This window comes from Ylistrum balloti, unplaced genomic scaffold (genome assembly GCF_031769215.1).
Source record: "Ylistrum balloti isolate Yb309-2 unplaced genomic scaffold, AGI_CSIRO_Ybal_v1 Utg370274, whole genome shotgun sequence".
NCBI lineage: Eukaryota > Metazoa > Mollusca > Bivalvia > Pectinida > Pectinidae > Ylistrum > Ylistrum balloti.
The window spans coordinates 514435-658613 of record NW_026782212.1 but is presented as its reverse complement, the minus strand read 5'-3'; the positions used below and the strand labels follow the sequence as shown (position 1 = coordinate 658613).

Genomic DNA, 144179 nt, shown 5'->3' with positions numbered 1-144179 from the left:
GCAGATGGAAAACAGGGACGAAATAGAAAAGAATTAGATATGATATTGGACTGGGATTGGCACAGTACGAAATGAAGGAAAGAAAGTGGAGAGAAGCAGTATGGAAAAAGAGTGAGGAACTTGGACAAAGAATAGAATGGAATCTGTGGAATGAGGAGTAATGGTTGAGCGCAAACGCATTAAAAACTGAAAGGGACGCGAGCGGAAGTGGAGGGACACGGACACGGAATGGAAAAACTTGTCACACTCAACCTATCACAGCAGTTCTACATGCGTGCTTTGGGCAGACCATATTGTGCTGTGATTCCATTTTATCCAAATTTTGCGTGACAAGAAGGTATTGGAGTTTCAAAATAGTTTGTCAAACTGTGAAGTTTTAGACAATGATCAAATAGCCACATACATGATCTCGTGGTCGTCTACAAGTGTACGTTGTGTTACTGTAAGCAGTATTGATTGAAAATCTTCATAACCAGTGGTACGGGCACTTGAGGATTCGAAACACGTCAGACAAACTCTCCGACCAGGGTAACTGTTAACGCACGGCAACTAGACGACTGTCAATAACGTACAAATAAATTCACTGAATTTCCGTTTTATGTCGGCATCAAGTCAGGCTGATCTGTGAATATCCAACTAACTTGACCACATCACTGTAAACACCCAAATAAGTCGACCACATCACTGTGGATGCCTTAATAACCCGTAAATATTCTAATACTTCGACCACATCAATGTAAACACCCACAATACTTCGACCACTTCAGAGTGAGCATCCAAATAGCTCGACCACATTACTGTAAACACCCAAATAACTCGACCACATTACCGTAAACACCCACATAACTCGACCACATCACTGTAAACACCGAAATAACTCGACCACATCACTTTTAATATCAAAAATAAGTCGACCACATCACTGTGAAAATCCAAAATAAGTCGACCACATCACTTTTAATATCAAAAATAAGTCGACCACATCACTGTGAAAATCCAAAATAAGTCGACCACATCACTTTTAATATCAAAAATAAGTCGACCACATCACTGTGAAAATCCAAAATAAGTCGACCACATCACTGTGAAAATCCAAAATAAGTCGACCACATCACTGTGAAAATCCAAAATAAGTCGACCACATCACTTTTAATATCAAAAATAAGTCGACCACATCACTGTGAAAATCCAACATAAGTCGACCACATCACTGTGAAAATACAAAATAATTTGACCTCATCACTGTAAATATTCCGCTCACTCCATCAATTTTTTATTATCAATTATGACTTACCTTGACCTGATATACCTTGATATATGGACAACTCAACCGTATTACTGTTAATGTACGGGTAGATCTCATAATATTCTGATAGTTCGACTACCGATTGTCTGTCATCATGATAATTAGGTAATTTCTAGTGATATTCGTATTAATCGTTTCTATCAGTATCATGATTAGGCCATTGTTTATTGTCTATCGTACAGTCCATCGGAATAGGAAAGCAAGGACAGGTCACTCACTTCCACATCAGTCATTTCCCTAGATCTTTTCTCAAAATGAAGCTTTTCAGCAAGATGTATCTTTTCTAGGAAGCAACATCACTGCATCTAATCGATGGTGTTTTTGTGTCTGTTTATGCGTGTAATATTGTATTTGGTTTATATTTCACACCAAGTTTGAGTTTTGTATAACATATACATTTTTCCTATTTTCCAATTGTTCCCAGTGAATGAAAATTATTAAACACTTATTTTCCTTTATATTTTCCATTTTCATAAAAAGATGCCTCGTCTTTTCTCTATCCTTATGTCTTTTTTTGTAAAATCTCCATACTCTGAAATCTTAAAAGATAACAACACGATATTGGTTTTCCCTATCAATCAATTATCTTCATATTTGTTCTTCATGACGATCTTCGAGACACCTTTAAGTTATTGGACAAGACTTACCACAAAGACTCACAAAGACCCACAAAGACCTATGGGAATCACAGGTTCTAAAAGGTTTATAAATATACAAATGTATGATGCTGAATGGGTACAGATAAGACACGCACATGTTTTTGCTTATTAAAGCCTAGCATTCCATTTTGGATACAGTCTTGGATAATAACAGTGCTTTGTTTTACCTGTATTATCTGTATACTCTACCTAAATTGATATTTATATTGTGTAACACATCTACGATTGATGAAATGAATCACTAACGTGATCGAGTGATACTGATGTCTTTATTTCTTAAAAAATATAAATAACATAAATCTACGTATGATTACACATAGGTAGGGAATATAACTCGAGACAAAATATAAACCGAGGTGTTGTGATAGAGATAATAATCCGAGGTGTTGTGTTGGAGAATATAAACTGAGATGTTGTGATGGAAAATATAATCTGAGGTGTTGTGTTGGAGAATATAAACCGAGATGTTGTGATAGAGAATATAATCCGAGGTGTTGTGATAGAGAAGATAAACCGAGGTGTTGTGATGGAAAATATAATCCGAGGTGTTGTGATAGAGAATATAAACCGAGGTGTTGTGATGGAAAAGATAATCTAAGGTTTTGTGATACAGAATAGAAACCAAGGTGTTGTGTTGGAGAATATAATGCGTGGTGTTGTGATAGAGAATATAAACTGAGGTGTTGTGATAGAGAAGATAAACTGAGGTGTTGTGATAGAGAAGATAAACTGAGGTGTTGTGATAGAGAAAATAAACTGAGGTGTTGTGATAGAGAAGATAAACCGAGGTGTTGTGATAGAGAAGATACACTGAGGTGTTGTGATAGAGAAGATAAACTGAGGTGTTGTGATAGAGAATATAACCGAAGTGTTGTGATAGAGAAGATAAACTGAGGTGTTGTGATAGAGAAGATAAACTGAGGTGTTGTGATAGAGAAGATAAACTGAGGTGTTGTGATAGAGAAAATAAACTGAGGTGTTGTGATAGAGAAGATAAACCGAGGTGTTGTGATAGAGAAGATAAACTGAGGTGTTGTGATAGAGAAGATAAACTGAGGTGTTGTGATAGAGAAGATAAACTGAGGTGTTTTGATAGAGAATATAACCGAAGTGTTGTGATAGAGAAAATAAACTGAGGTGTTGTGATAGAGAAGATAAACTGAGGTGTTGTGATAGAGAAAATAAACTGAGGTGTTGTGATAGAGAAGATAAACCGAGGTGTTGTGGTAGAGAATATAACCGAAGTGTTGTGACAGAGAAGATAAACTGAGGTGTTGTGATAGAGAAGATAAACTGAGGTGTTGTGATAGAGAAAATAAACTGAAGTGTTGTGATAGAGAAGATAAACCGAGGTGTTGTGATAGAGAAGATAAACTGAGGTGTTGTGATAGAGAAGATAAACTGAGGTGTTGTGATAGAGAAGATAAACTGAGGTGTTTTGATAGAGAATATAACCGAAGTGTTGTGATAGAGAAAATAAACTGAGGTGTTGTGATAGAGAAGATAAACTGAGGTGTTGTGATAGAGAAAATAAACTGAGGTGTTGTGATAGAGAAGATAAACCGAGGTGTTGTGGTAGAGAATATAACCGAAGTGTTGTGACAGAGAAGATAAACTGAGGTGTTGTGATAGAGAATATAACCGAGGTGTTGTGATAGAGAAGATAAACTGAGGTGTTGTGGTAGAGAATATAACCGAAGTGTTGTGATAGAGAAGATAAACTGAGGTGTTGTGATAGAGAAGATAAACTGAGGTGTTGTGGTAGAGAATATAACCGAAGTGTTGTGACAGAGAAGATAAACTGAGGTGTTGTGATAGAGAATATAACCGAGGTGTTGTGATAGAGAAGATAAACTGAAGTGTTGTGGTAGAGAATATAACCGAAGTGTTGTGATAGAGAAGATAAACTGAGGTGTTGTGATAGAGAAGATAAACCGAGGTGTTGTGGTAGAGAATATAAACGAAGTGTTGTGATAGAGAAGATAAACTAAGGTGTTGTGATAGAGAAGATAAACTGAGGAGTTGTGATAGAAGATAACCGAGGTGTTGTGGTAGAGAATATAATGCGAGGTGTTGTGGTAGAGAATCTAATCCGAAGTGTTTTGGTAGGGAATCTAATCCGAGGTGTTGTGTGAGAGAATATAATCCGAGGTGTTGTGGTAGAGAATATCAACCGAGGTGTTGTGGTAGAGATTACACACATATATAAACTGTGATGGATATATATGTATCGAGGTGTTTTGATAGAGAATACAAACCGAATTGTGCTCTTAGAGAATGTAAACCAAGAAGTTTTGATTAAAAAAACCCATCGATATCTTGAGAAAGAAAATGTATACACCGAGGTGTTGTGAGTGAAAATATATGAGATGTTGTGATAAGAAACGTACGCCGAATGTGATAGAGAAAGTTTACACCAAAGTGTTGTGATAGAGGATACGTAGATCGAAGTGTTGTATTATGATATATATCATTGTGTTATGATAGATAAAGTCGTGTTCTGACCTAATTGTATGTGGAACTGGTATACTGTAAACCAAAGAGTGAGCAACCAACAAAATATGCAGACACAGCAGATATGAAATTACAAACTGTTTTTGCTACTAGAGCATAATGACAATGCTGCTATTCTACGCTCTAAACACGCAACGTTATGCGGGCTTTGCTGCTGAATATACAGTGTACATGTTTTCCTTATACAATAAATTTGGAAGCCTTATAAGGTTAACTCGGCCTGTGAATTTTATAATCAAATTACTATATTCATATTTCTATGAAAGACTGCACTTGAAGGAGACAGTGATATAAGTATACATATGTAACTATATTTATTTATTTATCTGATAAACGATTTAAGGTTAAGATGTATATTTTAGAAAGGGAAAAGGTACAGTTATACAATTAAAATTCCGATATGTCGATTAAAAACTATCTGATGAAAAACATTTTGTTGTTGGTAAAATATTAACTTATTAAATCAACTGCCGTTAACAACTCCCCCCACCACACCAACCCTCCCACCCCCACCCCACCCGACCACACCCCCCCCCCCCCCATTTCCTATTATCTAATTATATTTCCTATATATTTCAGGACAAGTACTACTGGTAACATGGTAACCCATGATAAAGTGAATGGTAAATACCTGAAAAAAAAATATGATGGATTCTTGTTAGTGAACTTGGTGACAAATTCAGTAAAACGTGATGGTGCATTGGCAAGATAGACACTTTGCAGGGCTATGATGTTATTTACAAGACACTGTAAAGAGCACAAGCAGAGACCTTAATCCTATTAAAGCGTTAAAACACCTTTAAAGCATTAGTGTGTTAATACAGAGCGAACGACCTTTTCTAAAATTGCCGTGCTGCAATTTGATTAAAAGCACAAACAGAGGGTATTCAGAAGAAAATATTGACAGTAGCAGTTCTTCAATTTAATTTAAAACAGAACTAGCCTATGGCAGGGAATTTGAATTACAAACATCAGTCTCCATTTCTCACCTATTATCGTAGATTGACATTATCATTCCAAGTGCAAGGTAGTGACCTATATATTTTTATACTTAGTTAAGAATGAAAAATACGAGTAACTTATATCGTTCTTAGTTAAAAATGTATAACTTTAACTTATACCTAGTTAAGAATGAAAAATACGATTAACTTAAATCATTTCTATTTAAAAAATGTATAGTCTTAACTTATTATACCTAGTCAAGAATGTGAAATATGATAACCTTATATAATTCCTAGTTAAAAATGTATATACTTAATTTACGTAATTAAGTGTGTATAGCTTTAACCTTTTTATCACTATTTAACAGAGTATAACTTTAACTTATAGCATACCCATACTCTATTTAACAGAGTATAAATTTAACTTATAGCATACCCATTTAAGAATGTATAAACTTAAAATTGAAGTTCTGGCATGTCGGTTTTTATATGAACAGAATTTACAACAAAATCTGAAATAGTTTCGCGATATTAAAAAAGACATATCTCACTACAAATACAGCATGTTAGATGTTACAGTTAGGTTTTTTTAATGTATTACTGATTATCTAGGGTGTAAAAACGGGTACACTAAGCATTTGACAGACAACCTTAAACAAATAGTGACAGAAATGTTATTAAATGATGTTAGAGAATTCAGTTTATCTCGGTTCTAATAGACTCGGTTTCTCTCTATCAAATGCCGGTTTCTGCCGTTTTTTTTTTTGAGCCAATCTCCTTGATAACACTGAGTGTCGATGTGGGCACCCCTGTGAAGATTCCTATCACTTTTTCCTTATCTGTCCTATTCATACAAATCTGCGACGAACTCTAATAACAGAATTAGCATGGTACTAAGAAACTATTACTGTTGATATTTTATGTAACGGTGATCCAAATATATCATCAAATGACAATGTAAAAATTGCAAAGGCTGTACAGCATTTCCTTAACAGGTCGGATAGGGTCGACTGACACCTAACTTTGTTTCCGTTTACAGCTTCTATCACTATTTCTTTATAGTTCCTACATGCCCTGTAAAATAATAGTTATCGATGCATTTCAAAACAATTTAGGAGAATGAATATTTTCTGAAATATAAATTTAAAGGTGAATACCTATACTACATACCAGACAACGGAAATTAATGACAAAAGAAAACATTCAATATTAAAACATCTTCATCTTCAATGTGTTCATTATAATAAGAATTATGGGAATGTGAAGGTCTGCGTCATCGCGAAAGACGACGAACATTATACATCTAGCTACATGTACTATAGAAGTGTTGAAGTAAATATATGTAAATTTGAAATCTCAAAGGAATAAAGAGTGTCGGTTATCCAACATGGCGCATTCTCTGAAGGAATTACATATCTCTGTGTTAATTACGCTTAAACTGATATTTAGAAATAGAAAACGTCACACTTTAATGAAGAATTGTTTGATAAGTCAGACCAAAGGGGAAAAACCCTTTAAATAAGCCGACAGAGTCGAGCTTATATATGATCGGTGGATAATTGATATTCTACCCCGAATATAGAATTTGGATTCCGAGCTTTGATACATGAAGTGGAACATCCATGGCTCACTTACTAGGGCTGAATCTATGAATACCATAACGGTAAAAAAACACGCCTACTTAACTCACCCTTTGTGCTGGTGCTGTGCTCTGTTCGGTCTTGTGTGTTGAACGAGCTAATTTTTTCCAATGTTTCGACTCTGTGCCATGGTTTCCATGTGCGAAACGGTTATATTTGTCTTTGTGTTAGTTTTCATTCTTTCCTACTTTTGTTCGTGTATGTGGACGTTGGTGCTGTGTTTTGTTTGTTTTTGTTTTGGTTCCTTTTGTGTTGTCCCAGAGGTTAGACTCCATGCTATTTCACCCTTGTGTAAAAACTGTGCTGATATTTTTGTTTCAATTCTTTCCATTTTTTGTTCGTGTGTGTGGACTTTGTGCTATTTTAAGCCTTGTCTGTTCTATTTGTGTCTTCTATCATGTTTGTTTACTTGGTGGTATGACAGACCTTGTATTGTAACCTATAGTATATTGTTTTTTCTATTATCTATTCTATTCTGTACTGTGATGAAAGAAAACCCCGCATGTTTTTTTTTATTGCAGACTAAATAGGAAGTATCTGTACAGACAATTCCCGAGATATTCAGCATCCGCTCACTGACGAGACTGCACGGCAAGCTGACTTCGTTGATCGAAAGAAAACGAAAAGACCTGTCCGTGTTTGGAGACCTGCTCTATCAAATACGCTTGTTGTTAACACGCTGTGAAGCTCGAATCCATAATTACACTAAAACGGCAAGAACTACTTGTTCTCTTTGCAGGAGGATTGAGAGGTATTAAAATAATTGCTTCCTGATTCACTTGTCATGTTATTAAAGTCTAAAATTCTATCAAGATGACTTATCCAATGAGACAGTTTACGCATTTTTGTCATATCTTTTTTTCTCTTTTCGTTTCTAATGTTGTTTATATCATCCGCTTACGTACTTAAACAAATAAACTTTGTTTATTTTACAACAATTGCGAAACAAGTTTTTCCAGCTTAAAATAATCACTCTTGTTGGCCAGGATGGATGAGTGCGAGGGGTTTTACCGTGGAAGGAAACCGTTGTACACGGGTAAATCCCACGTGGTCGGGCAGGTGATCTCAAACTTTTCACATCCTTTCCGGGAATCGTTTAATCGTAACTCATACTTGTCATAATATCAACTGTATCGATACAAATGCACAAAAAGTCTCCAATGTAAACAATTTTTGTCATATCAAAAGATATGGTTTACCAGTAAATGTGTCTAGAACAAAAAGCATTCCTGCTCCAATCTAATCATGACAACAAAATAGCAAACTGAGGGTTTAATAGCGACAAAACTGTGAAAGCTTTATTTGTAGTTTGCGAGGCATTAACTTCAACATTTACATTAACGAATAAGAGTGGACACTCTATCTACAGCGAAGTAGCACATTCCCGGTGCTGATCGAATTACTTCTGGGTAAATGGCCAGTCGAGACAAAATACCGGACCGTTCCATTCAATAACGTCCATCTCGTTCGTACCGTATTCATAAGGCAAGGACTAACGTTAGAAACCCGCTAAAGTCCGAAAGTAGTCACGGTACTTACTGATCTAACTGGGTTTTTGGTTAATAAAGACATTTCCTCTCTAAACTGATGCGTCTTCACCGCGGCATCTAGCAGATAACTAACAAGCTATTTTCGTTAATTGAATTTATTATAATTGACTGCGATACCATTTATGAACAAATACAGTGATTTGACATATAATCGATATAAATTAGATTAGATCAAATATTATCAATCAATGTTTCTAGATACCACGCCAGTTATCTTGTTTCCTCCTCCGTTATTTAAAGGGTAAACAACTACTGATTTTTCTGAGAGGATATTGACAAAGAAGTATCGAAAAACTGTCATTTTTCTCAAGTACCTGCGGATAACAAGATGTTAGTGATCGGCAAGTGTTTCCATGCCGAGAATCCGGCGCCAGGCGGATCGATGGTGGTATCCAGTACTCGGTGCACACTAGCAGTCGACTGTTTCTAGTACTGGAAGGATATCACAGGCCTTTAATGTGCGATAATTTGCTATAAGTATAGCAATATCATAGGAATGCATCACACTTGTTGAAATCCTAAAGGTAGGTAGTCAAGTTTCCATTTAATTTTCTTAAAATACCATATTATTTTCTTGGTATGTATGCTTTGATTTTTCTTATTTTTTTTTTTTCCTCAAAAAATGAAAACTGATGTATTGGTATAAAACTTAAACGATTTGTCATTATTATCAAGGTATATGTTCTAAGAATTTGATATAATATGATATATGTCTTATTTCATAAATACGACATCTGCCTAGCATATGAAAGTGTATTTTCTCAAGTCGCTCAATACCATAAATTGAATAATGTCTTAAACATCCATAAACGGAAAAAAAATTGAAAACCAAGCAAATCAAACACTTTTCTAAGACTTAAAAAAAATCAAAGCATGCTTTAAATTCTATACATTACTAAATATCCAAGAAGGCAAGCAATCTCAATGATTTTGTATGGCTACAGGCGAACTGGTATCGACAGACATTTTGCAGTGCATTATAAATTATCAACCATTTGTAATTTAAATGCAGACAAATGACACCACTGCCGATGAGACACGTTGGTCGCCTACCTAAACCAACAAATGGCACTGAGATCGAAACAAATCATCAAAGCATTCGTGCAATCGTTGTCGAACCGTCGTAGTAACTTCAGGAAGAGCTATGTTTTATGAAATTATGTCCATCACCAGTCGAATAGTTTTGGAATTTGTCTTTACGTATATAAATAGTAATTTTCATTGCAATCCATATATAGGCTCAAATAAGAGTGTTGTACACGGAAGCAACATTTTAAAGGCGCAACGTTAAAACCTGTGTCCCTTTTCTAGTAAATGTTAATGCACTTCCATTAATTTTTAATTATCTGAAACATCAATTTGCTAATGGCTGCACATGACTTCAATGTCTATCTATTATTTCCTTTTGGTTACACATGTTATTGGTCGTTGTACACATATTCATACTCTCATTGACCGTACTATCAGTATAATGAAAATAAATTTTGTAAAATATAGATATTGATAACCCGTTAAAAGGTTATGGTGTAGTGTTCTGAAAGTATTTGACGAAGTATATAAGGTTTTCCTGGTAAGTAGGAAAATCTACTTTGTGGTTGTACTTTGACTTCTAATTGGCATGGATGCAAGAGTCTTTCCCTCGAATTACAACGTTGGACTCGACGAATTTTCATGTTTTTTCTTATGACACTGCCTCCCGCTCACCTCTCCTCGTCACCACCTATATATCCGCGCACCCTTCCCTGTTTCTGTTCTCTCAATGATGATGATATCTAATTATTTTCACAGTTAAATCTTCTGTTTCCATACACCTCCTTTACATTGGTACATGCTATAGGCTTGATACAGAGTGATTAATGAGGGCGCGTGAGTGTGTGGTGTATGCTTGCATGACATACATCGTATCTAAATGTTCATGCATCAGTTATGTCGAGATAATGATGATATCCTGATAGTTTCAAAATCAGATTTCTATTTGTAAGTTATCTATCAGAAATATTGAGTGAAAACATTAAGTTTATACTTTTGTAGTGTAGAATATGTCTGGATACATGTGTATATATCTGGAGGTAAAACTCTGTAAAACAGTGTCTCATTGATTCTTAAACTAATTCCTCATGACGATAGAACTTCCTACTAACGGAAACAGACATCCTGACGTATTGTGTATGTATACTAACAATAAACGTGCCCTAGTCAAATCTCGTTATATATGCAAATCCAGTAGTCTACTCCGTAGTATGCATCACGTGGAAGCCCACATTGCCTTCTTACCTATTACATATAAATAGATAGTAGAAACCCTTAAGAGACAGTGTGCATGAAGAAAACGTTCCGCTTCCAAATTTTTCTGCATATGAATGAGGTTTCTTTTGCATGTGTTTTAATTTTGGAAAATGGAGATTTGTTTTGGGGCGTCAGTTGTCATGCAACATCACGCATCGGAGGTAATGCGGAGCCGACTGGAAATGCTTCATATAGCCTTAAACATCCTTCTATAACGTCACAAAATCTCGCAAAATGCACATAAATTACTTGACAGGAGACAACATCGACGGCCTATTTGGTATAATGTTTCTGTTTCCAATGTCTAGTTTCATAAAAGATTTCTGAGTCGTTGTATCTGTCAGTATTCCCAGGACAACAATTGCAAGACCATAACCAAGAGCAATGCGATTTGTATTGGAAAGTAAAGCAATGCTTTTCCTCAATAAAACAGTTCCCTTGAAACTTTTTATCATAATAATGTGTTCAGGGACTGCATCTACTCCTTCAATAGGCGATTGTATAGTGACTGCGACCCATGGAAGTCGAACGTGTGGAAATAACCATCCCATGCATATTCTGTTCTTTGAGTAAATAACAAGACATAAGAAAGAAAGAAACACTAAAATCGGAAATAAGAGCAGTTAGTATTTTCTATCCAACTTCCCAATGATGGGACAACTGGTGATCAGGAGAGAAACGGTATGACCAAAATCAAAAAAATAAATGGTACTATAGCGTCGAAAAGAAAGTAACGGAAGTTGTCCTAAATGTTATTTTGTTTTAGTATAAAATCGATGAATTATTGTTGACGCAACAGTTGGCAATAAATATGCTTTCATATGATTTCAATTTAAAGCTGTTTGAATCTGGCATATTAAACAGCTAAATGTAAGCATTTAGGATGGTGGGGTATACTGATTTAGTGCAACACATGCGTAAGCAAGTGAAACGTTTAGTAAAATCGACAGAAGGTGGCTACGTTAAAGAGTTATATGAGACGGTGCTCAGCAAAGGATATTGATGATGGAAAATGTTGAGAGAAAACATGAGTGCCGAAAGGTGTTTGGAAAATGTCTTGATTGAGTGAATGTGTTAAAGATTAGAAATACAAACAATAGTCTGGGGGCATTCAGTTGTCTTTATACTCCTTACAGTACTGATATCCTCAATATTATAACTTCCTGATATTGTCTTGTCGATCATCCTAATTACAATTTTTCTAATATAGAAATATTAAATGACAAAGCCTGCACTGTCGATCACCTTAAACTCGCGAACATTGTGCGTTTTGTTGCTTTTAACAATAATACTTAATGGCATCGGAGAGATCACTTTCTATTGCGGTATGAATGAAATCCTGGTATCACGTGTACTTGTGTGGTGATTATAAGGAGCAATATTGTGAAATTGATATCTCAAGGGAAATCTAACTCTTGATCATAAAATGAAAAAAAAACCCCAGAAATTTCAAAACACCTTTCAAATTGCGATGTGTTTTTTGAAGAAAATGAAATATCAAAAACTGATTTTAGCTTTTGCTTTTTGTATTTCACGGTATTTCGATTCATTATACATATAACAAATCGAATTGTTTAAAATGAAAATCAAGTATCATTTCATATTCCTGTAGAAAAGGTTAAAAAAGCGACAGTTGTTTTATGGTATAACGTTATACATAATGATCCAACGTATGATTTACTCACACATAAGTTCATACACATTAAAGTGTACGAACTGCCGTCTTTATTAGTATACATTTATACCTCTATTATCAAACGAATAATGTACATTACAAAGCTACCCTGTTTATGAAAAGACGTGCTAGGTTTTGGTGGCGGAGGGAATTCAGAGTTCCCGGCCTCGAGGCCTCGAGGTCTCGAGCCCGCGACAAAGACGGTCCGGCGCATTAACCACTCGGCCAGCGCGGCCCTCCTTTGAGACAACTCTTACAGCTAGGTCTGCTTGTTTACATTGTTGAATTACCATAAATATTACCACGTTTTTTCCAGCTCCGAAATGTTGCCTCATGGAACAAAGAACTTGTGTGACGTTACGTCTTAAACTTATGAATTAAACTCCTGTGGTTGAGGTGACGGAAAGTTAGTCACGGTATATTGCAAACGTGATAAAACAATAAAAAGATACATGGATATACTTCTTCAAATGATCAAATATGTGATACTGAGGATAAACCTACATATTGACCTTGAAACATCTGTTTCTTGTAGAGATCGGACTGACGTTTGCTATATAATATACCACACACGGATCACTTTTTCATGAACGAATGATAAATTTATTTTGCAATAAAGCGAGGAAAGGACAACAATTTAAAAGCGAATTCCCTTTCATTGACCCATTCATTCCATTCTCATTCCTTTTTACTAACTAAATGTTTTACATAGTTTTAATGTCTCTACCGACAGCAACTTTCACAATTATTACATTTCATTCTTCAAAATGTTTCATAGAAATATGTAAAATCAGTCTTTAGCACTACGTTCTTAAAACAATACCTGAAAGTTAACAATATGAATTACCGAAACGGGCTCTAGCCTGCAGCTTACAGATGATAGACTGATCTGAGTCTTGGCAATGTTTCGTCTCCCGTTCGGTTGGTGATACTAGATTTCCTCAGGAGAACAGTTACCAATTCTAAAACGAATATATCAGCTTATTCTGTATCATATATGGTTGTATAATATTGATACGATAGAAAATACTTTTTTTCTGGAGAGCATTGTCTTTGACATGGATAAAAGTCAGAAGCGCTATATCTATTGGTCTTGTGTCTCAAACACAAATCATTATGCTTCTTTAAATCTATGCTGGTCTGGGGAACTAAACACTTAATAAACTATAGAGTAAATTAATCTGTTCAAGCCTTATCGCCTAGGTTGAAATTTTATCAAACCAAAGCGTAGTGAATATATATATACAGCAGAATCCCCTGAGATAGAGCCGTATTGATCTGAAACATTATATAAAGTCTGTCTTCGCAGGAGCGAATTCGAATCCGAAAGATGCGACGAAAGTAATCTCATTAAATGGATTGTTTAGTTTTCCTCCGTGATAAATGTACATATTGTCGTGGAATTGAGAGGTGTTTGCAGTAACGTTGCCTGATACATGAAACAACCCAGAGTTAAGAACGGTTTAGTGTCATATCTGTAGCTTCTAGACGGTAACAGTGGTTAAGATTCAAATACATTAACACCGTATGTTGTGTTAAATATCTAGTTATACAACAACTCTAAGTATAGCACAACATACGTGTGTTAATGTTTAGCATGATTTGGGAAACAAAACAAAGGTCGACAGGGGTTAACAAACCTGGACATAGAAATACAGGAAAAAGGGAATTTTAAGCCGAACATATTCTTTACTAAGAATTGAAAATGTTAATTTAAAAATAGTTTGTAAAATGGTAAAGTTTGTTGTGTAGAATATTTTTAGTCCCAGACGTTTTTCGTAACATTGCATGTTAAATATCAAATCATTAGCTGCAGTCATATTCGAGTCATTTTTGTTGACTTTGACTCGAATATGAAAGTAGTTGAATACCTATACCATGTCCATTAACACTTTGTGTTAAAACATCTAGAATGTTAATCTGATGATACAAACTGTTGCCGATCTACGGTAAAGAAACATCTTTTGATCATATTTTACCATAGTTTATGGAATTTGACTTCCGATTATGGTACTGTATTAGTACTTTCTTGATATTTTTGCCCCCTTTTTAAAAAGATTATTATAACTATCACTGTTATTATTACATTTTTAACGGCCCGTCAACACATAAAAGGTCATTAGGGCCATCAAATGGTAAAACGCACAGCGATCCAAAAGGAAATAACATCAAACAAGCCTAAAGGTAAAAGACAAATGTTAAAAATCTTAAATGGGTATCTTAGCACGTCATAGTCTATTATATAGACCAACATCTTTCAGGTAATGTAGAATTCTACAAATCTGAACAGTTTCAAAAAAGGGATTTTAGATATGTAATGTTACGATAAAAAACATTCTCGAGTAGACAGAAGGTATATGCAGTCCAATAAAAAATGTTAAGGGTGAATGGCTCAAAACATCCTATGCACCAAGGATCTTCGCCTTTCAACATATATGAAGGTGTAAGGTATGTATGACCCATTCGAAGACGGGCTATGACAACTTCGACTCGGTTGTTGTTTCTATAGCCTGGAGACCATTCACCGATAACAGGTTTAACGGGGTGCAATTTGTTATTGGTATATGTAATCCATTCCTCCTAACACTGAGCTTTTTATTTATTTAATAAACGGTTTAAAATCGGTAAAATGAAGTTTAAAAACAACAGGTGGTAGCGATAAAGCTTCCATTGCGGCACGATCTGCTCTTTCATTGCCTGGTATTCCATGTGCCCGAAAACCCGGCAAAAAGCAATACGAAAGATAAAGGCATGTTCATGATATAGTATTAATGTATTGCGAATGAAAATATTTTCGATATTTCTATTGGTAAGACTCTGCAGAACAGAAAGAGAGTCTGAATGGATAACAGCTCTAATTACTTTGTTTCTTTGAATATATTCAAGGGCAAGGTAGATAGCTCGCGTTTCCGCCGAGAATATTGAGGCGTTGTTCGGTAGCTGGAATCCATAGGATTCATCTTGTGTTTTAAAAAAATAAATTTTCTTTCTGATAGATAAATGAAATGGCTATCACCTGTAACAGTTTGTAAGTTGCTTTTAAAAACAATTTAAGCAGCCTTTTGCAAGATTATATGGAACGTATTCATTGTATAATGTTTTTGTCCCGAAGATTTAAAACACTGATTCATATCTGAAAACGATTTCTTCTGAAAATCGGAGAAATGGTTGCATACCGAAAATCGTCCTGTTATATGTAAATATCGAATTTAAGAAAATATTTAGCAAATTCATATATGGAATATAATGTCTGGGTGAACTAGAAGAGCTCATTTTGACATAGGCAAGCAGACATATTCTTGTGACGGGTTAAAAAAAAATCTCATCGGAGGACAATTTGTCGTATCATGCGATAGACAAATAAGATAAGATGACATGCACAGGCACTCGAGGCCAGGATATTATTTTTTAAACATTGATTTTTGTTTTAGCACTCATGACTGACGTTATTTAAACGAAATATCAGCAGAATTCAAGTTTATGTGCCGGTTGACAAATCCGAGGTCCACGGTCATTAAAAATACACAAGGCAAGCAACTCCAGATTTTAAAAAATCGACCCCTCGCTTGGAAACTGGCTCAAAAAAGTAGTTATGATAAGTTCCTTGTAAAACAATATGTATCCGTAGGTAGCGTGTATATTTACCTTTTATTTGGTGCATAACATTACAGGCAACGAGAAATTCACAATACGTACATGAGATTAACATCTCAATAACCGGAGATTTTATCGTCCATGTAATTATCTTTGACGGAAGTAACATGCCATTTCAAGGGCGGTCACTCCGACTTTTTGGGAGAGGAGTTCCGGATAGCACTATACCAGTGAACAGGTAAGAAAGGTTCCGATGTCATTACGCGCGTAACTTCAAAATAGATATTCTTATTTCTACAAATACATTTGCGGGGATGGAAAAATAATGGCTGGGCAAAGAAAGTCCACAGTTGCCAACTCGGATACAATATCATGGTAAGGGATTATACAGAATGCATCAACTTTCAATCAAGCTGGCGGTAATGAGAATTTTTTTTCAAAAAAAAAATAGAAAAAAATCATGCAGATAATGAAAAAAGGGCGCAATTTATGAAAAATATCGTGGGGGAAATATATTAACTTAGAAATTGGAAATTAAATGATTTTTTTTCTATTTTTTTTTTATTTTGAAGTTACGCGCGTAATGACATCGGAACCTTTCTTACCTGTTCACTGGTATAGTGCTATCCGGAACTCCTCTCCCAAAAAGTCGGAGTGACCGCCCTTGAAATGGCATGTTACTTCCGTCAAAGATAATTACATGGACGATAAAATCTCCGGTTATTGAGATGTTAATCTCATGTACGTATTGTGAATTTCTCGTTGCCTGTAATGTTATGCACCAAATAAAAGGTAAATATACACACTACCTACGGATACATATTGTTTTACAAGGAACTTATCATAACTACTTTTTTTGAGCCAGTTTCCAAGCGAGGGGTCGATTTTTTAAAATCTGGAGTTGCTTGCCTTGTGTATTTTTAATGACCGTGGACCTCGGATTTGTCAACCGGCACATAAACTTGAATTCTGCTGATATTTCGTTTAAATAACGTCAGTCATGAGTGCTAAAACAAAAATCAATGTTTAAAAAATAATATCCTGGCCTCGAGTGCCTGTGATGACATGGATATAAAATAAAACAAGGGTTTAGTCTGTGGTGGATGGAGACAAAACATGGACGTTAGGATGATAAAGATTCTAAAGTTATTGGGAAATTGACCCTTGATGTGAACACAAAAACACGGTAGTTGCGATGGCACTGATACAATAAAAGTAACTTTGTTGTTAGTGGACAGTCTTCGGTTGATGGATATCAATATGTGTAGGCTAGGATGCCAAGGACACAAATACAGTTATGGGGAAACAGACGCCGGAGATAGGGAAACAGCAGGCGGACTGTCGCCAAATGAAGTCGCTATATTCTTAGACAGAATGTCTAATTTTGATACTGCATACTCTACATTTCAAAGAAAGTCTGGGCTGGTTTCGCCAACCTTGAAGCATTTCGGATTTTAAATTCACTACATTTGTTGTTATGCCAAAGAGAGTTAGGATTTGAAAAAAAAAAAAAAAAAAAAAATGTTAGCTCTTTCAAATATCATCTTCAGTTAACTGTACATTATTATTGGTACTTCCGAAATGTTTTTGCCAATGCTTTTTGGAATCCGATTAAAAAATTAGAGAAAGGCCTTCGTCTTAGTTCTGACCACGAATTCATTATCCTTGGTTAGAGATATTGCATTTCATATACCTAGATGCAGTAGAATTGGCTACTTTATTCGCAAAATATCATTTACATTCGCAGAAGTCAAAGAAAAAGATAAGGCAGTCTGTCGTCCAGGGACCGCGGATATAACAATAGAAATAGTCTGAATAGTAGACTCCGAGACGTTAGTACCCATATGGGAAGCCACACGTTATTACAATAGCTTGACGTTAAGGTGAAAAACGTAGTTCTCGAGGGGAAGCACTTGAATACAATGGTCTGTTGTGGAGATAACCACAGAAATAATGTTACACGGTTGGTAAAGGGAATACTCTCTCTTAGAAACAAATATTTCTGAGTTTGGAATGGAGCAGACCGGTCGATTGGATGGAACAGATGAACAAGTCATTTGCTGTACATGTACATTCTAGGGGTTCACTGATTGACGGCGACAAACTATATTAGAAATATGAAATCTAAAAGTGGTAATACAAATGGCCTTTCGTTTAGTTTTTGAAACTCTTCAGTGAAAATTCCAATTTTATACAGGACGTATTGGTAGTTGGTTTACAATAATACAAAGGAAATATTAATCATTTAGAAAGCATGGCTGAAAAATCGGCGATGCAAGTTAAAGCAAATATTAGTTGAGTGGAAAAGATTTCTGAACGCCTCTTCAACTTCAGCAAATTTTATATCCGTTCTGCGTTTCAGAGTTCTTTTCAATTATGAGTTAAAAATTGAAAAAAAATATAGTCGTGAAGATCTATGGTGATGAGTGTTCGTCATCTGATAAATTCACGAAACAAACTGATGATCCTGTTCGTTATGTACATGTAGCTTCGAAATGAAAACGTTTTTTGTTTTGTTTCAAAATGTATCAGTATTAATGTCTCTACTGTCTCCATTATCCTCAGTAAAATGTGTTTTTTTCAGATATATTGTCAGCAGGAAAGGTTTCGATTATCATTTCACTAATTGAATTTGCACAAATAAATATGTACATCCTGAATATGGCAAAGAGGTTTCACATCAAATTAGCAAACGGTTGTTTGTCTTGGATTATCTCGTCAATATCACAATGCCGTCTTTCTAGTTGACGTTGATTTCTACTTTGTTTTAAACATAGGCTACAAATGTATCAACATTTTATATATTTTGAATGGAGCCCGTGTTTTGAACACGAAAAGAGAAGACAAAGATGTTCCTAGTGAGATATTTTATCTCTTGACTTTCGTGTCATCTGCAATAATTTCATTTGTCATTTCATTTCTGTACAGACATGGAAGGAGATAACACTCCTTTATTACTATTATCTCACCAAATTCATAAGAACTGGCTTCATTTCCTCTACAATCTCCATACCGCACAGTTATTGCAGCATAAAGACAACCCTTTCCTCTGTTTTACCGGTTTCTTGTCGCAATATCAATAGAAACACATAATATGCAACAACAAATTATACAGAAACAAAATACTTCATTCCGTCAGCTATTTTTATTGTCGTTGTTAACACATTATCAACACGAGAACTTAAACGCTTCATGAATTTTATTGTGTTTAAACAATGGCGACCGGTTGAATAAAATAGCCTCGCTAGTTTGAAACTTCATGTGACGCAACTTAACAAAATAATTAGTTACTTACTTGGGTATTTGCACATGGTATATTTTAAGCTACTGTCTCTGTGACTCTTCATTTGACTAAGATGTTTGCCACATTCTGTCGACGTAAGGAGGTGGCCTGCACCCTCTTACGGATAGAACCTTCTGTAATAAGTCTGGTGGTATATTGTTTTAGAAGACTGTTCACCACCCTAATGTTGCCGTAACCTTACGCGTTGTAAAGTAATCTGTATTCTAGTTGTATCCACGTCTTACTTCTCGTGAAAAGACGAGATAGAGTGTGTATTACGGGATATTATGAAATTTGGAGATTTGAATTTCATCTACATCTCTTGATAAACATATTTCGGACCTATTATATCCTTATTTTAAGACCGATGTATGTCGCGCCTGCTCCTCATCGAAAAGTCAGAGAGAGAATGAACTTTCCTCAAACATGTACTGTATCAGTGTATCCGTGCCTTTGTAGAACAGCTTTCGTTAGGTATCATGTTTACATAACTTCTGAGTGGTTCAAAATAAAAACAAAATAACAAAATTACCTAATTCATTTCCATATATATGTTAATTTGTATACTAATTTGGAAAGTAACATATCAAGCTGAAAAAAATGAAATTATTTTGTAATAATTAAGCTCGCCTCCACAGAAATTTCAGGGGCAAATTCATGGAAGGAGTCCTTGACTCAGTCTTGTGACCATCTTATGTTATCGGTGGCGATTGTGTTGTAGAATATCACATATTTAAATAGTTCAGCTTATAAACAGTATTCCCTGGCTCGTATACAAGTTTCAAGTTTCAAGTTTCATGTTTCAAGTTTATTGGATCCTCAGATACATGAAAATGTATAACATGAGATAAAACAATACTATATCAATAGATACGTGACAAAATGGATGGTAACTGAAAGTCGTAACGCTTCACTGTATTTTGTTAGGACTATTCAAAGTACACAGTACTTTCATAGATCAGACTGATAACAACTAGAACAATACGATTTACTTATATCAATAAAAATGGTAGCATAACATCACGCTATATAAGGATACCATAGTGTTACTTCAAAATATTTTGTTAAGACTTTAAAATAAACAGGATGCATTTAGTACTTTCAATTTTCATATTGATTGCAATTAGTACATTCAAATACACTTTAATATAACACCACATTATATAATGATAACACAGTATTGCTTCACAATATTTTCTGACAGCTGTTCAAGATAACCAAAGGGCATTATGTACTTATGTATATCAAATTTGTTTCATTAAACCACATTATTTAAGGATAACATAGTATTTTATTTAGCCTTTGAAATAAAATGGGGTATTAAGTATTTATATCAAATTGATAGCAATTTGCACATTATATACACTTTGCTATTATAACACAACGCTGTTTAAAATAAACAGAGGGCATCAGGAGTATATGTAAAAGACTGATATCAATTAGTACATCTAAATACCCTTTGGTATTATATAATGATAACGTAGTGTTTCTTCAAAATATTTGATTAAGATTGTTTTAAAGTAAATGCATAGCTTCTGGTAGTTTTTTTTATATAAAGCTGATATACTTGGGTTTCATAAAATCACTTATATAATGAAAACATTATCTTTCTTACAATATTTTGTCAAGACTGTTTGAAAATAAACAAAAGGCATATAGAACTTTTTTATAACAAACTGAGAGCAATCCGTACATTTTGAACACGTTTGGATTTCTCCAGTAATATGAAGGTAAGAATTTCTGTCTCGGTTCAATCAATCTTATATCAGTGCACTGAAATAAGTAATGGAATTCGTCACCTACTGAGGTATTACATAGAGAACATTTCCTATCCTGTCTCTGAATATTGCGCCATCTTCCAGTTTCAATGGGAAATTTCATATTACAACATCTAATTTGCATAAAATCCGTCTGTTTTTAACAGAGAGTTGAGTCAGGTATGGCTCAAGCAGTAAAGAATTTTTAAAACTATTATAGAATAAGCCTCTAGATGAATTTTCTGTTTCGTTTCTCCATTTCTGTGTAAATTGATCTATTAAAGTTTGTTTAATACTGGTTCTTATATAGTATTTACTAATTGGGCCCTGATTCTGGAATACAGCGCTCTGTCCTACATCATCAAAGCAAGATTTAATAAATTCTACCCATTTAAACTTACACAAATTGTTGACATGAAGTTTGTATATCAGTCTGTACATAAGACTACTTAACTTTGACTCATGCATTATTAACGAGTTGTAAAAATTAACCATTCTGAGTTTAATATCTATTTCAAGAGCCCCATATTTCTGATCCATAAAGTAATATAGGCTTAAGTAAGATGTCAAATAATTTGAGCTGTAAATCAATTGGAAGATGTTGATTTTTAATACTCCTGTACACAGAGAAAAGAGCCTTTTGTGATTGTTCACGCAAAACAACCTTGTACAATCGAACATGGGTACGACGGTAGTTCTGTGGGCTGTTGTAAACTTTCAACAAAACGTTGGATAGAACTGGACCTAAGTAATAAACAAATACTTGTATTCCTCTGGTGGTCGGTTTGGTTAAAGTGTAGAATAGGGCCGGCTACATTAGTATTACTGTCACGAGGTTTTATGTAGGTTGATATTACAACATTTGGTGTAGGATTCGCGCTAACGAATCTATTTGTGGCCATTGGTGCTTAATGGGCACAGGCTGATAGCCTTGTAGTGCAGACACTTATTTCAAACCGTGTCTCAATAACACTGCCACCATGACGTCATCCTACTGTACATAAATATCTCGGCGGACATCTATACGATGTCCTAAAAGTTGTTTTAATTGGTGAACACGTGCTTTCTACTGAAAAACGTAATGAGTTCCACACAAGGAGAGGAGATCGATCGTGTTATGTGTTTGTATTTTATCTGGTAAAAGCGCCAGACAGTAGTTAATCTCGCATTATAACTTACCACAATATACCAGCCATCAGTGGGAACAGCATCATAGTATCATAAAAACGGTGACAACGCGATGTTTTCGTTACTATGAATAAAGACGTAGTAAAATGTAGAATGGACGGGCTTTGTGTTTAATTTGGAATTCTAAAAGAAACATGTTATATCTCTAACTTTTGTGACTGAGCGCTCCCTCACTTTCAATGCCGTGGCACGTTATGTCTCATAGATATAAAATCTAATGTAGATAAGTGTTTTGCTCACTGCTGAGGGTCCGTACTGTACAAGCGAATAAGCGAATAAATTTAAATTAAGCTAGAATTTAATTTTACTTGACACTTTGTAGGTTGACAATAATATTGATTAAGTTAACATAAAGATCAGTAGAAACTATTGATGAAAAGTTAGGAATGCTATAACAAAGAAGCAAGTAAAACGGTTTAATGTCTCAAAAAATGTTATTTTTTTCGTAATATTCCGTTAAGGATACATAAGCTTTTTTGTCTGTTCATAATCACTTCCATTCCATTAGGTAACGAATTATCACGGGATACATCTTATTTCACTTATATAACTCATCCGTACCAGAGAAGTCTTCAATTTTGAATAATTTGCTCCCTGTCTTCCATCACACCTGATCTTAATCTGTTGGTACTTTTCCAGGAGTGTATCTTTTTTTCATATTTCCCCCTAGTTTGATTGACTTTGAGATTGGATTATGACTAAAGACTAAAGCTCCATATTCACAGCTTGATAGTTATAATGAGCATCGATCAGTTAATCTAGACACGAATACAAACAACTTTTATAAGGCCAATAAACACATCATACTTTTTGTATTCTTTATTTGTTCGATCCAAGATTTCGTTCCATACAAAATTTCATGGAACTTGTTCCCATTGATCGTCTGAATATTGTTATCATTTTCTTTGACAAATGAAAGAATTTCAAAGAAGTGTTATTTTTATTTTTAAAAAACACGTAACAACACATCAATAAAACAGACAGCACAAAGCACGGATGTCAAATATGTATTCTCAAAGTAATAAACTGAACATGCTATATTACGGTTCTTTTGAAGTTCAACAGCATTCTGTTCATTCATTAAAGAAATATGAAAGTAATTATCGCCTTAGAGAACGATTCTAAACATCATTGCAATCTATTGGGTAAAACATGACAACAAACAACATCCATGTCTGATCCGCCTCGATCCTCCTCACTGATGTGCTCATTTGACAGGAGCTTTTTGTTTTGTTTGTTTTGTATTTTTTGGGTTTTTTTTTTTACGATTTGGATATTTAGTTTTTCTATCATCGGGACTCGTAAAACATACATGCACAGTTCTGTTCTGATAAATTAACTTGATGACGTGATCAGCTAAAGAATAAACAAGCCAACAGTTTAATTACATCATTATGAATGTAAACTCAGAAATAACGACTTCAGTTATCACTGATTTCCTTTTAATGTTTATACTTGGTACAAGGATTTGTCTTTGAATGTGTACACTTGTTACGAGAGTTTTCCTTTTAATGTTTACACTTAGTACGAGGATTTTCCTTGTGATAGTTACACTTGGTAAGACGATTTGTTTTTTTATTTAATTATCTAAACATAGGAATCTCCAGCGTTATCGACATGAATTGGTAGAACTTATGTCACCGTAAACATGTGTGGTGATATATATATGCTGAATACGGAATATATATTACGTATCAAAGAAGGAATGTGTATTTCTATAATAGGTATGCTTTTCAAATGTCTATTTTCCATGAAGTACAAGTCTCATACGCAAGTTGTTTATGAACCGAGATACATTTATGTAGTCCAAGATGAGATCATTAACACTTCCGTGTGGTACTAGTATCAGGTGCGCTTTGTGAACTTTACTCTGTCCATCTAATGCGCAATGTCAGTTTCAGTGAATCTGAACCTGTTGCCCATATGATGTGAAAGATGTTTCAGTTAATTTCAACACTGTCCTGTTTCATGGGGAGGAGTGCAGGTTCATCAGTTGACGTACTATTCCAGCGATTTAATAATGATTAAGTTTTTAGATTTTGATTGTAATGAATGTGTTTATTAATTTTCTCCAAGCATTTTGGTAAAACCATTTATTGTTATCGATGAGAATAACGGTGCCCGTCAAGGAAGATCGGTGGCCAACCATGTTTTATAAATCATAAGAGCCTGACACATTTATGGGTAGGCGGCGTATCCATCAGTTTCTCTACGCGTTACTTAGAAACTAAAATGCAACTGAACAATTAACCATTTGTTTTCCTTTGAAGAAGAACAAGGAACCTCAATCAACCAACACAAAACAGGACATCAGAAGCACAAAAACAAGCACAAGCACACACACGCGCGCGCACAAAATGACAATTAGTAAAATAAAGGTCGGCCATGGGGACTTAGACATCAATAACCTCTATGTACAATTTCATAGTTTTTTTGTTTTATCCACATACGACAAAAGTCAACTTCATATTAGGAAGAATATTTACATTAGGATAGTGTAACTGGGTTATATATCTCTCGTTAGTTGAGAGCAAAGGCAATCAAACATTTTACATAAGTAGAAAAAACGACGCGAAAGAACAACTTAAAGAAAAAGTGCTATAATCCTGGGACAGTAAATAAAATAATTATAATGAAGGACATTCACCATCTATCCTGTTCAATCGGACAAAAACGAAAATAATGTAGCGAACCTTCCCTGCGAATGGATGTCTTCAATCTGGCTTAAATTACTATAGTTTATAGACTTTAGAAACTAACAGATCTAGAGTGTTGCCTTGGTCATAATATTTTAGTGTATAATTCCATTTTCCCTTAGAGGACTAATTTATTTATTCTATATAAAATGAGTCAGAAACGTATTTTGTTAAAAATCCCAAGCTTTCTATACTTTGTTATTGTATGTATTGTTCTCTTTTGCGAACGTGACAATACTCACTTGGATTGACCAATGGCGTATGTCCTCGACGATGCAGAAGACGCTTACTTTCCCGGACCACCTGGTCTTATTCTCCTTGTATTTTTTCATGAGTCTCCGTGTAAATCTTTCTTTCATTTGTTCATATTTTGCCTAAGTTTATATTGAATTTTTGTTTGGATTATAATTCTACTGACATGCTGTTATTTTCTGATTTTGTTTTGCAGTATCAATCATAAAACAGCGAGGGACACAAGTACAATTGTAGCTTCAGCAGAAAGAAGACATTGTTTATGACAAATGATCTAAAATAGATTTTCTATTACCTTTTCAAATGTTTTCTAGCTTTTATTTATGCGTGTTGAAATCAGTCTCCATGTAGTTATGTGTGCTTTCTACATCATTTTAGGATTGTTTAAAATGCAAGTTTACATAATTCATCCGGACGTGAGAACACATTAGTTTTATATTTTTTCCTGAAGCACAAAACTAAACATAAAAAAAACTGACATTTCATATTTCACGTTGTTGATATAATAACAACTGTTTCCTCCATGAATAAATAAAACACGTTTGAGTTATTTCCCTTGCTGTAATAAATGAAAGCATTAGAAAATAATACCCAAAGAAAATGAATGGCTTCCCTATTTGATTTATAAACTCTGCTATACAGTCAGTTAAGGTAATACTTTGATATATTTCAAGCAGTTTACATGTGATTGCTGACGAATGAGAACGAACCCTGCTCCAGCCCAAAAAGACAGTAGCTGGCTGGTTTTTTTTTTTTTTTTATTGACTTGAAATATGAGTAAATGACATGTTATTGTACCGACACATGTATGTTTATAATGAGTGTTGCTTAATAAAGACATATCCATATTGTAAATATCCTATTTTCTTCTAAATGTGAAACGAATTACATGCCTTCATTCCACATATACATCTGACATGATGAATTCGCGCTGAACGAGTCTCCAAGTTCACCCAATAAAACCATCGAATATATACAAGAGAAATAAGGCATGACCATACCACATTATAATCTTATATTACTTCCACTTAAATAAGTATGACGAAATGAAAGCAACATTCATGGAAACCATTTTCTCTTAACTTGATTCGTGTCTGCAGCCATTATCACATTTCCTACATACAGAAAGAACAAGGCAAGCTTGATTACGAAGGAAACCCCAACAACACACTATGCATGCTTTCCAAAACGAAATTCTGGCTTTCGGTCATACAATTATTTCGATTTCCTATTAGGGATATGGATACGGACTTTCGCGTTTATATTGGACTCATTTTATTGCTGGCTCGTGTAGCTGTTCAACCATACCATCGTCAACCTACTAACTGCTATTCTTAGCACTATCAAATTTGGGTTACAGTCTTTTACAGTGTTTACTGAAGATGTGGAATTAAGAGAATGTGGATTTTAAACAACCCCAAAGAACTTTTAACCAATAACGTCATCTAAAATTCTTTTCATCTGCATTTTCGGCTTATCTTGATTTTTTCCAACAACTAAACTAACAGGGACAGCTTTCAACCAAGCTGTTTGATGAGCGTGATGATTTCAATTTCTTTATAGTGAATTTTTCAGTTTCTGGAAAGCATCGTATTCGATATTCAAGGGCCTGTTCCCATTATCACGACTTTCGTGAAAGAAATCGTCAACTGACAGCTGCTGTTGATGAAACAGAAGACGCTTACTTTTCCCAAAATCCTGACCTTATTCTCCATGTACGTTTTCCTAAGTCTCCATACAGGTCTTTGTTTTGGTCTTATTTTTCCCTGGACTTGAGGTTTGAGTTTGAATTACGGTCATTTTGACATATTGGTATCTTATTGTCGTTTTTTCAGCAAATTAACACAAACTTTACATGGGCTATAGTCGCATTATATATCACTTTCTTTGATGACGTCACAATGCACATGGTACCACGACGCTATGACGTCGCAATGACAACAGTAATTACAAATTTCACTTCATTCGATTAGTGGCACGAATACACACATTGTATCAGAATGTGCTTTTCCCTTGTGTGTCTTTTGTACAAAGACACGAATTTGATTCAACACCGTTTTATGTTTATCGCTTCTAATCACTGATATTCATAGTAAAGGGCTTAGTACACTTAAGTTCAATGTTGTTGTGGGTTTATATACTTTCTGTGTGTCAAAATTGTTCATAGTATTTGTCACAAATATCGAATATCATTAATTGTAATATATTGTATACCTCTCATTTCAGTACATCATAAATAACAGGATTGATTTATCTGTCGCCGAAATGTTAAAGAGACGTGATTATATTTCTATACTTTATTACACAACGTCTAAACTTTGTTCACGCGAAACATTTGCTAATAGACAGACATTTGTAACATATAAACTTTTGATAGATATGAAGTTGTGTGGTCAAAGACAGAAACGATAAATGTACGTTAAAATGATATTGATTGGTTTATCTTGATGAAATCTACTGGTGCCTGATCGTAATTTGACAGAAAAATCCATTCCGCACATCAAATTATGTACAATTTTACCCTGCCTGATATGGGTCACACATACTTTTTCAATATCGATATAAGGCTCGATTTAAGGTTAAGTCTGATGTCATGTGTTCTGGTTTTATGCAAAAACATAATTGATTTCTCTGTGTATATCATTTCTTGTGTCTTGACTGACTGTAATTTTGTGTATTCTAATGCACTGTAACTCTACGTATGCTGATTCGGTGTCTCTTTATGTATTCTAACTTTCTGTTGCTCTCTATGTATACTGAATCCCTGTTACTCTATATATCTTAATTCTCTGTTGCTCTATGTGTCCCGTATTTATTGTTACTCTATATATCTTAATTATCTGTTACTCTATATATATTAATTCACTGTTACTCTATAAATATTAATTCACTGTTACTGTATATATATTAATTCACTGTTTCTCTAAGTGTCCCGTATTCATTGTTACTCTATATATCTTAATTCATTGTTACTCTATATATCTTAATTCACTGTTGCTCTATGTATCTTAATTCACTGTTGCTCTATATATCTTAATTCACTGTTACTCTATATATCTTAATTCACTGTTACTCTATATATCTTAATTCACTGTTTCTCTATGAGTCCCATATTCATTCTTACTCTATATATCTTAATTCATTGTTACTCTATATATCTTAATTCACTGTTACTCTATATATCTTAATTCACTGTTACTCTATATATCTTAATTCACTGTTACTCTATATATCTTAATTCATTGTTACTCTATATATCTTAATTCACTGTTACTCTATATATCTTAATTCACTGTTACTCTATATATCTTAATTCACTGTTACTTTATATATCTTAATTCACTGTTACTCTATATATCTTAATTCATTGTTACCCTATATATCTTAATTCATTGTTACTCTATATATCTTAATTCATTGTTACTCTATATCTTAATTCATTGTTACTCTATATCTTAATTCATTATTACTCTATATCTTAATTCACTGTTACTCTATATATCTTAATTCACTGTTACTCTATGTATCTTAATTCACTGTTACTCTATATATCTTAATTCACTGTTACTCTATATATCTTAATTCACTGTTACTCGATGTACACTGGTTCAATATAACTGTTTCATTATTACTTTATGTGTCCTGTAACCTTACGATCCCAATTGTCAATTGTCTTTATATATGTGTCCTTACTCACTGTTACTTTATGTGTCCTAATTCGCTGTTGGCTTATGTGTCCTTACTCACTGTTACTTTATGTGTCCTAATTCGCTGTTGGCTTATGTGTCCTTACTCACTGTTACTTTATGTATCCTAATTCGCTGTTGGCTTATGTGTCCTTACTCACTGTTACTTTATGTGTCCTAATTCGCTGTTGGCTTATGTGTCCTTACTCACTGTTACTTTATGTGTCCTAATTCGCTGTTGGCTTATGTGTCCTTACTCACTGTTACTTTATGTGTCCTAATTCGCTGTTGGCTTATGTGTCCTTACTCACTGTTACTTTATGTGTCCTAATTCGCTGTTGGCCTATGTGGTCCTTACTCACTGTTACTTCATATGTCCTAATTCGCTGTTGCCCTCTGTGTCCTAATTCACCCCTGCTTTATTTGTCCTTATTCACTGTTGATCTAATCCTGGTTTACAGTTACTTTAGTTTCCTGATCATTTGTTGCCCTATGAATCCTGACTCACTGTTACTTTGTGTATCCTAACTCCCTGTCGCTTATTTTACAATAGGAGTGTTTATGTATAAACTAATTATCCATCACCGGTTAGTATCATACAGGACCAATTCATAAGGTCCAATACAACAGATAATTTTAAGCAAGAGATGAAGGTCCTAGAAGTACCCAGATTACTTCTTTCTAAAACTAGTGGATAAAACAAGAAATGTTTTGTATTGATGTATTTAAAAAACACTCATTCTGGCAGGAAATTTATCATTATAAATATTTTAGATAATTTTGTGAGTAGCGTCTCCTGCCCATCTACCTCAAATATCTATATACAGTAATATACACACTCTGTATTAAGAATTTGATCTTCTCCACAATAGACATTTAAAATCAGGACATTTTTCAGATATTTATTCGTTGCTGGTGTCTTTTCCCATGCATCTTCGCAATGATTGTTATAGTTGAAAAACTATAGACCATGACGGAAAATATACAGCATCTAAGCTAATACCGTTAACCTTATGTAGTAAAAGAAATTGGCACTATAAACAATCGTTATTCCAATACAAAGTGTGTGATGGGTTGAACATTAGGTGTGGTTCAATATGGTTATAATACACATAACATAAAATTAGCTAGAGTTCCCTGTAGTTAAAAGGCAGTACTTTACCGCCGACCTTCAATTGGTTTAAAAAGAAGCAAGCAGTTAAAAACCCAATTAGAATGCAATAAGCGGAATTAAGTATTCATTTGAAAGCTCTCAAGTTATGATTTCGATATCTCATTCTTAGTTCAATATCATCCAATACTGTTACATTTAACATTGTTACTGTGGAATATAAATGGTTCGCGTATGTCTGGTATCACAGTTTCGATACCAAAATGCATTGCCGTTTCGTTTAATCATATTAGTGTATTTCAAAAATGTAACAGCTTGATTACATGGATATTTTTCATCCGTAAATGACACATTTTTTTTTCAATTTCATTGATTCAACCTCCTGTATTATGTCTGTCATGGACTTCAGAATAAGTTTACTTACCGACGGAAATGATCTCACTAACAGCGCAAAGGTCGCCGGAATCAGTCCCACTTATACAGTAGAACACACTCATCACTCAAACGAGCTCGGTCAACAGTGGTATTAACTAAACCTCGACTAATGAAATTGGGAATTGGAAGCCAGAGGAAATGTTACATAATATTCTTAAACACACAATAAGGGCACTGGGCTGTTGTTCGATTAACGTCGGGAAAATTGTTAATTTTTGCCGAATAGCGAAGAAGATTGAAATGTCATTACTTTCTTTAAGAGGCAGGGATAAAAGGCGAGGTATTGATTGGACTGAAGTACACGTTTATTATCTTCCTGCTGTCTTATATATCTCGTTGTAGGCATGCGATATCTTCAACATCGATGGACGCAATCATTCTGGAGGATTCTTCAATAAAAATGAAAACAAATTCAGCAGCAGGACGAAAGAACCTGGAAATGCACCTATTTTGAATTACAATAAATACACATCTGTACTATTGACTCTATGAGACAAAATGTGTGTCGTTTTACTTCCTGTAACAAGTTACATTTCGTGCCAGTATTAGAGTTGAAACAAACACAGAGGCAACCAATATACTTGCCATGTTGTGTTATCACCGAATAAAAAACGCTTGTTATATGACACAGGATTAGATCAATCACACACGCAGATGGCATTGTGATATCACAATGGATACTATAGATATGATGCCTTACTTGACTTGCGCATGTTTTTGCCGAAGAAATCATTAAGCGTTCCCGGGATTTTAAGGATCTTATATCCTTTCCCATGTAATAAGTGATTTATGAAATTCGTCACATTCTTCTTCACCTTCTTATCATTATTATTATCAAGGGTAGATGGCTTTGCGCAGTTGTGAGCTCGATTATTCCTTTTTCGATCGGACATCAAATATGGCGATCAGAGTCTCTGATTGGTTAAAATATCACATTTTTTTCTCAAAATTTCAAGATGGCCGCCACAGGAAGTGAAATTCAAATGTTGTCCAAGTTTGCACAAAAGTTTGGTCTAATATATGGAACGCAAAATGGCAATCAATTTTTTGGATGAGCGACAAAACTGGTCACCAAAATGTTTAAACATTGAAACTAGAATAAATAAAATGTATGTCAATGTTCTTGCCCTTGTTTATAATAAGTCTTTATGTGTATCTATTTTCCGGTGTCGTCTGCTGGAGTCTGCTGACTGGCTACTGGTTTACCGGAGGCATGCATGACTGCCTCGCTGGTCCAGGAAAGGTACAGCAAAGGACATGTAGCTTGTCCTAGTGTTCATTTTAGCGAGGCTTGGCTATTATGTCGAACTATTTCCTACTTCAATTGATATTTCTTTGCGATAACAAGATTGGTTTTAGGGAATTATGTAACGGTCTCTGTTACAATTAGAACTTGTTTTTTCTTTATTAGCGAGCCGCTGACAATCCTCGGACTCGTTTCCTACATCTTATATGAAATTGAACCTATATATCGTATATATACATACATAACATTAACTGTTCTAATGAGTTTTCCATGATTTCCATGAATAGGACTAGCCTCTATTAAAGGTAGAATTGCGGATTTAGAAAATATTGATAGTTGGCAAAATGTCGACAATTCCGGACATAAATCTTATCGCAGACGACGCCGTCAAGGCAGGTCCGCTATTCAAAATGCGTTTTATCCTGTCTCCTTCTAATCGGCGAGCACTGAATACAACTTTATATGGTGTACAGTCTAACATGTTTTAACGGATTTCTGCACACAAAACAGCCATTGAACACCAAGAACTGATGGTATTGGGAAAGCTTCTCTGACACCTATATACCACCGAGCAAGTGCATTACTCCAAATGGAAACAAACTCCTCATATAATGTGTCCTACATAGCGATGTAAATAGTTGTCCTAGCCTATCTGGTAAACAGCTTTTCTAAAATGTCTGGCTTGCTTCGCAATTTTCTGTTAGAATACCTATATCAGAATATTATACGCATGTAAGGTCGCAGACAAAGTGCCAGACACACTTTCAGTATCATTTGAAGACTAATTCTAAACTATTGGGCACCTTCTCATGTTACCATATGATTTATTGTTCAGTCTGATGGCTTTAAGACAAAACCAGTATTATATAGACAATGCAGAGAGGTCATAATCGGGAGAGATAATAGAAATACGTCCGTTAAAACGCCTATTTAAATGAGTGACACGAGACTCCTAAATGTAATAAAGAATAAGAGGTGGATCGCCTCACTAGACCAGATAAGCTTGACATTTAGGAGAGATATCGGTCTATGTCGGTTTAACTTAACAAACCAATCAGCAAAAATTTTCGAAAATTTTCTGAAATTTCAAAAATAGTTTTGTGTCTGTTAACGTTTATCTTACAAATCAATATAAATTTGTCTCGGAATTTATTTTGAAATATTTCATATTTTGATTTTGTGTCACATGATGTTATCTGCAAAGCCAAAAATTAAATTCAAACTTGAACATTTCACCCATATGAGAAAGCTTTTACATTATAAATGGACTCACCATATTGTTTTTGACATCTAAGAATATGATAAGTTTGGTACATTGTACAGTCACATTTAGTCTGAAGTTTAGGCTACATACTTCATTTCAAAATGCGCTTTTGTTAATGAAATGGTACATGGTTGTCGACCTTGTCTTAGCGACATACCGACAGAAGTGTTATTAATATTTGCGAAAGTAACACTGAAACGTTTGATTTATATCTCGTTATCACGCTGATCAATATCTGTCATGTTATATCTCTGAATTCTGTCGAAGATGTTTTCCTTGGGCACGTTATTGTAGAAATTGTACAAAAGCGTAAACAATGTAAGGATGATTGAATGAAGACTAGGGTATCAAATCCCTGATCCCTATAACATTAAAACCAGTCTCCACTAGAAAATTTTCTGATGTTTTAAACGTCTATACGCTGTTCTCTACCATTTAAACACGTGCTACCGTCACTAAAGCAACACTTTACACGAAGTTACTCCAACACGTTTATTCAAGTAATCCTCCATCTCCCCGATACCTGTGTTAAAGTACATCTGCTTATTAAACAAGTTGAAAAGTAACAGGATTTGCACCAGGAAGGTACTTAAGTCAATGGCTCGTAATTGTAATGGTAGATTCCATGTGCTTGGAATTAGTCATGTTTCGTAATACTCATTACTGCAATTATCATGATAAATATCAGTGATCATTTCTAAGAATAAACATACCCAGTCATCATCCGTTGATACTTTTGACATCAATGATGGAAAAGGCTTCACCTTGATGTTATTCTGTACACGTTTATATTTTTAAGTTTAACTTATGTAGTACACTGTATCTACTCTTTTGTACATGACGTGTATTGACACAAATATTAACGGGCAAATCAAAATCGATTCCATGTCGTTATCCCGCTAATAAAAAGTAACAGTCGAATATTGAATTTGTGTATATTTACTGGGTTTATCAGCCAATCAGATCCTTGTTGTAGCTTGCGAAGGTTAACTGGGTTTATCAGCCAATCAGATCCTTGTTGTAGCTGGTGACTAAATCACTGAACGACCTATAAGAGACCCGCGTTGCACGTCATCCGTCGGACGAAGCATGATAGATTAATTTATAAATTATTTACTCAATATATGTGTAAATAATGACACAGTTTCTTTGACAATCGACTTGAATTAACTGCTGATGAATTTTAGATTATTATGGTCGCTTAAATGATTTATATGGCATATAAATGTTATTTTGATCAAACTACTTACTATATATTTCATATTATATCTGTACATTGTTAGAAAGCTTCAACAAATAACGAACTGTTCGTGGAATAATGTAATGATGATAAAAGTGATTCAATACTTGGTTGTCTGTTGATTTGTTATATAGTGTATTTATCATGGAGAAATTAAGTTAACGTTTTCAAGCCTAATGTTCATACGTAGGCAATTATATGTGTGTATCAAATATTCCATTAAACATTATGAATGAGAAAAATAAGATGTGGGATTCAGGGATTCGTGTGTTCCAAAAATAAGTCGAGACAAAGATGTTAATGAATATGTTGCTTCTGACTGCTTGTTCAACAAAATGTTAGGAAATAACGGCATGCTATACCAGGTTGCATGCGAAGAAGCAGAATGTGAAAAATTATTCATGAGGCGCACATGTTTACTTTACACTTAAAAATACTGTATATCAATGGAACTAAAAACTACATCACATTGTCTAATTGTCTTCTGTCTACGTAGTCTGATGTTTTATGTTTTAGACGATGTCCATGAATTGAAATAAATTGCACTTGATTCTCTGATGGCAAGAGTAAATTAACGATTATTTCTATGTAATGCAAGCACCGTAATGCGTGCCCTCTTGGTATTCAGACTGACAGTCCAAATTTTGTCAAGAACCTGTCTCTCGTAATTTGATAGTTGATATTCTATAAAAACTAATTCGCTGATGCTAAATCAAACATGACATTCCCCATTTTCTCTAGAAGACAAACATTTATTTTCCCGTATGATTGAATTTGATATAGCTTCTCCTTCCAGTCTTCGTGTTGTGTTTCCAATACTGATAGAGAGTCTCTTATTTGAGATATCAGTATTTCGAATTGTGCCTGAAGCGGAAAGGCGATATTGCTGCCGTCTATATGGCGTGAACTTCGGCGTAAAGGCACGTCAGCAAGCATCTGACAGACAGCAAGGTCATGGGCCCTGACTACAGGTCAGCAGGATGTATATTTGTCCTTGAGAAGGACATTTTACCGTTAATTATGAAACATTATTTCCAAACCGTGATTAAGACGTTTGTTAATTGTTCACAACAATCAATCAATTATTGAGATCTGAGATAATAAGAATTATAAAAAAATGGTTAACTAACAAGGATTTACACAACTGTCACTACACTACACTCAACTATATTACACTCCACTCCACTCCACTACACTACACTACACTACACTACACTACAATACACTAACTACACTACACTACACTACATTACACTACACTACACTACACTACACTACACTACACACTACACTACACTACACTACACTACACTACACTACACTACACTACACTACACTACACTACACTACAATCCACTACACTTCACTACACTACACTTCACTACACTACACTACACTACACTACACTACACTACACTACACTACACTACACTACACTACACTACACTAACACCTACACTACACTACACTACACTACACTACACTACACTACACTACACTACACTACACTACACTACACTACACTACACTTCACTACACTACACTTCACTACACTACACTACACTACACTACACTTCACTACACTACACTACACTACACTACCAACTACACTATACTACACTTCACTACATTACACTTCACTACACTTCACTACACTACACTACACTTCACTACACTACACTATACTACACTAACACCTACACTACACTACACTACTCTACACTACACTACACTTCACTACATTCCACTACACTACACTACACTTCACTACACTACACTACACTACACTTCACTACACTTCACTACACTTCACTACACTACACTACACTACACTACACTACACTACACTACACTTCACTACACCACACCACACCACACCACACCATACCTCACTACACTACACTACACGACACTACACTACACTACACTACACTTCACTACACTCCACTACACTTCACTACACTCCACTACACTTCACCACACCACACCACACCATACCTCACTACACTACACTTCACTACGCTACACCACAGTCCCAAGTAAGCATTGGCATCAATATTTCAGTCCTAAGTAACGATTATCATCAATATTCAGTCCCAAGTAACGATTATCACCAATATTTCAGTCTTTGGTAATTACACTGTATTTACACAAGCATCCCTTTACTTATTCGCAACAACACTAATAACCTCACATTTAACTCTCCAGTAACGATCAACATAAACATTATATTCCTACGTAATAAGTAATAATTTATCTCCTACGTACACGTAACTAGCAACTTACGTATCCCATTCCTTGACAATGATCATCTTTGATCACTACATAGTTACATTTAACATCAACATTCAAATCTCAAATCATTAATTTCTCGTTATACAAACGTCGAATCCCACAGGACACTCGTTTTGTCATCTAACAGGGGGTACATCTGCAGGACAATGGTAGTACAGAGTAGATGAGTGAGACGAGGAACATGTAGTAGCGTGTTGCCTTTGAACACGTCGCCATTGTAAGAATAGAATGCATGATGTTAACATGCCAAACATTAAGAAATGTAGGAAAATTTATTACAAAGATATATGCAATTTGATATCATCATTCGTTTATTTTATTCTTTAAAATTTGGTGAATAGAAAAAAAACACTGGTTGTTCGCTGAATGAAGACGTCCACGCCGTCATTGTTCCGCATAAAGTACGGCGTAAATTCCATCTGAAGCCAAATAGACGGCGATCTAAAATCTCCTGAGAAATCAGAATCGCTTTAAATACAAACACCTGAGTCTCCAAAGTATTCGTAATGCCTTTTGTGGAAGGGTTCTAATTCGTGTTCGAAATTAGAATTTCTTCATAAAATTGACAATCGATGTTTCAATTTACAATTTATCACACATTGGCTTTACACTGTGTCTCTGGTGTGTCATATTAAGTTTCTCCGTAAAAATCACAATCGCATTCTATGAATCAAAACACATTGTATACATGTTGTCGATATCAAGGACTGTTACAAATGTGCATAAATGGGATAGATGCAGATACCGTATACAAAGAAATTATTGTGTTTATATTAATTTGTCGAAGAGGAGATTAGAAAATGTATAGTTCAAGGATATATCTACTGACGTGTTTCCAAATCGGAAGATCCCAGGGAATGTAACTCTTTTAGACGGCACAGATTGCGTTTTGGTTTATAACTTGCTGGTTGATATCAAGCTATATCACAACCAGATGTGATCATATATTTTTTTTTCAAATGAAACAAGAAAGTAAGGGTTGAAGTTGGTGTCTTAAAAGCAACAACTGGCATCTATAACTTCTGTATGGAATAATGACTATACACTACATCTCCTTATCTGTGAGTCGATTTCCTAAACATAGATGTATCAATCCTCTAGGAAACAAGGAATGCTTATAATATTATTCACCCTTTCTCTATTGATCGACGGTTACTTACAATATAACCCTATCCCCGTCTATATTCATCTAATCGTTATATAACAATGAATACCTCAGTCTTCCCGATACGATGGATACCTAGAGTAACGTTTTATCACATCTCCCTAAAACACTGACTACCTTGGGGATAGTTGTCCCAAATCTCCCTGAAACACTGACTACCTTGGGAATAGTTGTATCCCGTCTCCCTGAAACACTGACTACCTTGGGGATAGTTGTATCCCGTCTCCCTAAAACACTGACTACCTTGGGGATAGTTGTATCCCATCTCCCTAAAACACTGACTATCTTGGGGATAGTTGTATTCTGTCTCCCTGAAACACTGACTACCTTGGGGATAGTTGTCCCAAATCTCCCTGAAACAATGACTACCTTGGGGATAGTTGTATTCCATATCCCTAAAAAAATGAATAAATAGAGGAGAGTTGTATCCTGTCTCCCTGAAACACTGACTACCTTGGAGATAGTTGTATCCTGTCTCCCTGAAACACTGACTACCTTGGGGATAGTTGTATCCTGTCTCCCTGAAACACTGACTACCTTGGGGATAGTTGTATCCTGTCTCCCTGAAACACTGACTACCTTGGGGATAGTTGTATCCTGTCTCCCTGAAACACTGACTACCTTGGGGATAGATATATTATGTCTCTCTGACACCCTTCAAGGTGAGATTGGAGGTATGGCGGTACGAGTGACAGATTATTATATTGTAAATTACGAGTCTTACCGAGTCTTCCTGCAACAATGACTTGTTCGGGATTGTGAAATCTTGTCTTCCTGAAAGAATGTTCACTAAAAGTGAAAACTCTATCATATCTTCCAGAAAAAAATGAAATACAAAGGAGATAACTTTATCTATTTTTCTTGAATACTGATTACCGAGGGAATAGTACTGAAACAGTGACTTCCATGAAGATTAATAGAATCTTTCACCTCTTTTAAAGTGACATAGGACATTTACACACGAGGCTTGCCGAATGTTTGACAGCTTGATAATTTCCCCCGAGGATTGAGACCCCCTCCATCTCACCAGAAAGGGGATATATGGTTATTTTCCTCTTAGTATGTTTTTCTTGTCCGCGTGCCCGCGCCTCAGACGCTTTACACATTGTGTTTAATCCTACACAAAATATAATTCTATTGTAGGTGACAATAAAACGTCAAATAAAATCATGCTTTTGATATCTTATATATATATTAATAATAAGCATTGGATTAAGATGAGTTTCGGTCTCGATGACAAAATTTTCTCTTCTTTTGAGGATAACACCAAATTTTAGTTGCATTGCCTGACCTCCTATACGAAAGTACTTCCACTTCCGGGTCACATCAGTGACGTCACTTAAATTGTTTTCAGAGCGTGCTAAGAACATGTGTCGCTTGCCTGAATCCTAGGGTGAGTCAAGGAAATCTCACGCTTGGAAGAAGCATGTAGTTACCTGTCGAGGGTAAGAGAAAGCATTATCAAGTCTGTCTGAATAATAAGTATCTAGGAGATAGGTCTATATCTACTCTTGAAACTATTCCTACCTAAGAGATAGTTCAATTCTATCTTCTGGATCAAGTAGACCAATGACATCCTCTGTCCTTCTTCCTGAAACAATATCTACCTCGAAGATAGCTCTATTCTGCCTTCCTGAAACGATGACTTTCAAGAGAAAACCGGCATAATTTTCCTGTGAGATGCATTTGCTGCTATTTCTACTGGGTAAATGGGTTGCATCCCCTTAGCATTTATAGAGTCGTAGGCACTTGAACCCACAGGCAGAATGGGGCCAGTCATGGATGAGTGATTTTATCAAATTACTAATACCAACTTAGTAGGTACCATTTTACACGGAGAACAACACAGCCATGAATATATAGGCATTTGTTGTAGCCTACATAGAGGTTACACAACTACTAGTTCGTAATAGTATGGTACATAACATATCGGACTTATTTCGAATTTGAATCCATGATATCATAAATATCCATGTTTAAAATCACAAACAAAAATAACCATCTTCTATGATTATCATAAACATCAGAGTGTTACAAATAAGTTCAACAATATATGTTGAATAAAAACATCATATTTCATTATATGAGTGCATATGGTCAGTTACTGCGAAGGACGCGCTAGTAAACCCCCAACTGAGAACCCCTGTGGTATACCTGGACCGATGTGAACTATAGCAATCTCTTTAATGGACTGATTTCTCATCGTCTGACTCCATATCCTAAATGATTTCATACATAACTAGAGTCAATATAGGAAGAAATCATCTGATTTGGTCAGGGGAGTATGATAAAGACAACCAAGGATTTGGTTAAAACAGAGAAAACTGGCAGAAGATCTAGAATTTAAAAAATACATTTGATTACTATTGTAGCAATTAGAATTAGAAGATTAACAACTAAAAACTTTTGATCAAGGATTCCAATCGGAAGGACAATGGTTAGAAATTGATTAATCACAGCATTTTAAAAAAGACATTTCCCAGTGTGTCCTCAATAGCTGCAGATGAAAGTGTCGGCTTGGGGATACCCAATATATTACCCCACACGTTAGAACTCTTTCTCCGTCACAAGAACATCGCCCTACGGGGTACTAATCTCCCTGTGAAACAACACGTAATACATTTCCCGTTGCCTATCTGTGATACTAACGTCAACTAAGAGATACGCTTACTTCTTTGCTGTCAACCAAGTAAGTGGACTAAACCATACTATTCGGTTTTTGCAACTATGCAGAAATTCCGAAGTTGATGTTTGTAGAACTGTTACAGGTCACATGGATTATGATAAGCCCAGTAAATGGATAACATTGTGACATAATTTATGTATAGAGGATATTAGATAGTGTTGAATATCATATATATTTCACGAGTAAGACAAATTATCTATACGTTTCACGACGCGAGGAGCGACTGTAAAATAAAGACAGAATTTGCCATAAGAGTGTAAATTTATGATATCCAACAGGAAACCATTATAGTTACTTTTTATTACATTTTTAAAGGAAAGCATATGAAAAAGAAATATGTTATAGAGAATAATAAAGAAAATCAAGGAAATATTAGCGCGTGCTTTGACGTCAGATAGTTTGACGTTATGCTTGACAACAAAGCAATATTTCAAAGAGGCTGTTTTTCAATGTTATTCTACCTTTTAAGGTGTTATCTCGTCAGCGTTGCACGTAAAACTATATATATATACTAAATTAGAGAAAACAGAAACGTACTCGGTGACCAATTGGTTAAGACTTTTGAGCGTCTTTATCACCAGGCCTACCATTCCTGGGTCGCGGGTTCGAGGCCTGCGTTAGCCGGTCGCAAGGTACTGTTCGCAGGTCGACGGGTTTTCTAGAGTAACTCCGGCTTTTCTGCACCAAACAAACCTGTCACGTCCTTAAATAACCCTGTCTGTCAATATTACGTAATACACCAATAAACCAATGATGATATAATTTTTTTCATTGATAAATTCCTAAATTTCACTGGTAAAAAAGTAACAAAATTAATTCCCGCCTTTATCAATATTTAATGTCCGTTTGCCTGGTACCGGGAAGGCTCTTAACATATAGGGAATTGAAACTATTAGAAACACCGTCAGAATGTGCTGCGGCAGAGTATGTCACAAAGTGTAGTGATTTATATTTTGTACGCTTCACGATTAATACCTTTTCTGATTTTGTTAATACACATTAAACCTTATTCCATACTCTCTAAATTGAGCTAAATATAAGTTGATTACATCTTCAATAGCATTCCATGTCATTTCAACAAAAATCTATACAAACTAAATAAACATTCCGAATAAATGGATTTTAATCAAATTATGTAACGTTGACAACAGCTGCGAAAAAAGCATTTAAAGTGCACTTGAGGAAAGCAAACATTCATAGAAGGTTGAAGATCGATGCGAAATGCATCAATCATATCACTCTTCCCCTATCACAAGTCAATGGGAATATATCAGCGATGCCAAGCGACCTTCTGAAAATTCTGCCACTTGCCAATTTGAGGCAGAGTCGTACTGTATGAAAAATGCAGTGACCGTAACTGATGTCTGACAATTCCTCTGATTACTTAGGCGTATTAGCCTTGAAACTCCGACAGAATGACGGAGATGACGTAAATCTAACACAGTAGATAGGTGAAAGTCACAAATAATGTTGCTGCTGTGATGATACTGTTCCAGAATCATCGATTGATATTGACGTCAAAAAAGTTACTTGAGATGATATGATAGTGATGTCTTAATATATCTGTAGACTTTGAGGGATAACAATAATATCTGGCAAAGCTGGATATGAGAAGCTATCATAGACTAAAATCTAATCAGTGTGTTCTGACACACGAGATCGTCTAAAAACCAAAGTAATATTAAACTACGTTGATGTTAGCGGTCACGATTTTGAAAACCGGTCCTCTGTTTTCAATAAGACAGATCAAAATGGCATGAGGCGCTTTATAAAATGCTACTTGTAACATGTCTTGATGCTGTATCTAATCCTTATTTTTTTTTTTTTTAGAAGAGATTTGTTGATTTTTTATCGTAGAAAAATCGTGTTGAATTGCAATGTCGAATCCGTGTAAAATCTAAAATCTCATTAGTAAAATATTTACTTTGATTTCTCCTCAAAAAAAGAGAGAAATATCAAAATACTTCAAACATATACGAGCATACACATATTAAAGACTACAAATAATGATTATGTATATACAATGTAGCAAATATTTTATCGTCCAAGTATCCATAGCGTACATATATACTGATGACTACTTAGACGCTTCAGTCCATTACAAAATGTGCGATGTGCGCACGATGTCTGCACGATGGGAAAACGGGCGGAATTAGCTCCAGCACGTTGAGCGGTTTTATTGTACATATGGGCGATTCTATCTTGGTTCATATAAAACTAAAAATGATATATCATAGTGAGAGATAGAGTTTGTCTGTTAATGCACACAACAATGGTTCATTTTGTACAACATGAATGAAATACTCTCCAACATGGTCAACGTGATGGCGTTTAAGTGCTAAGAGCGTATCACATACCTGATACCAGTGTGTGGAAAGTCGTTTGATTTTATATTTGCTGAAGTTTGAACACAGAGACCAATTAATCCTGTCTCTCATTTTTCATGAAGAAGTAAAACCAATTGTACATTAAACTATGCTCTGGCAACCAACTCGCGAGTCATTCCCAAAACGATTCCTCATCATTTCTCAGGTAACAAAACAACTTGTGAATGTTCATCCAACTTTAAATGTATTGGCTTCTCAGTTGTGTATAAAACATATTTAACGGTGACATTTTGGAACAGCGAGATTCGATCGTTACAGAGATGTGTTCAAAGGTGATGTTGATCACCAGTAGAAGTCAAATCTTCTCTTTACTTTAGAAGCGTGGTGGAGGAGTAGGCGATATAAAATCCAATTACGTAGGAATTAAAGATATACACCGCCCGATAGCACTCTTGTTAGTGTGCGTGTTAAAAGTCCTAAAATCGAACATTAAGTAAATGAAATAGTGTAATTTGGTATTTTTTTGTTAAACTATGTTGACTTTTATTGGCAAATTAAGGCAAAGATGTTTGCCTTTGGTATGTCAATTCCTCCGTCGTTCAAAGTCCTATTGTTTTGTTTTACTGCTTAAGTTAATTATTCTGTTTCGAGTCAAGTTATATTGTTGCATGCAGTATTCGACCATGTTCATATGTATTCTGGAAACGTGAAAGTGATTCGTTTTAACAACAGATCTAGAATTAGTAAACAAAATAGGTGGTCCGCCGGCGGTTAGGAATAACGCCATTTTTGTTCTTAATTAGTATTATTTTTTTTATCATGGCCGTAGTGTTTCATAGTAAAAGCTGTCGTTGTATATCACAAACACGTGAAATAGAATTTCGTAAAAAACGTTCTTCACATCATGGTTTGAAATGAATTAAATCCAAATGTTCTGAATCATTTTATCCCTGCCAGACCCTGCACAGCACTGTGGAATACGCTGGCCTCCTGTGGAAATCTGTAGACGCTTATAATTCCATTCATCGGTTGTGTTGATGAATTCGACAGAGAACTCCACATGACTTTCAAAGTAAGTTTTCCATTAAAGCCGTCTGGTAAGACACACCCGTAGTGTAATCCGCTTAGTAAGTATCTGTGCAGCATAACTTCCGCGTTGGGTCATCAGTGACCGGTTGTGATTCCGTAACTGACGTGTTTACAGTATATTCAGGAACACATGGTTATACGCTTGATGTTTGGATTTTACACTAGACACTTGATCCGCCTTTTCTCCTCTATATGATTAATAATAATATAAGTTGAACCTGCTAAACCCGTTTTATTTTTATTTCGTTCTATTTTTTGTTTATCTAATTTTTTATCCATTTTTTGGGGGAGGGGTGGGGGGAGAGAGTTAAGTGGAGAGTTCTAATAATTCAAATAGTGTTTTAATTACACCATACTCTGCAAAACCCTGTGCAATTATATTTTTTCATCACCAGGTTACTGTATTACCATTGTGTGTGAGTGTATCTATAACCGACAGTAATTGCGATTGATTTCTGATTTAACAGAATGCTATGATGACAAGTTGAACCATTTCTGATATTAATAGTGATCCGAGGAAAATTGAGAAAAAATTACCATGGTGAAGAAATTACCATTATACGACACTAGGTAAAGCACCGGTCTGTTGTGCGTTACTATACAAAAATTCTTTTACATTTAACGATAATAAATCTAGTAAGACCCGCCTCATCCACTTCATATGATGGTAAAGGCGAAGTGATTTGATTGTGCTGTTTCCCATTGTTCAGAAAAACTAATGTGAGAATATCCATTATTACTTGCAACCTGAAAGCTGTTACACTGATGTGATAACATAGAATAGTTTATATTTTCATTTTAAGTTCACTTATTGTGATTTTAAATTCCAAGCTACATTAAGTAGTTTGGTAGGTCTTTAAACACGTTATAAAGATATGACCATGGATAACACGTGTGAATAGATTTCACCCTTCTGTAAGAAACTTATCTCGGAAATTATACGTCATACTTACAGCTTATCCACGTCTGATTCCTTCAATGAGTGATCAAACGTTGTGTAAATTTGTCACTCAGATTTGCTTTTCAGAAGGTTTCAGTATAACGACATGGATATCTTAACTTGGATGCTACAGAGGAATTTGCATGATAATTTGTTAACAAACCTAACAAAGCTGTCAGAGATGCTCTACTTATAATGTATTCCGTTGACAGTTTGCTACTTTTCTGGCGTCAACTGACATCAAAATTCTTTGTTGTTGAACTTTATGGTTTGATTAATCACCAGATATGGCTTACTCGTGTAAAATTGTATGCTTGCGATGTCGAATGGAACACGACTCCAGTAATGTTTAATCATTTCTCCGCGATGGAGATATATGAAGGAATTTTAAGACGTAGCAATATACCTGTTACATTCTAAGCTTTTATTCAAACAAGACATGAAGCCGAAAAAGACAGTTTCGAGAATATTAATTATGTCGATATATGTACACTGCTATGAGGGACACAGCAATGAAAGATTAATTATGTACACCTTGCGTTTGTGAACAAGACTTAACGGCAGGTCAACAAGTTCATCAACGATGAGAGACTTAAGGAAGAACAAGATCATTGGTGTCCACCTCGCTACACGCGTTAATAGTGTTTCTAAAATTTTATAATCACAAGATAAATGCTGGTTTCAAATATTATAACCACAAGACACATATATTGAGTTCAAAAGGCGTGACAACAACACAAATATTGGGTTCAAACGGTATAATACTAGACATATACTGGGGTCACACGGTATAAACACTAGACACATACTGGGTTCAAACGGTGTAACCACAAGACACATATATTGAATTCAAAAGGCGTGACAACAACACAACTATTGGGTTCAAACGGTGTAAACACTAGACACATATTGGGTTCAAACGGTGTAAACACTAGACACATATTGGGTTCAAACGGTGTAAACACTAGACACATATTGGGTTCAAACGGTGTAAACACTAGACACATATTGGGTTCAAACGGTATAAACACCAGCACATACTGGGTCCAAACGGTATAAACACCGGCACATACTTGGTCCAAACGGTATAAACACCAGCACATACTTGGTCTAAACGGTATAAACACCAGTACATACTGGGTTCAAACGGTATAAACACCGGCATATACTGGGTCCAAACGGTATAAACACCGGCACATACTGGGTACAAACGGTATAAACACCAGCACATACTTGGTCCAAACGGTATAAACACCGGCACATACTGGGTCCACACGGTATAAACACCAGCACATACTGGGTCCAAACGGTATAAACACCAGCACCTACTGGGTCTAAACGGTATAAACACCAGTACATACTGGGTTCAAACGGTATAAACACCGGCATATACTGGGTCCAAACGGTATAAACACCGGCACATACTGGGTACAAACGGTATAAACACCGGCATATACTGGGTCCAAACGGTATAAACACCGGCACATACTGGGTACAAACGGTATAAACACCGGCATATACTGGGTCCAAACGGTATAAACACCAGCACATACTGGGTCCAAACGGTATAAACACCAGCACATACTGGGTTCAAACGGTATAAACACCAGCACATACTGGGTCCAAACGGTATAAACACTAGACACATACTGGGTCCAAAAGGTATAAACACCAGCACATACTTGGTCCAAACGGTATAAACACCGGCACATACTGGGTCCAAACGGTATAAACACCAGCACATACTGGGTCCAAACGGTATAAACACCAGCACCTACTGGGTCTAAACGGTATAAACACCAGTACATACTGGGTTCAAACGGTATAAACACCGGCATATACTGGGTCCAAACGGTATAAACACCGGCACATACTGGGTACAAACGGTATAAACACCGGCATATACTGGGTACAAACGGTATAAACACCGGCATATACTGGGTCCAAACGGTATAAACACCAGCACATACTGGGTCCAAACGGTATAAACACCAGCACATACTGGGTTCAAACGGTATAAACACCAGCACATACTGGGTCCAAACGGTATAAACACTAGACACATACTGGGTCAAAAAGGTATAAACACCAGCACATACTTGGTTCAAACGGTATAAACACCAGCACATACTTGGTCTAAACGGTATAAACACCAGCACCTACTGGGTCCAAACGGTATAAACACCAGCACCTACTGGGTCAAAACGGCATAAACACCAGCACATGCTGGGTTGAAACGTTGTAACGACAAGACAAATACTGGATGAGTTGCAACGTTGTATTCACAGTATACGTCCCGGGTTCAAACGGTGTAAACCACGTGATACATACATGGTTCATACGTTTTGTCCGTGAGACACACACTGGGTTGTCACATTGTATTCACAGGATACATACTGGGTACAAACATCATGTTCACAAGTAATGTGTTGTTATTGATGATGATGATGATGATGATGATGATGATGATGATGATGAGGAGGAGGAGGAGGAGGAGCAGGAGGTGGAGAATGAGAAGGAGGAGGAGGTGGAGAATGAGGAGGAGAATGAGGAGGAGAATGAGGCGGAGGAGGAGTGGAGGAGGAGGAGAGGAGGCGGAAGGAAGGAGGAGAATGAGGAGGAGAAGAAGGCGGAGGAGGAGTGGAGGAGGAGGAGAGGAGGCGGAAGGAAGGAGGAGAATGAGAAGGAGGAGGAGGCGGAGAAGGAGTGGATAAGGAGGAGAGGAGGCGGAAGGAATGCGGAGAAGAAGGAGAAGGAAACAGACGGATTAGGAAGCATGAGTCAATGCCAACGTTTTCGGTAGATCATCATGATTTATTACTAGATGATGTGAAATTGTAAACATCGATGTACATTATATTGATAATTGTTATATATATGCCTATCTAGATATCGTTGTATTGTTGGTGTCTGTAATAATGATTTAGATTGAAGTGATTGTATATTACTTGTGTAATATATTACAGAGTGTTTGATATTGATAGAGGTTATACAACGAGTGGTTGTAGGATATGATATTTTTCAAACGGTACAGAAACACAAGCTTTAATATATGGTGTTTATTTCTACTTCATTCCATTACAATACATGTACTGTATTGACGCCCTCGTTGTAGGCAGTCAGGTCTATTGTATCTAAGTTTCATCATCAACTAGAAAATAGTATTAATTCTAAATACCAATTCTCCTTTGAGACTAATGTTCCAATATATGTTTTACATTGTCTTAATATATAAATTCGAAACCTGCTTGGCGTCAGGAAAGAAGATCAGATGCAATGTTGCTGAGAATGATAACTGAGTCAATGGTTAGGATGATTTCATTATGTGCTTCAACACCAACAATTAGTGTAATAAACGGATATTTCATTACATTAGATATTGCGACTGCGCCGTTAATTACAATAAAACTTTAAATAATTATTAGGGTTTTTAGTCTCAACGCTAAATGAACAATACGTGTCGAACTTAATTTCTCTCAAAAACAAAGTGCGTGGTGAACGTGCCAAGTAGAACCATATCGCTCAAAGGATTGGGACACAAAACTATATATAGTTGATTCAATTCTGTTTACGTTAGCGGTACAACGTAGATATTGTAACAAAATTTTAAAATCCATTTCAAAACTATTAGGTTTATCGTAACCATGCATGCATTTAAAAACACGGCACGAATCAGACCATAAACATTTACATTTCAACAATGACACAATCAGACCAAACACACGTACGTTTCAAAAATGACACAATCAGACCAAACACACGTACATTTCAACAATGACACAATCAGACCAAACACACGTACATTTCAACAACGACACAATCAGACTAAACACACGTACATTTCAACAATGACACAATCAAATCATACACACGTACATTTCAACAATGACACAATCAGACCGAACACACGTACATTTCAACAGTGACACAATTAGATCATACACATGTACATTTCAACAATGACACAATTAGATCATACACATGTACATTTCAACAACGACACAATCAGACCAAACACATGTACATGTCAATAATGACACAATCAGACCAAACAATTTACATTTTAATAATGACACAATCAGACCATACACACGTACATTTCAACAATGACACAATTAGATCATACACATGTACATTTCAACAATGGCACAATCAGACCATACACACGTTCATTTTAACAGCACAATTTATATAATATACTTGAAATGATGTCACGATTAGGAATGAATATGTACGTGTATATCATACAGACATACATCCGGTATTGAAATTCATTGAATTATTTGGATTGTGAACCTCCGCCACCTCATTTATATATTATGTTTTACTCAGCCACGTCAAGACGTTGAATTTGTATTGTTATTCACGTTGGTGTATAGTAAACGTTTATTTCTTCCCTTTTTTATTCCCATTTTTATTTAATTTACAAATTATAACCTTTTAATAATTTTCATTTTTTGTTTTGGTATTATTATATTTTGTAACCAAAAAGTAGTTGTCTGTTTTTAATCTATGTTGACACGAAGCAGTAGTGTCACCCTTTAAATACAATCTCGACGCTTATTGTGGGAAAAGTTGTTTTATTACACCAAAAGCTTAAAGCAATAAACCAAGTTTATGACACTAAGCGCTTCTGTTGTGATGTTTAATCCTCAACGATACTTAATTTTATTATTCCAGTTTTAGTTTTTTTTGTTCTAAAATAGTTTCAGCTAGTAACACAGAACAACGAGATAATGGGACGATTCCCGTTCACTTTAGAATATATTTTGATTTTGTCAGGATCTTTTTGACAAAAAGGAATTTGGCAACAGGCATAGCTAATAAAAGGTCCAAAACGGTTCTGACTAGGCATATGCACTTGCCGTTCATCTTAACTTATCAGACATGGAATAATTACCAAATTTATTAAATTACATATATCGGGCTTCTGCATCTCCCTAGCTATAGTTTTACATTTCGATAACGGACTTAACTCAGTCGCTACCTAGACTTCAGAATAAAAGTCTCTAACATCACTGACGGGTCCTAGAAGCAACAACTTTAATGGTGCATTTTTATCAAATGTTTGGCACTACTGTATCCAGCGCTAAATTTACATTAAAATGATTTATTCACTTGTGTCTTTTGTACAGTCACGGTGAAATTAGTACCCAAGTCAGGTTTTTGTACTGCCCAAATGTCAAGCATGTGGTTTACGACACAATTTGTTTTTTATACATGCATTTAATGTAACCAGGGATGGGAAATGTTACATAAGTATAACTTGTAAAACGACATTACGAGATAAACTGTAATTTCACTTTAAATGAAAAGAAATTATTCTGTTTTACAACATTATTCCGTAAGGATAACTAAACCTTCTTATCTACCATAGGCAAAGCTCCTGGAGTGTTTTTACTTAAAACATACACATGCAACACATCAACTGTCTACAGGAGATTTGACGAAGCTCGAAATAATTCTTCGTTGTCGCCTACTTTTTGATGTCATACATTGGTCTTTGTGTATATTCGTTTTTAACACGTGGCTTTCATCAACGTTCGAGCGCCCGCCAAACCGCGTAGTTACATAAGCCTGCTATCAAACAGTGTGTGGAGGATTAGACTGACTGGGCTTCACAATACTCTGAACGAGCCTTCATAGTAGTCGTGGTTAGAATTAGTACATCTGATTGCACAGGATAAGGGAAGGCACGCCAACTATGATTTTAAAAAAGATTAAAGTTTGTGAATGAAAATAAATGTTGAATTAAGTGATGTTGTAGACATTCTCCTTTAACTCCGTAAGTCAGTATAGCGTCAGTTTTTCGGTTGCACATGCATTTATTGTCGTTATCGTGCTGAAAAATGGAAAAATACTTTGGAATGCAAAAAGTACTAAAATAAGAGAACCAGAGGCTATTTTTCTTAATTTTAAGCGATTTTATATCTTCTTTAATTCTTCTTTCAAATTTGACGACAATAATGTGAATAAATCAAAATAGGTAAAAAGAAAAATAACAAAATACACACAACCATATATTTATCGCCAACAAGCCAAATGATAAATAGCTCTATGATGAAGTTGACTAAATAAAACCTTTGAAATACCCAAGATGTTGCAATCACTACCCTATCAATATGAGGATTTAAACAAATCGAAAGATTATACCTACTTCTTTATTTTGAAAGTATTGCAAAGTCCTTACTTATTATAATTATATTTGTAGTTGAGGATAGTAGATAAGGTATACACAGCATTTCAGATAGATAAAAGTGTAAGTGATTACATTAAATGTATTTACATACCTATCTTACTTGAAGTATCATGGTTAGACTTTTCTTCCAGTATTTATGTCTATAAAGGCATAGTTCTATGAGATTAAACCAGACTTCCATATATATACAAAATTTACAATATTTTCAATATAGCTACTACTATTTCTGATCTCCAATGCATTAGATAATGTCACCATGACACGCTAAATGAATAAATATGTTATGGAAATATTTCGTTTTAGTTAATTGATAATTATAAACATGAATGTTTTGGGGTTTTGTTTTAAACGCGCTTTGTTTGAAGGAATATTTTCATTTCAAGGAACTTTGATACACATTAACAAACCTTGATAAATCAGCAACATCAACCTTCATCAAATAAAACTAAAAGACAAAAAATATAAGTTATAACAAAGTCAACATCATGATTAGTACAGTATTAAAAATATATCATTCATAAATCATGAGCTCCAAATGTACCTTGCCTACGAAGCGCAAACTTTTTATCTTCAAAAACTTGAAAAAGTGTCATGGCGGTGGGTGTGAAAATCCTGAAAAAGTGTCATATCGGCGGGTGTGCGCGTAGGATGAACAGTCCAATTTTGTGACGTCTAATGAGGTAAAGTGATGTTATATATTAAGACGATCTTGCCACAACGTCAAGGATTAAAGCAAAATTGATGTTCTGTTTGTAAGTTTTGTTTGTTTATAAGTATAAGTGCTGTAAGTTGATAATTCAAACCAAGCCCCCAGACTAGCTTCTTATCATGGCGCCAACTCGCACGTACAGTGTTCTGTACGCTTACGTCGTGTCGAGAATTCCGTAAAATATATTGTTCAAAATTTATCAATAGTTCAACCACACTGTGCTTCTTTTTTGAAATATATAGTAATCGTATTGTTATTTAAAAAAATAAACTAATTTTGGATGCTTTTATAATAGCGATTTGAAAAATCGCGGCATTATTTACGCAGAAAATTGCCGCTAGAGGGCTCAAACTCTTTTCGACATTTCAGCCAATGAGAAGGCCAGGATAGGTAAATTTGTCTGAAAGGCCGTCGCAATAGGCTATGCGTACTGAATACGTTTAGCCTAAAAAGGGGATTTACACGGAGACTTGAAAAAGAACAATGAGAATAAAATCAGGTGTTCCGGAAGAGTAAGTGTCTTCTTTATCGACGTCACCCACCATGAAAACCGGTTTACATGAAAAGGCTTTTAAGTAATCACAATATAATTTACGGGTCAACTATCATAGAATCGATATATTTGTTAACCACAAATGAGCAACAGACATGTGACACATACGTCCCAATGAATATACGGAATCGGTATTTATACCAAATAGTTACCGCTCTGTGTCACAACCTTCTGTCAACCAGATGTAGCATGTGTTCTCATAAAAAAAAATTTAAAAAAAACTACAGATGTCCTTTAATGTTGCATGGCAAAATGGAAAACTGCATATTAAATAAGCTTCATTGTTACAAAACATAGCCAGTTTTATCTTTGATAGATTGGATTCCAGATGACAACAAATATACTGCAATCAAGATAGATTTGGAAAGACCATAGTCACACAAGTTAGTATCAATATCTGTAATACAACACTAACGACAAAGATACGTTTATTGTATGATAACAATAATAACATATACATTGTATATAATCGTAATATCATGTTTCATGATAAAGTGGCGTTCTACATAGTTACAGAGCTATCAATGGCGGATGCAGCGTCTACGAACGTGGCATAATGGACATCGATTCTAAGAGAAAGTCATGAAAATATACGTTAGATATTTTTTACCATATTTTATTAAGTGGACGACTTTAAGAAAATAGACATCAATAAAATGCACGTTATAGAAATGGGAGATTTAAATAAATTTCAATGATAATGTGAAATTAAAACAAGAACAGCAAAACAGTGAGTTGTATTATCGATTTAATCCACCACGACCTATTTAGAATCTTGCGGGACCATTTAGAGAATTTGAGCCACATCTGGAAGTTTGATTGTATCATAAAGAGCAAGGATACAAAAATGTACAACAGAGCTATAGAAAGTTTGAGAATAATTATTATTTTTCTATTCGGTGATTAAGCATGCAAAAACTCAATATATTGGCATTTTACGGTCAAGAATTCTGAATTGTGTTAGATCGTTGCGGTATGTAATTCGGTCCCCATAGTATTCTTTTCTGAAGTGATTGAATGAAATCGATATTATTACTACCGGTATATAGCATCTATTTTCTATTTTGCTTGAAATGGTTTTTTTTCTGACGACATAGATAGAGTAATTGTTTAGAAAAAAAGAAAATTGATACGTAAGAGCCCATATTGTTTCCTCGAATCAGATATGCTACCGGATGTAACGTGTTAGTCAAAGCAGTGTGCTTGAATTCCCCGAGGTAACTAAACGAGAGAGGTTATCAGTCAAAACCGCACCACCAGACAATGGCCGTCTTGCAACAGTCGAAGCTTCGAAAGAAAGACATACTAAGATATTTGGCGCCTTCAGAACAATGCAGCAAGAATACATAGCGTTTTTTCCCTCGGCATTGGGTATTGATGGAATTAAGAAAAAATAAAATGGAAGAAAATACACAACCATACATAACAAGGAGGCAATTAACGTCCATGATACTATTTGTGTGTACAGGCTGTCGTTTACTGATGCTTAAGATTGGCGATTTGGCAAATAAAATAGATATTTAGCTGTATGCATTGTCAGTCATATGTCGATGATTTGACACATTTATAGATTTTAAAACTAACATTGGCAAGTTTTTGATACATTATACCGTCTAGGAGTTTCTGAGTACAATGATTGATTCAAATTTATAGTTGGTGGTCTGAAAGACATGCATTGCAACATCGTCTTAAATGTTATAGGCATGTATATGTACATGTCACAATATGATCATCTTCACGATTTGGACAGGTAAGTAAAAAATAACCTTGACATAAGTTATACTGGCAGACTGTAGCAACTGCACAACTATCATTATCCTGACAATATGACTCCTTATTCACATGACTACACTGATGTATATTATATAGCTACATTTCGCATAAAAACACCAAAGACAGAATATTCGATGGATACTTGAATCTTTTTGATTGAAAGATACAGCGAAACCCGTGTTTTAGTATTCCATTTGATGTCATCAATATCAATACCTTCATACAAATGCAAAAGGACGTTATTCATCGCATAAAGCATTCATAAACAAGAAAATAAACCTTTTACTGTCAGGAGATCTATAAGGAATGGGAATGCTTTCAGCATTTCTTTGATATCTAAGTCGGGTCTTAAAAGCTTTTCTGGTATCTCTAAAAAGTATTATATGACTTTTATCTTTAAATAAATATTTGCTTCTGTTTGGAAAGAATTCCATATCATTTTGATTTTTTTGCAAACCGCTAAAATGATTCCATTTTCTTTATGAAATTCGCAATGACAATAAAAAAAGTGGCCGACCACGAGAGAAAATGTTTGGACTAATATAATGGAACTATTGTCAGATCAATCATCCTTAGATATCCTATAAAACTGAAATTATCCACCAACATTTGGCCGAAGGCAGTGATACGTTTGTGATCATAAGACAAGTTACTTGTGTAACTCTATAAAAAAATTGTAAGAGACAAAAGATGAAATTGATAGTAAAAAGAAAGTTTGAATCCCAGTAGTGAAGCATACATCTGATATTACTAGATGGGATCTTGCACGGAACGTTCGCGATTAAGGTTGACAACTTCTTTATATTTCAATTTAAAACATAATATGGAGCTTGACTCTTTAAACACTTCTCACAATTCAGATTGCGAAAAGAAAAGATTAACACATAAAAATAAAATGTATGCCGAATGAATCACATAAGAAAACTGCATTCAAATAGAGTCAATTTGTGTGTTATATTAGGAAACACCGGGAAAATAATTATCGATATGTATGCCTGTTGTAGAGTTTGAGTTGTTTATTTGGTTGACGTGTCGATATTCCATTTTTATCCGCATGGAATTATCTGCTCTGAATCATTTAGGTTTGTCATGAAGATATCTTATTTTGGGGTTCAGCAAACATGATCGACATGGTCATTATCATGGAAATCAGGACACGACAAACTCTTACATTTGCCGCTTATTGATATTTTCCAATACTACATACTACACTAGATATCAACATTGACAGCTTTATATCAACCTGTATGATGAACGTGATGATTTCAAGCTGTCTATTTTAAATGTTTGATTTATGGATGGCATCATCCCTGTATCTCCAAAATCAATCAGCTTCGACAACATGTGACAGGTGATTCAATATACAATTATCTTTTTTGTTGTTGTTTACAGTGTCCTTATTTGTAAATGTTACATTACTTTTCAATTGGATTTACCCGGCGTTGTCGTCGATAAAGCAGAAGACGTTTACTCTTCTGGAACACCTGGTTCAATTTCCCTTGCACTTTCAATGAGTCGCTCTTCACATTTTGCCCGAGTTGTATTGACGTTGAGTTTCGGTAATGATTTCGTTCACATGTTGGTATTTTCTTGTTGTTTTGGCTTTCATTCAATAGAAACTGCGGGTTTTATGAGACACGCATGTTCAATTGTGGCTCATGCACCTCCATATTGCGACATTTCTTTCGAGCATTTTAGTTTTCCTCAGTTGCCTTCAAGGTTTTAAAATTCAAGCCCTCGATACCACTGGTGAGTGGTAAAAGGACACAACGTCAGCATGATACAGTCATTTGCCACAAATGTATCTAATTCTGAATTTGTATCAAAGTATGTTAATGTTCTGTACAGTCTTTTATGAACGATACCATCATCAATTGTGTTCATGTAAAAATGTTTGATACTATGTTCCTACCTCGTTATGTACTTTGAAAGCCTGATTTGATTGATTTACAAACATTTGCAATGTTTTCTTTGTCGACGAATCCTGAGACGCTCGTCTGGTATTCATGCTCTTATTACCACTGAACATGATCAAAAGTGTTGTGTGTTAATAATTCGTTCACCTTAATAACATATCTGTACAGCTGTGTTCTTGCTTTGAGTCTGAGTCACTTGTGTCTAACTGCTATACATTTCTCTTACTCTTTCTGGGTTTACTCCCAGCAGAAACGTAATTTCATTTTCGGTTTCAAAAATGATGCAACACTCTGATTCTGAACGTATTTTGAGGAAATAGTCATGTCTATCTGGCTGATATAGGCTTCCGATATCTAATTTTCTTGATATGAAATTAGTGGTTTCCATAAAATAGCGCATCACTATTTCCTTATTATATCAAACAGTGATACATAAAAAGTGCAATAGATTAATCAATATCATAACATAATATAATATAAGATAGCATAACATAACACAAACCTGCTTAATTTTTCAGTAAAAAATTGGAATGGCGGTGTTCGCAAACAAGTCCTTCATTTTTGACCGTGTTTATGCGCATCGCCCTTTCTGCATCCATTGAAATTGCGTTTTGCCGTAATCAGAGCACAATAAATTTTGCATTAGGTGTATACAATAAAGAATTTCATCTAGAAATTACAGACATAGTGTAGTATCAAAAGGATTTGCACGTAGACAAAATTATGAATGAAGTTATAGAATGTGTAAAATGTGACATGGTCTTTTCTTCGGTTCATTTTTAAACAATGCAGTGAATACATGCCAAAAAGCAGGAACTTATCGAGCTGTAGTTTCTTTTTCAGTGACAAATAATAGCTGCCGACAGTTTGAATTAGGGATATAGTCAAAATAATGGTCTGAGCTTAATATAAACATGTAAGTCAGTGAGATGACTGAAGCAAGCATGGACCTCGTTTATTTCTTTGCAAATATGATATAAATGGAAGTAAGTTCTGATTCCCCTATACTCCCCTAACTCCCAATATATGTGATTTAGTGCGATGTTGAATACACGAGTTACACATTAGTTTCACGAGTCCACTGTCGCCAATATAATGCAAATTCTGAAAAGACGAAAATGGGAAGATATTTCAAAACCAAATTACTTCTAAATATGGTGTGCTACACAATAAATGTCATTAAAAAGTTATTATTATTTAATCCTGCAAAATTACTGTTTACGCAGAAGACAAAACGCTGTCGTCAGTTTTATACCAATGGGGACAAAGGGATCATATTAAGGATAAACACGGTCTTTTGCCATATATATTGCTCTTCAAATTCCTACATATGATATGAACATGCATAATTTAAGGCTCTAAACTTCATTCTTACATAAAATTTGGCGTTCATCATCAACAAGAAGACACCGAATATCATTGGGACGTCAACAGGGTCGATAAAGTTTCGTGGTAGACATCATTACTTATGAGTTCCTTTGAAAATCGATGACTTTATGCTAGGTTCATATAATTCATTAACACGACCTCAAAAAAGGCCAAAACCCCCATTCAAAGTGTGGAAGAGCATGAACCATACACTGGCGAGAGTTTCTGTTAGACTGTATCATTTGTGTGTAACAAAATGTAACACAACTTGTTAATACACCTGATATACTGTACCTGGTATGTAACATTATGTACCACAACTTGTTCATACTTCTGATATACTGTACCTGGCCCCACTTGTATAAAACATCTCAACTTGAGATTTCCTCAAGTAGAGATTTTCCTCAGCTGATATCTCCTCAAAAACGGTTTGTATACAATTTTCTCAAGGAACAGGAGGAAGTCATCGTCAGTCTGAAATTCCTTGAGGAATTTTCATACAAGATTTTTTCAAGAGATGTTAGCTGAGGAAAATCTGGGTTTGAGGAAATCTCAAGTTGAGATGTTTTATACAAGTGGGGTCTGGTATGTAACATTATGTACCACAACTTGTTCAGACCTGGTAAGTAACATTATGTACCACAACTTGTTCAGACCTCTGAAAAACTGTACCTTGTATGTAACATTATGTACTACACCTTATTCAGACCTCTGAAATACTGTATCTGGTATGTAACAGTATGTACCACAACTTGTTCAGTCCTCTGAAATTATCTATTACACCTTATTCAGACCTCTGAGAAACTGTACCTTGTATGTAACATCATGTACATAACACAGGATACACACACACACACACACACACACACACACACACACACACACACACACACACACACACACACACACACACACACACACAATTATGTACCACAACTTGTTCAGACCTCTGAAATACTGTACCTGGTATGTAACATTATGTATGACACCTTATTCAGACCTCTGAAATACTGTACCTGGTACGTAACATTACGTGCCACAACTTGTTCATACTTCTGATATACTGTACTATTTGTGTAACATTATGTATGACACCTTATTCAGACCTCTGAAATACTGTACAGGTACACACACACACACACACACACACACACACACACACACACACACACACACACACACACACACACACACACACAACATTACGTGCCACAACTTGTTCATACTTCTGATATACTGTACTATTTGTGTAACATTATGTATGACACCTTATTCAGACCTCTGAAATACTGTACCTGGTACGTAACATTACGTGCCACAACTTGTTCATACTTCTGATATACTGTACTATTTGTGTAACATTATGTATGACACCTTGTACCTGGTATGTAACATTACATGCCACAACTTGTTCAGACCTCTGATATACTGTACCCGGTATGTAACATTACGTGCCACAACTTGTTCAGACCTCTGATATACTGTACTATTTGTGTAACATTATGTATGACACCTTATTCAGACCTGAAATACTGTACCTTGTATGTAACATCATGTACCACAACTTGTTTAGACTTCTTATTACCTGTACCTGGTATGTAACATTATGTACCACAACTTGTTTAGACTTCTTATTACCTGTACCTGGTATGTAACATTATGTACTTTACCTTGTTCACACCTCTGATATACTGTACGTTGTATCTTGTGTGTACATATACCATGTAGAAAAGGATGAACTTTCTCATACAGAAATGTTGGCAAAAATCGAGATAGGAAGTGCACTGTACAGTCGACTTGCCAGATAATCGTAGTTTTAAGGTAACTTTTACGTCTTAACCAAATGAAAATATCTAATTGACTCACTTCCGCTAACTTCGAACAGTGAAATGTACGAACTTGTTTAGCTCTGACCTTTACTGCTCATAGTTAGCAGCAAATTTATTGCCAAAGTTCAGTCTAGTCCTCCAGAGTCAAACAAAACACAGGGTAATTATTGTACTTAAATTAACGTACAGAAAAAGGTCAGCAGAAGAAACGCCTTATCATGTCCCAGAGTACACAGACAATTCCAATTTAATTCAGAAATAATGACACATATTAAAACAATAAACAATCAACTCCTATTCTCATTATATACATTAGACTATAAAATATTTGGAAACAACACAGTATTAGATAAATATAAAACGCCTATTCACTCCGGAATAAATCTAAATTGATGGCATCTATTTGCATAATGATTATCAACATTTAAAATGTCGATGCTATACATGGACTGATAATGTTCTGCAATTATGATTCATATAAGTGATAATGTGATATTTTTCACTTGTAAACAAGCACGTATTTAAATTGTGCGTAGAATGTATTTAAGGCACGTGCATCATATATATTAGTCTAAACCTTCCACAACCATTTCAGTGACTATGAGGTGTAAATGGTATCTCTGTTGTAATTGTAAGTACTGTAACATCAGAAATATGAATCATTCAAACTCGGTATTAATGACTTTCAAGTGCCATTTTCTATTTAAATATTTTGTGAATACATGAAAAAAATAGTTCTATAAATTGATAACAACATGCGTCTTTACAAATAACCTTTCGTTGCATTATTTAATTCGGATTGCAGATGATATTATATACATACGTGTAATTGTCTGCTTATATTAAAACAGATATCGTTATTTTTTACAGTTAAAAAGTACATAACAGTATGGAGGATGGATGAGAGTTGAAAAAGACAAGTCAAAGTTATCGATGGTAAATTAATTAAGTACCGGCAGGTGCAAGTTCTCTTTGGTATAAAGATAAATTGTTATTTTATGGGGAAAATTAAATGCTAATACTGTTAAAAGACAGATCTCCTGAATTGTCTGAGCCATAGATATATTGGATCGAAATGGTAAAACAGTGCATCTGTGATATCATGATTGAACTATTAACTAACTCTCTACCCTAAGTACCAGGCATTATTCTACATCAAACATTAATCGTAGCACACATGTAAGGGCGTATCGATCTAACCTCGGCTCACGCTTTGGTTTTCAGGCCACTCTCAGATTGACTGATATTTTTTTGACCACCAAAACATTTGTCTCCATTACCGTTCGCAGACACTTGTTTTCAGGATAATTTGGGGTGCTTATTTTCGTTTTCTATAGACTTCGTGTATTGTTTTCTTTGACCTCGCAGTGTCCGTCCAGTGCCGATACGATTCCTTTGGTGTGGAGGGGTACTGGTTACACAAGTCCGCAGTAACCTTATGCATGAAGTATTGTTTCCAACGATGACATTACAATTACCAGAATAAATACTCTTGCTCTATGGCTAATTGGGACGCTAACACGAAGACTAGCGTTCATTTGTTTGTAACACGATATCACAGGGATATGGCATTCGCTATACTCACTGCAGATGGAGAAAAATCTTTGGCAAACCGGCAAGGCAACTACGACTACTAGCAACTCTAGTCTATATCCTACACCGTGCCGAGCAGAGGGATTACATAGCTAGAGATAGTTCGCGTGTGTATACTTCCCTAATTTGTGACGTAGACGGTGAAGGGGAATGTACCTGCTTTCTCTGAGGGATATTTTACTTGTAAAACTTTATGTTAACTTATTGTAAGTAGTAGTTTGGATTACGATATCAAGACTCCCGGCGTGATTTTCCACGTGAGGTAAGATAACTTTCCTGTGTGTGTGTGTGTGAGACAGTATTTTTGTTTGCAGATAGACCTCAATGTTTGTATATGATTTACTCGTGTTGGTATCCTGTTCGCTTCAGTGTAAATACCGATGTAGCTTCCATGCGCGAATGGGTGTTTGCTGATGAAGCTAGGTTGGGTAATGATGTTGATGAAGCTGACTAGCGTTGATGAGACATACTTAATGATAGGGTGCCACTATACCAAAAACAGCAAATGATGTATTCTTGTCGATACATAAGCGGAGGCAGGTCTTCTCGTGCAATATAAGAAAATCAATGGTTCTCTGGTCGTAAAGACGATAAGTTTTCTGGTATTTATTGCACTGTCATAACATAATGTGGGATTTCCTGTACCGGGATCCTTGTCCCAGTATTAGTAATATTACTGTAATGACAGTACGTACAAATGATCAATTCTCGTGAACACGGCATCCTTTTTACGTCTCGTACCGTGTTGGCTGTATCCATCTGTCACGACTGTGTCTACCCGTTCACGATTTACATGATTGTTATCACTAGAGATCAAACAATACCCAGTCGTACATGTTATCTGTTCATATACATATTGGACACGTTGCTATATATATGATTTTTCAATTATATGTAAATAACGCTCTGATTGTATGGTGTTAATTGTCTGGCTTCATTTTAAAACAAACTCTAAACGATTTTTTGTCAATATTCCAATATTTTGGATAATTCTGTTTAACAGATGTAGCTCTGATATAAAATGACGTATTTTGTTCTGTTAATGGATTCATGACTGTTTTGCCTTTAGTCCTGGAGCAATGCAAGTACTGAAAATAACAGTTACCTACACATTAGGAAAAATTGTTTTATCGGCGACACCTGGCTGTCTCGCACTCCGGACACCATCTAATAGAAAAGTCACTAGAAATTGTCTGTTTTGCCATGTGAGTGAGGAACTTTCTCTTCCTCTATTAAACGCGAGATCATCATGCTGCCTCTCGCTGGTTGTAGTATAATTATTAAAACACATTTTACTTAGTGGCGTTGGAAGGCGAGTAGACGAACGGGCACCGCACATGAAGATAGTGAGTTTCGCTCGTGTTTACATCTGCAGAAAGGATTTCAGCGTTCAACCAAAACCTAAAGGGTTAAACAGAAAAAAAAACTCTAATTGGATGTGTATATTTGCTCCATGATGTATTGATATAAGAGTATATAATACTTTGTCATTGAGGTGACTTTGAGAAACATGTCTGATACAAATCTTTGAATAACTAATTTACAAAAACAATGAAAATACAGATTTTGGCAAAGAATCAGCAATGCTTTTTACTAAAACATGCCAGTGTATGTTGAAAGCGAATGTTTAACATATATTACAACTTTGATATATGTTTAAGTAAAGCAAGGCGAGGGCATCTGGTTTCTTAGTTTTGACCCTGAACATTAAAGGTCAGGATGCCAGTAAATCGAACGCATACTGCCTTGTTTACATCTGGTTTCCTAGCTCTGACCTGTGTACAGTGTACGGCAAATCAACCTGTGATGGATTCTACAAATCAGACATAAACAGCTAAAACTATCAAAACCCGAGCTTTACATAGAAAAAAAGAAGAATGTGTACTAGTTTGACTCAATATCTCCCACGTGACATGTTGATAACAGTTTGAGTAAATTAGATCTGACGAGAAGCAGATCTCCAATGTTTAAACTAGGATGCTGTTCAGCCTGTTCAAAGAAGTAGCCATTATTCGGCGTACAAAAACCACACGGTACTGTCTTTGTAGAAAGTACAGAGGCATCAGCTTGATCGTTTACCGTTTAACCAATCATTAGGGTAACCCATACCAGATGTCTCTACATCACCGGGTCACTGGGTATTGGAGTCAATTCATAGATAAATGTACCAAGATTTTTATCCCTAATACATATACTCCATACAACATTAGTGGTGTAATAGCGTTTCGTTTAATGTTCTTGAAATACGTTTTGAAAAATCGATACAACCACGGTTTAACTGATGTCTGGCGTCAGCTTTGGTATACATAAAACTTTTTTTTCTGTCATTGACATTCTGTATGTATATCATAACGGACAGTTCCACTCTCTATTGTGATGTATGCAGACTTACAAGTGGGAGCAGGCTCTGCTCGGTATCCATGGCTATTTTTAACGTTACACCACGTGGTAGGTATGCGCTCCGACCTGGCGTGTGCTCTACACGTGGCCTTCGTGCTAACACCACATGGTAGTATAGGCCCCAACTTGACTTGTAATCCACACATGTCTTACTTGTTATCAACATGCCATTCAGGGATCATGTTACAGGTTTGGGTACAAGCTGTTATCCCTTTTGTCCGAATACACCTTGCTCTTCTCGTACTTACGTTATAACCGGTCATAGTTTTGAGACATTGTCAAGATGTTATCACACATCACTTGTATAATTTTATGTTTTCTGTCATAAAATTCACGAAAGGAGATATTTAAAAAGATTGGGCATGTTATAATTTTGTCCTACAAATGTCGTATTCTGATATTTATGATGTGATATATAACAACACTACCTGTAATGTTTTTGTTTTATATGATTACAAACAAATAGTACCCTTCATACTGTCTATTCACCGATAAAACCAGTCTTGTCTTTTTTATATAATTATAATATTTATATACATAAAATATTTGTCCTATCTCATAACTATACATCGGTTTTACTAATAGCTTTTTGTGTTAGTTATATACAAATAATACCCGTCATATCTTTGTCTCATTAAACTTAACCCGACAGTACCCGTCATATCTTTGTCTCATTAAACTTAACCCGGACAATACCCGTCATATATTTGTCTCATTAAACTTAACCCGGACAGTACTCGTCATATCTTTGTCTCATTAAACTTAACCCGGACAATACCCGTCATATATTTGTCTCATTAAACTTAACCCGGACAGTACTCGTCATATCTTTGTCTCATTAAACTTAACCCGGACAGTACTCGTCATATATTTGTCTCATTAAACTTAACCCGGACAATACCCGTCATATATTTGTCTCATTAAACTTAACCCGGACAGTACTCGTCATATCTTTGTCTCATTAAACTTAACCCGGACAATACCCGTCATATATTTGTCTCATTAAACTTAACCCGGACAGTACTCGTCATATCTTTGTCTCATTAAACTTATACCCAACAGTACCCGTCATTAAACTTAACCCGGACAGTACTCGTCATATCTTTGTCTCATTAAACTTAACCCGGACAGTACTCGTCATATCTTTGTCTCATTAAACTTAACCCGGACAGTACTCGTCATATCTTTGTCTCATTAAACTTAACCCGGACAGTACTCGTCATATCTTTGTCTCATTAAACTTAACCCGGACAATACCCGTCATATCTTTGTCTCATTAAACTTAACCCGGACATTACTCGTCATATCTTTGTCTCATTAATTAAACCCCGAAAGTACCCGTCATATCTTTGTCTCATTGAAATATACCCGGTAGTAACCGTCGTTCCGTTTTAGTACAAGTACCATCACGGTTAATATATGATATGATTTTTTTTCTGAAGATGACTATATCATATTCAAAACCTGTCAATAAAGAAACCAAGATATCAATTGTTGAAAAAGATAGAGATGACCGGTCATTTGGAGTTTATCTTTACAAGAAATATGTTAGTCCGTGATATTTCAGTACTGTATACAGCCCATTATAATCCCAGGACATTTTAATTTTTTATCCTTTCTGTACATCATGGTACTCCTATATTTTTTTGATGACTATGGATTGCGTCAATGAGGTATAGAGTAAGAACAAACACGTCTTAACTTCGGATTCAAGCTTATCAAGTTATTGTCAAAACGTATCGATATTCGTCGTTTGAGAGAACGTAACAATGTAACGACCGCGGAAACAACGACCAATCTGGCAGAATATCAACCTCTGTAGAGTTAGTTGAGCAGTTTGCCATTTTTCGTTATATTGATAAGTTTAAATAGGCATGCTTTTGTTGCAGGTTCAAACAGTGGTCGGTTAGATAACGTTAGATTCCAATCGAATTTATTCAAAAAACCTTTCTGGTAATCTATAACAGAAAATCAATAATAATCTGAGTAACCCCACTGACCTTCAGAAATATGAACTAAGGGACCAAGGGGATAACGTAAAAACACCTTAATGTTATCCCTATTCTAACTATACAACTTTATAAAGCTAGTGAAAGTCCCGTGCTGTGTTTGTGCATATTTTTTCATTTTTATTTTACCCGGTATTCGTGACGTCGAAGGAACTCGGTGACTTTTCTTAGTCACATTATTGATCCTTTCGTGACGTGTCGAGGCACTTGACTTCATTTACAATCACCATTTGAGGACGATAACTATCAGGGTTGAACTGTTGAAAAATATTCCACTGACCAATCAGGTGTGTCAAAACGTTCATTGTGCTTATCCTGGTCGATGATTTTGCCAGTAATTATGATACCTGACATCACACTTAGAATCACATGAATTTCATGAATTATATTTTGCGGTCATGTCGATGTACCGCGAAAAGCGAAAATATCATCCTCACGAAAACCGGCCATACCGTATGCAAAGCAAAATCTTTTTATCTGAGATATATTTGGATAAGCACAGTAATATTAAGGTATATATAAATTTCCAAATTGCCTTATTGATTCATGTTTGCCAGTAACAAAATAGTGGTATCTATTGCCAATACCTTGTAAGCACGAAATAAAGATTCTATCTTAACACCAGCCCATCCTTCAGTTCCCGTGGGCAAATGTAAGTTACTTGTACAAAATTTAGCAATTAAGTTTTTGTATAGTATTTAATTACAAAGATAAGCTTCTATTTGAAACTTCACTTTAAAGCTTGTCTCTCCTCTTGATGGTGTATCGATATCGTTGAATTGTTTCTGTATCAACTGAACATGCAATCTTTGCTTCACTGTAAATTTCAGATCATTTTTATTTATTTCACAAGTTTGCCGAAAATTTCAAAATAATTTATACTGGTAGTATATTTGTTGTGACATAATCAGTCCACGTTTAATTATGAAATAAAGGACTATTCAAGTTCACGGGTAATGTAATATTTCTTATATCTCTTTAGACAGCAAAGAATGCTATTTTGTCTGAGCTTTCAACTTAGTCTAGGCCTTTTGAAAGTTGTCATTATAGTTGAATGAAATACCTAAAAGAGAAAGATACACAATTTATATCTCTACATAGCATACTCAAAATAAATACTGTGTCCCGTTCTTCCTTAAGAAGATATAACAATCTTGGTTTTTGGAGTATGAACCTTCTATATATTATAAACGTTCGAATGTGTTTAGCATAAAAAGTCAACCGTCAGCTGATTCAGACATTAAGACAGTATCATCTACATAGAGCATAATATATAACCATTCTACAATATTCCAATATATAAGCGAAACATGTATTGCTTCGAGTCATACAACATCATTTTCTGTAAAAACATTAAACTTCGTAGTCATTAATATGACAAATCAGAAATTGCGATCGCACAGCCTCGAATTTCACTTATTATTATTCATATAAATTAATAATTACCTTCACTATTTCCAATGTAATACTACTTTGAGGACATATTTTCTGTTAAAGATATTAACACAGTATAAAACTCTGTCACAGGTGTTTGACCCTAGTACAACCTGCTTTTCTATGTTATAATGACTTACAGCTGTCATTCTGATCCTAATCTGAACGTGGAAAATTTCCACTTTTTCAAGTCAGAAGTAACGAACTGATACCATTCTGATCCATGACATAGTTTTGGATTATAAATATTTATTTGAAGGCAGAGGTCGTTGAACTTGTCATTAAACCATCTTTTACGACGTCATATTTCGAAATGACAGGGACAGCAGGAGTTTAAGCAGGTACTGAACTCTCCATGAAATACTAGCATGAAATATTATTTCTTCTAATGAAGCGTTATTCATTTTATCAATATCACTACTATATTATATAAAGTGAAAATGGAACCTTATGTCGAACATTTATCTGACGGCCAATGGAAATATTCTTCTAGACGTGTGTCCATCATTTACGTCATTAACGACATTCACGGTGAAAGACCCTGTTAATTCCAAATGTAACGTTTTTTAAAGTGAGAACCAGGGAAGTTCCAACGAAATCACCGTATAATAGTATTGGACACGGCTTTCGCTTCCTTCAAATATCCATAATATAATTGTGACTTTCAAAGTTTTCCAGAAGTTTTCTTCAACCTGAATTTACAAGGATCATGTCTTTATCTTTGTTTCCCAGCAGTCGATTTATCGTACTATTGAAATAATCTCATAAGCTGTGATGTATGAATATTGCCGGATTGTAAGTATGGTTGTTTCTACCCAGAAAATGAAATAATATCCATAACGTAAACTTTAAAGTTAAAGTCACTGCTGTAATTTTCGCGTTTGAGTCAGTGTTGAGATAAGTGGTTGATATAAAATGTAGAAGAGTTTGTAATATTCTCTATATGACCTCGAGTAATGATGTGTAGGCTTATTTAAGAGTGTATCAGTAGAGCGATCAGTATAAACAAGTAGTGCCATGTTACAGTTACCACGAAAGGATATATAAAACCTATAATGAACTCAGATATAGTACTCATCTGACAGTGTATTCGTGACAGAAAATGTTCATCGAGTAAATGTATTTAGGTATTTGCATTGTTTAGGATAATTGCACAAAAGACATGAGAGCTTATATCACGTTTTGATACAATTAGGTGTCCTTTATGATTGATAAAATACAATTTGTTACAAAGATACCTTTCAGTCACGACGTCAAATCCACGTGCAGTTACCCGAATTTCTGTTTAAGGACTGCAGTTTGTGAGAGCGCGCCCACTGATACAAATGTCATGATGGGGCGTTCAATCTGACTCCCACAATATAGGTGTACGTCTATAAATATATATACGCCCGTTAAGCAGGGAAAACTACGTCTCAAGCTTTCATCCTTAAAAGGATGACAACACCGCAACAAAGGCTTCACTGCATAAAAATGTTCACACAATGGAAACCATATTGCATATATAGGCACACGTGCAATGGATGATATTGTTTTTCTCGTGTAATGTTGTATATTACATATAAGACGTTGATTGACGGGATGTTATCTTGCTTAATGTCGAATTTGTTTAACCGAATTCAATTTTGAAACCAAGTCTCTGTATTTTACCGTTTGTTTGAGAGACATCTAGACGGATGTGAATTAGATGATGGAAATCACGTTCAAAAACATTTTAACAAGTCGTCATCTGACAAGGAACTACGAGATGAAATGAACTAGCTTGTTTACTATAACAATGTTGTGCTGTTTCATGTTATCGCCCTGTTTTATATTATATCCCTTTGAAGAGGTGTAAAAGATTTCATATCCTTTCATGCACCTCATCTGGGAATTTTAACCAATTTCATTTCGCGTGTTGCAATAATGATAAGCATCAATTTAACAAACCCGTTTACGTCTCTTTAATGTTTGCATGACATGCAAAATTTCTTCGAAATCTATTTTGGGAGAGAGAAAGTTATTAGGATGCTGCCAAGCTGCAATATATATAGTGTTACATGTGTTGACGTTCAATTTATGAAATCCATAATTGCAGATAATGTGAACAATACAAGGATACGATGATATTACGATATATTTTCACTTTTCTCATCATTGGCATCTAACATGAGATTATTTTCTTTAGCCTTGCCTTCTAGAACTCTTTTACAAAATAAGCACCGAACATGGAACTGCTGGGGTATATATATAGTCCTCAATGGACTAGGTTATAAAGGTTAAACGCTTCTTCCCTAGAGAGATCCTGCACTGTACTTTAACACAAGAAGCCCCACGTGGACATTAAGTATATCAAAATTATGCATGTTTTATGATCGTGTCATTCTTTGAAAGCGACAGCAAGTGTACGATAGCGCAAATGTGACGTAATGAATACACGCCATCACGCTATTATCATCAAGCCTCGTCCCAAATAAGATCAACAAACATGTTCGATAGGTTCATTATAGTTTGCCGTTTGTATAAAAGTCATGAACATATGAATAACACATAACAATCCAAAATAACAATCAGATAGAGTAGAACCAAATTATAAAGTAAAATGCATTATAGGCCGTCGCATCCTTCAAGGTCTTCAAGGCCTCATCTGTAGTACTGAGGACCTAGATTGTTGAAATCTAGGAGGAGGTAACTTAGCAAAATCAAAAAATGATATTAGAAATGATATGGAAACCAGATTTCAAGAAAACGTCAACAACCGTTGAATCCTTGAAATTAATACAAACAGAGCCAACTACATGAACACCATGATTGTACGGCACCATATCGTTGTCTTCACGCTGTTTGGATGATTCACTTTAATATTCCATTTAGTTTTCCATTGTCAGATATCTAATATGACCAAGGAAACTGCATATCTCAGAAATTCTTTGCGGCATTGTAGAGGTTTGTTGTGTTTAGCTCTGTACCAAGTTAAACAATAATTGCCTGACAGGAAAGTCGGCGCTGGCCACTCATTAATGACTACAAAGTTCCCTAGTGGCACTGGCCGTAAGCAGGAACTTCACCAGACTAACGCTATATAACAAATTACTGTCACTGTAGCTGTGGCATCAAGGCGAATTTAACCTCTATAGTTCACTATTAAAATCAGTATTGTATACGATGTTCATAAACGAAAAACTTAATTTTTTCATTTGTTATTTCCAATTTGAATAAAGAGAATAACAAAGTGTGTGTTACTAAATCTTGTGATAACATTGACATGATTAATGTGATGTTAAAGTTGTGTTTCCACATTACCTCAATAGTTGTGTTCATAATGATATCATATTCTTAATATTTCCGAAGTTCAAAGGAAATATAAATGAATGTCGTGTAGTAGATATTACCATTGCTATATGTCTGTTCAATTTGTTTACCTGAACATTTTCCAACTATAAAATGTGTACGCTTGTGAAGAATGGTTATCTGGGGTCTGTCACTACTGTTGCTTATGACAGTTACACATAGCAGGTTCCCCTGGAAGCCGTTCGTCCTCCGTCATGGTTTCGCTTCTCAAGATTGCTCTGTTGCGACCTTTGAACCCTCTTTCAGTGTCCATCACTGCGTTAGCATATTTCGTATTTGTGTACAAAATTGTTTTGTTGCAATGCGAGTGTGTTGGATGTCTTAATTACACTGCAACGATAAATCTGTTACTTTTGATTGCTGGTTTAAAGCACCGACAAAATTAGTTACTTTAGCCTGTCTTTCTTTTTATAATTTATCTTAAATACTTGTACTGATATAGAAACACTAGAGTCGATGTCTATCAAATAGTGTATGTGTTTATCTTAAACCTTACATAACAGTTAAGGTTTAATATAGGCTTAAATAGCTTTCTTTTTAATCTCTTAATACCTTTCAACGCTCGCTGCACGTGTACGTATAGATATAAAAAAGCCACAACTTAGTAAGCTATTATACCCTTACTGCCTTATCGAGCACGGATCTGCACGCTGTACAATCTAGTGAAAAGCGATGGCAAGCTTTCTGTAACTATTGTAGTGTTTGAGGTATTTAACATTAAAAGTAGCGGAGCTGACGTATCAGATACGTACCGCATTTGAGGTGCACGTGATGTGCATGTCGAAATTGAACAAATGGTATGTGCCATCTGCTGTATTTTCTTACTCAGGTTGAAGGCAAGTTGACAGAACAGTATATTGTTAATGCTAGCATATTGGAAAGTTAATTTACACGGTTCGTCTTGATCTGCGATTGTGGAGCTATTTATCAATCCATCAAATTATTAATCATCATTCTGAATCTGATCTTTGGGATGATCCCGCCCCGGGTGTTTATATTGTGTCTACAATCTTTCTAACACTCCGTTTTGGGAATGTTCAGTGAAATACAGCGGTGCTAGTAACAAAGAGAGAGAAGGATCAATAATCTGAGACCAACGCTATATTTTGACAAGGATAAACAACTTTAAGAATAATGCACACGCGACAGAGACGGAATCCACTTCCTGCATCGCGCGTTTCCAACCCATCATTCAGTGTCGAACATACCCTGTCGAAATAGACCCCAGGAGTAAAACGATGATTATATCATTATTACCAAACACGTCCACACATAAAGTTGACAACATGTTTTATATGTTTCTATAAGTATCACACACCGGCTATAGACATTGATGTACGGATTCGACTGCGATTCAGACCAGGAAGTTTCACAGATGTGTTAATGTTTTATGTGTAGAGGAAGGTAGTAATGGCGATATAGAGAAGAACATTTGAACTTTAACATTAGAATAACGTCGTTTGAACGTGTTATATACAAAACACGTTTACATCAGCAATATCCAGGTCCCATATTCCTAGTTATAATAACGATATGGGGTTCTTGTTTCCCATTAAAAATGATTTACATTTCCATGCGGTAAAATTCCATTCCAGGATGGTTCCATTCCTGCTTCCTCAACACCATGCGTGATTTTCAAGAAAGATGTTCCCAGTTGACTGAAAATCGTACAAACACTACAGGCTTGAAAATGCAAAGAAAAATATTGTTTTATCTCGTCAGACGAGAATACATAAATTCGAATTTGAAATTTGTACCTTAAAAACAAAAAGACACCCGCAGTCCTTTGTGATTGTGATAAACTTTATAAGACATAACCACCCAATGTATAGCTTTTTGTTCGTTAGTATGCCCGATGTTTTTTTCTCGTTGACACAGTTTTCCTTTCTGAAAACGTAACATTACGAGGATGTATCTAGTTTCACATGGCCGTTGCATTGTATCTGTTATTTTGTCGGTTTTCCTGAATGTCTTAGCCGCTTATTTCAACATTGACCTATGCGTACGATTCATATGATGACCTCAAGACGTATTGTTACTATAGCGTTTTACTTAAAGGAAGCGGGATCTGACCATTAAAAGATCAATGTGTCTATAAGCTGAGTAGGGTAGTAGTAGCAACTCTCCCTTCTAGACTTGCAACAGAAGTTCCGTCTGATAACACTACAAATGTATCATGAAAATGCAAAAAGAAACTTAACCAGAGGAGTTCATGACTTTACTGTGTCATGTTTCCACTGGTCACTACTGTCTTCTTGATCCACTAATCTCTCTGGTCACCGGTCACGACTGTCTACTTGATTCACTTATCTCTATGGTGACTACTCTCTACTTGGTTCACTTATTTCTCTGGTCACTGGTCACTACTGTCTACTTTATTCACCTATCTCTCTGGTCACTACTGTCTACTTGATTCACTTATCTCTCTGGTCACTACTCTCTACTTGGTTCACTTATCTCTCTGGTCACTGGTCACCACTGTCTACTTGATTCACTTATCTCTCTGGTCACTAATGTCTACTTGGTTCACTTATCTCTCCGGTCACTACTCTCTACTTGGTTCACTTATCTCTCTGGTCACTACTCTCTACTTGGTTCACTTATCTCTCTGGTCACTACTCTCTACTTGGTTCACTTATCTCTCTGGTCACTACTCTCTACTTGGTTCACTTATCTCTCTGGTCACTACTCTCTACTTGGTTCACTTATCTCTCTGGTCACTACTCTCTACTTGGTTCACTTATCTCTCTGGTCACTACTCTCTACTTGGTTCACTTATCTCTCTGGCCACCGGTCACTAATGTCTACTTGATTCACTTATCTCTCTGGTCACTGGTCACCACTGTCTACTTTATTCACTTATCTCTCTGGTCACTACTCTCTACTTGGTTCACTTATCTCTCTGGTCACTACTCTCTACTTGGTTCACTTATCTCTCTGGTCACTGGTCACTACTGTCTACTTGATTCACTTATCTCTCTGGTCACTGGTCACCACTGTCTACTTGGTTCACTTATCTCTCTGGCCACCGGTCACTAATGTCTACTTGATTCACTTATCTCTCTGGTCACTGGTCACTACTGTCTGCTTGATCCACTTATCTCTCTGGTCACTACTGTCTACTTTATTCACTTATCTCTCTGGTCACTACTGTCTACTTTATTCACTTATCTCTCTGGTCACTACTCTCTACTTGGTTCACTTATCTCTCTGGTCACTGGTCACCACTGTCTACTTGATTCACTTACCTCTCTGGTCACTAATGTCTACTTGATTCACTTATCTCTCCGGTCACTACTCTCTACTTGGTTCACTTATCTCTCTGGTCACTACTCTCTACTTGGTTCACTTATCTCTCTGGTCACTACTCTCTACTTGGTTCACTTATCTCTCTGGTCACTACTCTCTACTTGGTTCACTTATCTCTCTGGTCACTACTCTCAACTTGGTTCACTTATCTCTCTGGTCACTACTCTCTACTTGGTTCACTTATCTCTCTGGTCACTACTCTCTACTTGGTTCACTTATCTCTCTGGTCACTACTCTCTGCTTGGTTCACTTATCTCTCTGGTCACTACTCTCTACTTGGTTCACTTATCTCTCTGGCCACCGGTCACTAATGTCTACTTGATTCACTTATCTCTCTGGTCACTGGTCACCACTGTCTACTTTATTCACTTATCTCTCTGGTCACTACTCTCTACTTGGTTCACTTATCTCTCTGGTCACTACTCTCTACTTGGTTCACTTATCTCTCTGGTCACTGGTCACTACTGTCTACTTGATTCACTTATCTCTCTGGTCACTGGTCACCACTGTCTACTTGGTTCACTTATCTCTCTGGCCACCGGTCACTAATGTCTACTTGATTCACTTATCTCTCTGGTCACTGGTCACTACTGTCTACTTGCTTCTCTTATCTCTCTTATCTCTCTGGTCACTACTGTCTACTTTATTCACTTATCTCTCTGGTCACTAATGTCTACTTGATTCAATTATCTCTCTGGTCACTACTCTCTACTTGGTTCACTTATCTCTCTGGCCACCGGTCACTAATGTCTACTTGATTCACTTATCTCTCTGGTCACTACTGTCTACTTGGTTCACTTATCTCTCTGGCCACCGGTCACTAATGTCTACTTGATTCACTTATCTCTCTGGTCACTGGTCACTACTGTCTGCTTGATCCACTTATCTCTCTGGTCACTACTGTCTACTTTATTCACTTATCTCTCTGGTCACTACTGTCTACTTGATTCACTTATCTCTCTGGTCACTTATTCACTTATCTCTCTGGTCACTATTGTCTATTCGATTCACTTATATCTCTGGTCACTTCTGTCTACTTGATTCACTTATCTCTCTGGTCACTACTGTCTACTTGATCCAATTATCTCTCTGGTCACTGGTCACTATTTGTGTAATTCGTGAATTCTATATGCAGATAAACTCCCTGAGTAAGGAAAAGAATAGACTGTTTGGGGCAACTAGCACGTAGGCGTAGATAAAACTCATCCTTGTACATAAGTGCAAAATTTCTCTTAATATTGGTTTATATCATGAAAAAAAGCATTTCCATAGAACTACTGTTTCTCTTCCACATCCATATTTTTTTTTTTTTCTAATACGCAATTTATTGAAGTAACCTCAATGGACATCTCTATTTCAGCAGAACCTATAGAGAATACAACATTACATTAGTTCTACTTTTATTGTTAGACTATTTGAAATAGTATAAAATGTTAAGGTATTTGAATTATGAACAGGTATGGCTCTAACAGGTGTCTCTAATTGACGAAAAAGTAATGCTTCGACATTCAGCTTACTCCATATATACCGATGAGAACTATAACGTTTCACCTTCCCGATACTAAGGGATCTGACGAAACAATCTCATCCTTCGCACAGCATTTGCTAGCAAGTTTTAAATAATAATTCGTAGTAGGGATCAGCGAATGCAATATAAGGCAATTGCAGGGCTGGACGCATGACAATTAAGGAGTTTATATATAGATGAACTGACTTTAACTGTTATTTTCAGCTAATAAATCACTTCTTTAACGTCTTACTCGAATATTGATTTATTATGACATCATGAAGGTTAGGATTAACAGTTAAAACTATAATGAATCGAACTATATAATAAAAACGATGGCAAAGTAATGTTGTGATAAGTACCCAACAATGTTACAAGGTCGATAAACAAATTCTTATTAGACTGAAGTGTACTAACTCTAATCAAAGACCATTGTTAGAATATGAAATAACCTTTCTTGGCATGTTTCGGGCGGTTCTATATAGCAAGATCTATCTGTTTTTGATAGGAGGACTTCTGTGCTTCATTTAAGTAATGAAATATTATACATGTACTTGTAGTGAAGGAGACGGATGGAATTATAATATGCAACGTCTAAAGCTGGGAAAATAAGGATTACACAGTAATTATCGGTTAATTACCAGTTTGGTAGAGACAAAATAATTGCAAATAAGTACAACTATGTAATATTTTGTTACAAGCCTATTTTCGAACTTTATTGATTGATAGGCAAAATACAATAACAGCATTCGATATAAGGATCATGTCATTTCGTGCTACCAAAAAGATTGAAGACAACAAGTAAACAGCCATGTCATTTTACCTTGCCGACAAACGTTTTCGTGACGCCAAATATCGGAGGAAATTGTTTGTCTCACAGATATAATAAAATGACTATTTCCCGAGAGCCAGACTTTTAACGGCTTTGTTTTACTGTTGCTAATTTAACCTGTGGACCATTCATGTGTGTACCTACTCGTGTTGTATACTTGTCGGTTAAGAAAAGTAACAAAACCTCTACTAAAATCCATATGACTTTTCGATATTGTATTATGAAATAGGCGTATATATAGTGACAAATTATCTGCTAGATAATATCAACACCCAAGTAATGGACATGTCTTAGTTATTCAGGACAGGCTTTCAAAACTGATTCTAAGCTCCCTTACAGTGGTCTTTTGTCTAACCCTATTATAAGAAAGTATCATGAATAAGCATATATCCGTATATGATGTATGTATAATTACTTTAACAAAATTGAATACTGTAATTCAAAAACTTTTTTTTCTGGTAGGTAATTTTATATGTCATATGCGTAAGATTTGACACCAAGTATAAGCCTTTAGTTGATGGTATATGGCAGAAAGGTTGTAATCAGAATGCGCAGCTATAGCATGCTGTTTTCTCGTATAGTATTCCAATGTGACATGTCATTAAACGTGTTTGGCTTCCTTCTCTGAGTGTACGACTTGGCACCAAGCGTCCGCTGTAGGAAATAGGTGTTAACGGTCTTTGTCTGTATAACTCTCCGCTACAAATGCACACATAGGGATTCTCACGATATAGTTTCAGCGAGTTGATAAAATATATTACTACTAGCAGATCTCGAGAGATTATTATACACAATATCGAGGAATCAATTCCCGCTTCTGTCTACTTCAGTTTATGATCTTTGCCAGTGGGTTAGGTAAAGATTTATTTAGCGGAAATCTTTGTGAGCAAATAAAATAACTCGTCTTATTGTTTTACGAAAGGAGACAGATTTCTGATTGAATTGGTTACATTTGGTTCAACGTTCTTTGATTATAAAGAAAGGTGATGGGAATGCAATAAACTATTTTTGTTTTAAATTTTTTTTCTTGATGTAATGTTCAAACGTAATATATTTCATATTGTTACCGTGTACCAGACTTCCGTCACATGTACGAAGAAAATGTCAAATTATCGAGGATCTTGTTGAAACATCCCCCGAGATACAATGATAATCTGATAAGACTGTTGTCTGACGCTGGTAAATTGATAACTTGATGTTGTGTTACAATGGTAAAATGATGCTTTCACGTTTTCTGACGTTTTTAAAACACAAAAGACTATGACAAATGTATTAGGTGGTAATATTTATTGACATTTTGGATTAAAACTTCCATGGCTGTGTCATTAGAATGCTATCAGAACATCTCGTGTCTCAGGTTCCACATTTATACGTATTCTTTTGTCTGTATGATAGTAATGAAAACTGGATAACCCATCATATAAGATATATAATACAGCGAAGTTGGAAATCACTATATTTGAATAATTTTACCAGGATAACATTGGAACAACAATTATGCGTTACTGGTCATGCCACGAATATTCTTTGATATTGTTTGTACTCGTAGCTCTAACACATAGGTCATGACACATTAAAGTAATGAGGAACTATTCTTTGTTAAATCACCTGCGGATAAAAGATGGATTTTCCTATGATTTTGTTGATTGGGGAACTTGGAATCCCAAAATAAGCAAAGATCATGTCGGCTTCCAATCCTTTTATATCTAACACCATTACTGGAGGACATGTTCACGTTACTTATTTGATAATTCAGAGTAGTTATACTTGTACTGTCAAATGGTGAACTTTGAGTCAAACCGTTACAACCTTAAATATTTACAAATCACAAATGGAAGCAAGGGTTATTCATTAACATTTTATAATCAGAACCGGAAACAAATACAGCCTACGTTTGAAGGTCCATTCTAGCATAAAGTTACAAATATAACATTTGTTTCTTTTTTTATTAAACGGTACTTAAGCACTATACTTTTTTTTCAATTGCATGCTCTGTAAAAGGATACCTGCAACATGTTTGAAAATACCGATATAACATAGTTCTTTACCTGTAAAGCGCCGCTGATCTAAATTTGCATATGTCAACACAGAGTATATGATATTTACTTCTTAAATAGTATTAATGGTAGTTCAACCTTTTTTTCTGTAGAAACATACCAAAATAAAAAGTGATGATATCCGTCATTTCCTGAAAATCAAGCAAACAAACGTTTAAAATGGTATGCTGTTAACTTTGGGATTATCTTGTAAGAATTGTGTTTGTAGACAACACTTGATATGCTTATGAAATAGAAGTGGAATTCGACATTTTTCTTTTTAACTGTTTATGGTGATATTTCACTAACGAATGCTCAGTTTGCAAATAAACTTAAACTGGATATTTGAAGACAGCCAACTTATTATTTACGTTTTTATTTGAGGTTCGACGTTATAAATGATAGATAGTTTATTGTTATGGTCGTGGGTAACATTTGAGGACGAGTCTTTACTTGGCTTTACCCAGATTCAATCGACGGAGGTCGATGAAGGATAAAATTATTAACCTTTTATAACTTGTACATTTACAGGCAAATCGTCTCTGTGTAAAAATTCTTTGTTCACATGTTCCACTCGTTTTACCGATTATAACTTTGGATGATGATTTTGTTGATGTTTCTCAAGAATTTTCTCATAGTTTTTATCGTTTGTCCGTTTAAAGAACATATGTAATTTCAGTCTATCAATACATTGGTTTATGAATGTTTAATCAATTCGTAAAATCGGTCAAACACTTATCATTTACACATCTTCATGCATACTCCCTGAAGTCCTGCATCGCTAATGTAAGTTAGATGATAAAATTATGCAGTCTTTATTGTACAATGCATCATTACGCCAAACCAAATAGTTCTCTTTGTTTTAACAGCAAAGAATTATTACAGTTGTCAAACATGGAGTTACTTAGATAATTAGATTGAAATGTTTAATACATGTCTCCTTTCACATCGCTCTGATCTGGCCTTTTTCAGGGTCTGCGTGTTTTATTACATTTGATCCATGACACAGGATTGTCTCTACAGGATACCGAATATAATGAGTTTTGCCTTTGAATTAATTGTGGATACACAATGAAAATGAATAAGATTGTCGTGGATATTGATTTTATTTTTACACCAATATAAAACATGAGAGAAATCGGTAATGGAAACAGAAAGCAGCCTCTAGATTTCCACCTTAACAAGCAAACGTTACATTTGATGGCTTTAATCAGATGTTCCTACATTTAATCGTTTCTAGATCTCCACATGTTTACGAAGCAATCGTACTTGTATACATGCCCTTTACGACTGTCAACAGAAAACTTGTTGCTTAGCGAACGATGTATTATATTCCACGCTGATGTGATACAGGGGCAGTGTTTGGTAAAATTAGGAGCAGTGGCAAGTAAACAGTGATTGTAGCAAGGGTTATTGTCGAATGGGCAAGCATTCTAACTACAGAATCTGTGAACGTTCTTCCTTAATCATAATTTTTGTCGCTATGTAACGGAAATAATTGGTGGCCGCATTGCTGAACTCAAGACGCATACTTGTCATGCCTTTATATGACCCTAACCAATATGAATATAACGAGATCCCAAGGCGTTCTTGTTCCCCTTTCTTCATTGACGGTGAAAGGAAGTTTGTGCTGCACCATCCAATGCTGATTTATATTTCTCAAATGCTAAATATGTTCACTAATCATAATCAATTGACTTTCTATAAACTGTTAATTAAATGACGAGGTTTGCCTCTACCTACATTCTGAAATGTTGAAAATTATGAAATTAATGCAATTTATGAGTAAATACTTTAGATTTGATTAATGTGGGTTTTAACAATTTAAGACACTTATCATCAATTTACCTCCGTCTGATTTTGAATTTGTATTGAAAGTTGCAATTCACTTGTGCAAAACCCCATAGAACATCTTCTATAAAAACCGTTCTAAGTAACATTCAGGATCCGGTGAGTCTAAAATTGAACAAAAACAGACTTCAGGTTTTACCAAGACACTTTAAGTATTCATATCGAATAACCAGGTTATTATCTTTCCGCCAATGGCGATGTTCTAATTTCAAAGGAAAAATTAAAATGTGTGGCGATAACGTGGAAATATGTTTCATAGAAAGCTTGATTGTGAACTTGGTAATTGATACAAGTTGTTTTCTTGATATTGTAAACCAAACCCTTAGTAAAAATGAGTGACAGGACAAATAATTGACCAAATGTGATAGCATCAGTCATCTTCAAAGTTATAAAAGTATTCGAAATGTATAACATTGTTTGTCACGCGTCAAACATGAACGCTATATCATTTCCTAACGGTTCATAGTAAGCTATTGACCAATATCTTGTTGTTTTTTGTTTTTGGGATATCTGATAACATGATACTACACTATAGATATCAAATGTTACTGGATGTACGTAGTCATCACTACAAAGGAGAGAAAGTCCCATGTAGGTTGTTTTTATGTTACATAGTATGTATAGAATATATATACATGTATTACATATATTCGGTATCACGTGACCATATAGCATTATAAACTATGACATTTACTTTTCCTGACAAAGTACAGATAACTACTGACAACGTGTTTGTAATTTCAAACATGAAATTTCATATTCATTTTAGTAAATTGAAATAACTGAAACAGCATTGAGGTGTTTGAACATCGTTAAATGCAGCTGAGAATTCAGTACTGCTAGATGTATGACGTTAATAACACATATTTATAAAACGAGTACAATTATTTCAAAAACGCCAGTAACAGAGATTGTGTTAGATTTGCGTGTAGTTTACTGGGAATGTAGCCAAGTCCATACAATGACTAGTATTTTATGCATTGGGTTAATGTCACTACCCATTTCTCTAAGGAGCTGTGTTGACTGGATTTATCGCTAGAACTACGCCATGGACTCCGTATCTAACATTGCTTTGCTGTAGTGTCTTGTGAGTTTGTGCGTTCTGTCTTTGTATTTTGGTTAGTAATATTTGTTTCGTGATTTGTTTATTTACCCTAACTTGTCTAGTTATGATTCATTTAATCTTAAATGAACAGGAGTCTTAATGCACAACAGGTTTCACAAACATGATGCAACATCTTGCTTTATAATTTCTGGAATACGTGGGAAAAAATCACAATCATGGTTTTTAGGTTGAGTAAATGTATCATAAAAACCTAATGAAAAAAATAGCTAAAATGATTTCATATGGCAAAATAGCTACAAACATATGAACAAATTCACCTCACAGGTTCTGTAATGCAAGCTGCCATGTACGTGTTGATATCTCTATATTGGATCGATACGTTGTACTACATCTAAAAAAAGGAATACCATAGAAATTGAAGCGGGGAAAACGGAATCGATTGCCAGTCTAATGACGTTGCCCGTAAACATTGTTAATCTACCTTTCCTGCACTTTATAGTCAATTATAGCCAACGAATTAACATCGTAAAACGACGTTTTGCAGTAATCTGGAAATAATTGTTGACTTCCGCTAATAAACATTGCACCAAGATAGGTTGAGTAGTCTGACTTCATAGTGTTTTGTATCTGGACATAATTATTCAGTTTCTTGTTCTACTCGTCATACTTAATGAAACTATAATATTTTTAACGAATTTCACGATGCTAGCTTTTTTAATCAACACATTTTATTTGGAATAGAAATGGCGAAAGGTAAATCACCGGCAATGACTTAATGATGACTGTACCGTGATTTAGTTAACATGTCGTTCAGTAGGTCATGATGTGTGTTTATGATAAATGCGCTTGACGCTAGAACACAAAAATGATTTCATTAGCTGAAAAACTTAACATGCCGTAATTGGTAATGGCCTCCATTAAAGAGACAAATATTAACATTCAAAGCCTCAGAAAGGGATCATGTTCCAAGTTAGCAATTAAAAAATATTTTTGAAACGTAAGCCCTGCGTCTTTTCTATATAAAATACATCATTTTACTAACATTATTTGGCATCACGTCTTTATCTATATACCCGATTTTTACTTTTGTCAAACGTCTATGCAGTCATTGGACCGTTTTATTATCTATTTAGACTGAGGCTTGTATGTATAAGTTTTTATATCACGCTGAGCGTCCGTACATACTTCTTCTCTTCCATTTTGATTTTCCAGGAAAATTATTAGATGTGTAATCAATTATGATCATGTGGTCAGTAGATCAATAGGTCTAAGACTAAGAAGCTGAACCAATGTGAACCTTATTTACCATTGATGAACGCTGACAATTATTGCTTTTTCTCTTTGGATCGACTACTTTGTGTATGCCCGTCTTATCGAATTCTTGTCTTGTTTAATTAGCATCAAACAAATCCAGATAATCACGGATATTTACCGGCCACTTGTCTGAGTTTTCACCTCTGACCCAGTCAGCCATATTGATCCCAGGGAATTCATCAGTTAGTCTGAATGATACCCAGTGTTATATCAGCCAATCCTAAAAGGTCCCTTGAGTTTGATCAGACAACGATACCAATATCTGGCGCTGTTTCACACTGATATAAAAAGACTGAAGGGTGGCGTTGCTAAATCTATATCATAAGTAAATGCCAAGCTTCCCGAAGTCTGGAGTGTGGGAATGATGTAAACAAAATGTCTTAACAATATTATTTTACGGCTATGTACATACACGTCTGGTGGGTATTTTATAAATGAGAACCTATAGGGTACAATGTACTTTTCGACATCGATATATTATTGTCAATTTAAATCATTGCCAACCTTACACTGGTATAAACTAAGGAGATGGATATTATATTATGTCTCGATTCGACAGCATGAGCCCAATTATAAATTTGAAACAACAATTGCGCATCATTACATGGTTTCCAAATGTACAATTTTCGGTCGAAACATACCGAACACTACACTAACGTAAACGAAATTAAGACATGTTTCTCCGAGTCTAAGTTTGAAATATCGTTAAAGTCTATTTGCGATACCTATATATCTTCAGTGATGTGCATAAAAGACACAATGTGCGACGCCGTACGTTGCTATAATATCATTAATCTTTCCGTATATTTCACAAGGTCACGGGGAAAAGTCATAAACGTATACTTTCTTAAGTAAGAGTGTTGTAAGACCGAATATTTAGCCTGAAGAATAACATTTCATTGTTTAATATTCATAACTTTATACGCTGATTAGGATTGTTGAACATTTTTGATATTTGCCATCCTCAAGTATTTTTTGACACTAAATATCCTAGAGATGGAATTTCCATACTGATTATATCATTTGGAATTCCTTTTCTCTATTCTTCAGTATGGAGGACCATAGCTTTGATTACCGCTGTGTGGTTGTTATTCCTGTTCTATTCATGAAAGCGTTACATCGCTTGGATTTGACCTAGAATTGCATGACGTCTATTACCAATGGAGTTGTAAACGTTTACCTTGGTTTTATGTGCAAGCTTTGTTTTCTCAACATTCGAATGATATTACATTGGAGTTGCAACGTACTCTCTCTCTCTCTCTCTCTCTCTCTCTCTCTCTCTCTCTCTCTCTCTCTCTCTCTCTCTCTCTCTCTCTCTCTCTCTCTCTCCACCCCCCTCTCTCTCACTATCTCTCCTATGTATGTTATATATATGTATATATGTTTTGTTTATAGTGAGTGGCACTATCATTAAGTCTAAATCCTCACACTTGTTAGCCACACCTCAGCATTGTTTATAGTCTTTTTATGTTTTGTGTTGTCATCGTTACCGACTATTGCCTCACACATGGTATATAAATACAATTGTATATACACATTGACAAAGCTCACATTCACGCACCACGCGTACATAATATCTAGATATACAGTAACTATGTTTTGCTTGTTACTGGAGCAATATACATTTCCCTTGAGTGACTGGCGTGCAACAAGTAATTTCTTATTGAAGACTTAATGGATAAACCTCGCAATGTTATAATCTTTATTATCTGAGAGTCAAAATGCCATATTCCCCAAGACTCATACGACTGTAGCATTTGAAGTTTTATCAATATAAACATCGATGAAATTTACTATCAGCTCATTCGAGAAGTGTTAATCTCGAAAGATATTAATTTCGCTAGCTTTAACCATCAACCTACATGTACGCTAGTTGTTATTAATTAATCAGCTATGTGGAGTGATAAGTATTAGGATGTAACCTGTATAAACTGCCGACGTTTATTGATATGAATAGTTCATTTTCAAGGAAACTTACTAAGGAGTCAGGTGTAAATACTTGTACTGCAAAATGACAAACGAGAAGCAAAATGGAACATATCATCAACAAGCAGAATACTATGGAAGTAAAGTAATTGCGTCATAGACGATTTTAGATCACATCTTATCCCCAAATCATATCGAAAACTCGCGTTTGAAGTAAACTTTAAACAGATAAGACGAAAATGTATAATTTAAAAAGTTTTACAATTACTGCTTTCACAACACCATTAAAACTGAACATGTTTTATATTATACTATTAACCTGTTGGGGGAAAACAACAATTTTCAATTCCATTTTCTTTATGAATGTAGTTATATCTATGGTGCGGGTTTAATTCATACCGGTCGCACTTCCCTCAACAAAAAAGTCAGGGTGTATATACCTTTTACTTTCGAAAATTGTTTGTATAATATCATACATAACAGAATACTTTTCAGTAGTTCATTCATATCGGGGTCTTCTAAAAAGTGAATTAACAATCTCACTGTTCTCCATCAACGAATAGGTTTGAAATTTATTCTTTCAATTAATATTTACCGTAAATAGCACGCAGATGACTAAGTTTGTATATACAGAATGACACGTAGTACGAATTAATGTTATACCTAGCCAGCTTGTTTTTTAGTCTTGATTAAATGATTAAAACTTCTATAGTTTTCCTTGATACAGAGATTAGGTATTTGAAGATACCAAGGTCTAACCATTAGATAATATAGTCCCCTCAACGTTACATTTGATTGCAAGATGTATCATCCTGTTCCTTAGCCGCGACATGTTGGGCTCTGCATCTTTTATATGTACTGTTACTATCCCGTTGTCGTTTGAGCAGAACAGTAAACTGAACTAATGGAGAAAGCATACAACATGCCTCCTTATCAGATACTTAATTAGTCATTTTTATCAGTCAGTTTACATTTAAGTGATATTACAGTTGTCAGCTAAGATCATAGCACAAAAATATTCTTCCGCGATAAAAATATCTGCTCACTGTATCTCCGATCGTTCGAGTCATAATTCTATCTTCGTTTGAAGAGAAACATTAGACGAGAGCCAGGATTATTTTCTTTTCCGTTTATTCCCTGTACCACCACTCTTCCGTTTGATAATCATTTCCTGTACATTTTAACACTTTGTTTTAGAAAGTGCTAATCACTTGTGTATCTTTGTTTCAAATCTTCGAAGTATGTTTTTGAATTTTGTTATTAATTGCAATATTTTGCGAAATGAGTGTAAAGAATAACCCTTAATATGTGTTTAATACCACGTTCAAAGAATAATAGAAATGTTCATGGATGTCATTATCGTGCTTGCCAATCCGGTGCTTTCTACGAAAAACGTCATAACACCCTTCTTCGTCTCTGAAAGTATAAAGGTCTCTTTGCTTCTTGTAATAATTTTTATTTGAAGCCACAAAGGGTTTTATCACTGATGTATAATTACATTGAAGAGTCTTTGGATGAAAACGAAGCTGGCACTAGACCATAGGATACGATGAGGATTTGTCGGTACAAATCAGCAGCACATATTTGATATCATAATTGATAAAACATCCAGTCACTTATACTTCAGTACATATCTGTGCAAAGTTGTTAGCTTTGTTAACACGGTATTTAATTAACGTTAACTTTTTATAAAATTGAAATGTTTTGAAAAAGTAAAATTGTGTATTTATAATATGTGTACTAAGTTTTAATTGATAAGCATAACCTGCCAGTATACACAGGAGCACAGACAATATTTGGTGTTTGATTCTGGTTCCACTAACCATACTGCGGAGTACTGTGGTCTTATCTGTAATGGAATCGGCCTAATTTGTACCCTAGTAGATCCAAGTAAATTACGTGTTTTTATCTGTACCATTTGTATTAGTGTGTATGATATGAGCTAAGAGGTTCATTCAAGTTCCATTTTTCTCTTTTGACTATGGTGAAATTGTTTTAGTTGCTTGCCAAATAATTTCAAATCTATCTGCAAGTAAATTATCATTTGATGAGATAATTGTTGGATTTCGTATATTACATAACCAGTATTTCGTTAAGTTTTTTGCTGAACATGTCTTCCATTAGTTGATCAGATGACAAATATACATTATATGTCCTTACTAGTTTTCCTTTATCAAAACAATGTAACCTTTGTTCATTCCAAGTCGTCATATATGCATGTTTGTTTGTGAAGAGTTTTCAGATGTATGTAATTAAAAATTCAAACGTTGCTTCCCTTTTGTATCGTAGGGATATCGTGTAATATAGTGGTATTTAAATTGTGCTATACATATCTGTTCATATTACCTATATATATATATACATATATATATATATAACATATAGAGATTTAAAGAGATATGTGCTCTAGGTGCAAATACATATACAATATGCTCTTCTTGAGCATTACTTGTGGATTAAATTTATCTTTGAAGGATTTATCAAAAGCTTTTATCCAAGTTCTCATCCCGTTGTGGTTACATTCCTTCAGCGTTTTCTTAATGTTAATCTACATTTGAATTGTCAGTTCAAAGAGCATAGATAATGAACAAGTCTCAATTTGTTTAATTTTACGTCAGGATTTACTTAGATTAAGATCCTGAAGATGATTGCAGATCAGTGTTACGTAACATGTGGCCTTACGGGCATGTTGTAATGTGTTGTAGCCTACCTCAGCAGAATATAAATAGGTTATCAAAATATCTTTCAGTATATAACTACTGTGATAATCACTGAAAATATGTTAAATATGTCATTATGTACATCAATGACATCAAAATGATTATCGTTCATGTCATTGTTTCAAATAATACACAGATCATCAATCTGTCTCTGCAAATACATATGCATCAATGGCGTCTATAATAAACTATATAGTTCCTTTATAGTTTGGGCAGTTGCATATTCATTCTATTACATGCAACTTAATGAATACCATTTTGTGTTGATATTTTACAAATCAAACTACTGCATAATGTGTTACGGTGTTAGTAGAGTCTTAGGACCTAATAACATGCAACGCTAAAATAGCAATTTTGTTGGAATGAAAACATGGCGAAGATTGTTTAGTAGAACCAAACTCCTATTACATCAACACGAGATTACATTAGCTAGGTCAGATCAAGCGTGTTGATATTTATTTGCTAATGTTACGGAAACAATTCATAGCATACGCTTATAAGAAAAGCACTTAAGACGCATTTAGGTGTCACGGATATGTATGGTTTAAGGCATTTCAATAACGAAAACATCAGACACCTGTACAGACAAATCTGCCCACCAGCTATAAACATGCTGATTTCTTCGCATTCTAAATACACAGAACAAATATTTTGGATGATGATGTTAATGATACATGACATCTGCGTGTGACTAATATGGGGGCAATGAGGTAGATAATGATGTAGACAATAGCAATAAATGGTTAAATGTTCATACATAAACTTAACACTAGGTGTTACGACATTACGTTCCAAGTAGATATTTAGGTGTAATAATATATTTTCCATTTCAAAGTCACAATATAGGGTTTCGAGAGAAACATACTGCTGAAAATAATGCGGCAGTTTTACAGTCGTCATAGTGATATTTTCAGAATTTTTTCATTCTTATGTGCGGTATGAAGCCAGATGCTCAATTCTTTGCCTGTTGGTTCCGATGTTGTATACACTGTTCTCATCTGGGAATGTAAAATTACTTTCCTGATGCATATTTACATAAGCAGAAACCCTTACACTTCCGGAACACCTTGTCTTACTATTTTTGTGGTTTGTAGCAGTTTCTATATAAATATTTCCTTTGTTCATATTTTGCTTAGTTTTTCAAATTTAAGTTTGGAATATGATTATGTTTACGAGATGGTGTTGTCTTGTTGTGATTGAACGTAACAGTAACTACATCAATGATGACCATGACTTAAACATTGCACATGTTATTATATTCACCATCAGATGTGGTGTTTTAAAGACCTATATCAGCAGTCTGTTCGTTCAATTGAACACAGCCAAGAGATTGTCAAAGTGATAGAAGATGGTCCTATCTATTGGTAATATTGTGTGGTTTACAAGGTTAAACTTTAAGTTGTCAATTCACTTTCTATGTCTCTGATTAAAAATTACAACATGCCTGATGAGTTAAGATTATAAACTTAGGCAATATAACATGAATGTGTATACCACCAAAAACAAACAAGAAATATCAAAATATTTTATTATAGTACTCGGTCGTAAATGTAGTGGTGTATGTATAATTCAACAGTTATTAATCTTTCTGACATGTTGTTTTGTATTTAAGAAACACGTATTTATTATAGTTCAGTATACACTTACTCATAATAAACATCCATGTATACATACATAATGTGGATAATGACGGATATGTAAATAAAAAGTTCACATTCAGTAAATTATAGCATTTATGTCTATTTTCCTTTTTATGTGTTGAATCGAACATGTAACAGATGTATAACCGTTGTCGCCTGGTAAATGTCGAACAAGACTATGATGAAACACCGACCGAGCGTGACGTGCTCGAACGTGTCACCCTCGTAAAGCACGAGAGGAATCAACTCAGCACGATACATGCAGGGACTAGCCATCTTTTTGGTGTCAGTATGTCGTATATAGGTACTTAGCACGATCAGTAGTCTTACACACAGCAAGAGAGGCCAGGCGACGAATGTCTCTTTACTTGGTCGTTATAATTGATTTTTGGAGTAGGATGTACACTCAGTGAGCGGCATACTTTGTGTATATTACGGTGATGATGGTGTTGGAAGGTACCGCATACGTATATACATTTAATGATGTGCTTCACTAATCAATCGTGTCGAATTCCGGCGGTCGCTATCTCCTGGGAACGCCACCTCCACAGAAAAGGTAAGACGGGCAAGGTCGCAATGCTACTTGTGACACTTGTGTGTCTTTTGTACAATCAATGAGGCTGTTAATTGATTCTTAATGTTTCCTCTTGAGAAGGATAGAATATAGGTATATCTGTCCATATATGTATAATTGCTATTTGTGAAATGTCACCACTATAACTGAATCCAGGAAATTGTCATTGCGGAGTTAACAAGATGTGTACATAGCATACGTATACTAGAAATAGTATTTTGATTGTACATATATAACCTACGTGTGATGTAGCAATGACAAATGAGTGCATAATGAAAAGATATTAATCAATCCATTTTTGTAAAGGTGAAGTCGTAAGTTTCTTGTTATACTTTTCTAGCTTTATTTTGTATCAATCGCATTTCCATAGCTTATTTCCAAATGATCTTACAAATGAAACACAAATAAGAAGCACATATCCCAAAGAATATATCAAATTTAGAATTTGATATTTTAGAGACAAATCAGTCAAGATGTATTCGAGCATTTCTTAAGGCGCAAATGATATTCTATGTGGGTAGGGGTATACAATGATCATAGTGGTATTAGTTGTAAGTATTGGTATTCGATGATAGTAGTGGAATTCGTTGTTAGTAGTGGTATTTGAGGTCAGTCGTTGTATTCTATGTTAGGAATGGTATTTGACGTTGATATTGGTATTCGAATATTGTAGTGGCACTCGTTGTAAGAAGCGGTATTTGAGGTCAATCGTGGTGTTCAAGGTCAGTCGTGGGTGGTTGGGTGGCGCAGTGATAACGCACTTTCACCTAGCCGTCCAGGGTTCGACTCCTGGAACGGACGTGAAAAGGTAAGGGTCACCTGCCCGACCGTGTGGGTTTTTCCCGGGTACACCGGATTCCTCCCACAAGAAGACCCCTCTTGCGCTTACATCCGGGCCTACAAGAGTGTTTATAGTTTTTTACAGTCGTGGTAGTCGTATTTTGATATTGCTATTTGACATATGTTCGAAACGTTAAAGTAAATATTGATATTAAGGCATTGGCATTATTCTTTATCCCTGTAGATACAGCGAATACCAGTGTTCTCACTTTAGTTTAGTATGCCTAGATACTACTAACATATGTCATTAAAAGAGCAATATTGTATGAAGCGAAATAATAATTATAAAAATCGTCAAAATGTCATGCCTCAACAAATCTAAATGATAAGTAATGTTCCCCTATCCATCTTTGAAATTGTCACAAATCATTAGGTTATAACTAGCCAGCCTTTGGACAACCATGGTTTAGATACCCCACTATCCCGACCATGTATTCTGAAACTACCCCTGCAATCGTAGCCTTTGAACCCTGGTGGATCCTTAAGGTTACATGGTGATGTAGTCCACTAATCTCTTTATTATAGCACCATTAGGCCTGGAAACATAGCACGTTCCAGTATCGATCGTAGAATCCTAAGTGGCCTTGATCTTTTCTTTAAACTCGCATCACTTACACTTGGCTTGATTTATCAGTCTGTGACAATGTTCCATGCAACAATCGTGGCTCATTGTCATTTTTGTTTTATTGAAATATTGCCATCGAGTTAATAGCCTATTTGTCCTTCAGTTTGAAATGTTCAAGGTTGCTTGTTATAATTGTGATCGAGTTGAAATGACGTGGCCTGGAATTTCGTGTTTGACTTTCAGACAGTTGCGTTGTGTACTCTAAAATTATTATTGTTTGCATCTTTTGAAGACTAAAACACTATTGTTACTATATTTTTGCCATCACTTCACTTAATTTTCACTGTCATATGCCCTGTTATTAAGCGAATGTGTATCCAGTGCTCTCCTCGTCACGTAATTCGATATCGATGATTGTTAATATTATGAAATATTGTAAGTAAATACCAAAGTCAATAGTAGGATCATGATGGTACTCTGAAGTCATCAAAATTGTTTTACACTTTATCGGAAATATCATGTTTTTAAAGGAACGCGACTGCCAACAACCAGGTCTAGCTTAACCGGAACATCTGCTAAACTGCCATATTTTTCTGTAACCGGAATTGCTGATATCCTGTACACATCATTGGCAGGAGAACAAAGCTCTTCTCCAGGAGAGAAAACCTAGGACATTTCTAGCATTGCGTATATACACTTACACATCTGGACGAGTAATAACCATGGTTATTACCAATGAATGTGCCAATAATTAGATATCAGCGGAAAAATCTATATTACAACTAGTTTTATCGAAAAATTGTATGAAATATGTCAAACATCTCTTTGTTTCCAATACACCTACCTCTTTTGTAACTAGATGTTTCTGACTGATGCGAATAAGTGTTTTTCCTTTATCATTTAATGATCCTTCGAAACATCTCCAGTCACTTTTGAAGGTTTGCGTCATATTTTGTTCTTATATGTGTGTTTTATATGACGGCTGTCGCCGATGGAGGAGAAGACGCTTACACCGAAATGCTTTGTCTTAATCTCCTTGTGGTTTTAACTGGAGTATCCATGTAAATCTTTCTTTTGTCCATGTCTGCCCTAGTTTCTTCGAATTTGTAATTGAATTAAGATTCCGTTAACTTGTGGATACTTCCCTCGTTGTTGGGTGCCATACAAAATAAACGTCTTCCATTACTACATACTATTACGGCCGTTAGTGTGCTTCGATTTTTATCGAGACAGGTATGTTGTCCTATTCAGTTCTAGAATATCAAACGTGAGATCATAACAGCTGACAGTACCAACTGGAAAAAACTTCCCAGAGCACCTTCGAAATATCTTAAAGGTGTAAACGTTCATTAGTGCTATCGTTTTATCATGCCCCGAATAAATGTTTTTTGGGCTTGATTGTCAAAGTTTGAATTCATAATGTAAGATTATGTTTTTGTTTTTTATTTCATTATTTCGTTTTCATTAATTTCATGTACAGTGTATGTAAAAATATTTCTTTTTTTTTCGCTTTACTTTTGACTACTCAATTTTCGCATGTTTTTTTGTGTTACTTCATCTGAACAACCATTGTACAAAAGACACCCAAATGATTTGCACCTTTTAATCCAAATTTCGAATTAGATACAGTGGAGTCAAACAATGAATTCAACTGCACCAAACAGTATCAGTATTTTCACTCATCATTGAATACCAAAGATTAAGGGAAAACAAAACCAGGAGTGCTGTATATATATATATATATAGTAGACTACACACAACTTGGGCATAGTTAGAGTGTCAGTGAGAATGGATCTTGTAATTATCACCCGTGATTTCTACAGTTGGGCCCATCTCGGACGAAGCGAGAATTGCCAAGGGGCCTTCTCTGACCCACATACAGTCAATTCTCTATCTTGGTATTGTTAACACTACGATGTATTGCAGAGCGTTTCCATAACCATCCGCGGCCTGATTGCTTCCATGATAAACAATACAGTGTATGCTAATCAAGAGCTGAGTGTAATAATAAAACCGAGACCGGACCTGATAATTCAATGTAGGAAAATCGTAATTCTGTTGAACCGTATAATGAAACCATAACAAAACTAATGTAACATCCACCATGCTATGTATTTCAATGCGTTTCACATATATCGGATACCTTCGCGATATAATACAAACTGCTGATTTGATGACGAACATAGGAATTAGATGTAGTGTTGTGACTTTAGTGTCTATTGTTGGAATATTCAGCAAACACCGATAAGCACTTCAATGAAATGAAACATGTCTTGATTGCAATCTCTAGGTTTACCCATGTGTTTAGATCTACGTACATCCTCTTTGTACATCACGACACGTGCTTATACCTGGACGTACCAGGATAGAAGCATAACAACAAAATGTGCAGTGAAGTGAACCAGCCATTAGGAATTCAATACTAGTGTCGATTCATTAATGTTTCAATAATAGTCAGGTCACACAACACTCGATACTAAAACATAGTCCTCCAAGACATGGCCTTGTTGACATTTGGTGTTAGTTAAATTTCTGATACATTAACAATTAAACAGGTAAAGTACGCGGAGATTCCAGCATGTCATCGGTCTCCATCGTCCATACACATGTAGTAAGTGCATTTACTACATCGAATACTTTCACTTCAATTTTTTCATATAGTTATAACAGAGGACATTTTATACTGAAGGTTTTCGCGACACCAATATTCGCTCTGTTGGTATCATTACCATCAATGAGATGTTTGTCACACTAAATACTAATTTCATAGCTATCGACACATAGACTGTTTCGTTTGGAGTCAGAGTGACGTTGAAACCAATTTTATATCACCGTCCCTATCGCGATCTGGTAAGAGAAATTATTGTTTGCTTCCAGTGTGTTATAGGGGAAGTAATTGGGTATAACCTTCTCCTCGTATCTTATGAACTAAAGGTCGTTTAACTTATAACCGTTGGATGCAAAACCTCCGGCAACGTTTTTTCAACTTTGTTGAAAAAAGTTACGATTATTGATTGAGATCTCATTCGTTATCGTTGACAGCTTACATCTCACAATCATGTTTATCAAAAAAATAACAAAATGTGTAGACTCCCAGGTCGAGTTGGAGATAAAGGCAAACCCTGGTTCAGATTGGAAGTGATTACTCACCTCTTCTATCAAATGACAAACTGTTGTTTGAAATCACGCCAGTTTTAGCCATAGACACTATAGGAGATTAAACTTGCGACCTTCAAGACTGCTGAACCCTTCCTAAACATACCGAAAAACATCACTTAGGACCATAGGTACTTGTGTCTGAGACACAAACGCACTAAAGTTACTTCATAATTTAGTGAGGGTTAAACTGCTATTAATGGCAACAACAAGAGTTGAACTTGTGATATCATATGATTATTATATTATTTGTAAGGAGAACAGGGGTTCATCATCATAGGACATATATATGTAGATTTTGTAGGCGATAGCAAGAAATATAACCAAGACAGAAAAATGTACGGTAGCGCCATTACAGGCAACGTTTCATATTCATCCCATGTCTTTGTATAGAAGATATAGGAGAGTAAAGATAATGAGGAATCTATTTGCAAGCTCAATGTGATACCAAGAAGAAAAAGAAAGAAATTTCAGGTATCTTAATGCTCCATAGAAGGAACAGTGAGTATTGTGTCAAAAATATCACCCAAGTGTCTTGATTGATGACGTAGTAAATTCAATGTTTTCTTGTGTGTTCCTTCATGAACCTACAGATCAAAACAGGACTTTCGGGTGTGTATCAGAGTCATTTCTAAGACCATATTCTACTTTATGTATAGTCTCCTATTGATATTAGTATGTGTTATATCCACACATGTATACTGTAGAAGCCACGTTGACCTACGTTACGTGAACGTATTTCCACGTCGCCTCGGAAAGCACATATTCTAGTTTTATATTTATCATATGGGGATCAGAATTTCTAGAAAACTGTTAAGTTCAATTAACATCATAGGAAAGTTATATATAACTTCATTCATAGTCCCGATGATATCTCAAAATTCTATCTGAAATTTAATTATAACTAACGAACAATAGCGCTATTCAATATCAAACGATGCTGGCATTGTTAGTGTGTTCAAGCTTTTAACTTCTGATTTTACATATTTGATTAAGATATAAATAATTTACGGAAAATTAGAAAAAATACTTCTATATTTATTGTGAAGTGTATTGAAGAATCTGATTTTGAATGATTAAGGTTTCCGACTACAGCACTCTTATTTAATTGTTTTTATTGCATCGTCTAGTGTAAAGTATTGAAGATTTATCAGCATGCATCCTGTTTTTACACGAAGATAAACTATCTCGAGAGTTATGTTGACAACTGCTACACTTTCACTACGTATTAATGAATGATTTGTGCTGAAGAACAGTGAAAGACGTGGACACACTTTGCCAAGTCCTACACGACTTTTGCAGATGGTACAGTGCAAATCCGAAAGCGTGGTCGTTTACCATGTCATTTTCCGCCTACCTGATCACGTTTGTGCGTTGACATTCTCATCAGCTTCTGTATGTGTAGAATACATTCTCCCTATTTTTATCTAATCACTGTTCCGAGGTTCCTTTCCCGTCTTGCTGGATGGATATATTTTGATTTTGATTATACTAGTCTAGCGTTTTATCTGTCGGCAGGTTAATGCTTTCTCTGACTTGCCTCTGTTTTCACACTTCTGCGCTGTGTTAAATCGCTGGATTACCACCACATCCTACTCTTTAGCCCCATAAGATCAGATACCATTTGAAATGTTCATTTAATTACCTACATCTATTCCACGTCATTTATCTACGTGTCAGAAAACGTTTTTTATTTCTTTATTTCTGGGAGAGCACACCTTGCTACCATGTGTTGCTTGCATGGCCTTAAGGCTGTAGATATATCATTAATATAGAAGCCAACTACTAAAGGAGGCCTTACAAAGCTAATACGTTTATCTCAATCATGACGATCACGCATCCGCTTGATCAAGGCACAGAGTCGAGAACGTAGCAAATCTGATTGAGGTATCCTTACACACAAAATCAATGTTTTTCAATTGCTTCTACGGTTGAACACACTCGGTAACACTCTGATCCTTGAACTAATAAGTTACGAGAGCGATTTGATATATACATTAACAGTAATCCACGGCCTAGAAGAAACCAGTGAGTTGAAATATATATAAACTGTTTTAACTAAATCATCTCCCTGGTACGTGAACTTACCATTCAGTGAGTTTTGTATTACCTAGTTGTTCTATTTCATGTTGTTTTTCTCCGAACGTAAACAACATTGAAAAGCCTTGTACCTTCATCAAAAATAAGTTCAGGAAAATATACTAATACTGGTTTGGTATCGTTAATGTTAAGTTATGATACATGTATATACTATTTTTACAAATGATAAGATTTATCCTCAAGATTAGTGATAGTGATATATATTTAGTGCAGTGATGATATGTATCAATATATTTGGGGATCCGCTACCTATGATTCAGTACATGTCAGTAATTAAAATTTATCCGAGCTACGATACATATTGGTATGCATAGCAGTTTATCGTTTTATAGACAATTTAATGTATATGCTCTACTTTCCTGTAATTCCTGTGGTTTTCAGTCTGCTTCAATTTTACCTACATGTTTGCATCTTATCGGGGTAACTTGATGGCATTATATATATATACAGTATGTAGGATATGGCGCCATTCACAAATGTAGATTGCGGTGTATCTAGTTCGCATACTCAATTTATGAACTTCCTGTAGCAATTTTTATCGGCAATGTAAACATCGTTTAAATTTTGCAACAGGTGCTTAAGAAGTTTGATTGGCCAAATTTACCATTGAAAACAGTTATGTGAAAATGGAGATGATTAATGTAAAACATTGGCTATAAATGTTCTGCTCCATCAGTCTTTTCTAATCGCAATTACTCATTTCAAGAGAAGTTCGCATGTACTTTTTGTTCTGCAACGTGCAATGTGCCAATGTCCCTCCGTACGTTGGTTAGTAATGTGATATGGCTGAATATACTAGAAACCTATTTAACTGGTATACATGTTCGAAACGACTGACACGCTTTAATGTGAATTACAATTTATAAACATGGATTTTAGGAACCGGGCCCTAGTTTGAACCCCCTCCCCCTTTTTTCATTTTCATAATATGTTACTTGGTATGGAACACATTGGAAAGGAAAACGCGAATGCATTTTATAAGACATTGTAATACAAATGGCTTTGACGGACTCGCCAATACGTTTAGTTGTATATATGAATTATTTACTAATAAGTGCGTATGTACATACATACATATGTATAAATAGTTGTGTTTATCGACAGAATTTCTGTGTATTTAAAGAGACAGCTGTTATCACATAAAAAAAGTCCATTTGCGGCTGCAATAGCGTATGGTGTGCTATAGGCGTACAGTAAATACTAGCAATTACCAATTATATTTCCTAATTTTTATCTAATAGTCAAACAAATGTAAGTCGGATCTCTGCACTTTACAGTAGCAGTGAGTATACAATGTACTTGTTCTTTATGATGAAAGAATTTTATAGAATAACCAACGTTGTTAATCTCTTATAGAAAAAAACACGAACTGTGGCCTTGAAATATTTTTTCTTGATATGTATATAAATATATATATGAAAAATGGTATTCTTTCTTTTCTCAGTCATATTTGTTTATTTACCTCCTTGATCGGAGAGCGTTCTCATCGCCAATCGACGTCTTGTGAGTGTTTGCATAGGAGGCTATGTTAATGTTTGCAGTGATTAAAGGGGCTTTTAATGGTGCTTACAGGCGGAATCTTCGCAAATCGCAGTAAATACTATTCAAATAACACTTAAAAGAAATTTGCAACAATAACAATGAAAAGCCGTATATGAGAGATCTACATGTTATGAAAGCTTAAGAGTCAAGGGGTATTAACATAGCGATTCAAAAAGCTTTGAGCAGTGTGTACTTGCTGTTCGTTGTCCGGATTAAATAAAGGCGACTGTGCAAGAATTTTCCACCTGTTTAAATTATTTTCTCCTAACATCTACGTCACCATAGTGTTTTGGGTACATTTCAATACTGAGCACACATAAACTTCGTAGGTTTAATGTGTATTCATTGTATGTTATTTACTCATTCAGTGGTTTCGTTTTGTAAATATAATTGAAATAATTCAAACAGTACAAGGATGCCAGTATTATATTGTAACATAAAGTCAAAGGACTTTTATAATCTTCACAGTATGTCGCATGTTTTATTTCACTTTAAAAGTATAACATGATCTCGTTTTTATTGGGACGGTTTATGTCGGAGAATTGCTACTTGTACATCTTCCACGACAGCATGTCACATGATATACCCTTCTCGACAGTATATCTATGCATTGTTGTCTTTGACAGTGTCACAAGATTCTTGTTTATGACAGTGTCACAAGATTCTTGTCCATGACAGTGTCACAAGATTCTTGTCCATGACAGTGTCACATGATTCTTGTCCATGACAGTGTCACATGATTCTTGTCCATGACAGTGTCACATGATTCTTGTCCATGACAGTGTCACATGATTCTTGTCCATGACAGTGTCACATGATTCTTGTCCATGACAGTGTCACATGATTCTTGTCCGTGACAGTGTCACATGATTCTTGTCCATGACAGTGTCACATGATTCTTGTCCATGACAGTGTCACATGATTCTTGTCTGTGACAGTGTCACATGATTCTTGTCCATGACAGTGTCACATGATTCTTGTCCATGACAGTGTCACATGATTCTTGTTTATGACAGTGTCACACGATTCTTGTTTATGACAGTGTCACAAGATTCTTGTCCATGACAGTGTCACAAGATTCTTGTCCATGACAGTGTCACAAGATTCTTGTCCATGACAGTGTCACATGATTCTTGTCCATGACAGTGTCACATGATTCTTGTCCATGACAGTGTCACATGATTCTTGTCCATGACAGTGTCACATGATTCTTGTCCATGACAGTGTCACATGATTCTTGTCCATGACAGTGTCACATGATTCTTGTCTGTGACAGTGTCACATGACCTTGTCTATAACTGTACATCACAGTATTGTTGTCTATACCGGTATGTCGCCGTATAACAGTAGTATGTCACCATATTGTCCAAACATTGACTGTAAATATACAATATTTCGGTGAAAACATGAAGCCAGACTAGTGTATACCGTAGTCATACCGCTACAATCCTTACATCTCATTATCATTCAGTATTTCACGGGTAATTGCGAATATATATTGAGTGTTTTACCTTGGACGTGCAAATCTTACTGTATTCATATCACATTGTACACCCTTTGTTTTGAAGACAAAACTCATATTGTTCTACTTTCCTAGAGAATAATCATATCTCTCAGTCTAAAGGAGCGTGGATTTTTACCTAGTTATAATCAGCAAGGACAAAGGCAAGACATACATCATAAGTGATTATATCTCGTGGAGCAGGTTGCAATGTAAAACGGCTCGAGTCCAGTGGAGTCGCTCCTACATCTAAGTACAAGCACATTCGTTATTTATTGTTCCTTGCAAACTTAGCCAAGGATGTCCTTGGGAAAGTTGTATCCTCACAAGTTGTTGGCATGCATTATATTTACGACATGTGCGTCGTCTTAAGGCTTAGGGGTTTTAAACAAATTGGACTGTACTTCACACAAATGACAACATTCTGGTTTGGACTAGAACTGGTATATATTTTGACATTTTATACGGTACGTTAGCTTTACGGTGGCGATTTATTGTAGGCGTGTTTTACTATCCGTCATGTATCCACGTGTTTGCATGTTATTCCCAACATTAAATGAATCGGTTGGAATGAGTCTATGCATAGCTTCTCTCCGTAAAAATACTAAAACTGCCACAACTGTCACTGTTCGTTGGGACGATAAACTTTTAAACAGAAACTTAATATTTCTAATCCCTAGCCGATCTTTACGAAAGGAAGTATAACGTTGTCGGTCGAGTCTTGTAAATTAGTCTGTATGGCAACTATGTATGGAAATTAAATATACAATAAACACGGTGAGAATGAGTTATGACGGGGTAATTGCTCGTCAGACTTAAACACATTTTAACACAAGACACCGTCGCAGTTCCATCCTGTTTTAATGTCCAGTTTTATCGAGAGAGTTTCCATATCACTTTACCAATACTGATGATTAAATATTCATAAACGTAGTCAGAACAGGTTATTAAGCCACTGCAAAAATATTCCCCTCTCCATTTTCATTTTGCTTTTACCTCTGATGAGAAAATATAGCGTGACTGTCATAACACATGAAACAGATGTTAAACCACTCTTTGAAAATATTTTCATATGAACGCGTTAACGGATTTGTTCATGTACATGCATATTTCTTATATTCCAAAACATTTACATTCAAGTTTTGTGGCAGCGTAATGTTTCAGATAACCTGTAAAATGAAATTCGCGTGTTTTTAAGATTCCAGGCCAGCCAAAAGGAACAAGGACATCTACTTTTATCTATCTATGTCTGCTAATAAAATCTGATTTATATCCTGTTTCTGTAAGTGTCAGCTTACAACGAAGGTGTTACGACGATAAGAAATACCAGGAGAGAGATACAGTGTAGCCCTGTCAGCATTCTACATGAACACAAAGTATCCGAAGCTGTGACGAACTCGTAAAATGCCCATGCTGGTGTCCCGCATCTAACAAACGAAATGTCAAATGGTTACATCTCCGAGTCCGTCAATGTAGCTCTATAATTACGGGAATGCATTAACATAACGTCGGAACAATTAAATGGTATATTACGAAATATGATATATGGTCTTCGTGGTCTTTTAAAAGAGCCCTACACCCAAATCTCAATATAGATAACAATGCATAACAATGTGTAAGGTAACCGGTCCCATGGGAGATACTGAGACACATATTAATATGATATGTACAATATAAAAGTCGCTTGTTCAAGCGACGAGCAAATTCCAGCGTTTCAGTCATGAAGGAACATTCACGTGCTAATAACTAATAAACGCAGATAAATTTGGTGTGCTATACTGTGATTAACGTGAATGTCGTAACAATTATCATATCTTGGAATAGAGAGAGTCTGAAAAAATCACAAATACCATCGTACATGTAAATAAATTGTAATCATTGCAACTAGAAAGTTGAGCCAAAACTAACTCTTCTCGTTACCGAATAAAAATAGGAAAGAAGGAAAACTGCCAATTGAATAAGCATACGTTATCAACCATGGAAACAATAAAGTACTTTATAAAGCTGAATCACTCTAAGGCTGAATCACGGTCCCTTTTTAATTCTTGTAAATCTGAATCACTCTAAGGTTGAATCACTCTAAGGTTGAATCACGGTCCCTTTTTAATTCTTGTAAATCTGAATCACTAAGGTTGAATCACGGTCCCTTTTTAATTCTTGTAAATCTGAATCACTAAGGTTGAATCACGGTCCCTTTTTAATTCTTGTAAATCTGAATCACTAAGGTTGAATCACGGTCCCTTTTTAATTCTTGTAAATCTGAATCACTAAGGTTGAATCACTCTAAGGTTGAATCACTCTAAGGTTGAATCACTCTAAGGTTGAATCACTCTAAGGTTGAATCACGGTCCCTTTTTAATTCTTGTAAATCTGAATCACTAAGGTTGAATCACGGTCCCTTTTTAATTCTTGTAAATCTGAATCACTAAGGTTGAATCACGGTCCCTTTTTAATTCTTGTAAATCTGAATCACTAAGGTTGAATCACGGTCCCTTTTTAATTCTTGTAAATCTGAATCACTAAGGTTGAATCACTCTAAGGTTGAATCACGGTCCCTTTTTAATTCTTGTAAATCTGAATCACTCTAAGGCTGAATCACGGTCCCTTTTTAATTCTTCTAAATCTGAATCACTAAGGTTGAATCACTCTAAGGTTGAATCACTCTAAGGTTGAATCACGGTCCCTTTTTAATTCTTGTAAATCTGAATCACTAAGGTTGAATCACGGTCCCTTTTTAATTCTTGTAAATCTGAATCACTAAGGTTGAATCACGGTCCCTTTTTAATTCTTGTAAATCTGAATCACTAAGGTTGAATCACGGTCCCTTTTTAATTCTTGTAAATCTGAATCACTAAGGTTGAATCACTCTAAGGTTGAATCACGGTCCCTTTTTAATTCTTGTAAATCTGAATCACTCTAAGGTTGAATCACGGTCCCTTTTTAATTCTTGTAAATCTGAATCACTAAGGTTGAATCACTCTAAGGTTGAATCACGGTCCCTTTTTAATTCTTGTAAATCTGAATCACTAAGGTTGAATCACTCTAAGGTTGAATCACTCTAAGGTTGAATCACGGTCCCTTTTTAATTCTTGTAAATCTGAATCACTAAGGTTGAATCACTCTAAGGTTGAATCACTCTAAGGTTGAATCACGGTCCCTTTTTAATTCTTGTAAATCTGAATCACTAAGGTTGAATCACTCTAAGGCTGAATCACGGTCCCTTTTTAATTCTTGTAAATCTGAATCACTAAGGTTGAATCACTCTAAGGTTGAATCACTCTAAGGTTGAATCACGGTCCCTTTTTAATTCTTGTAAATCTGAATCACTAAGATTGAATCACGGTCCCTTTTTAATTCTTGTAAATCTGAATCACGCTAAGGTTGAATCACGGTCCCTTTTTTAATTCTTGTAAAGTAAAGTTGAATCACTTTTAGGGTGATTCACTGTCCCTTGATATTTTATTCAATTTATTTAAGTCACATATATGTAAATGTTTAAACATAACGAAAATATTACTGTCTATACAGGGTCGTGGGGAGGTCTTTGTCTAGCTTTCAGGATCTACCAAGTCGTAAAACTTCGAATGACATGCGACCACCTTGAATATAATACACAATCATTTTTGTTTTTCTGAAAAAAAAACCTGCCATAAAATGCCATGTCTTGTACCTAATTGTTTGTTGGTGGTCACAGGTGAGACAATGGTAATCTATCATCTGTGGCGAGGTATCGGCAGCAACTTAAGTTTCCCCTTTAGTTCAGTCTAGTGGCTGATGTCCAAGTTACACTGGACCTCACTCCGGACAATAACCGTAAACCTCTATGATACATTCCTTTTTGCGTCCATTCAGCGAATAACCATCAAATATATATACGTATATCTCGTGTAAGTTACAAAATATCTAAATTGTTAATGAGACGTATCAGCAATGAAAAGATATCTTTTAATTATTTGAGGTTCAAAGCTTGCTATGTAATAACATTGCGTGGGATACGAAGGTTAACATTACTACATCGTTATTTAGTGTACAATAGATACGGTTACATCACCTCCTCATTAAAACACAAGGAAACTTTACATGTCATGTTAGGATCTGATCTTATGGTCACGTAGTAAAAATACACTGTATTTCATAGATATTTCATTAACATTATTTATACATTTCATTACGAGTAATGCTAAACAATTTGTTTATATTTTCACAAAAGAAACCAAACTCGTTATGAAACATACATCTATACTTTTAAATAGAAAAAAATGACACATGACACGTTTGAAATTTAACACATAATAATTTGTTTGTGCAAAAAGCTATTTTACACAAGAAGATAGCGTTGACTTCATTATGTCGGGATATATCAAGTACGTGTACCTTCCATCACCCGGGGACACGAGGGCCTCACAACAGCTATTGTTGTTTATTATTTTAACACCTAACAGTGTGATGGTCATCACTATCAGCTTAATTTCCTGACGGCGTAAACATCTCAAGTTACTGGTCACCACCTGAGAAAGCACTAGGAGCATGGTAATATGTTATTACAAGGTAGAAAGACACTTTATAGACGTGTCATAAACTATAGCAATCGTGGTATCCTCTCTATATTGTCTAAAACTGACCAGCCCAGTCCGGAATGACCAGTACACAATGTATAGTCTGGTCGGCTTTGTCCCAATGTGTCCAGCTCACAATGAACAGCCGTGTCAAATTAGATGACAGCGGGAGGGGGTCGTAGCGTTTATAAATCTTGTTACTGTTAACTACACCCCAGAGAGGAACTGTTACGTAAGTCCCCACCCACCGCTTCACCTAGCTAATTACCGGCATATCGTAATGGTCCCATTAATGTAGGTTGGAAATAACATACTCTACTCACTGGCGACATCTACGGGGAAGATTAGCAAACTGAAGTAAGTTTTTTTCTCTCTTTTTTTAAACTTTATTTTAACATTGACATGAAGAAAATTAATTTGATAGATAATTGTGATAGTCATGTTTTTATTCTTGTGATTTTGTGAGTCAGTACAGTATGAGGTTTAAGTACGTCTCTGGTTTCTCTACCTCATTATAGCCTGTACTATATAACGTGCCATCACGATGTTCCATAGACCCACGCATCCTACTACATCTTTATAGTCAATATTGAACGTCATAGATAATTACCTGGTAGTTGGGATATTTACATGTAGCTCATTTCCGTGTTGTATTTACAATAGAAGACATTTTTGTTGAACAATTTGTATATATCTATGTTTACGATTATAACCATCATGAAATGTACATGAAACATGTATATATGTTTGATTGGATTATTAATCGCATCAAACAGGCAAGTAATATTTAGCAATAACTTCGATACTGTCCGACATAACTTCTCGGACACTCGACTTTATTATCTCAAACGCTTGACTTTTAATTTCTCGACCACTCGACATAGCAGCATGCCATTTAAATACAGCAATACTGATTAATCTACAGACTATATCGTTGTTTACGGTAGTTATAAAACGGTCGTGATCTGCTAGTAGATATGTCGAGAGCTCGAGAAATTAAGTCGATCGTTCGAGATAATAAGTGTTAGTATCACCGAAATTTCTCGTGTTGGAGTACACAATTTTCAACGCTTTATACGCATTTCTCGTGTAAGAGTACGCGCTTTTACACACGTGTCCTGTGTTAGACTATACTGATTTACACGTGTTTCTCGTGTTAGAGTAAGCACTTTTACGCATGTGTTCCGTGTAAGAGAACACAGTTTTACAGACATACCTGTCACTGTACAGGCCCATTCTACCTGTACATACCATTAGTTAAATGTTGAGCAGGTTAACTGTAAATTAAAACATCGAGAAATTGAAATCCCGTGTAACTACACAGTACACCGCTTTAAATCTCCGATTGTCTTTTAAATGCCCTTCTAAATTCTGGATAGATCTTATTGTGGACAAACAAAACAAAACAACAATGGCCACATGGGATTGAATATGTGTTATTACCACGGATGATTGATCCCGACTCGATAGCCAACGTTTAAGTTATTTAGATAAAGCCCATAACACCTTACAGACTGACCTGTTACGCACCAAAACATGTATAGAACCACTACATGTACGACCAAATTCCTCTTATCATCTCGGTAAAAAAATCGTTTACAAATCAGCGATGATTGCCGGGCTGTTTTTATACAAGTCGTAGTCCAGACGTATATGTCTATATATACTGTCAGACGCTTGTCTCTGATTCGATATAGATTTTAAAGGATTGATATCTGATGGTGTTAATAGTTTCTGAGCGGTGACGATTACTATGCTTAGCAAGTACGTATATACATGTCCGTTTGGAAGTGTGACTACAACGTCTCCAACAGTTAGCTTGTGAGACATAGTTTTATTACTACCCATTCAAACTAAGGATCTTCACATGTTTCATGGCCGGTGCGATTTCGAGTTGAACATGGCATAATTCATTTTACTTATTTTAAAGTCTTTATTTTATTTTGTTTTAACAGCAACAGCGGGAGAAGTGGAACCCTTACCCTGACGGAAGGCGAGATGGAGCTGGTATTCTCGGAGTTTGGATTAACATTAGTGAGATTACACGTCTGACTCAACATAAGCGTAATATATAAGTGCGTGTTATACACTAGAAAATTTTGTGATAAATAAGAAGTGGATTTCTGTGTTAATTGAGGGTTGATTCCCGGAACCCGGGAACTACTTATTGAGGACGGGCCCGCAGGTCCCGTACTCCCACTACACAGATGAAATGGTCGCCAAAATCTTCTGGCTGGGGACACTGCTACTCCTTCAAGTGACGTCGTCCAGCGGTTTACAGAACACCATCCGAATAGGTATGTACAACAACATTCCCTCCACACCCCACACCCCCTCCCAGTGAATACCACATCCTCTGTAACTCGTCTTTGATACTTCCTGTTTATATTAATCCTTTTCTCTAAATGAACAACCACACGTGCTCGTTACCACCCGCTGACGGTGACGTCGCTTATATGAACGACCCTGCCTTACTCCATAGGATTACCCCTCCCCTCCCGGCAGCTAATTCTCCCTCCCCTACATATTGGCACACATGTTTACTCTCAGATCTCGTCCGCTGAAAGGCCGTTATAATGGGGATACAACCTGTTAAATAAACAGTAAATAAATTATCTGAATTTCTTACCGTACATGTTTGTACTCATCTGTTACCAACCCGACACCTCAACTAACCCCCAATAGGGCGAAATAGAATGTTAGTTTCAAGGTACCTGGAATTTTTCCTAAAGCAATGCCATTTTTATGGTTTGACTGCCACTTTAACGGAGAAGTTTTAAATAAGATTCATTCGAAATTGTCGGTCACATTTCATAGTTTCAATGAGACATTGCCATTGTCCTAAATAAGATTGTAAATATGTTATGTCGATGTTTAATACAAATGTATATAAACTTACAAAGCGACTGTTTCTGAGAAAAATAGAAGAATGAAAGCATGTTATTTGACGGTATAAGTATGTTGTTGAATTACGTGACCAGGTGTATTGAATCTTTCTCAGACAACAGCAATGTTTCTAGAGAATCAGATTTCTTCCGCTTATCGCTATGAATTCGATTTTCAAAATGAAACAGTTTTATTTTGTATGAAATATTGATCCGAATGACACAAGATGGGATATCGTAATTCGTTCTTGCTTCGCATACGAATTATCGGCAAATGCGATGTTCAGATGTGAGTGGCACGATTTAAGATAAACAGATTATTTCCAAAGACGAACTGCATTACTTAAACCATAAATATGTGCTAAACCTCTGCGACACTGTTATACGGAGCCATTACACAACCGGATTTACTTGATTTTCTATTTGAATGGATTTGAAGTGAAGTGGTGTTATTATACAGGTTCAAAATATAAGAAGTAAATCCTACAAGGAACATCAAGAAGCGCTGAATCCGATTACATCGGAGTGTATAATCCGTGCTCGCTGTGCAGTGTTTTGTAGAGACAGACCGTAAGCGACAAGGTTGTGCTTTCGAACCGCTATATATGAGTGTGTGACCGCGTGCTTGTGAACGTGTGTGAGAGGGTATCACCTCTGATTACAGGATGGTGTGACGCATGCGCAGGTAGGCTAGCAATATTAAGGACACAGAAGTTTGACCAATTTATCACGTTATCCTGTCAACTTTCCAACATTTAAAAACTTAATATACACAACAGTTTTATCATGATAAGTGGCAGACATTTTTCCTTGCGCGTCTAGAACAGATCTTCTCAGACTCGGTCAGTGGTAGATATCCGCCCCCTTTCCTTAGTTCTTACCTGATTGCTTCATTTTTCTTTTATATAGGTCACCAAACACGCCATGTCCTTAGGGAACCGCCTTGTAATGCCTTCTTCGTGTTAATAGTGATGCTAACGTGAAAGTAGGAAAAAAATCGAGGAAACACACAAATTTGGTTACACCTAACACACTCCGCATACTAGTTAATGTTTTCCAATAAAAGTGAAAAATGGTAGTGGAGATTTTACAAATTCCCCTGGTGTTAAAATGTTTATTTTCTTGCGAAAGAAATGGTAGTCAGCAGATACGAAAGTAGGGCAGGCAGTCAATACATTTGTTAGAATCTTATTGAAGAGGAGTTATTTTGGGATGTATACTGTTCTGTCTCGTATGATCTTTTACACATTTTTGGCTGACCTATTTTCATCGTTATACTGGCAATATTTTGAACTTCTCGAGATGGACTTAAATTTGTGACCTTGCATTCCAGGAGCTATTCAATGTTACCATGACATGGATAAACTTCTTGTTAGCGTATTGTTTGTTTTCGTGTTAACTTTTTAAAGTTAGTTTCATGTCCAGACAGACGTTATATAATTTTGGTAGACGACCATCTACTAGATATGATTAGCTTGTAACATATACATTTATTACATATAATAATTGAATCAACGAAGAACTTCACAAAATGACTCCAAGGTACATTGTAACTGGTATGTAAATTCCAAATGTTATAAACGAGACGAGCGGACGTCTATTCGGAAGACCTTTTAACTTAACCTCCGTGTGATTGGTTCCTTTGTAGATCTACTCTTTTTACTTGGTCGCAAACATAAAATTTGAAATGAATGGCTGAAAATCAAAATTGAATATTTATAAAGACTGTTGTGGGAAATGTAGATTTATTCAACGGCGATGTTTGAATATAGACAAATAAAATAAATGCATTGGCAATTCATAGGGGGTACAGCCAATAAACAAGAATGGACTGTAAACGGATTGAATAATGGTGGTGACACATTTTATTAAAGTCCCCATTTGGTGAGTGGAAGGGACTGTAGTACTAGCGTGTTTACCTGTACAATGTAACAGGTGTGATAGTGATGTACTTATTCATGTGGCCATTCTAAATATGATCACAATCAAATCAGCTATCAAAAAAATAAAACTATGAATAATTAATCAGGGTGATCCAGTGGCGTAGTGATAATACACTCGGCATTTACCTAGCCGTCCGGGGTCCGATTCCAGGAACCGGACGTGAAAAGGTAAGAGGCTACCTGCCAGATCACGTGGGTTTTCCCCGGAACACTCCGGTTTCCTCCCACAGTAAGACCCCCTGCGCCCTTCCATCCGAGACAACAAGAGTGATTAATATCAACTGAAAGCTTGTTTCGCAATTGTTGTAAAAAATAAAGTTTATACTTAATTAATCAGTTTTTTAAAATTCTTTTCCCGATAAAATAAACTTTGTTGTGAACTTGATATAAGCCGACGTTGAAAAAAACAAAAACAAAACAGAAATAATAATTTTATGTATAAGAATCATCATTTTCAGTAACAATATTCATTTTAAATTTGATTATCCTAGCGTTTTTAGTCACGTGACTAGTCTGCTGGGGTGGCTCATATTTCGCTATTGATGAATCATGTATATGATCTTTAAATGTAAGTCATTTCAGTGATTTAATTTCATATCTCGTCTTAGACATATAATTAAATGTACAATGAGCAATGGGCGAGGTATTTATGTAGTGATGAATTGGTGCAGACATCTGCAGCTTAGAAAAAAGGAATTCATTCACTACCAACATCGGTGTTATTTCTAAACCTTTTACAGTTTTGCATATTAATTAATATAATGGATTCAAAATGCACGTCACTCGTGATTGCGCGTTGATAGATATACGTACATCATTGTGAAGGAAATTTGAGTAGAATGGTCTTATTACATATCTGTATGTATTGAGAACGTAATGAATAATCACATTTCTGTATTCTATAGAGTATAGAGTATTTACCCGATTATACTCTCTAATTAAACCGATCACACATAACTATGATGAGTAAAATGGACGTGAAAAATAAATGGTACGTGACAGATTGAAAACTATAAGAAAGCATCTGCCAAACAGTAATGTATTAATGTGATAATTATAACGGACGACATCGACGTGACAGGCGATGAGTTCAATGCTGTGAAACATGAAAGGTTTGTTTATTATAATCATCTTCCGTGCTGTTATAAAAATCACAGTATCATGAAATTCAATCTTCCATCTGCAATATGAAATTGTAATAGTATTTTGATGCTATGGGTCAAATTAGATAGGTTTTATTTGCTGACATAAGATTTGATGACCAGCATTGGCCCCAATGATCGGGACTCAAAGGGTGTTAAATTAACTCAAATTTCAAAAGTCTTCTCCTTCAGACCCAACAGTTGTAGAATCAAATACAGTGTACATAACGAAATGTAACATGCTTACATGTACGTATGGTTGATGCAGTAACAGTAAATAAAACAAAGCCATGCTGTTCCTACAATTTACAATCATTCTTCAAACAATGTACTTACAGACACGGTCAAGTAAAAGTTTACAAGTTAATCTATTTTCCATGCCAGAGCACACAATTTTATACTGCCGTACCTGCTCCTGTTCAAACCCATCCTACACACCATTAGTTAACAGTTAAGATATTGAGAAATTGAAATCTCGTTTAATTACACGGTACGCCGCTTTAGATTTCTGACTGTCTTTTAAATGCCCCTCCTAATTCTAGATAATCTTATTGTGGACAAAAATAAAAATTAAAAAAAAAAAAACAACAATAGCCACATGAGATTGAATATGTGGTATTACCACTAGGTAGACCCGCCTATTATTCAGGTAGAACCAAATACACTTCACATTTCAAGTAGTCTTAAGCTGCGTAATCAAATTGGGATTTTGCGACATGAATCGAGGGGTTTGTCGTCAGTGATGGGGTAATGCTCGCTGTAGTAGTTATACATAAATACAGAAAAAAGAGAGAAAGAAACTGACCTAACAATTCTAACAAAGCATATAATTCAACATTGTTTACAAATAACTAATTATATGGATCATGGATGAGACTAAATGTGAAATAAGCTGAAATTAAAAAAAAAAAAAAATAGATTCCGTAGTAAGACAATTTACCTGTCATAAATACAAATGGAAGAAACTTTTGATCCTTTGTCAAAACTGCATATATATTTACACCAGGTCATTTTATTTCCTTTCATGACTTATGGAAATCTGTATAATAATAATAATAATAAAACCAAGTAATTTGCCCTCATACCGACATGAACGTTAAGTAAGGATTCAATTCGACATGAATTGTTTTAGCTGTATATGTACCTATACAACGAAATCTGCTGTTAAGAATCGTGATCTATGATAATTAGAGTTAAATATCTCATCATGTATTAGGTAGGCATGCCACATAACTGGTGTGACTAGAGGTACTAGGTACCACCTGTATTGTACTGTTGGGGTACGCTAGTACTCATTACACGATCTCCATTACCATTTAATACAGAAGTCAGTGTTGATTCAGAAGAACAACACTATTAACGGTTTATAAATTTCTGATATAACGGAAATATTTTATTTATACAAAGGCCGGTTAACCAGTGTAATTGTCAACTGTCCTAGATCCTCAAGATAAATATTACTAACGACCGCGTGTCCACATTCATGGAATTAAACGGGAAAATAAAACAAATCAGACATTTAAATACATTCCAATATAGTACAGCCCATGTAGTACAGTGTAAGATATGGAACTGGAGATCGCTGTGGTTCACTGTAGTGGTGCTGATTTACTGCGACGCTCTGTCATACAGAATTGTCTGCCTTACCGAAGATGTTGGACACTATATATCTCATTGATACAAAAGCTTTTACAGGGAATTTACCGAGATATTGTATTGATATTATCAGTGTCTATAAATCACATATAGAAAAAAATCAAGAGGAATCTAGCAAGATCGGAAGATTTCTTGAAAGAATAGTTCGTCTTACTGAAGTTAAATGATGACACAATGTGTAGCGAGTAACGAGATTAAAACAAGTATTTTGATGTAAACTATTCTCAGTACGACTTTGCAAAATGAATAAATAAAAAAAAAAACATCTCGACGCCATTTTTAATGGAAGTACCATCATTCGCTGTCATGACATCACACAAACCACATTTATAAAAAAAAGACGGGCCTGCACTTAAGGAGGCGATGTTGAAGATTCCACGTTTGGCATACATAGAATTTGTAGAAAAAATCCTTTACATTGTGGCATTTTTGTTCGTGACGTTTTACGTTTGACAAACATTTCCTTAAGCTGACGGGAGACACTAGTATCGAAAAAACGATTTTATCGTTCAAGCTTTTGGGCTGTAAGTCTTTTTGATTAATTGAAACTTTTTGACGTATCATGCTAAACTCCTCTGCCTACTTACAGCATTCTATGGCTATATACAAACAGTATACCATAGTATTGACTTTGAAGTAAAATAAATTCTCTTTCTTTAAATGTGACGCTAGTTAAAGTGTACAGAGTTATATCAGGGGAGATAACCTATGTCTCATTTTACACATTACACGTAATGTGGAATTAAAACCAGTTTGGTATTTTAACCGGTGTTAGCCGCTTAACATTGATTTAAAATCAGAATGTGACTACCCTTTTTCTTCTGTGTTCCATACTGTATGAACAAAAAACAGTAGTTTTGAGTGTGTTGGATATTGTGGGTTAATCCTATAACTAACAGAATATCTGTCGTTGGATATATCATGTTGTCGGGAAAGGACCGATCATATGCTTCGTTCAACCCAATACATCACCGACTTATAAAACCCAAAACAGCACATATTACACGGTCAGTAGACATCCTATATACGTTTTTGAACTGAAGTACATTATATGAGCACATCTTTGTAAGTAATTGTCAAACGAAATTGGTTCTTTTTTCTATATAAGTCAGCGAAAGTTGCATTGCTCGAGTGATAAAACGATGGAGAAATTTTCGTTTCAACTAGGGATGCAGATTTCTCAATGTACGATAGAAATTTTCCCGACTTTTTGACATCATATCAGTGTATCAAAGTTCACTTAATGTATTGGAACCCCTCGCCTTTTTTGATACAGTATGCCAGGATTAAAAGTAAATACAAACGTTCCTATTTTCTGATCATAGGCAAACCAAATTAGGTTAGCTGTCTTAATGTGCAAAGGAAGACCATCTTTAGTTTTTTGCTGGTAAGATTAGATCGAATTAGTGTAAATACGTTGTACTTCTAGCATTTCTCATTTTGATATGAAAAAAAAAATGTTTAAGTGTGAAGACATCTTTGTGCATCGAACCAAAATGTTTTACACTTTTCTGACTTACATGTAAGTCTTCTCCGTCTTATTACATCTTCTGGTGCATGGTTTGACCACATGTGTCGACACATTGGCAGCCTGTCTCAATCACGGCATCACGCTGTTTCCTTTGAATACCCAACAACGCAGTTTTGTCAAGATGAAAAGATTGACGATCGTAATTTTATTTTGAAATAACATCAATTTACCAGATTGTATTTCAGCAGATTTAAAATCCAAGGAATGTTATCAGGGAATTTGTTAAATATTATTAAATATGTCGCTGTCATAGTTTAGCCGTGATATCGACAATATTGATGTAAACAGAAACTACAGCACGACCATGCGTTTGTCACGCAATGTTGAAAAGTAGCTTAATCAAACATTTGAAAAAAAAGGAAATGAGTGCATCATTCTATAATAGCATACACATGGTGCAGAAATTGATGTTACACAGTCACACCATATTGCAGCAATACCCGCCCGATACAGTCGTGAGTAACGAGAAGGATGCTAATATTTAGTCACTGGAGCATCCAATTGAATTTCGATCTACTGCCAAGCTGTCGACACGATACATAATCTTTATCATCTCAACAACATTGTCATTCTTTGGTTGAAGGACTATGATTTTGAGTTTTATAATGTAAATTTTACTGATAATGTTGTAGGTTGTTTTCTTTTCAAAGTCAATTATTCGCACAGGACGTGCCAATAATTTGCACTGACAGCTGGGCATGGCAGGGGCAAAGACTACACATATTGATTTCACAATTTGCATACAAAACGTTTGATGAATATTGTTTGAAGGGATGTAGATAATAAAATGCAAGTCTGATGACGTAATCGATGTTGTCTTTCTTCTGTCTAGGCCTTCATAGGGTCTGTAATTGTCAATATTCGTGTACAAAATGAGAATCTAGGAGACTGATATGTAAAATCCATCGTTTGGCCGATGTCATAGTTATGGTATGACCCTACATCCGTGGATAACTGATGTGAAATCCGTCTGATGGATGTTGTCTTAACTGTCACTTACCTACAGTAAAGAATTCGTCATATCTTATCATTAGTGTTCTCAAATATTAATTCGTTTACACACACAGACATTTCTTCTACAAGCACGATGTTGTACAGAGCCTCCTCTGCTCTTGGAAACCAGTATAGCAATTCATTTTCTTAATTCAATTCAATTTCATTTACAACATAGATCAGATTTGACGAGGCAGATGTGACGAGGAAAGATATACATATTTATACGTGATGTCTTTTTTTAAAACTGACATACATGTAGATGAGGATTATGATGGTGATGATGATGAAGTAGAAACGTATGGATGTATTCGTGTGTTTGTGTGTGTGTGAACTATATATTTGTTTTGTCTTATATCTTGTATCAAAGAAACTCTCCGAGCAACACTTTCAGTCAATTGAGAATATATATAGTATTGCGAAGAAAACGGAAATCCGTAGGCAGTGAAGTCATTAACATTTAACTGGGAATGAGACAAACGTATGATATTGTTAGTATCACTGAAGATCTTGTTACATCAGGACAAGATCTGCACTGAGCGTAAACATGGTAAGCTGAACGTGACTATAGATGTACAGAAGATTAACGAGAACTTGGTAGACCACCTAGTGTAGGCTTTAAATGTCAACATTTTTATAGGAGAAGCTTTGGTGAGCGAATTATGTACATGTTTCTGAGAAAATTAATTAATGGATAAGCGTATACCGACATTACATGTGAAAATTCAGATGTCACCAGATATGATGATGAAAGCGTATTCGAAATATTGTTTTGAAATATTCTAAAATGTTAAAGTATACGAATCAACATCAGGCCGTTATGTATTATACTTTCATTACTTAAAATCTTAATGCGTGAAATGAATCCATCACTCATTAGGCATCATTCCTAGAATGCCAGGCCTGTGGTTAAATGGGGATACACTGTGAGACATCACAATGAGACGGCTAAAATGTATCACCGTTATTAAGGTACGAGTGTCTGTTAGTAGCCTGGGTGATCTGGAATGACGAGACAGTTAGTAGGGGTATTATCAAACTTGTCTTGGGAATGGATCAATTATCGTCTGTATAAACTATTAGCCATGTAATCAGACTGACAATATATCTTGTAAAAGTAATTTCCGATGAAGAAACTCGATAGACAGACTTCAGCGATGGTCCTAAGTGAGCGCTAAGTTGTTTCGATTTTTAGGGATCAGAGAAACTAGTGAGCAATTTGTAACGCATACGGCTTAAACACTTGGTTATCGCCGGGTCGTTTGTCCTTACGTACCTCATTTAAACAGTGTGTTCTTTAGGGTCTTCGAAGAATTAGGATATTTGTGAATGTAAAGTCGGTTTTCACGAAGTTAATGTTACAATTTGTCTTTAAATACGAATGTAGATCAACCAAGTTTAGTTGAATCATCAGAACTGTGTTATGGTTTTACTAGTTACAATGATGAGCGGACACACAAAGTTAATTGTTACTACTTTTTTTTTTATCTGATTCGTTATTTTTTTCTCGAACATCCACGAGAAATCTTACTTGGGGGATTATTCGGTAAACTGTACACATACACAGTCTTTTACACAATGTAATATATTTTGCACAACACAAAAAAACGTTATAGTTATCTTAAACGCATGGCAGTTGTTACATAATACAAAACATATAATATACACGTTTTTTGTACAGATCACAAAACACAAAATGTGTGTGTTGTTTTTACATAAAACGCTTAATGCGCCATTTCACACAATAAAGAAGTATTAAACTGTCTGTTTATTCAAAGTTTTACTCGATATATTTACGTTTAACTTTATTCATCAAAAATGATGTTAGTTGAACTGTTTATGACATACATGATATGCTGACCACGACACCCGACATCTTCTCTTTGTTCGAGCGTTTGATTAGCTACCTGTCACGTTTTTTTGTTGTTATATTTGCTTAACTGCGTCACACGACTAACGAGAAATCTATGCCCATCTCTCGTCCTCAGTGCCTGACAAAGTATTGTGCATATGTTTGTGATCTTGGCGATGTGTTATTTCTTTGTTTTATGTTTTATAAACGTATCTATATGTAGCTATTCATTTAGGACGAGAAAATTGCGTCAGAGAAGATATTGAGTACATCTATGTATAAGTATTATTAAATGTGCCTTGATACACCTACTGGTAGCCATAACTTGTTATCCCAGCAACTTGCCTTGGTATGCTGCCGTGTCTTCATGCTGTTGCTTCAAGAAGGTACTTCACTTACTTGAAAGCCCTGTTTTCTTCGTTATATAGTACAAGTGAAAAAACAGCAGGACATTTGGGATAATTATTCCTTGGATCATCTCTGATATGTCAATATTGTTGTAGGGGTATGCAAAGAGCACGGACTTTAATATAAACACGTGATGTAACTAATTAAGTGCATGATGCACGTTCCAAACAGTTGTTTGTCTGATGTCAGTCTCGCGCATGTTTTGTTGGTTGTTATTCCTCAAAACGACCACATGCCAGGATGGAGATGTGTCTAAGGGAATGTTGGAGTCTATAACAACAGTGTTGTATCTAGGCAGTCACGTTCTAGTGGCATACATCTTGACTTTCCAGAGATACACATCATCAACACCTACACAGAGGGAATCCCGGAGTCTAGGCATTATAGACAACCCTTTTGCACTTTGATATTCTTAAACCTTATGTGATTTAATAAGTACGAGTGTGATCAGTGTCAATATTCCCAGGGATAAGTATCAGCCCACATCCTCTACCAGGCCTTATCACATAAAAATTGAGAGATGCCGATGTAAAACGTGAGAATCGGTAACATAAGATTCCTACACTGACCTCGTCAACACCAAGTCTACAACATGATGTACCTTCTGTTTGCAAATAGACAATTAGTAACGAAAACGAAAATATTCTAAATGACAATTAAGTACAATACATGTCATCATTCTTTTGTTTTAAGTGTCAGATATGCTTTGCATTTCCAACAGTAAAATCCAAAGAACTTATCACAACTCGTGTTTTGTGCGGTTAATATTTAATGTAGAAAATATTGGGTTTGTAATTCTGAAGCGCAATTTTATCATAATAAGTTTGTGAAATAACTGTCTTTAGAAGTCGGCGATCAGGTGTTTATGTTAGCAAATGATGTAAAGTGTAATAACGAAATTACGAGCGTAGGATGACGATATAACTAGACATCAAATAACATGCTTATTTACAACACTTGTTGGCTGACAAGTAAAACTCCCCGGTTGTGTAGCTATTAACTACCTACTGCATATAACACGTCCTGTAGGAATTACGTTATGTATGGTAATTAACCGTCTTGTGTTGTGACGTATTTTGGCGACTGTGGTATACAAATGTATGGTCGAGCTGGCCGATCACTCGTATGATGCGCAAGTGTGAACATCAGGCATATACACCAGATTAGCTTTCTTAGTTTACTAGTTCAAGATGTAGCAACAATCCTTGTCTTCTCAGAAAAGACGGGATTACACATGTAGTCTGTGCCTCTCCATCTCCCCACCTCTGTTAAAGGCTTGTACTCTCTCTTTTAGACTATGTTTGGAGGATTGAATGCTTATTTGAGTCTAGAAACCCATGGTGCCAATTGTCACACATATTTGAACTTATCAGCATGCCAATGTCTATTAGTGATGTGTTTTGTTTGATTATAAAGCAGTCTTCGTTGACATTTCATATTAACATAAAAATCGTGATGACACAAATACAATATATTGGACATTGCGTTAACTTAGATAATGGTGTACAACTGATCGCTAATTGGCGGATATACAACAATCATTACACAACAGTGCATAAATCTATTGTTTAAAGTGCGTCTTTCTCGAGTTACAGTTAAAAGCCAGATCATCAGATAGGCAAATAGCTAATCAATACCCATTTAGGTAGAAGATCTGATAAATTATGAAGGATACATTTTAATATAATATGTTTGTTCCTAGTTCAATAATGATATGATATCTTTGTTTTTTAGGTGGTTTGTTCGAAAATGAGCACACCGGACCCAAGCTAGCGTTGATGCATGCCATTGACGAGATTAACTTGATGAATGACATTCTATCTCATACCTTGCTCGTGTATGAGATGCAAGATGTGAAACCTCACGATAGCTTCGAGGCCAACAAAAAAGGTAATGTATTAACATATAAAAGAAATTCATGGCAAAAAAAAACAACAAAGGTGTACTCTTTAAAAAGTACACGATGACAGCATTAAATAAAACAAATTATTTGTCATAAACGAATAAAAAAATCAATATATGAAAAGATGATTAAGAAAATAAATTAATTGATAGAAAAAAATGAAAAAGCAAAACTGTAAAGAAACTTCTTAACCTTTAACAAAAATGTCATTTTTCAACAAAACTTTTCTGTTTCATGTACCAAAAATTTAATAAAGCAACATAGTAGACATATTTATTATACTCAAATGCCGATGCGATATCAATTTGGTACAGTATAGTAGTACCACAATCACAATTAAACCTCACAGTATCATACAAAATGATAAATATATTGTACAATAGTTGACCATGTGTCATAATACATAATATGCCGAAACCCTTTGATATGGTTACATAAATAATGTATTGATGGCCCGATGGCATGTTTATCAAACTATAACGTTACAAAACACCGGTGAAGTGCAGGCACATAATGGATAGCAGGACCACACATTCTTGTATAATTACAATACCACCAATCCCATAACACACAACAAGGAAGGTCATTACACCTTTACAGACTTTGGTAATGACACCCACCTGTGTTTTCAGAATTAGATGATGGTGCCAAGTACTACAGGATCTGTTCCAGATATTTCGGCGAATAATGAGCTAGCTATTTCTTAATGTTTGTCACATGCTTCATTATAAAAAAAAAACCCTACTCTAAAGGTATTTTAAGTGCCCGCATATTCTTAAATAAATTAATCGACAGCTATCGTCACTGATTCACGAGGCACGTTGTACTATAGTACATCAGTATGGTTTAAACAATGAATCGTGAAATCACTTTGATCCCTTTTATTGGTCGCATTGAACCCCAGATGCTTCCCGACTTCACACAATGTCACTGGTTTTATTTGGGTATTTGATAGTTATGAGATCGACTTTACAAGATAGTGTGAATTGAAATGGATGCTATTGTTCTTGAAATATATCACAATTGTAATTAACAGTCCCATATTCTGAATCTAGGAAATATACAAACTATAATTTCGAATGCACCGGACAGGCTGAGTGTATGAACATCGAGCCAGGAATCTACAATGATATTACACGTTTGTTAATTTGTTCCCCTAGTTTTATTGAATTTTAGTTTGGATTATGTTTGTGTTCCCTTGTTGGTATTTTGTTATCGTTTTATAAGAGAAGCTACATATATGAAAATAGTGGTAACAAATCATTGGTTTTCCATTACTATGTATTTGTGAATGGTACATATGTTTTTGCTTGACGTTAAGCCTGTTAAATATCAAATATAATCGATATTTTATACAAGATAATGCTGATGTAAAATTAGCTTTTACGAGGCATTAAAAACCACACACGTTAATATTTCCTGATATCAATGCTGGATTGGATTGAAGTACGTTATCTTACGAATGTGATTTGACTGAAAATGACAAACGGTACTAAAATTATATGATTAAAATCATCGGAAAGTCCAAAAGTCGGAACAAGGAACAAGACATGCGGATGCGAAGAGAAAACGAGATACGGAACTTACGTTTTATCCAAGTTTATTTCGTTTAGAAATTCAACAGGATGTTCCATGTCGTCTTTTGAATCTATACTTGTAATCATTAATCATTTGTCAATAAAAATTATTGTAAACTTACATAAATCTAACTTCTGCTTGGGAAGCTGTTGCGTATTTAAATGAAAAGTAAGGAGCGCCCTCAGGAATATCACAAAGTTATTGATAGATAGTTTGTGCTTAGCGAGTACGTAACTACCAGGGGCTCACTTTCTATCGTTGGGATCTGTAAATGTCATTTAGATTTATCCATGTGAAAGGGGGTGTAATTCGTTTAGGTTCTGATTTATCTGTCCTACTGAGAATGATCTCTACGCCATTACATTGGTGCTCAGCTTGTCGACATTTATCCTCCGTTGTCTACCTGTACTACTAGTTAGCCCCTTCTGATATTATTTAAACATTTTCCTTTGTCACTACAGAAATTGTGTGAATTCTGGCAAACTTCGTTATAAAGGTGATGAATCCTTGTCCACATTAGTCAGTGTAGAAATTCGTAAATCGTTCATATCCACTTTCATGCCAGCATGTTCGGGAATCTCTTTCGCGAGTGTAAAATTTTGACAGCATACACTGTGTCCTTTACTCACATTTAAATGTTTAGGAACCTGTACCAAACCCCCTTTTGTGCATTTCTGGTCTTGGAGTTTGAAAAATATTATTATTAGAAAAGCATTTGGTAAATAGCTTTTTGAATTGCAAAATGGTCAATGAAGCCTACGTCATATACCAGTCCTTATCATGTTTTTGATGTTCAATAATTTGATCACAAGGTTCTTAACGCAGATGCAGTGTTGATTTTGATAAAAAGAAATCAGTAATCACATTTATTAGTCATTGTGACTTATAAAAGGTGTTACCATTTAAACCAGGAATTCCTCGAGCCACTGATCAAATGTTCAAATCACTTTGTAGATCACTTCAATGAACACAGGTAATTAATCACGCTCTTCTCAATGATTTAAAGTGTATACTATTATGTTTTATTAAGTTCAGTACGAACCAGCAACCTACAAGAACTCATAAGTTAGTGGACAGTGAACGAACAATCCTGGACTACTTATTACGTATAGAAAAATGTACTTATATTAATTTGAATTATCATAAACTGAGTTCAAAATTACTACCTAGTTATATAATGGTTTACCGTTAAGTCATATGTATATCATATACGCCCACATGGTGTAATTCTCTTTGTATTCAGAAATCTGCGTGTAAATCTCTCTTTCATCCTGAATTTGTCTTAGACATCCAATACGAGTTTGAATGATTCTATTATTATTTTCTTTGTTGTCTTTGGTCTTCTTTATTGTATAAAAGTTAAGGTTATTATAGTTTTTTGAGCTTTATCTAGTAAATATGAAATGAGATAAGGAGAACAAGCTATGAGGATGAGATGAATTCTGGGAGAATATCGGAGAATATCATAGCACAACGAACTCCTAATTCATCTTCTGGCTGCACTCTTTTTCTTGTGGATCTACCAAACGTGCACATTAGCTGTTCTTGACCATAAACATTGATGATAATATATTACTAGTAAGTGGCTTTGTTGCTATCATCATGCGATACTTACCAAAATAATTCCGCTGATTTGCACATGTCCTGTCAATCAGAAAGAAAGTACCCCAGAAGAAAAATGTAATGACTCAATTTTACACAATTTGGTCTCTTGCGACAAACATTCCGAAGAATGGTAATGGAAGTGAAAGTGAAATAATAGAGTTTTCACCCAGAGGAGAAATCAGCAGGATGAAAAACGATTCGTGCAGAGTGGTAAATTTGTTGTCGCCACGCGGTCACAGTAACTGTATTATATACCACACATACTTTGACAGGCTATAGCTCAGTTTACCAGGAACATGAACCTAACCATTTGTCATGGGGAATTAACACGAGTGATTCTTAACTTAGAGCTGAGTTTGAACTCATCAGGTTTATGAAGAAGAAAACTTCGTTATTCCTCACCAGTATCACCATGAGGATGTTAAGGTCTATGAAAGCATATCCTAGTCACAAAATATTGACTGGCAAATTCATCAGGTTGCTGATCTCAACGGAAATTGATTACAGATGCTTTATAGATAACGTGCGTTCTGCTGGAATCCTGAATGTGAAAATTGCTTTCAAAATGTTTCTAAATATAGCATGATTTTCAGTGTATACTCTTTCACAGATTACACCAATTATTTTATAACAGAGTTGTCTCATTTTAAACCCTGAAATGCTGACTTTCTACGCAATTCTTCCCATCGTCTCTTTCCGACCGCCATATACATGTACTGCAAAAATGCATTTGTTCAACAGTTATATGTAAAAAGTGCATGGTTAGTGCCCTTTAAAGATGATTGTGCTCTACATTTAATGTCAACAGTGGTCGGAGTTGCTATAATTAGTTTAAATGTTAATTCATTTCGACATCGACGTACTGCTTAAAATCAATATAGGGTTAGTTCACCATTAAAAATGCATTACCCAAAAGCATAAGGCAGACCTTCTACTTCATATTCCTCTTTTTTGGCGGTAGCCACCAAATACTTCAAGAAAATTTTGCCTCTAAATGACCCTGGCTGGTAACGGGACATTAAACCGTCTCTCTGTTCGTCTTTCTGTTAAGGTCTTGTTTTTGCAGTACACTATTACGAATTGTGTCACTAGAGGGCCTTAAGACAGCAATCATTATAATTACATCAGCATCCCTAATCCCGCACGGATTGGGGAAAGTTATTCCCATTTTTCTTTTTCCAGACAGACAAATGGACTTCCCCTCAGCATGGCTTCTGCTTGGTAATTCACGGGACTGATACCGTAAAGCACAAGGTGGAGTGCTTACTAACGTGTTAGTGATATGTTTCCATTGCTTCCTGTATCATATTTTTTTGTGTTCAATAGGGCATATTCTCTGCTAGTATATGTTCACTGCCAGACAACAACAATATCAGTGACATAGCTGCTGGTGAAGATTGGTAGACAACCTTTCTCGGTGCATGGATGTCAGGTTCTAGATGTGTCACTGGAGACACATGAGTCGGAATTAGTTTTGGAAAGATATTAAGGTCGCAAAAACTATCCGTACCACCGGTATATTTATGTATATCAATGCATCGATGTGTAATGTCTCGGTCAGGTTTTCACACACAGTTGAGGAGAAATTATTTTCCTTGATAGAAAAAATACCAGTATTTTATAGAAACTCCAGCTCCATCACTTTGTATTTGTGATTGGTTAATAATCAACATGATGCAATGAGATGTGGCACATTGTTATCTGTTGATAAGATGAACATCTCATGAGCAATCCCAACCCTATTACAACAATGATTCATCCAAAATATTGCCGTGAGAACGCTTAGGGTCAGCGAACGGCTATTCGTGATAACGTCTGGATATATGAAAGGGATTCTGGAGGCTTATCAAGAATTCGAGAGAAAGATGCCACTGATTGATGCTGATAATAGTAGGACACGTGGGTAATATCTGTCAGCGACAGTATCGTAATTCCACCTGAGCAATGACCCGTAGTAAGCCGGTGGAATTCTCTTGCTAAACGCAAAACATGGCGGTAGTGTCCTCGCACCGTGTCGATGTTATCATACAAGAGTATCATCAGCACTAGCAATTTGATATGTTTAGCTGTCTTTTTTTATAATAATTTCTTTTCTTCCAATACATCATAAAGACCATTTGTTTGAAGTCTTGTAATGTAGACGTGTTGGTGAATCGTCTTATTACCGTTTTGATATGCAAAGATATTGTATTCATTGGTCGTTCAATTGGTGTTCCGTTGATGATCAGTGACCTAGGGTTATATGTTAGGATTTTAAGTTCTAATTGTTTTATCATAAGGTCCAATTTTGCTTTTACAATTTCTACGTCTTTAGAAAGCATGCAAGTGCTTTACACCCTGATACAAGGATATTCCCTCCATACACTCTCGCTCTCTCGCACACTCAAACATTAACAACTCAGATACATATTTTATTAACTTTCAGAACCGTCGTAGACTGATCACGTTTGTGTTGGAATGTCGTATATTGATAAACGTATGCTACATATAATCTCTTGTTGTTCTTCTTCTAGTACATTATCACGAAAAAAACAATACTATAATGCCAGCTAAGCCGATTGAAACAGTAAAAGTTTTCCTTCATAATTTACCGTTTAGCATTGGTCTATCCAGGTCAATACACTCATATTTTCTGTATATATATGACCGTTTGCAGAGATACGTGTATCATAGGCTCGTACTCGTCGTAATGTGGTAAGTAGTTGCATGAGTACAAAAATCACTTCAGTTTTAAACTTTTTTTAATTTATGATTTCTTTCGTTGAATATTAATTGAAACAATTTCGTACACATAGTAGTCAGTAAGTCGTAATTGCATAAAAATGTACTTATCTCCATACGCAAGAAGTTAGCAGTCAACAGAAATTTAGTATCGCCTTGTAACGCGACAAGAAATATAAATTTTATATTGAATTTGATTTCATTGTTGACATTGATTTTTCAACTCCGGCATCTAACTGGGTGTGGATAATCGATTTTTGCTGTTACTATTTCACTTTCCGAGTTAGTCAGAGGTTTAGAAATGAGGGGAAATGCTAAGTTTATTCGGGACCTTAGAATGTTCAACTCTCGGAATTATAAAAATGTGAGATAACCCGGTTTACCCCCGCGTTTCAGGCTTTTTGTGTGATCCGCAGGTAGAATATCCCTGTCTTGCATCCACACATAAACATGAGTCTTATATAACCAGGCGTCCGATGATCTTGTCATTGATTTGTAATTTGTGCAACGGAAGCCCCCTCTTCTATGTTTTTACATATTTCTGTGGTGAAGTAAATCGTTAGATGGTAAATTTACAGCACACCCTGTCATTCCACTAAGTGTTTATCTGTTTAGAATGTCTTTTTAGTGGACATGTAAATCGTTCACTGAGACCCGATATCCTTTCATAGACTTGTGCATAAGTGGATACACCTGAAACTTTGCCACTCTCTCGAAGCAAGACTAAACACCAGTCTAAAAACAAAATAAGATAAAAAAAAAGAGGATTAAAAAAAAAGCAAACAAAAAACAAAAATAAACACTGAATTTAGGTTGAAGATGTCAGCATTTTCTATTTCGGTTCCAGTGAAGACAATATCAGTCTGTCTTATCGTTAAATCGTAACGCGAAACAGAAAAAGGTACATGATGACAAAACATGACCTAGCGTTTTAGTTAATCATAACAAAGATAGCACTTACTAACGCTACGAAATGAGAACTTAGGAAAACGCAAAAGTCAGAAAAGCATTAGCAATAATAAGCATAAAACAGCTTATAGTAACCATTACAATTGGTGTAATGGTAGACTGTAATATTTGACATTTATTTCATTACTCTGCCGCATGAAAACATTATCGAATGATTATAACAACATTGTTCTCATTTGCAAACGTGTCAATACTTACTTGGATTGACCTAGGTTTGCCTGGCGTGTGTCGTAGATGGAGCAGAAGACGCTTACCCTTCCAGAACACCTGGTCTTATTCTCCATGTACTTTTTCAGGAGTCTCCGTTTAAAGTCTTCGTTTGTTCATAATTTCCCTAGTTTTATGGAATTAGAGCTTGAATTAGGAAAATGTCGCCATGTTGGTATTTGTTGGTGTTTTTTTCTTTAAAAATGTAAACATATTTCAGATATGTACAATTATTTACCGCATAAATACGTGATAATTAATGTTGATATGTAAGGAAATGGACCTGAACTCGCAACACATGACAATTACACACACCTGTGTCTATTTCTGGCTATACGCATTTACCTATGCTTTGATCTAATGAATATTTACATTTACAGGACAATACGGTGCATTTACTTCATAGACCTGGAACGAAATTTACTAAATTGGATCATTGTTCGGAAGTCAAAAGATGTGTTCTTTTTTCAATTCAGATGAAAATGACTATTGTACAGTCGGTCTTTAAGAGATGATAATTCCATCTCCCAATTGCATATAACACACGTTGTTTATGTTTAGGGGAGATCTGGCTGTGTTCCATCATAGGAACGTATCGCTACTACATCTGGGATAGGATATATAGCAGTGTTAAACATCAAGCGCGATGTTGCAATTGAAAACACGTCTGTAGTGAATCAATGTTGGTCCCCTACCCTGTGTCGTGTGCAGCTGTATATTTGGTTTCTCTTTAAATGTTCATGCCAGGAAACACGAATCAGAAAAAAACATATTATTGAGCTTTGTTTGATCCTTGATATTTATGTTTTGATAAATGCGTTTTCATGACTGTAAAGCGTTGCTTGTTTTCCTTTCTGTTGTCTCTAGTTGCTATCACCTCAGTCACTGACTCTTGTTACGTCACCCTGTTATCATTGCTAACCGGTTCTACCAGAGGCCACTCTGTAGCAGACGTATATATATATATATAATTCTGGGCTTTCTATTTATTTTGGAATTACAGGTGCTTTAGGGTTTCTTTTTCGCACGGACGCATTAATCTCGTATCACTGAAGTCTACGGACTGTTGATCTAATCATCTATCATTACATGGCTATCATTATTGGTATACGTTTTGTCGGGGATAACTATTCTTAAACGAAGGAAGGGTAGAATACTGAACATCCAATGAATATTGAAATTATATCAAAAAGAATAAAAATCCACTTAACATTCTGAATTTGTAATGATGATTATCGGTATACCGATTCTAAGTGCCAGTAGGTGAGCATTCAACAAGGGAGACGATAATATTGTTTGTAACGTTGATATGATATTAGATATTTATCATTACATTTTGTCTCATATGACCGAGACGCGCTGATTGCCAATTTGATTTATTACTTTTCCCCTTGGCAATCTTTTACAATTGTATTCGTGAATATTCGTTCTCAATTCTTTTTTGTTATGTTTATCAAATATTTTAATCTCTTGTTTGGTTCTTCATAAGTTCTAAAGGCGTTTTGGTCTATACTGTATCTCATATCCAGTAAATGCTAATATTACAGAAGCACGCTATAGACCAGACATTTGCATTCCAAAGGGACATATTTTATCGGGATTACATACAAGACCAGACTATGTCGTGAAAAGTTGTCGGGTTCCATTTGATATGTTCACTGCACTTGAGTACAGTAAATGCTGTTCTAAGTGCATCTCTCGGCTTGAGATAAGAGGATAGTATTCAACATGAAGTATATTTATTAGTCTGTACAATTATATACCATAAAGTTCGACTTTGATCGATGTTACACCTATGTGACATGCTTATGAGAATAGAATTATTTGTACCGATTGACCCTCTTATATACCACACTATAACACGGTATCTCTGTTATGTTTCACCAGAGGTACAGAGTACTGGTCTTGTCTTTATTACACAATATTTGAAGTGTTGATCTTCCGATTTTTTATCGGGCCGTCTGGTCCCTCAATGAATAGTAATGTCTTGATGCCTGCAATTTCTTATACAGAAGATATGTAACACGAGGTCAATTGAAGGTTTGGTATATGTTTTAATACGTTCTACATTTTATCGGAGAATTTGTGTTGCAGCGTAAATCTGAGCTAGTCTTGATGCAGGTTGGTGAAAATTATGGAGATAATTTAGAAACATTCTATTTGTTTGTACGATTTGAAGTTGGACGTGTTTTGGTGCTCGTTAGTTTGCCTGTTGGTTCCGTTGTTGTATAACTTGTTCTTAGTTGAGAACATGACATTACTGACCAAGGTTTACATAGCGGGTTTCGTCGATGAAGCAGAAGATGCTTTCTATTCCTAAACAACTGGTCTTACTCTCCTTGTCCTTTAAAGTATTGTATTGTTAATATGTTGCCCTAGTTTTATGAAATTTGATTTGGATTATGATTATGTTGACATAATGTTATTTTCCTGTTATCTTAAGTTGACTTTGGGTGAATTAAACATGTACATGATATATATGCCAATCTGTATTCAAACAATGAATTCAAATAGTTTCACGCCTTTATACTAACGATGAAAAGATAAATGTGCACAAGGAATTTGATGATGTTTCGTGTCAAGATTTCCTCTAGAAGCAACCATGTTGGTTAAAGGTATAGCGCCGATCATATCTGATTAATATGATTTTCAGCCAAAGAAGCATTAAGATAACGCATAGAAAGGAAGATGTAAGATATATTTCTGAAACCAAATAAGATATTGTACTTTTTCAAGGCATAATGAGTTGCAACCATTCTTGCAGTCTATAATTGTATATAGACATGTCTAATCGATCATACTTTCCTCCGGACATCTTTGCAATAATCATATTTGAAAAAGATTGGTGGATTCAAACATTTCATGAGCTGAATTTCGGACGCTGAAACTGTCAGCCTAAATTGATTATATCGTAAAGAAGAGCAAATTTCATTTTAAGTGACGTAGAAATATATGTTCCACTTCAGCGAAACAAATACACAAACTAGAAACACGATGACCTTAAAACGATGAACAGTGTATCATTATTACGCTACTGTTAGATCGTAGTTTTAAAGTACACAAACTCAACGAATATGATAAGTAATTTACTGACTTAAAACGGGAGTTGTAAATTTCATTGTTATAAAAGAACACAAAAACAAATTGTTACATGAATTGTAGATCACGACAACTCATTGTATTGCTGCATCTGCCATTTTTGTGGTGTGTTTTGAGAAGGACCTAACTATTTCATTTCTGATAGAGGCTGTCATGTTCAAGTTCTAAAAAGGAACTTTTTCTTCTATTTCAGTATGTCGGGAGGTAAAGACAGGGATAGCGGCTATGTTTGGACCCGTGTCCACAATATCCGCTGGACACGTCCAGTCCATCTGTAATTCTCTGTCCATTCCCCATATCCAGGCCCACTGGGACTCCCGCGACAACCGAGAGTACTATTCCATTAGCCTGTACCCTGACTACCTGACCCTAAGTAAGGCGTACAAGGCTCTCATTGAATATTGGGGATGGACGTCATTCACGGTGCTATATGAGGATAATGATGGTAAAACCCTAATTTTTTTAGTTCGTTTAAAGTGTTGTGTATGAATAACACATTATTTGTCATTAATTAATTCATGATGAAACTATTCTTTGCTCACTCGAACTTACTGCCTAAAATTATCAGTAAAATTTTCACGATTTGCATCACAACCACTAAATGATATTTTGACGAATTACAATTTTGCGATCTGGATCTAAGATGACATCGAATACACACGATGATGTACCGCGAAATAGTGAAAACATTGTCTCAGCGAAAATAACTGGCTATACGTTATGCGTGTGAAAGCAAGTGACTTCATCATATATGATTTCGATTAAACCCTTTTCAAATTCTTTATTTTTAAATTGATGATTTTCGTTTTGTTTGTGTTGCAATGGTGCTCATTGAAATTACATATTTTGCATATCGATATATTATTACTATATACTGTTACATTTATTTTTTGTCATCATAATCATACAGTATTTCATATCATAAACGTTACTAAATACCATATGACGTATCAAAATACTTTTTTTCTATTTCAGGATTAGTTAGATTACAGGAAGTGCTAAAGGCCACAAAGGGTACAGATATGAAGGTCACCGTCCGTAAACTCGACCCTATTGTTGAAAACTATGTCTATATGTTCAAAGAACTAATCTCTAATCCAATGCAAGGCGATAACAGGATCATTGTCGACTGTGATGTATCCAAAGTTGACAAAATTCTAGAACAGGTATAGTCTTACCTTAGAAATTGTAATCATTTTGACATATTACATTCATTGGTTATGAGTAAGAAATTCATACACACGTGAGAGTACAATGCTTTATTTTTCGATGATGCCTTTTGAAAAATTCCGAAATTAAATTCCATTCTTGTTTAACTTGTAATCTAACTGCATATGTGTATTTAATAATGGCGTTGTACTGGTTTCTTTTTAACGCAATAAGAACTCTCAACTTTTTCTGTTTCAGGCTCAAAAGGTCAACATGTGCTCTGAAACATTTCACTACCTCTTTACAAGTTTGGTGAGTGCATTCGAAAGGAACAATATAGCAAGCGTTAGCTAAATGTGTTCAAAGTATATCACATTAAAGTATGGTGCCGTCCAGTAATATGTTTAACAGAAATGAAATAGAAACGGAAATCAAAGGGAAATCCGGGATTCATTTATACATCATCAATACTATGTAAAGCAAAGACCAACATATCTACCCAGAAGCATTGAAATCATAGACCTCCGTCATCAGGAAGATGGTTATAATTTGCTAACGTTTATTGAATGAAGTGTAACAAATGTTCAATGATTGAACGGAAGTTCATATGTTTATCTGTTAATCTGAATAACAAACTGCTATCTTGGCTCTGTACCCAACACTCTACATCACCATGGTATTGAATTGCATAAGCAACTAAGAACTACGTTTAAATGTATATCTTATCTTATATATTGAATTTGCAGGCTGTTGTTACGCCCATTGATAAAAACAATATTCACATTATGATTATTTCTCTTTTGTTGTTTCTCAAAAATGAATAAATATTTTATGTGTGATACAGGATGTGGGTCTTGTTGATCTGGAGGACTATAAATATGGCGGCGCCAATATATCAGCTATGCGTATAGTAGATCCTTCTCGGCCAAAAGTTATGTCCGTTACTGAGGACTGGATATTTGAAGAGATAAACTCACGACCCTCTCCTCTCCAAGGCCAACGCCAGATTCCGGTATGTTATTCAAGGAATGGTGGCTTAAACACGCTGTCAATTGTATTAGATAATTGTCTTGAAAGGTTTACAAAGGGGTTGGTGTTAAGAGATATTGCATGCTTTTCTTATATCATAGATTTACAAGCATGCATCTATATTAATGATGCGATTTTTCAGATCTTTGCACATGTACAGTCATAAGCGGATAAATGCATAAGTACAATTCTGTACATATTTATTTGGTGGGAGTTTGGATGGTACTTGCAATAACTTAAGAATTGAATTGTTTTCCGATGGCATTTATTTTGCCCATCAATGCCAATTCAAAACATTTCAATGCTTATATTTATCACTGTAAATGCTTTTCATTTGTTATAAAGGGAGGCAACTTCAACTTTCAATATTCTTATTGCGTTGGGAGTTTATGATTTGGTGCTGTGCTACTGTCCTGGGTAAGGTTACACAGTAGCATCGCCATACAAGAATTAGTATAAAATATGTTTGAACATTCTAGCTTCTTCATCGTCGTAAACACCACCTTTATAATCCATTTTCTGTCCATGGCTCTATCCCATATAAGTCTTTGTAGACAGTTAGTGTGTACACGTATGTTGCGGAATATACGCTCTCTCCAGTTACAAAATAAACGCGGATAACTGTATTATGAAATGCCTAAGTCATCAAACACATACTCAGACGTGTATAAATGTTATGCATATTGTGTACATTGCTTCGACAAGTACCTCAATACGCTGATATTTTTCAAAAACACCTGTACTCGTTTCACCGAGATAGCAGAAAAGTATGTTTACTTTTTTTTCTCATTTCATTTACTTTTTTATTTGTATAACAGATAATGCCTTTTAAAGGCACTGTTTATGTATTATTGCTGATGTTGATTTTGATGCTGTTACCTTCGTTAGAAATTTGTTTTACATTATGTTAATACAGAATTATCACGAAAGGTCATACAAAAATCCACTCCCTAGTGCTGAAATTATAGTTGTGAACTTCGAAAGCCCTTAGATATTTCTATTTAAACATGTTTTTAACAAGATGCGATTACAGCTAACCTCTTACTAAATCACCATGTGCTTGCAAATAGTCGAAAGTACATGAACATAAACATTGCTTTGTTTGAATAATGAAACTATATTGAAACCTGTTTGAAAAAAAATGATTTCGCAAGATGTTTTGAGCTGTATCATTGAATTACTCTGATTAACATATGACTATGCACGTGCATTTCTGCTGTATCTAAGTTACAAGTACACTGTCATACTGTCTTTGAATTTCTATTTATGCTTGCCTTTGGAATGCAGAGAAGTTTCTTAAGCCTCGAAAATCGTACTAACGTAATGATGGTAGGTTGGTCGTGCCAGACAACCCACGGGAGGCGACCTTAATCTATATAATTGGACCCTTCTCCTTTCACTGCATACTATTGTGTTGTATAGTGTGACTTGTTAGTCCATCGCTCTCTTCATGTTTTGTCCTTCTTCAACCGATATAGTCATCTACATTTTAAGATCGAACACGTTTATATTAACTTTTTATCATCTTCAGTTGTGTTTGTTGTTAGGTTTCAAAACGATAATTTAGGAAATGCACGCACGCGCATGCGCACAAATCACAAAGCCAGTAATGAAAGTATACAATATTGAAGGTAACCAATGCCAGTTATAAACTGATGCTGGATATTACACAAGATACAGCACTGATTAATTGTTCTGCTAGAGGATATTATGATTCCGTTCCAGTCAATGCATGCTTATTATGGAAATAATGGGAGTGAATGATGATCCTGATACATCGAATGGCATATTCGTTTTTAATATGTCGGCAGATTAATTTGATGCTATTCACTTCTTTGTTATTTTTGATATCGTTTTGATTATTTTTCCCATTGCTTGTTTCCTCTGTTTCTTCATTTGCAGTTCTAATTTACCTCCGTCAACTTAATATACTGAATCATTTTTACAAAGATTGCCACATGTATATTATTGTATATGAGATAACTGTTACGGATAGTAATTGACATTGATACGATGTTTACATGTTTCTCTGTGATATCTTTATATCCATCCACGTGTCATTCTTTCAGTAAACATGACCCTGTTATTTATTTGCATATGAAGACATGTCCTATTACGACGTCAAGATCATGAAATGACGTCTCATACTCGCAGAATAGAAACATCACAACTCTATTTAGAGATATAGGCCGGAGAAGAATTCAAGGCTGACAGAGAAAAAATATTGTTTTTTTTTTATTCTGTACCAAAAGATGTGTCAAAAGTATCATACTCGAATGTGTTTGTCAAAACGAACTCCTTTTGTTCACTCAAATGGGAAAAAACATCTTTCTCTTTTGAGGAATATCTGGTTAATTCAAATTAAGATCCTATATGTTTCCACCCTTAGGATATATCTCTCTTTGTGATATATCTATGCCGTCTAATTAAATTAGTTTTAACGGAGCCTGTTGAAACTGTTAAGTTCTTTAGAAACTTGCAAAACATGCATTGATATTTACATAAATTCATAACCAAGTTAAGCTGTGTGGTCGTTTATTATAGTATCTTCCCGTAACTGCTATTGCATACGCAAACACGATTACTACGTGTTTGCCTTTCTGGTATCTATTACGTTTCCCTGAATTCGACGTATTTTCTAAGAATGATTGTAATTTACTTGTATGTAACTTTTAATTGATATATGCTGCTTATCTAAGTAGTTCATGTGAACACTGTATACTGTTTATTTTTGTACAGGTAAAACATTAATCATTTCTGTGTTTGATTTTACAAATGATTATATTGATTTGTCTTGTTGAGTAATTATAGATAATTCTATGCTATTTTTTTCACGACAAATACAATAACGGCTATATCTTTTAACAGACTGATACAGCCCTCATGTACGATGCCGCCCACCTTTTCGCCCGTGCCCTGCACGAGCTCATCAAATTCCAGAGTGTTAAGACCGTGTCTCTGTCCTGTAGCAAACCCCAACCTTGGAACGACGGCATCAGTCTCCTCAACTACATGAGAGCGGTATATCATTTATATATTTACACAAATGAATAGTTATGTATATCAGATCGCTGATCATTTAAGAATTCTGATAAATGTACTTGTCTTATCTTTGTTCTTATGTTATCGTTTATTCCAAGTACTCCCATGCGCAATGACTTTTGTTTTATCTGATGAGAAATGTTAATTAAGCATCTACCTACGCAATAAATCGAGCTTGCATTTTGTATCAGTACGATATAAAAAAGAAGGCGAAGGTGACAATATAAATACAACGACACATTTATGAAACCTATTGAATGTTTTATTAAAGTAAACATATATACAGGCAACATCACGTCTATATGGACAAGTCTTCATTTACTTCAACTATTGCATGATAATCGGACACAAAATGCATTCTGTATATTGGTGATATACGATGAATGTTGAAGAATTTCCGGTTTTCATTCATTTGTTTTATGATATATCGGATAGATGGACTTCGAAGGGCTAACAGGTCGTGTCCACTACCAGAACGGCAGGAAGCGCACCGATTTTCAATTGGATATTGTGGAATTGACAATGAATGGTTTACAGAAGGTAAATAAAGATGTTTTAAAATTTTCATTCCATTACAAATTAATCGCGATTAGTATGTTGTTATAACGGTTGAAAAAACCTAACAATGCAGCATTCAACTAGTTTATTAACAAGACAGCATTGTCATACTAGTACGCCAAATGTTCTTTGTTGAAACTTTACTGTGGTAATTGTGGATGTTAAGATGAGAATTTACAGGAATCATGTGTGTCAAGTACATCAATGCATAACAATTAGGAAAGAAAGGAACTGACATTATTTAGATTATTGAAATGCTGGTATAAATTAGGGCATATTTATTTCTTGCAATTAAGGAGTTTAAGTGAGCTAAACTGCACAGCATAAAGTTTGATGTTTTTATAGAGAATGTTGTATTGTAATGTTTAAGGTGGGTGAATGGAACCCACGAGACGGAGTGAATATAACCAAATCCTATAAGGAGAGACAAAACGAGGTGCTACAGGAAATGTCAAACAAGACACTGCGTGTTGTTACTGTCGTTGTAAGTAGTTCTGTAATCATGACTGTTATATCTTCCTTCAATCCAACTTAAAATCATGAAACGATGTGCGTATCCCTGCACAATTGCGAACTGCATTACTTGAAATGTACATAACACCTGCACAAGTGTGGTTTATACCCACGGGCTGATGTTGCCATGGACAGTATGCTCAAGTTGCTTATTTGATGTAGAAGTTATTTTGTGTTTTTGACAGATGCGATGAACACAAAACTTTTCTTGCACTGTCAATATTTGTCATTTAAAGGAAGCATATATACCAGTTTTCTTCTACATATACTACCATTTTCTGTATTATTTTAATAGATGATATATTTTAAGGCGATATACATTGCATCAACTAGGGTCACTATGACCTTAGTCTCAATGTTAATGTCAAATACACATATAATTCAATATGGAAAATAACTTTTTAACAGCAAAACAATTAATGAAAAATTAGAAATCAACCTTAATCACTTTATACTGAATTATATGGCTTGTGCTCCTCGCCATATACATCTTTCAATCACTTTAGATTTTCCTTCTTTCTCAGTTGCCTCATAGACTTCACACTTATGATATAAGTTGTTATTTATTTGTACAGTCTCAGGCGGTGTGCACTGCACTGACATTACATTCAAATTTCAAATGTTTGCATACGTAAATGTTAGGAACTAATTTTATGCGGCTGAGGTGATCGAAACAACGCGACAGTTCATATTTTACTATATATCATTGTGACATTTGAACGCGAAGCCGGTCATTAAATACAAAAGCCAAAGCCGGACTTCATGGTACAGGTGAAGTTTTTTGTTCGTTAATTCAAATATAGTTTGCTGTGATAACATGAAACAAAATAAAGATGTAAACGGATACTGGTCAGAAACGATTACCAAAATCAAGTTGTTTAAATTCCTAGGTGGTAACTAATTTTTATTGAACAATAATTATGTTAATGGTAAGTAAATTAGAAGAAGAAAAATCTAGTTATATTTTCTATCATTAAAATTTATATGCGTGTTTTATCAGAATATCCTACATGTTTCATGTCAATTTTATTTTTTATTTTATTGTCGTAATTTTGTAATAAATTAGCTTATCAGTTTTTCCATCCACCATTTATTATTTATAAAGGACACGCCATACGTACTCGAGATTCCCCCCGATGATAGGCCATATCCCTCCAAGAAATACGAAGGCTTCTGTATTGATTTACTGGACAAAATTGCAGAGAGGTTGAATTTTAGCTACACCATTGAACCGACACAACAGTACGGCAACTGTAAGACGGGGTTCAAGGATTGCACTGGCATGGTCAAAGAATTGGTCGAACGGGTAAATCATCACCAGCAGTTCTGCATACAATCACGTTATACTGAATCACATTACAACTTGTGTCCTTGTTTTAGTTTACCTGAACCGGTTTCAGTATGTCGACTCAATGATAATAGATTCAATATATTACGTTAAGGACTTCCTACAAGTAATACACATTTCTATTTTAACTTAAAATTTGCATGCTGATATTGTCTATATTGATCGTGTTTTCCTTACAATAAGTTATTGTGTCAATATAAATTCCAGAGGGCTGAATTGGCTGTAGCGGGAATGACCATTACTTGGGACAGAGAACAGGTCATAGACTTCACCAAACCTTTTCTAAATCTGGGTATTACCATTCTCTATAAGAAACCAGAACCGGAGCCGCCAAAGCTATTCTCCTTCCTAGATCCACTTTCCATAGACGTTTGGGTGTACATGTGTGCCGGCTACTTGTGCGTGAGCTTCATGCTGTTTGTGATTGCTCGGTTCACTCCATACGAGTGGTGCAATCCTCATCCTTGTAACCCAGACACAGATGTGGTAGAAAACCAGTTCTCCATCCTCAATAGTCTTTGGTTCACCATTGGATCCCTTATGCAGCAAGGTAAATCTAATGGCTATGTGTTATTTATCTCATTGTTCACTCGACTTTACATATGATAATACATGGAATAAGGAATAGCGTGCTTCATGACCTGCAACAATTCCTTGAAGCAAACTTGCAAAATTCAGAAGGATCACGAATATTTTGTCAAATGTCTGAAATTTTATATATTGGATTATCCGTCTGTTAAAGATTATTTTTATATTCATATTGCAAATTTATTATGAACTACAAAAGTAGGTAAATTGTAGTATATTAGGCTGTTAATCCATTACAAAGATTTCTTGCTGAAACAACATTTACTTTCTTAGGTTGTGAAATCGCGCCCTGTGCGATATCCACTCGACTTGTAGCAGGTATTTGGTGGTTCTTCACGTTGATCATGATATCCTCATATACCGCTAACTTGGCTGCTTTCCTCACTGTCGAACGAATGGTATCCGATATCAGTAGCGTCGAGGATCTTGCGAAACAGACAAAGATCAAATACGGAACCCTGGATGATGGCAGCACGAAGAACTTTTTCGCAGTATGTGATCCATTTATTCCTATTGCAAAGTACATTGATAAAACATGCAGGCATGAGTGATTTCGTGTTACTATGAACATCGCGTTCGAACTGTATTCCGGGGAAATAATATATATCGTTTCCTATTTTCAGAACTCAAAATTCCCAATCTATCAGAGAATGTGGAACTTTATGCAATCAACAGAACCGAGTGTTTATGTCAACGAATCTGAGCAAGGAATAGCACGCGTGAAGAAAGGACAATATGCTTTCTTTGCCGAATCTACTAAAGTCGAGTATGAAATTGAAAGGGAGTGCTCATTGATGCAGGTTGGAGGTTGGCTGGACTCTAAAGGATACGGCATCGCTTTACCAAGAGGTAAAGGCACCTTACAAATCGCAAAAGTTAAAAAGTACCCTTACTAGTAATATACTGCTTCCCTTCGTACACGATAACACCTTTCGATGATAACACTTTATATACCCAATAAACTGCCGTAGCATTACAGGAATATTTTTTTATGATGCTGTTGACGTAAATTGTGGAACTGTAAAAGACAAGTTAAAAATTTTGAAACTGACTGAGATGTGGAGAGAGAGAAGTGTACTAACCGCATTGTCATCGAATTATCGTAAATTGTCAATATAGGATTTTTTTAAGAAATAATGTATATGTATATTCTAATGCAAATATGAGTAACCTCGTTTTTGATGTGATGATTTGCATTTATTGTTTTAGAGTTACATATCAGCATTTTTTAACAGTAGATATATACATAAACACATATATACTTGAGACGATCCACATTTATCTATAATCAATATTGAAATTAATGAAAATCTCATTATTTATCTTGTGTCCATAGGTTTATTTGTGTTATAATTGCTTTCCTATGTTCTCGATCTACATCTACATTAATTTTCCCTATAGATTCATCCTAAAGAGATCCTTTTTCAAACTCGATCTACATTCATTTTCCCTCGTAGATTCACCGTACAGAGATCCTATTTCTAATGCGATTCTAAAACTACAAGAGGAACAGGAAATACACAAAATTTACAATACGTGGTGGAAAGAGAAGTACGGTGGTGGGAAGTGTCTAACTGTGGAGGCCAAGAAAACAAGTGCTCTTGGTGTGAAGCACGTGGGTGGTGTGTTCGTCGTTCTTATTGGTGGAATGGCAGCAGGTGTTTTTGTGGCAATATGTGAATTCATTTACAAAGCAAGGAAAAATGCACGGGAAGACAAGGTAATAATTCATTTATATAACCTAAACTCGTCGCAATATTTATCTAATTCTGGTTCTCTCTTAACTGAAATCAAGGCTGGTTCTTGGACTTCATTTCGAATCCCTCCAAATATTCACTACATTATGCTATTAGTAATGAAACGAATAATCTTAAAATACTTAGATGAATTAATATTTTCCCAAATAAACATAATACAATTACTATTGTCTAACATATTCTCAATATTTCATCTTGTATAAAGTATTATTCAATTAACTACTGTTTTTATAAATCATTGTCTACTTGACTAATATGCACGTTTATGTATTTCCTTTTGAGTATCGTATCTCTTCCGAAATCTTCAATTTGTATGGCAACATACATAGTCGTTGTTTTGTCCTTGTTGAGCACGTACTGTGTTAGAATGCTCGGTGATGTCGTAGAATTTCCCTTTTTCCACATCCTTCTTTTTTTCATGTGTCAATTTCTCATAGTGTTAGTTTCGTACTTTTGTACCACCTCGTTTGGCATATGCTTCAATAACGTTTCGTGCATGTTTTTCCAGCGGAACAACAGACTAGCAGTAAGTAGCCCGGTGTTGGATGTAGATGATACTAGCAAAACACATTGTATAACATGCCTTACATTTCAAAGCCAAGGATACTGTTAGAATTTAAACGCACAATAATAACACTTAACTGGAAAAAATACGTTGGTACAGCCTGTTTTGCATTATCTAAATAACAAAAATGAAATTATCTGATGATCACAGAAAAATTGATTACTGTGGAAATCATTGTGAGAGACGAGGTGTCTATCTTATGTACCGGTAAAGAGTTTGAAATGGAACCCAAGCAAGGTCATCGTTAGCATTAATTTTCATTCTTTTAAAATATTTCTAAAATATAGCTATGCCTTAAAAGAATATGTGTAATAATGCAAATTTGTAGTGATTTGCTCGCTGATCAATATAAATCTTTCAAATGTATTCATTCTAGTAACCTCCTCAGGTAATTGATGTACGGTCATTGTCTGATGTTTGGAGACATTACTTTATCAGGAGGAAAGACTTTTTTTGTTATCCTTGTCTTCTTTTATTATCATATTTTAATATTATCAAAAACAATAGAAAGTTAAATCAAATCGGAGATAACCATGGAACTGAAAGTGATAAGTATATATCTAATTCCAGCAAGATTTCCAAGTCTTTCAATATAGTTGTCATGGGTTATCATATTGATAGACACCTTAAGTTTCTGTTCTCTAAGGAAACATTCGGCATATTTAAATTGGATTTATTCTTTTCCTCATTTATTGAATTAAAAGTTATCCTTGGCATTGAAATGCGTAAACATTGTTTATAATTGCAAGGCTGTATATATCCAGAAGATTTAATATTGGATATGGTTACTATATATGGTACAGACATTGAACCCTACTATCGACTTTCAGATACAAACAAAAAGAATTTTAAGTGTTTTTTTTTCTGTTGCTTATCTTATTTGTAGATCAAGTCGCTTTCAGGTATCGTGGAGTTAGGATGATTCAACTGATCTTTACATAGTCTATTTCTTTTACATTCTTGCCCTGGTACTTTATTATATCTAAATGCGGTCAATCCTCATTCCTGGTAAGACAAGGTATCCGTGTGGTAGATATTAGATAATCTATTCTGATAGTTTGTACTGTTACCGCGTTAGCCTTTTGCCGGGTTTTAAAAAGATTCGAATTTACTATATGCTTCTTAATTGCGCACTATCTTACATACTCTTCTGTTCTCGGCTTTTTTATTCACTGGATGCCGAGCAAGCAACATTGTATTTGGATGCGTTTAAAAGCTTTCAGAATCCTCTATTCAAAGAATAACAAAGCTTTAAACTCGCATCAATAAATATAGGTCACCTGACTGTTATTGTAAAATGTGTGTATGGTCACGTGTTACTTATTTACTTGTACAACGTTGCATTTCATATGTTTGCTGTCTTTGTTGTCATGGAAAGCGGTGCTAATGTTTTGAACAAATTGCTGTTTTTGTAACGGATGTCAGCAAACATTCTTTTTGAGCAAAATTTAATTTTGGCTTTAACACTTGAAATCCGATAAAATCAAATGTTGGGTAATTTCCTTTGTCAGTCGGTATTTGTTAGTTATTAGTTACAAAATGTAAATATATCGCGAATAAGCTCTGTTTGTTAGTATTCCATAATCCAGTGCGGGTATAGCACGCGCAAGTACTGTAAAGACATGTTAATAAAGGTGCACAGCTTTGACGCTGTACAGGTATATTTCAACAAGTTCTGCCCATACAATGTTGTCTGTGAATATAGTCAATCTATGCCTTCTGAGACATGGACACGAATCTTAAAATATATTTCTGTTAGCAGCAACGGAAAGATAAGTTATTTATATCAATAACTGACGTAACGAAAAAAATAATTAGGCAAATACACGTACTTAATTTCACCATATTATCTATATAACAATTGTTATACTCGGTGTTTAGATATAAGTATGGTGTTTTTTAACAATGCAACTCGGGCACAGCTTCGTTTGCTCTGACCTTACGAATAATCAGTTTCAATGCATATGTTGATATATATATCTATGTGTACATTCAAAATGTATTCACTGAAAATCACTGATATGTATTGTATATTTCGATTCATCTGAATAACATTTATATCATAAGTCTAGAGTATTTTTTATAATTTGTTGTTCTGTGAATTGTTGCAGGTATATTGGTTCTGCCTATAACATCAGAATAATGTTTTAATAACTGATGCTTGAAGTTTAAAAACAATGGAATAATGAAAATGGGTTAACAAAAAACATGATGATAATGCAAAAACACATTATACTAATTTTTAATTGAAGATTAATAAGACATTCTATTTAAGATTGTATATTTGACTAGCCGTATATAAATCGACAAAGGAATAACTTTGGTTTTTTATCATTTGATAACAGTGAAACACGTGGCTGATGATGTATATATACATGTATATATATTTGTGTGTGCAATCTTCGTTGTTTCCACATTTAACTATACTAACTTGTTTTAGACTATTAATATGCTAATAAATCTAATATCGGTTATGGGTCGCGCCTTTGATATCAGATTTTAATAATTAATGTTTTTTATTTTCCAGCAATCTCTTTGTTCTGAAATGGCAGAGGAATTTAGATTTGCTATACGATGCTTGGGGTCTTCCAAGAAGGCAGTCAAACGGAAACCAGATCATGAAATTGTCGACAATGGTCTCCAATTCATGCCCTTGACAGGCGGAAATAATTATGGCCAAAATAATATAGGAGGTCGAGAGGTATATGCCTAGGGTATCACGATCAAACTGGTCGAAAAACACACAAAAAAAACTTACTATGCATCTAAAAGCAACAACAAGGGCAATGAGTTATATGTTTAAACTTATTTAAAATATATTTCGCGTATTAGCTTATCAATGCAATCCTTTTTGAATAAGTGATGAAAGAAAAGCTAAACTTTTCAATTGTTTCATATTCAATAAGTTATCAACATGCAAAAAAGTCCGTGACCTTGAACTTTTAGATGCATAGTAGTAGCATGTTTCTTTCAATTTCTGTCCTAGATTGAGACACCTATATTCTGAGGAGTTGGTTCCGCTCATCAAACGGAATGATTCTTTGTGTGTAGGAGTAGTCCACGGTGTTATGCATGCAGGACTACACGTTCAATTGTATGAGAGAACTAACCGTCCAGACACGATCTGGTGTAGGAATAATCCCACACAATTTACACAACACACAGATGATGTCGTCACCACGCTCTGTGGTAACTAGTTTGCCGGCCGGTCGAAGAGACAAAAATGCATTTCTCACAATGGGAAATATTTATTTTATTCACTTTTCTGAAGATTCTAGTGAAAGTAATATATGCCACGTGACATTGTAAATAAGTTACGGTTTCAACTTGAGACCGTACTAACATAACAATGAATAGAGATATACCGAAACAAGCTGCTTAAACTTTAATAGTTAAGCAACCTTCGGCATAGTGTGTGCATAGACGATGAATGTTTCATGTTTGGAGTATTAAGCTCGTCCGATAGGCATGTATGTGGCTGTAATATCAAAATAATGTAATAAGGCATGCACGTTATTTGTTACAAATCAACAAAAATGGCAGGGGACTGGCGTTCTTAATTCTGTCAGTATCATAGACTGTGTATATAACCTACGTAACTCAAAATATGTTAAACTATGATAATGTTGGTTTAAAAGATTAAAATGCAATAAATGATAAAGATGATACATATGCCACGTGCCTTATGATATAATGTTAAATAAATGTATATAGAGCTATTTGAGGGTACACAGCCATATACTGGATCTTTACTGCTGCCAACAGATTGGTGTAACAGTTGGTGAATTTCAACACCCGTTTTAAGGTTGAATATTTAGTGTTTGTGAAATAGACAATCATTGCGTATAATAGACTTTGTAGATCTGTTGATTTGTAATCCTATGTCAAAATCAATGATAATGATAAATGATAAATGCTTTCTTAGTTCAAAGTCTTACCCTGTTTTAGCATTTAGTTTGCTTCATTTACAATTTTCGATGTATAATTGTATACTGATACTATTGTCAAACACGCATTCGTAACAAATTTTGATGGCATAAACATCAAAGATAATTCCATTCTTTTAGTATATTCAAATATCTAATTTTTTAGAAGTAAAAGTTTATTGTAAATTTAACTGAATAAGAAATGTGAGGTCAGTTTACTAGATTTTTGTATGGTTAAAATGCACAATTTAAGTTATTGTTTTAAAAAACTCATTATGTACCTTATTTCCATGATTAGACTTCAGTTGAATTTCAAAAAATGACTGATCTTCTTTGGTGTCATTGCCTAGTTATATTATCAATAACAACGATTACTAAACAAAGTAGTTTGAGAGGTTTGGTGTAGAGCAGTGCTATCCTACTGAAGTAACACCCTATGCAAAACATTCAATGGTACAAGCCTAATAGTAGGTTATTACTCATTTGTAACGTTATTGAACATCGTATGTTACTTTCCTTATTCCTGTTGTCTTTTTGAACGCTCTTTCCGTCAACCGTGTTCACTGTCATTACTAAACTATACTTAAACTATCAACTTCGATTGGTTATAGAAGGATGCATTTCTGCCTCCCCTCTGTATTCGCTGTTTGTCAATGAAGTATTGTATAATTTCCAAGAATATTGCGTTTGATTTTCAAACACGTCCATTAAGCAAGAAACTGTTTATAGAAGAATGGACCGTGATTTCATATAAAGGGTTTTATTCAAGTACAGAAAATAACGGTTTAGTGAGACAGAGTTTTGTTTCATTTCGTTCACTTTTTGGGACCTTTCTCCCCTTCCTCTAATGTTGTCATGACAACATGTGACATGGTTGTGCTCTCTGTTTTTACCTTGCATGCCTTTTATATGGGTATTTTCATTTCATCTGGAAACTTGTGTCAAACACTATTAGCGGGTATCATTTATCATCAAAACCACAAACGATCTGATGTCATCGTCAATATCATCATACAGTTGTTACTTACATATATACAAACGGCATGTTTAAGCGTGTACCTTGTGTAAATATAAACATGGAGGCGTGAAAGGTTTATTTTTGTACACGGAAAGGAACGAAATTCTTACACTGAACAGATATTTTGTTGTATTCTTGTATTGATACTGTAAACACTATATTAAAGCAAATCGGCTACTTTTTATCTCTCCTGAAACTTAATCAGTGACAAATGTACAAAAATCTTTTGGTACTGCACTTTATGATTGTTTATAAATAATAAAGTAGAAAGTCATAAGTCTATGCTGGCCAAAGGGGATGGTTCCTTGACAGACAGAACGGAGGAGGGAAATAACTCGTATAAACACGTGATTTAATGTTGTTTTATTATCGTCTTCCTTGTTGTCATTTGTACTTCATCATCGCCATCGTCGTTAGTATGTCCGGAATCCTGAATGGTATAATACTCCATATAGATTTAGGACATGTTTATTTGGTATGTAAAATGAGTTCACCTGATTTTTCACGAAGTTAAGGTTAAACTATCAAAATGGTATGTTGTGCTCGAGGTATGTATGCAGATGTAAGTTTCACATCCTTATATATCTGTCATTTGTTGAGACATACAAGTCCTGTTATTAAAGTATCCCATTACTGTCATAACATTATGCCAAAGGTAGTGTTTGATACCTGTATATATTGACGAATAAAAAGATGTTTGGTATAGATAAACTTTTGTCGTTGTTTTTAGATAAAATTACACATTTTGAGAAAAAAAAATGAAATTATTTGTTATTGGCATTGAATGTCACATGGCACTGAAGAATATATGATGCGGTCTTTAGGGTCTTCGAAAAAGCAGACTTGACTTTTGAATATAGCAGCAGATACTATATGTTGAGATAAATTCATGTTAAATTGAAAATTTTATTTATCAAGAATCTGCAGTGCACTTTTGTCGAATGATTTAATGTTCAGTATCAAATGAAGGAAACACAACAAATATAAGATAATTATTACCGCAGACATGATATATGTTGAAATATTCTTTAGACTTTTAAGAGAAATTAACTTGGGTTTAACACAGGAATCGTGATATGGAAAACAATGAGGATTCATCATTCAGTTTCATCCACTTTATTCATCATAGGAACACAGTAAATAAAAATCTTCGTTGAAAAGTCAGAAAAGTTGGAAACACAGTTAGACTATTCACAAGACATAGCAATATCAACTCAGTTA

The 144179-nt window shown here is 35.2% G+C and overlaps 1 protein-coding gene across 1 annotated transcript; it reads left to right on the top strand.

Moving 5' to 3' along the window:
- The first annotated feature begins 60628 nt into the window (after positions 1–60628).
- Positions 60629–143669, top strand: LOC132552729 (glutamate receptor ionotropic, kainate 2-like). The gene is made up of 17 exons (XM_060216923.1): positions 60629–61027; positions 104929–105270; positions 117118–117273; positions 127659–127910; positions 128441–128631; positions 128873–128926; positions 129459–129626; positions 132512–132664; positions 133121–133225; positions 133614–133727; positions 134862–135062; positions 135312–135654; positions 135966–136183; positions 136316–136541; positions 137150–137412; positions 140542–140715; positions 141001–143669. Exons 2-17 carry the CDS (start codon positions 105186–105188, stop codon positions 141019–141021), a joined length of 2724 nt encoding a protein of 907 aa, XP_060072906.1. The 5' UTR covers positions 60629–61027; positions 104929–105185; the 3' UTR covers positions 141022–143669.
- Positions 143670–144179: the final 510 nt, after the last annotated feature.

Bases quoted from the DNA above. Each gene is read 5' to 3' on its own strand.
- LOC132552729 (XM_060216923.1), top strand. From the start codon at position 105,186: ATGGTCGCCAAAATCTTCTGGCTGGGGACACTGCTACTCCTTCAAGTG. The intron at 105,271-117,117 runs GTATGTACAACA...TTTGTTTTTTAG, and splicing joins ACAGAACACCATCCGAATAG to GTGGTTTGTTCGAAAATGAG. The intron at 128,632-128,872 runs GTATAGTCTTAC...TTTCTGTTTCAG, and splicing joins TTGACAAAATTCTAGAACAG to GCTCAAAAGGTCAACATGTG.